We start from the raw sequence: 144,179 nt of genomic DNA on the forward strand, positions 1-144,179 counted from the left end.
TGTTTCATGAGGTCCTCTCTGCTTTTGCTGGATTCTGAATGAAGGACGCTGGCTGGAATTCCCTGGTTACGTGAGAGCATATAAAAGCTGACTGCTACCCCACGTATTTCCAGTCTAAAAGAACTCACTTTATTTACAGGAAACCGAATATATAACATAGATACATAGGGCAGGCCAATAGAAAAAGCAGGCCAATCATACATTACAATAGCCGCAGGCGGCCGGAGCCTGCTGATATTTACTGGGGGAATTACAAAGGTGGGGGAGGATAGAAGGGGGATATCTTGTCCTCTCTGCCCAGGGGCGCAGCCTGTGGACTGATGCATTTCACATGGAAACTATTATACATACATATACTGCATAACATTCTTGGTGCTGTGGGGTTCTGTAACAGTGGGATATGGGGTAATGAAGGGTTAATGTCAACTTGCTATTGTAAGGTTACATTAAGCCAGAATAATAATGGAGAGGCGTCAATTATGACACCTATCCATTATTAATCCAATAGCTTGAAGTGGTTAAAAAACACACACACAATATTGTAAAGTATTTTAATGAAATAAAAACACAGGTTGTTGGAATATTTTATTATCCTGGTAATCCACCTGAAGACCCTTGCTCTGTAACAAATGAAAAATAAAAAAACAACAATATCTCATACCTTCCAATGAATTTTAAATTTTTTTACAGGCAGGAGCTCTGATAATGCAGCTGTGCTCCTGGCTGTAAAACCCCAGCAAATGAATGTAAAGTAGGTCAATGACCTGTAGTTACCTTCATTCGCGATGATGCGCCCTCTGCTGGATGTCCCTCGAGCGTGGGGAAAAAATCAGAAAAGTTCCCAGGCTCGAGTTCATATGAGAACAACCAGCAGAGGGCGCATCACCGCGAATGAAGGTAACTACAGGTCATTGACCTACTTTACATTCATTCGCTGGAGTTTTACAGCCAGGAGCACAGCTGCATTAGCAGAGCTCCTGCCTGTAAAATTTTTTAACCCCTTCAGATGGATTTATATCGTGGGACGTGACAGATCACCGGAAGGTATTTGATATTGTTGTTTTTTTATTTTTCATTTGTTACAGAACAAGGGTCTTCAGGTGGATTACCAGGATAATAAAATATTCCAACAACCTGTGTTTTTATTTTTATTAAAAGACTTTGTAATAAGGTGTGTGTTTTTTTTAACCATTTCAGACTATTGGATTAATAATGGATAGGTGTCATAATTGACGCCTCTCCATTATTAATCTGGCTTAATGTCACCTTACAATAGCAAGGTGACATTAACCCTTCATTACCCCATATCCCACCGCTACACGGGAATGGGAAGAGAGTGGCCAAGTGCCAGAATAAGCGCATCTTCCAGATGTGCCTTTTCTGGGGTGGCTGGGGGCAGATGTTTTTAGCCAGGGGGGGCCAACAACCGTGGACCCTCTCTAGGCTATTAATATCTGCCCTCAGTCACTGGCTTTACTACTCTGGCGGAGAAAATTGCGCGGGAGCCCACGCCAATTTTTTCAGCCATTTAACCCTTTAATTTAATAGCTAGAGCGCCCAAATTTTGCACATACACACTACTAACATTAGTAGTGTGGAATATGCAAAAAAATGGGGATATGACATGGTTTACTGTATGTAAACCATGTCTCATATCATGTCAGGTTTAGGAAGGAGATAGCAAAGCCGGCAATTGAATTACTGGCTTTTCAGCTATCTCGCGCTGGATGAAATATTAATATATATATCTATATAAACAACTTTATATAAGCAACTTTGAAACTCATCAAAGAGAATGAAGACTTTCTAGACAGAACAGAAGCATCTCTACTGGTCACAGAAGGTGCAAAAAGTGTCAGAGAACCTCCAAAAGCAGATGAGTGGAAGCATGTGACCAAAAGAAGCAAGAAGACCATGGAGAAATCACCAACCACACAACTGAAGAACCGATATCAAATCTTTGTAGAGGATGAAGATGGCACACCTAAGAATGAAGCAATACCAGCAAGCAAAAAAGAAAAGGGCACACAGCAACAAGTGACAGCAAAAAGTACAGCCAAGAAGCAACGAAGAGTGGTGGTGGTGGGAGACGCACTACTGAGAGGCACCGAAGCAGCCATCTGCAGACCGGACATAACTGCAAGAGAAGTATGCTGCCTTCCAGGTGCGATGATCAAGGATGTGACCGATAGGATACCAAAGCTCTTCAGCTCCAAGGACGTCCACCCATTTCTTCTGATACATGTTGGCACCAATGACACGGCAAGGAAGGACCTACCGACAATCTGCAAGGACTTTGAAGAGTTGGGGAAGAAAGTAAAGGAACTGGATGCACAGGTAGTTTTTTCTTCTATCCTTCCAGTAGACGGGCATGGCACCAGGAGATGGAACAGGATCCTTGATGCAAACAACTGGCTAAGACGATGGTGCAGACAACAAGGATTTGGATTCCTGGACCACGGTGTGAATTACTGGTATGATGGACTCCTCGCCAGAGACGGACTACACCTCAACAAACCTGGGAAACACACATTCGCCAGAAGACTCGCTACACTCATCAGGAGGGCGTTAAACTAGAAGAAGAGGGGACGGGAAGAAAAACATTAGACTCGAACAAAGACGACCCAGGAAAACATACTCAGAAGGGAGGTAAGAACATTTCTAAAACAATCCACAGTGAGGAGATTGGAACAAAACAAAATCCTCTAAACTGCATGCTCGCAAACGCCAGAAGCCTGACAAACAAGATGGAAGAACTAGAAGCAGAAATATCTACAGGTAACTTTGACATAGTGGGAATAACCGAGACATGGTTAGATGAAAGCTATGACTGGGCAGTTAACTTACAGGGTTACAGTCTGTTTAGAAAGGATCGTAAAAATCGGAGAGGAGGAGGGGTTTGTCTCTATGTAAAGTCTTGTCTAAAGTCCACTTTAAGGGAGGATATTAGCGAAGGGAATGAGGATGTCGAGTCCATATGGGTTGAAATTCATGGAGGGAAAAATGGTAACAAAATTCTCATTGGGGTCTGTTACAAACCCCCAAATATAACAGAAAGCATGGAAAGTCTACTTCTAAAGCAGATAGATGAAGCTGCAACCCATAATGAGGTCCTGGTTATGGGGGACTTTAACTACCCGGATATTAACTGGGAAACAGAAACCTGTGAAACCCATAAAGGCAACAGGTTTCTGCTAATAACCAAGAAAAATTATCTTTCACAATTGGTGCAGAATCCAACCAGAGGAGCAGCACTTTTAGACCTAATACTATCTAATAGACCTGACAGAATAACAAATCTGCAAGTGGTTGGGCATCTAGGAAATAGCGACCACAATATTGTGCAGTTTCACCTGTCTTTCACTAGGGGGACTTGTCAGGGAGTCACAAAAACATTGAACTTTAGGAAGGCAAAGTTTGACCAGCTTAGAGATGCTCTTAATCTGGTAGACTGGGACAATATCCTCAGAAATGAGAATACAGATAATAAATGGGAAATGTTTAAGAACATCCTAAATAGGCAGTGTAAGCGGTTTATACCTTGTGGGAATAAAAGGACTAGAAATAGGAAAAACCCAATGTGGCTAAACAAAGAAGTAAGACAGGCAATTAACAGTAAAAAGAAAGCATTTGCACTACTAAAGCAGGATGGCACCATTGAAGCTCTAAAAAACTATAGGGAGAAAAATACTTTATCTAAAAAACTAATTAAAGCTGCCAAAAAGGAAACAGAGAAGCACATTGCTAAGGAGAGTAAAACTAATCCCAAACTGTTCTTCAACTATATTAATAGTGAAAGAATAAAAACTGAAAATGTAGGCCCCTTAAAAAATAGTGAGGAAAGAATGGTTGTAGATGACGAGGAAAAAGCTAACATATTAAACACCTTCTTCTCCACGGTATTCACGGTGGAAAATGAAATGCTAGGTGAAATCCCAAGAAACAATGAAAACCCTATATTAAGGGTCACCAATCTAACCCAAGAAGAGGTGCGAAACCGGCTAAATAAGATTAAAATAGATAAATCTCCGGGTCCGGATGGCATACACCCACGAGTACTAAGAGAACTAAGTAATGTAATAGATAAACCATTATTTCTTATTTTTAGTGACTCTATAGCGACAGGGTCTGTTCCGCAGGACTGGCGCATAGCAAATGTGGTGCCAATATTCAAAAAGGGCTCTAAAAGTGAACCTGGAAATTATAGGCCAGTAAGTCTAACCTCTATTGTTGGTAAAATATTTGAAGGGTTTCTGAGGGATGTTATTATGGATTATCTCAATGAGAATAACTGTTTAACTCCATATCAGCATGGGTTTATGAGAAATCGCTCCTGTCAAACCAATCTAATCAGTTTTTATGAAGAGGTAAGCTATAGACTGGACCACGGTGAGTCATTGGACGTGGTATATCTCGATTTTTCCAAAGCGTTTGATACCGTGCCGCACAAGAGGTTGGTACACAAAATGAGAATGCTTGGTCTGGGGGAAAATGTGTGTAAATGGGTTAGTAACTGGCTTAGTGATAGAAAGCAGAGGGTGGTTATAAATGGTATAGTCTCTAACTGGGTCGCTGTGACCAGTGGGGTACCGCAGGGGTCAGTATTGGGACCTGTTCTCTTCAACATATTCATTAATGATCTGGTAGAAGGTTTACACAGTAAAATATCGATATTTGCAGATGATAGAAAACTATGTAAAGCAGTTAATACAAGAGAAGATAGTATTCTGCTACAGACGGATCTGGATAAGTTGGAAACTTGGGCTGAAAGGTGGCAGATGAGGTTTAACAATGATAAATGTAAGGTTATACACATGGGAAGAGGGAATCAATATCACCATTACACACTGAACGGGAAACCACTGGGTAAATCTGACAGGGAGAAGGACTTGGGGATCCTAGTTAATGATAAACTTACCTGGAGCAGCCAGTGCCAGGCAGCAGCTGCCAAGGCAAACAGGATCATGGGGTGCATTAAAAGAGGTCTGGATACACATGATGAGAGCATTATACTGCCTCTGTACAAATCCCTAGTTAGACCGCACATGGAGTACTGTGTCCAGTTTTGGGCACCGGTGCTCAGGAAGGATATAATGGAACTAGAGAGAGTACAAAGGAGGGCAACAAAATTAATAAAGGGGATGGGAGAACTACAATACCCAGATAGATTAGCGAAATTAGGATTATTTAGTCTAGAAAAAAGACGACTGAGGGGCGATCTAATAACCATGTATACGTATATAAGGGGACAATACAAATATCTCGCTGAGGATCTGTTTATACCAAGGAAGGTGACGGGCACAAGGGGGCATTCTTTGCGTCTGGAGGAGAGAAGGTTTTTCCACCAACATAGAAGAGGATTCTTTACTGTTAGGGCAGTGAGAATCTGGAATTGCTTGCCTGAGGAGGTGGTGATGGCGAACTCAGTCGAGGGGTTCAAGAGAGGCCTGGATGTCTTCCTGGAGCAGAACAATATTGTATCATACAATTATTAGGTTCTGTAGAAGGACGTAGATCTGGGTATTTATTATGATGGAATATAGGCTGAACTGGATGGACAAATGTCTTTTTTCGGCCTTAATAACTATGTTACTATGTTACTATGTTATATATAGATATATATATACATATATATATATATATATATGTCTACTGACATATATAAATATAGAGAGAGACAGTATATATGTTGTTACGATTTTTTGAGAACATGGATCCATTGTATATCCGTATGTTGGTTTTGCAAGCCTGCGAGAAAAACATGCAGTACGGATGCCATACGGATTACATACGGAGGATGCCATGCGCAAAATACGCTGAAACACCCTGCCTACGGAGGAGATACGCACCACTATTTTGGGGACTTTTCTGCGTATTACGGCCGTAAATTACGGACCGTATTGTCTTACGCTGAGTGTGACGCCGGCCTAATACTGTATGCAGGACTTTGTGGTGCCCATAATACTGTATGGAGCGCTATGTGCTGCCCATAGTACTGTATGGAGGGTTTTCCAAATTCAGAACTTCTTCCCTATCTTCTGGATAGGAGATGACTTACTGTTTGTTGTGGATCTATCCTCTGGGATTTCCCTGATCCTGGAAAACTTACTGCAGCTTTGAAGTGCACCATGTAAATGGAGTTGGGGTCAATCATACTCACTGTGGAGCCATTCACATGTGGCTCTTCAAGTAACTCCTTTAACCCCTTAATCCCATATGACGTACCATTCCATCGAGGTGACCTAGGACTTAATTCCCACTGGACGGGATAGCACATCATAGGCGATCGGCCGGGCTCACGGGAGGAGCGCGGCCAATCGCCGCCTGGTGTCAGCTGATTATTACAGCTGACATCCGGTACTATGTGCCAGGAGCGGTCACGGACCGGTCTTGGCACATTATCCCCTAGAACACTGCAATCAAATGATCGCAGCATTCCAGTGGCATAGGGAAGCATCACTCATGTAGGGGACTCCCTGAGTGCTTCCCTGAGACCCTCAGAACAACGCGATGTGATCGCATTGTTCAGAAGGTCTCCTATGTCCTCCTCCCTGCAAGCCCCACATCCAAAATGGCCGCGGGGCTCCTTCCGGGTTCTGCAGGGAGGTGGCTTGCAAGGGCCTGCTCAGTGCAGGCGCTAGAAAGCCTCCCTGCAGTGCCTGTCAGATCGCTGATCTGACACAGTGCATTGCAAAGTGTCACATCAGCGATCTCACACTATACTTTGATGTCCCCCATGGAGCAATGTTATAAAGTAGAAAAAAAAATATTTACATGTGTAAAAAAAAAAATTTCCTAAACAAAGAAAAATAAATATTGTTCCAATAAATACATTTCTTTATCTAAATAATAATAAAAAACAATAAAAGTACACATATTTAGTATTGTCATGTCCATAGAGACCCGTCCTATAAAACTGTCCCACAAGTTAACCCCTTCAGTGAACACCGTAAAAAAAGGCAAAAAAACAACGCTTTATTATCATACCGTCAAACAAAAAGTGGAATAACATGCGATCAAAAAGATGGATATAAATAACCATGGTACCTCTGAAAACGTCATCTAGTCCCGCAAAAAAACAGCCGCCATTCAGCATCATCAGTGAAAAAAAATAAAAGTTATAGTCCTCAGAATAAAGCGATGCAAAAATAATTATATTTTACAGTATATAAAATAGTCTTTATCGTATAAAAGCGCCAAAACATAAAAAAACATATAAATGAGGTGTCGCTGTAATCATACTGACCCGAAGAATAAAACTGCTATATCAATTTTACCAAACGTGGAACGGTATAAACGCTCCCCCCAAAAGAATTTCAAGAATAGCTGGTTTTTGGTCATTCTGCTTCACAAAAATCAGAATAAAAAGCCATCATAAAATGTAACGTGCCCAAAAATGGTACAAGTAAAAACATCAACTTGTCCCGCAAAAAACAAGACCTCACATGACTCTGTGGACAAAACTATGGCAAAATTATAGCTCTCTAAATGTGGAGACGCAAAAACTATTTTTTGCAATAAAAAGCATCTTTTAGAGTTTGACAACTGCCAATCATAAAAATCTGGTAAAAAACACACCATAAAAGTAAATCAAACCCCCCCTTCATCACCCCCTTAGTTTGGGAAAAATAATAAAATTAAAAAATGTATTTGTTTCCATTTTCCCATTAGGGTTAGGTTTAGTGTTAGAGTTGGGGCTAAAGTTAGGGTTAGGGCTACAGTTAGGGTTGGGGCTAGTGATTAGCAAATATACGCGTTACTCGAGATTTTCCTCTGAGTCTTTTTTAGTGCTCAGAAATTTAGTTTTCAGTGCCGCAGTTGAATGATTTACATTTTCTTAGACAGCTTGATTACATGTGGGGAATCCCTAGCAACCAGACAACCGCCACATGTACTTATGCTGGCAAACAGATGTAAATCATTCAGCTGCGATGCTGAAAACTAAATTTCCGAGCACTAAAAAATACTCAGAGGACACCCAAGCGTGCTCGGGAAATCTCAAGTAACGAGTATTTTCGCTCATAAATAGTTGGGGCTAAAGTTAGGGTTAATATTGTGCTAAAGATAGGGTTAGGGTTAAGGCTACAGTTAGGGTTAGAGTTGGGGCAAAGGTTGAGGTTAGGGCTAAAGTTAGGATTAGGGTTGGGGCTAAAGTTAGGGTTAGGGTTGGGGCTAAAGTTAGGATTAGGGTTGGGGCTATAGTTAGCGTTTGGGTTGGGGCTAAAGTTAGGGTTTGGATTACATTTAGGGTTGGGATTAGGGTTAGGGTTATGGATGGGATTAGGGTTAGGGGTGTTTTGGAGTTAGGGGTGTGGTTAGGGTTGAGATTAGGGTTAAGGGGTGTGTTGGGTTTAGGGGTGTGGTTGGGATTAGGGTTAGGGGCATGTTTGGGTTAGGGGTTTTGTTAGGGTTATGGTTAGGGTTGGGATTAGGGTTAGGAGTGTGCTTGGGTTAGGGTTTCAGTTAGAACTGGGGTTTTTTCACTGTTTAGGCACATCAGGGGACATGTCCGATTTCAATTCCAACCAATTCCGCGTTGAAAAAGTAAAACAGTGCCCTTCCCTTTTGAGCTCTCCCATGCGCCAAAACAGAGGTTAACCCCAACATATGGGGTATCAGCATACTCAGGACAAATTGGACAACAACTTTTGGTGTCCAATTTCTCCTGTTACCCTTGGAAAAAAAACAAAACCAAGGGCTAAAAAATAGTTTTTGTAGAAAAAATAATTTTTATTTTCACGGCTCTGTGTAACTGTAACTGTAGTGAAACACTTAATTAGGGAAAAATAAAACAATTAAAGAAATGTACAAAGGAGGGCAACAAAATTAATAAAGGGGATGGGAGAACTACAATACCCAGATAGATTAGCGAAATTAGGATTATTTAGTCTAGAAAAAAGACGACTGAGGGGCGATCTAATAACCATGTATAAGTATATAAGGGGACAATGCAAATATCTCGCTGAGGATCTGTTTATACAAAGGAAGGTGACGGGCACAAGGGGGCATTCTTTGCGTCTGGAGGAGAGAAGGTTTTTCCACCAACATAGAAGAGGATTCTTTACTGTTAGGGCAGTGAGAATCTGGAATTGCTTGCCTGAGGAGGTGGTGATGGCGAACTCAGTCGAGGGGTTCAAGAGAGGCCTGGATGTCTTCCTGGAGCAGAACAATATTGTATCATACAATTATTAGGTTCTGTAGAAGGACGTAGATCTGGGGATTTATTATGATGGAATATAGGCTGAACTGGATGGACAAATGTCTTTTTTCGGCCTTACTAACTATGTTACTATGTTACTATGTATTTATTTCCATTTTCCCATTAGGGTTAGGGTTGGGGCTAGGGCTAGGGTTAGTTTTAGGGTTAGGGCTAGGGTTAGGGTTACGGTTAGAGTTAGGGTTAGCGTTAGGCTAGGGTTAGGGCTAGGGTTAGGTTTACGGTTAGAGTTAGGGTTAGCGTTAGGCTAGGGTTAGGGTTAGAGTTCGGGTTAGGATTAGGGCTAGGGTTTGGATTACATTTACGGTTGGGATTAGGGTTAGGGGTGTGTCAGGGTTAAGGGTGTGGTTAGGGTTATGGTTGGGATTAAGGTTAAGGGTGTGTTTGGGTTAGGGGTGTGGTTGGGATTAGGGTTAGGGGTGTGTTTGGGTTAGGATTTCAGTTAGAATTGCGGGTTTCCACTGTTTAGGCACATCAAGGGCTCTCCAAACGCGACATGGTGTTCGATCTGAATTCCAGCCACTTCTGCGTTGAAAAAGTAAAACAGTGCTCCTTCCCTTCCGAGCTCTCCCGTGCGCCCAAACAGGGGTTTACCCCAACATATGGGGTATCAGCATACTCAGGACAAATTGGACAACAAATTCTGGGGTCCAATTTCTCTTGTTGACCTTGAGAAAATAAAAATTTGAAATTTGAGGGGCTGTAAAACTATTATGATGTTTTATTTTTATGGCTCTGCGTTATAAACTGTAGTGAAATACTTGGGGGTTCAAAGTTCTCACAACACATCTAGATAAGTTCCTTGGGGGGTCCAGTTTCCAATATGGGGTCACTTGTGGGGGGTTTCTACTGTTTAGGTACGTTAGGGGCTCTGCAAATACAACGTGATGCCTGCAGACCAATCCATCTAAGTCTTCATTCCAAACGGTGCTCCTTCCCTTCCGAGCTCTGCCATGGACCCAAACGGTGGTTCCCCCCACATATGGGGTATCAGCGTACTCAAGACAAACTGGACAACAACTTTTGAGGTCCAATTTTTCCTGTTACCCTTGGGAAAATACAAAACTGGGGGCTAAAAAATAATTTTGGGGGAAAAAAAATAATTTTTATGTTTACGGCTCTGCGTTATAAACTGTTGTGAAACACAACATGGAGAAATCACCAACCACACAACTGAAGAACCGATATCAAATCTTTGTAGAGGATGAAGATGGCACACCTAAGAATGAAGCAATACCAGCAAGCAAAAAAGAAAAGGGCACACAGCAACAAGTGACAGCAAAAAGTACAGCCAAGAAGCAACGAAGAGTGGTGGTGGTGGGAGACTCACTACTGAGAGGCACCGAAGCAGCCATCTGCAGACCGGACATAACTGCAAGAGAAGTATGCTGCCTTCCAGGTGCGATGATCAAGGATGTGACCGATAGGATACCAAAGCTCTTCAGCTCCAAGGACGTCCACCCATTTCTTCTGATACATGTTGGCACCAATGACACGGCAAGGAAGGACCTACCGACAATCTGCAAGGACTTTGAAGAGTTGGGGAAGAAAGTAAAGGAACTGGATGCACAGGTAGTTTTTTCTTCTATCCTTCCAGTAGACGGGCATGGCACCAGGAGATGGAACAGGATCCTTGATGCAAACAACTGGCTAAGACGATGGTGCAGACAACAAGGATTTGGATTCCTGGACCACGGTGTGAATTACTGGTATGATGGACTCCTCGCCAGAGACGGACTACACCTCAACAAACCTGGGAAACACACATTCGCCAGAAGACTCGCTACACTCATCAGGAGGGCGTTAAACTAGAAGAAGAGGGGACGGGAAGAAAAACATTAGACTCGAACAAAGACGACCCAGGAAAACATACTCAGAAGGGAGGTAAGAACATTTCTAAAACAATCCACAGTGAGGAGATTGGAACAAAACAAAATCCTCTAAACTGCATGCTCGCAAACGCCAGAAGCCTGACAAACAAGATGGAAGAACTAGAAGCAGAAATATCTACAGGTAACTTTGACATAGTGGGAATAACCGAGACATGGTTAGATGAAAGCTATGACTGGGCAGTTAACTTACAGGGTTACAGTCTGTTTAGAAAGGATCGTAAAAATCGGAGAGGAGGAGGGGTTTGTCTCTATGTAAAGTCTTGTCTAAAGTCCACTTTAAGGGAGGATATTAGCGAAGGGAATGAGGATGTCGAGTCCATATGGGTTGAAATTCATGGAGGGAAAAATGGTAACAAAATTCTCATTGGGGTCTGTTACAAACCCCCAAATATAACAGAAAGCATGGAAAGTCTACTTCTAAAGCAGATAGATGAAGCTGCAACCCATAATGAGGTCCTGGTTATGGGGGACTTTAACTACCCGGATATTAACTGGGAAACAGAAACCTGTGAAACCCATAAAGGCAACAGGTTTCTGCTAATAACCAAGAAAAATTATCTTTCACAATTGGTGCAGAATCCAACCAGAGGAGCAGCACTTTTAGACCTAATACTATCTAATAGACCTGACAGAATAACAAATCTGCAGGTGGTTGGGCATTTAGGAAATAGCGACCACAATATTGTGCAGTTTCACCTGTCTTTCACTAGGGGGACTTGTCAGGGAGTCACAAAAACACTGAACTTTAGGAAGGCAAAGTTTGAACAGCTTAGAGATGCCCTTAATCTGGTAGACTGGGACAATATCCTCAGAAATGAGAATACAGATAATAAATGGGAAATGTTTAAGAACATCCTAAATAGGCAGTGTAAGCGGTTTATACCTTGTGGGAATAAAAGGACTAGAAATAGGAAAAACCCAATGTGGCTAAACAAAGAAGTAAGACAGGCAATTAACAGTAAAAAGAAAGCATTTGCACTACTAAAGCAGGATGGCACCATTGAAGCTCTAAAAAACTATAGGGAGAAAAATACTTTATCTAAAAAACTAATTAAAGCTGCCAAAAAGGAAACAGAGAAGCACATTGCTAAGGAGAGTAAAACTAATCCCAAACTGTTCTTCAACTATATCAATAGTAAAAGAATAAAAACTGAAAATGTAGGCCCCTTAAAAAATAGTGAGGAAAGAATGGTTGTAGATGACGAGGAAAAAGCTAACATATTAAACACCTTCTTCTCCACGGTATTCACGGTGGAAAATGAAATGCTAGGTGAAATCCCAAGAAACAATGAAAACCCTATATTAAGGGTCACCAATCTAACCCAAGAAGAGGTGCGAAACCGGCTAAATAAGATTAAAATAGATAAATCTCCGGGTCCGGATGGCATACACCCACGAGTACTAAGAGAACTAAGTAATGTAATAGATAAACCATTATTTCTTATTTTTAGTGACTCTATAGCGACAGGGTCTGTTCCGCAGGACTGGCGCATAGCAAATGTGGTGCCAATATTCAAAAAGGGCTCTAAAAGTGAAACTGGAAATTATAGGCCAGTAAGTCTAACCTCTATTGTTGGTAAAATATTTGAAGGGTTTCTGAGGGATGTTATTCTGGATTATCTCAATGAGAATAACTGTTTAACTCCATATCAGCATGGGTTTATGAGAAATCGCTCCTGTCAAACCAATCTAATCAGTTTTTATGAAGAGGTAAGCTATAGGCTGGACCACGGTGAGTCATTGGACGTGGTATATCTCGATTTTTCCAAAGCGTTTGATACCGTGCCGCACAAGAGGTTGGTACACAAAATGAGAATGCTTGGTCTGGGGGAAAATGTGTGTAAATGGGTTAGTAACTGGCTTAGTGATAGAAAGCAGAGGGTGGTTATAAATGGTATAGTCTCTAACTGGGTCGCTGTGACCAGTGGGGTACCGCAGGGGTCAGTATTGGGACCTGTTCTCTTCAACATATTCATTAATGATCTGGTAGAAGGTTTACACAGTAAAATATCGATATTTGCAGATGATACAAAACTATGTAAAGCAGTTAATACAAGAGAAGATAGTATTCTGCTACAGATGGATCTGGATAAGTTGGAAACTTGGGCTGAAAGGTGGCAGATGAGGTTTAACAATGATAAATGTAAGGTTATACACATGGGAAGAGGGAATCAATATCACCATTACACACTGAACGGGAAACCACTGGGTAAATCTGACAGGGAGAAGGACTTGGGGATCCTAGTTAATGATAAACTTACCTGGAGCAGCCAGTGCCAGGCAGCAGCTGCCAAGGCAAACAGGATCATGGGGTGCATTAAAAGAGGTCTGGATACACATGATGAGAGCATTATACTGCCTCTGTACAAATCCCTAGTTAGACCGCACATGGAGTACTGTGTCCAGTTTTGGGCACCGATGCTCAGGAAGGATATAATGGAACTAGAGAGAGTACAAAGGAGGGCAACAAAATTAATAAAGGGGATGGGAGAACTACAATACCCAGATAGATTAGCGAAATTAGGATTATTTAGTCTAGAAAAAAGACGACTGAGGGGCGATCTAATAACCATGTATAAGTATATAAGGGGACAATACAAATATCTCGCTGAGGATCTGTTTATACCAAGGAAGGTGACGGGCACAAGGGGGCATTCTTTGCGTCTGGAGGAGAGAAGGTTTTTCCACCAACATAGAAGAGGATTCTTTACTGTTAGGGCAGTGAGAATCTGGAATTGCTTGCCTGAGGAGGTGGTGATGGCGAACTCAGTCGAGGGGTTCAAGAGAGGCCTGGATGTCTTCCTGGAGCAGAACAATATTGTATCATACAATTATTAGGTTCTGTAGAAGGACGTAGATCTGGGTATTTATTATGATGGAATATAGGCTGAACTGGATGGACAAATGTCTTTTTTCGGCCTTACTAACTATGTTACTATGTTACTTGGAGTTTCAAAGTTCTTACAAAACATCTAGATAAGTTCCTTAGGGCGTTGTATTTCCAAAATGGTTTCACTTGTAGGGGGTTTCAATGTTTAGACACATCAGGGGCTCCACAAACGCGACATGGCGTCCCATCTCAATTTCAGTCAATTTTGCATTGAAAAGTCAAATGGCGCTCCTTCCCTTCCGAGATCTGCCATGCACCCAAGCAATGGTTTACCCCCACATATGGGGTATCGACGTACTCAGGACAAAATTCTCAACAACTTTTGGCATCCAATTTTTTCTGTTACCCTTGGGAAAATAAAAATTGGGGGCGAAATATCATTTTTGTGAAAAAATATGATTTTTTATTTTTACAGCTCTGCATTATAAACTTCTGTGAAGCACTCAGTGGGTCAAAGTGTTCACCACACATCTAGATAAGTTCCTTATGGGGTCTACTTTCCAAAATGGTGTCACTTGTGGGGGTTTCAATCTTTAGGCACATCAGGGGCTCTCCAAACGCAACATGGCGTCCCATCTCAATTCCAGTCAATTTTGCATTGAAAAGTCAAACGCGCTCCTTCCTTTCCGAGCTCTGCCTTGCGCCCAAACAGTGGTTTACCCCCACATATGGAGTATCAGCGTACTCAGGACAAATTGGACAAAAACTTTTGGAGTCCAATTTCTCCTCTTACCCTTGATAAAATAAAACAAATTGGAGCTGAAATAATTTTTTTGTGAAAAAAGTTAAATGTTAATTTTTTTTAACATTCCAAAAATTCCTGTGGCTTAATAAACTTCTTGAATGTGGTTTTGAGGACCTTGATGGGTGCAGTTCTTAGAATTGTGTCACACCTGCGTTTTTTCTATCATATAGACCCCTCAAAGTGACTTCAAATGTGATGAGGTCCCTAAAAAAAAAGGTTTTGTAAAAATGAGAAATTGCTGGTCAATTTTAACCGTTATAACTCCCCAACAAAAAAAAAATCGGCTCAAAAATTGTGCTGAAGTAAAGTAGACATGTGGGAAATGTTACTTATTAAGTATTTTGTGTGACAAATCTCTGTGATTTAAGGGCATAAAAATTAAAATTTGGAAAATTGCAAAATTTTCAACAAATTTCCATTTTTTTCACAAATAGACACACGTAATATCAAAGAAATTTTACCACTGTCATGAAGTACAATATGTCATGAGAAAACAATGTTAGAATCATCAGGATCCGTTGAAGTGTTCCAAAGTTAACCTCATAAAGGGACAGTGGTCAGAATTGTAAAAATTTTCCCGGTCATTAACGTGCAAACAACCCTTAGGGGTTAAAGGGTTAAGAGTATGATGAGGGGATGACAAAGTATAGCAAAAATTCACTGATCGGGCTGATGAGTGTTATAGTATGTGGGCTAGTGGGGTTTGTGCGGCAGGGCTGCTTTTTTGTCCAAGTCCGACCCTGCTTACGGGTAGTCTAATACCCCGTCTTCATCTGGAGTAGCTCAGTGTCCTTCTCCACATGCAATTCCTGCTGCTCATCCTGCTCATTCATTTCTTCCAGCTGATTCTTGCTTTATATTGATACATTATAAAAAAAGAAATATAAAAAACTTTGTTATAGGACACAGTGAAATTAAAATTAATCTGTTATCAAAATAAAGAAAAATCCTTTCAACCACATATTTTATCTAGAGAATATCATATCGTTGCCAAATATTCTACTTTTATTGATCATTTCCTGTAGAGATTTTTTGATGTCCTTATTTCTCAGACTGTAGATAATGGGGTTGATCAACGGGGTGAATACAGTATATAGAAGTGATAGGAGTTTACTAAAGTTTAAGGTCTCCTCTCCTTTAGGAAACAGATAAACACTCAACAGAGTAAAGTAGAAGATGGAGACTACAATGAGGTGGGAGCTACAGGTGGAGAAGGCTTTCTGTCTACTGATATTGGACTGGAACCGTACGATAGTGACAACTATATTAATATAAGATATTATAATCACTGTGAGAGGGATGAAGAGGATCGGAAAACACATTATGAAGACCTCCAACTCAATAGCGTAAGTGCTAGAGCAGGCTCTTTCTAATAAAGGAGCAAGATCGCAGAAAAAGTGGTCAATAATATTTGGTCCACAAAACGTCAGCATTGATATTGTTATACAGTCCATCAGAGTAATAGAAAAACCCACCACCCAACAGATGACGGCTAATACCACACAGCGGTCACTTGTCATGTTAGAGGTGTAATGGAGGGGATTACAGATGGCCACATATCTGTCGTAGGACATCACCGTGAGGAGGAAACATTCAAAAGCTTCTGCTGCACAGAAAAAATAAAACTGAGTGATACATGCATTAACAGTAATGGACGCCCCATTATTCAGTAGGATGTGAAACATGTTGGGGACAATATCTGTGGTCAACAAGATGTCACTGATGGACAGTTGTGAGATGAAGAAGTACATTGGTGTGTGGAGGTTCTTGCTGGTGGACACCAGGGTGATGATCAGGAGATTCCCACATATTGTTCCACAGTAAATCACCAGGAGAAGAGAGAACAAGAAAATAGTTGAGCCTTGGCCATTTTGAAATCCTAATAGGAAAAATTCTGAATTCACGGTCAGATTAATCTCCTGAATAAATAGTAAAATAAAGTGTCATTAGCTATAATATCACACAGTGCAAAACCAGGAATACCGTAATGATGACAGCATGAAGCTATTGGTGGGCACAATATATGAGGTACAAAAGAAGACCTGTTATGTATAGAGGTATCCATATTACACAATGTGTTTGTATTGTGCTAGAATATCTAATATGATCACATAGATCCTGACAAGCCTACAACCTGCAGTAACCACCGGTCGACCAAACCGCTGCATGACCAGCTCTACCCTCACCTACTCTATCCTCACCCATTCCTTGTAGAGTGTGAGCCTTCGCGAGCAGGGTCCTTTCTCCTCCTAAACCAGTCATGACTTGTATTGTTTAAGATTATTGTACTTGTTTTTATTATGTATACCCCTCCTCACATGTAAAGCGCCATGGAATAAATGGTGCTATAACAATAAATAATAATAATAATAATGTCCTGAGTATTAAGGAGTTGTATTGTAGTTCATTGCACAGCAAGGATTGAATGACAAGGTTCCTAGTCGGGGTTTCATCAATATCTTACAACTGTCATCCGCTTCAATGGTCACAATCCGAAATAACTCTGGTAAAGCATGTTAGACACGTTAGATGCCAAAGTTCATAGTGATTATTGCATCTGGGCGTTTAGACTGAGTAAGGTGGATGATGGGGGATTCAGACTCCTGTACCTACCTGGATATAGATGGACTATAACAAGCAATAGTTAATATACCTTAAATCGTATAGAAATAGACACTAATTATTATTAATATTGCTGCTCTCCCAATTTATCATTGTTTCTCATTTGTTGCTGTGATTCTCTGTTCCTGACTAGGGTTGAGCGACTTTTATGAATTCAGCAGGAAAAAAGAAAGAAACCAGAACGTATCGTTCCTAATCACGTCTGACCACTTTTAACTAACAACCCAGCATAGCCAGCCACTAGACTCTAAAACTTAACATTTAATATGTATACCTCTAAAATTATGTGTACTTTAAAAACAATTAGGTGCTCATGTTTAAACGTGCACTAGACAAGAAAAATGGCATGATCTCACCCAATTGCTGTCTCTCTTCTTGTTGTAGATTCTTGTGCTTATTGAGAGCACGGCATGGGACGGAGACCAATAGACCTTTTCCAATGGGGGGGAGAAGAAAAGAAAAAAAAAAAAAAAGATATAGGTAGGTGGGGGGGAAGGGTTTGAAGCTATCTTCCCTGTCGTGCCCCGTGTATAAGACTCCCGCCCTAACAAGGGCAGTCCCCAAGTTTGAGCCTACTTAATGAAGCCCTTTGGTTAGTATAACCACCCTGGATGATATGTCCTCTTTCTCTTCCCAACGCGTTTCCCTCCCCGTTACGGGGGTTCATCAGGGGAATAAAATGTCCAGGTTAAATGTCCAGGTTAATGGAGGTATTCTGCAGTGGCAGACATAACCTCATTCAGCGGCGTCCTCCATGTGAGGATAAGGACTGCCTTATCCTCACATGGAGGACGCCGCTGAATGAGGTTATGTCTGCCACTGCAGAATACCTCCATTAACCTGGACATTTAACCTGGACATTTTATTCCCCTGATGAACCCCCGTAACTGGAAGGGAAACGCGTTGGGAAGAGAAAGAGGACATATCATCCAGGGTGGTTATACTAACCAAAGGGCTTCATTAAGTAGGCTCAAACTTGGGGACTGCCCTTGTTAGGGCGGGAGTCTTATACACGGGGCACGACAGGGAAGATAGCTTCAAACCCTTCCCCCCCACCTACCTATATCTTTTTTTTTTTTTTTCTTTTCTTCTCCCCCCCATTGGAAAAGGTCTATTGGTCTCCGTCCCATGCCGTGCTCTCAATAAGCACAAGAATCTACAACAAGAAGAGAGACAGCAATTGGGTGAGATCATGCCATTTTTCTTGTCTAGTGCACGTTTAAACATGAGCACCTAATTGTTTTTAAAGTACACATAATTTTAGAGGTATACATATTAAATGTTAAGTTTTAGAGTCTAGTGGCTGGCTATGCTGGGTTGTTTGTTGAGCGACTTTTACTTTTTTAGGGTCGAGTCAGGTTTCGCGAAACCCGACTATCTCTAAAGTCGAGTCGAGTGAAATCGGCCGATTATGGCGAAAAGTCGGGGATCGACCGAAACACTCTCTCTCTCTCTCTCTCTCTCCCCTCCGTCCCTGAACAGAAAAGCTGGTGTTACACATTTCAAATCACTACAGCGCACAAGCGACAAGATGACGATAGGCGTCCACGCCCCTAAGACCTATGTCATCACTCTGCCCACGTTCCTTCATTGGCTGAAAAAATGACGCCAAGCGCGTCATACGAAACGCGACTTTGGCGCGAAAGTCGCGTACCGCATGGCCGACCCCACACAGGGATCGGGTCGGGTTTCATGGATAAATTTGGTCTTTTTCCCCATGTAAGAGCTGACTTTACCTCTTTTCTTCGGGAGTCTTCTTACAGACCACTTGGCTAAAGAGACTAGATTTACATTGTCTATCGGACACCACTGATCCTACCATGGCTTTACGTGTTCTTATTGGAATAGGTACATTGAAGGCAGTGTTGAGCCTCATTCCACTGCTGCTCCAACACAGAATATGAAGAAATGAGAGTATGTCCAAGCTCAGGGTCACATTCCAATATCAATCCAAACTTTGACTGAACCTGATGAACGTGGACACACACGGTTCCCTAATCCCTAAAAAAGACCTGAAGATTGAAGTTGAAAGTTTATGGAACAAACCAGACGCTGTGCTGCCATTGGTCATGGCTGTCCCCAAAAGCCATAGGAAGCACTAACACCAAATCAATGTTCTCAAGATCACCATCAATCAACTGAAGAAAGCAGCTCTGCATGGATCTCCACACATCCTACACTAATACTTTACAGCATCCTGGATTTTTGTGAAGAACCCAATGATGGCCAACAGTAACTAGTGATCTGGCAGATGAAATCTACCATGACAACAATACTAATAATATAGCAATGATTGTATCAGTTAAAAAACTAATCTAAAATCACTGAACTTCCTGACAAAGAAGTGTACTTACATCAGATTTCATAATTTTCCAATATTTTCAAGCCTCTATTATTTTCAATGATGCGGTAATCTCTTGTTTGCTTGAAAATCTTCCTGTGAATAAAGTTTGGAAAAAATGAGAAATGAAGCAGACTTGATATATGATAAAGTGATTTTCCTGGTGATCCTCCATGATATAATTAGACACAGGCCGCATTCACACGGTCAGTATTTGGTCAGTATTTTACATAAGTGTTTGTAGCCAAAACCAGAGTGGGCGATAAATACAGAAGTGGTGACGTGCTTCTATTATAGTTTTACCACTTCTCATTTTGATTTACAGACATTGATGTAAAATAACTGACCAAATACTGAACGTGAGAATCTGGATTAATAAGAATGATGTAACACAATAAATAATTATAATAACACAAAGGCAGAACCATAAATCCTGGGCCGGATCATATGAAGATGGGACACCTGAAGGTACTGGACACATCCAAGGATAAGAGGACAAGTAAATACAAAATTAGATTGAAAAACTCCTCTGTCTACACAGCAGATTGATTATCAATCAATGACATTATGAAAAAAAAAACATAAAGATATAATAAAAAAGCATGATAAAAGGCGGAGGAGCAGAGGAAGACTCAAAAAATGCAGAATACAGTCATATGTGCCACCACCAAGATATAGACAATCAAACATAATAACACAAATGCCTTGTTATTTAAGTTTCCAAATAATATTTTTTCCCCTGACATACCTTGTGCCATTCATTACTGCTGTGTTCTTACAGGACTTTGGGTCCCTCAGTCAGTCGGGTCAGGGTGTGACTGATACATCTGATGTCCTGCCATGATCATGGATCTTTCTACTTTCCGAGGGAACAGAACGATTTCCCCATCGTTTCCTCTGTAAGACACAGACAAGACAATGTTATTATTCCGACTCCTCTTTATAAAGATTTTACATCACCAGCCACAGACGTACCATAGAGATTTCTGTACATATGGGAAAAATACAGAATTACGTAATTGACCTTTACAAATAAGGACAGGAATAAAAAAAAATGAAAAAGTAAATGACATAACTGGCACCATAATTAAATCAGCAAATGTTGGCACCTGATACAGTCTACAGAGTGACCTTTCATCCAAATCAAAATCCCCCAAAAATGGTGAGAAGCAGGAAGTTTCTTCAGACGAGAGCTGTGCCCCAAAACATTGAAATTGATTAATATAATACTAAGTCTTTTCTAATGGTGAGCCAATTTGTTCGAAAAACACCAAACATAAATTCGGCACGAATATGGCACATTCGGATTTGTGATCAGAAACACAAGCAACGCTTTATAGAAACTCTGGAAAAATCGGTTATATTTGGAAAAAGTGCAGTCAAATTTTTGCATTACCACAAAAGAATTTTCAGCACTTTGGCTACGATAATGGTGGTGTATAGGGTTGAGCAAAACGGATCGGACAATTTAAAAAATCGCCGACTTTTGGCAAACTCACCATCTTACTTCTGACGATCTTAGCATAGGGAGAGGTTGCTGCAGCTTCATCAGAAGAAGGGATAATGTTAGGGAGGGAAGATTAACCCCCGAAACTGCTTGTGCTGTAGCGATTTCCACTGTCCAACACCACCTTTTCTTTGCAGGGACAGTGGAGTTTATATTTTTGTGCATCAGCTCTGTAGCTTATTAGGCTGCCCTAGAAGGCTCCCTGATAGCTGCATTGCTGTTTGTACTCTGCTGTGCAAACCAACTGCTTTTTTAAAAGCAAAAATCCTGTTGCTCCTTTCTGCACATTTCTCTTGTTTATTTGTCCACACTTTTGTGTGCAGCAGTCCTTTTTATTGCTGCCATACTTGTCCTGAGATCATTGTAAGGATATTGAAATTATATTACAGTCCTTGTATTTTTTGATATATCTAGCAGCCATATTCTGCCACTTACATTGTGTAGTGTAATACACTGGGCCTGAGTTTGGTTGCAGCCCCCCCCCAAAAAAAAGGAGATTTAAATTGGCACTAAGTGGATCTACGTCAGTTTTGTTAGTTTGTCGTATATCGTCCAGCCACGTTCTGCCCCTTACATTGTGTACTGTAAAACAATGGGCCTGAGTTTTGGTGCAGTCTCCCCCAAAAAAGGGAGATTTAAATTGGCACTAAGTGGATCTATGTCACAGTTCTGTCAGTTTGTGGTATATTAGCCAGCCACGTTCTGCCACTTAGATTGTGTAGTGTAATACACTGGGCCTGAGTTTTGTTGCAGTCTCCCCCCCCAAAAAAAAGAAAGATTTAAATTGGCACTAAGTGGATCTACGTCACAGTTCTGTTAGTTTGTCGTATATCTTCCAGCCACGTTCTGCCCCTTACATTGTGTACTGTAAAACAATGGGCCTGAGTTTTGGTGCAGTCTCCCCCAAAAAAGGGAGATTTAAATTGGCACTAAGTGGATCTACATGAGTTCTGTTTGTCGTATATCTTTCAGCCACGTTCTGCCACTTACATTGTGTAGTGTAATACACTATGCCTGAGTTTTTTTGCTGTCCTGTTGTGAATTCAGCTTTTGGGCTCCCTCCGGTGGTTGTAGAGGGTAATGCAGTTGTGCCTGGACTGCAGGAGTGGACAGGTGTATCTACTAATTGCAAAACTGACTGGGGTATATAGCTTTGCAGGATCCTTTAGTCAGTGCCAGTTGTCCATTGTTTTTGAAGGATTCACTTCCCTGCTGGTCTCTCCAGTTTGCTGTGCTTTTCTACAAAGATAAGTTCTGGCTTTGTTTTTGCTGTCCACATGCTGTGGACCTTATAGTTCTGTGCATTTTCATGTTTTTGTCTTGTCCAGCTTAGTCTGTGAAGGATTTTTTTGCAGCCTAGCTATTTCTCTGGAGATGCAGATATACCCCCCATGTCTTTAGTCAGATGTGGTGATTCGTATGTTCTGTGGTGGATATTTTCTAGTGTTTTTATACCGACCGCATAGTACTCTGTTCTATGCTTTCTTTTTAGCTAGTATGGCCTCCTATGCTAAAATCTGATTTCATATCTGCGTATGTTATTTCCCTCTCCTCTCACAGTCAATATTTGTGGGGGGCTGTCTATCCTTTGGGGATTTTCTCTGAGGCAAGATAGGTTTCCTGTTTCTGTCTTTAGGGGTAGTTAGATCTTAGGCTGTGCTGAGGGGTCTAAGGAGTGTTAGGTACCCCCCACGGCTACTTCTAGTTGCGCTGCTAGGTTCAGGGTTTGCGGTCAGTACAGGGACCACCTTCTCCAGAGTCCGTCTCATGCTGCTCCTAGGCCACCAGATCATAACAGTACAATTGGCCAACAGTGAGTTAATTGCATCTCAGAAGAAGGGAGGGAAGGTTTTGAGCCATTTTTTTTTCCTTAGCCTGTTCCTCCCTCTTTATCTCTGGGTGGCTACGGAATCTAGTATTAACATGAATGTTCAGGAGTTAGTTTCTCGGGTGGATCAGCTTGCTGCTAGGGTACAGGGTATTTCAGATTTTATTTTTCAGACTCCTGCCTTAGAACCTAAGATTCCCACTCCTGATTTATTCTTTGGTGACAGATCCAAATTTTTAAGTTTCAAAAATAACTGTAAACTGTTTTTTGCATTAAGACCCCGGTCTTCTGGTGATCCTATTCAGCAGGTTAAAATCATCATATCTCTGCTGCGTGGTGACCCACAGGATTGGGCATTTTCCCTGGCAACTGGCAATCCTGCTTTGCTTAATGTTGATTCATTCTTTCAGGCATTGGGGTTGTTGTATGATGAGCCTAATTCTGTGGATCAGGCTGAGAAAATCTTGTTAGCCCTGTGTCAAGGTCAAGAAGCGGCAGAATCGTATTGCCAGACATTTAGAAAATGGTCTGTACTGACTAAATGGAATGAGGATGCCTTGGCAGCAATTTTCAGATAGGGTCTTTCTGAATCCGTTAAAGATGTTATGCTGGTCTGAGTGATTCTATGTCTCTGGCCATTCAGATTGATCGGCACTTGCGCGAGTGCAGAGTTGTGCACACTGTGGCGTTGTCCTCTGAGCGGATCCCTGAGCCTATGCAGTGTGATAGGATTTTGTCTAGAGCTGAACGTCAAACATTCAGGCGTCAGAATAGGTTGTGTTTTTACTGCGGCGATTCTGCTCATGTTATTTCTGATTGCCCTAAGCGTAATAAGAGAATCACTAGTTCTGTTGCCATCAGTACTATACAACCTAAATTTCTGTTATCTGTGACCTTGATCTGCTCATTATCATCATTTTCTGTCATGGCATTTGTGGATTCAGGCACCGCTCTGATCTTAATGGACTTAGAATTTGCCAGACGTTGTGGTTTTCCCTTGCAGCCTTTGCAGAACCCTATTCCTTTGAGTAGCATTGATGCTACACCGTTGGCTAAAAATAAACCTCAGTTTTGGACACAGCTGACCATGCGCATGGCGCCAGCCCATCAGGAAGATTGTTGTTTTCTGGTGTTGCATAATTTGCATGATGATATTGTGCTGGGTTTTCCATGGTTGCAGCTGCATAATCCGGTGTTAGATTGGAAATCTATGTCTGTGACTAGTTGGGGTTGTCAGGGGGTTCATGATCAGGTTCCTTTGATGTCAATTTCCTCTTCCCCCTCTTCTGAAGTTCCTGAGTTTTTGTCTGACTTCCAGGATGTATTCGATGAGCCCAAATCCAGTTCCCTTCCACTGCATAGGGACTGTGATTGTGCTATTGACTTGATTCCAGGTTGTAAGTTCCCTAAGGGCCGACTTTTCAACCTCTCTGTGCCTGAACATACCGCCATGCGGAGCTATATTAAGGAGTCTTTGGAGAAAGGGCATATTCGGCCATCTTCTTCACCGTTGGGAGAGGGGTCCTTTTTTGTTGCCAAGAAGGATGGCTCCTTGAGACCCTGTATTGATTATCGCCTCTTGAATAAGATCACGGTCAAATTTCAATACCCCTTGCCTTTGCTTACTGATTTGTTTGCTAGGATTAAGGGGGCTAGTTGGTTTACTAAGATTGACCTTTGAGGGGCATATAATCTTATTCGTATTAAGCAGGGTGACGAATGGAAAACTGCATTTAATACGCCCGAAGGCCATTTTGAATACCTGGTGATGCCATTCGGACTCTCTAATGCCCCATCGGTGTTCCAGTCTTTCATGCATGATATCTTTCGGAGTTATCTTGATAAATTCATGGTTGTATATTTGGATGATATTTTGATTTTTTCCAATGATTGGGAGTCTCATGTGAAACAGGTCAGGATGGTATTTCAGATCCTCCGTAATAATGCTTTATTTGTGAAGGGGTCGAAGTGCCTCTTTGGAGTACAGAAGGTTTCTTTTTTCGGCTTCATTTTTTCTCCCTCATCTATAGGAATGGATCCGGTTAAGGTTCAGGCCATTCATGATTGGATTCAGCCCACATCTGTGAAGAGCCTTCAGAAATTCTTGGGCTTTGCTAATTTTTATCGTCGTTTCATTGCCAACTTCTCCAGTGTGGTTAAACCGCTAACCGATTTGACCAAGAAAGGCGCTGATGTGACGAATTGGTCCTCCGCGTCTGTTTCTGCCTTTCAGGAGCTTAAACACCGATTTACTTCTGCCTCTGTGTTGCGTCAGCCGGATGTTTCTCTTCCATTTCAGGTTGAGGTTGACGCGTCTGAGATTGGGGCAGGGGCCGTTTTGTCTCAGAGGAATTCTGATGGTTCCTTGATGAAACCGTGTGCCTTCTTTTCTCGGAAGTTTTCGCCTGCGGAATGCAATTATGATGTCGGCAATCGGGAGTTGTTGGCTATGAAGTGGGCATTTGAGGAGTGGCGACATTGGCTTGAGGGGGCCAAGCACCGTATTGTGGTCCTGACCGATCATAAGAATCTGATTTACCTCGAGTCTGCCAAACGGCTGAATCCTAGACAGGCTCGATGGTCCCTGTTTTTCTCCCGTTTTGATTTTGTGGTCTCGTATATTCCTGGTACTAAGAATGTTAAGGCGGATGCCCTCTCTAGGAGTTTTTTTCCTGATTCCCCTGGGGTTCTTGAGCCGGTCGGCATTTTGAAGGAAGGGGTGATTCTTTCTGCCATCTCCCCAGATTTGCGACGGGTTCTTCAGGAATTTCAGGCTGATAAGCCTGACCGCTGTCCTGTGGGGAAACTGTTTGTTCCTGATAGATGGACTACTAAAGTGATTTCTGAGGTTCATTGTTCTGTGTTGGCTGGCCATCCTGGGATTTTTGGTACCAGATATTTGGTTAGTAAGTCCTTTTGGTGGCCTTCTTTGTCGCGGGATGTGCGTTCTTTTGTGCAGTCCTGTGGGATTTGTGCGCGAGCTAAGCCTTTCTGTTCCCACGCTAGTGGGTTGCTTCTGCCTTTGTCGGTCCCTGAGAGACCTTGGACGCATATTTCTATGGATTTTATTTCCGATCTTCCTGTTTCCCAAAAAATGTCTGTTATCTGGGTTGTCTGTGACCGATTTTCTAAGATGGTTCATTTGGTGCCTTTGCCTAAATTGCCTTCTTCTTTTGATTTGGTTCCATTGTTTTTTCAACATGTGGTACGTTTGCATGGTATTGCGGAGAATATTGTGTCCGACAGAGGTTCCCAGTTTGTTTCTAGGTTTTGGCGGGCCTTTTGTGCCAAGCTGGGCATTTATTTGTCTTTTTCTTCTGCATTTCATCCTCAGACAAATGGCCAGACTGAGTGAACTAATCAGACCTTGGAGACCTATTTGAGATGCTTTGTGTCTGCTGATCAGGATGATTGGGTGGCTTTTTTGCAATTGGCCGAGTTTGCCCTTAATAATCGGGCTAGTTCGGCGACATTGGTTTTGCCTTTTTTTTGTAATTTTGGTTTTCATCCTCGTTTTTCTTCTGGGCAGGTTGAGCCTTCTGACCTTCCTGGTGTGGATTCTGTGGTCGACAGGTTGCAGCAGATTTGGGCTTATGTGGTGGACAATTTGGTGCTGTCTCAGGAGGAGGCTCAGCGTTTTGCTAATCGTAGTCAGTGTGTTGGTTCCCGGCTTCGAGTTGGTGATCTGGTTTGGTTATCTTCCCGTCATGTTCCTATGAAGGTTTCTTCCCCTAAGTTTAAACCTTGATTTATTGGTCCTTATAGGATTTCTGAGATTATTAATCCGGTGTCCTTTCGCCTGGCGCTTCCGGCCTCTTTTGCTATTCATAATGTCTTCCATAGATCTTTGTTGCGGAAATATGTGGAGCCCGTTGTTCCCTCTGTTGATCCTCCGGCCCCTGTATTGGTCGATGGGGAGTTGGAATATGTTGTTGAGAAGATTTTGGATTCTCGTCTTTCAAGGCGGAAGCTTCAGTACCTTGTCAAGTGGAAGGGTTATGGCCAGGAGGATAATTCTTGGGTTTCTGCCTCTGATGTCCATGCCGTTGATTTGGTTCATGCCTTTCATGGGGCTCATCCTGATCGGCCTGGGGGCTCTGGTGAGGGTTCGGTGACCCATCCTCAAGGGGGGGTACTGTTGTGAATTCAGCTTTTGGGCTCCCTCCGGTGGTTGTAGAGGGTAATGCAGTTGTGCCTGGACTGCAGGAGTGGACAGGTGTATCTACTAATTGCAAAACTGACTGGGGTATATAGCTTTGCAGGATCCTTTAGTCAGTGCCAGTTGTCCATTGTTTTTGAAGGATTCACTTCCCTGCTGGTCTCTCCAGTTTGCTGTGCTTTTCTACAAAGATAAGTTCTGGCTTTGTTTTTGCTGTCCACATGCTGTGGACCTTATAGTTCTGTGCATTTTCATGTTTTTGTCTTGTCCAGCTTAGTCTGTGAAGGATTTTTTTTGCAGCCTAGCTATTTCTCTGGAGATGCAGATATACCCCCCATGTCTTTAGTCAGATGTGGTGATTCGTATGTTCTGTGGTGGATATTTTCTAGTGTTTTTATACCGACCGCATAGTACTCTGTTCTATGCTTTCTTTTTAGCTAGTATGGCCTCCTATGCTAAAATCTGATTTCATATCTGCGTATGTTATTTCCCTCTCCTCTCACAGTCAATATTTGTGGGGGGCTGTCTATCCTTTGGGGATTTTCTCTGAGGCAAGATAGGTTTCCTGTTTCTGTCTTTAGGGGTAGTTAGATCTTAGGCTGTGCTGAGGGGTCTAAGGAGTGTTAGGTACCCCCCACGGCTACTTCTAGTTGCGCTGCTAGGTTCAGGGTTTGCGGTCAGTACAGGGACCACCTTCTCCAGAGTCCGTCTCATGCTGCTCCTAGGCCACCAGATCATAACAGTACAATTGGCCAACAGTGAGTTAATTGCATCTCAGAAGAAGGGAGGGAAGGTTTTGAGCCATTTTTTTTTCCTTAGCCTGTTCCTCCCTCTTTATCTCTGGGTGGCTACGGAATCTAGTATTAACATGAATGTTCAGGAGTTAGTTTCTCGGGTGGATCAGCTTGCTGCTAGGGTACAGGGTATTTCAGATTTTATTTTTCAGACTCCTGCCTTAGAACCTAAGATTCCCACTCCTGATTTATTCTTTGGTGACAGATCCAAATTTTTAAGTTTCAAAAATAACTGTAAACTGTTTTTTGCATTAAGACCCCGGTCTTCTGGTGATCCTATTCAGCAGGTTAAAATCATCATATCTCTGCTGCGTGGTGACCCACAGGATTGGGCATTTTCCCTGGCAACTGGCAATCCTGCTTTGCTTAATGTTGATTCATTCTTTCAGGCATTGGGGTTGTTGTATGATGAGCCTAATTCTGTGGATCAGGCTGAGAAAATCTTGTTAGCCCTGTGTCAAGGTCAAGAAGCGGCAGAATCGTATTGCCAGACATTTAGAAAATGGTCTGTACTGACTAAATGGAATGAGGATGCCTTGGCAGCAATTTTCAGATAGGGTCTTTCTGAATCCGTTAAAGATGTTATGCTGGTCTGAGTGATTCTATGTCTCTGGCCATTCAGATTGATCGGCACTTGCGCGAGTGCAGAGTTGTGCACACTGTGGCGTTGTCCTCTGAGCGGATCCCTGAGCCTATGCAGTGTGATAGGATTTTGTCTAGAGCTGAACGTCAAACATTCAGGCGTCAGAATAGGTTGTGTTTTTACTGCGGCGATTCTGCTCATGTTATTTCTGATTGCCCTAAGCGTATTAAGAGAATCACTAGTTCTGTTGCCATCAGTACTATACAACCTAAATTTCTGTTATCTGTGACCTTGATCTGCTCATTATCATCATTTTCTGTCATGGCATTTGTGGATTCAGGCACCGCTCTGATCTTAATGGACTTAGAATTTGCCAGACGTTGTGGTTTTCCCTTGCAGCCTTTGCAGAACCCTATTCCTTTGAGTAGCATTGATGCTACACCGTTGGCTAAAAATAAACCTCAGTTTTGGACACAGCTGACCATGCGCATGGCGCCAGCCCATCAGGAAGATTGTTGTTTTCTGGTGTTGCATAATTTGCATGATGATATTGTGCTGGGTTTTCCATGGTTGCAGCTGCATAATCCGGTGTTAGATTGGAAATCTATGTCTGTGACTAGTTGGGGTTGTCAGGGGGTTCATGATCAGGTTCCTTTGATGTCAATTTCCTCTTCCCCCTCTTCTGAAGTTCCTGAGTTTTTGTCTGACTTCCAGGATGTATTCGATGAGCCCAAATCCAGTTCCCTTCCACTGCATAGGGACTGTGATTGTGCTATTGACTTGATTCCAGGTTGTAAGTTCCCTAAGGGCCGACTTTTCAACCTCTCTGTGCCTGAACATACCGCCATGCGGAGCTATATTAAGGAGTCTTTGGAGAAAGGGCATATTCGGCCATCTTCTTCACCGTTGGGAGCGGGATCCTTTTTTGTTGCCAAGAAGGATGGCTCCTTGAGACCCTGTATTGATTATCGCCTCTTGAATAAGATCACGGTCAAATTTCAATACCCCTTGCCTTTGCTTACTGATTTGTTTGCTAGGATTAAGGGGGCTAGTTGGTTTACTAAGATTGACCTTTGAGGGGCATATAATCTTATTCGTATTAAGCAGGGTGACAAATGGAAAACTGCATTTAATACGCCCGAAGGCCATTTTGAATACCTGGTGATGCCATTCGGACTCTCTAATGCCCCATCGGTGTTCCAGTCTTTCATGCATGATATCTTTCGGAGTTATCTTGATAAATTCATGGTTGTATATTTGGATGATATTTTGATTTTTTCCAATGATTGGGAGTCTCATGTGAAACAGGTCAGGATGGTATTTCAGATCCTCCGTAATAATGCTTTATTTGTGAAGGGGTCGAAGTGCCTCTTTGGAGTACAGAAGGTTTCTTTTTTCGGCTTCATTTTTTCTCCCTCATCTATAGAAATGGATCCGGTTAAGGTTCAGGCCATTCATGATTGGATTCAGCCCACATCTGTGAAGAGCCTTCAGAAATTCTTGGGCTTTGCTAATTTTTATCGTCGTTTCATTGCCAACTTCTCCAGTGTGGTTAAACCGCTAACCGATTTGACCAAGAAAGGCGCTGATGTGACGAATTGGTCCTCCGCGTCTGTTTCTGCCTTTCAGGAGCTTAAACACCGATTTACTTCTGCCTCTGTGTTGCGTCAGCCGGATGTTTCTCTTCCATTTCAGGTTGAGGTTGACGCGTCTGAGATTGGGGCAGGGGCCGTTTTGTCTCAGAGGAATTCTGATGGTTCCTTGATGAAACCGTGTGCCTTCTTTTCTCGGAAGTTTTCGCCTGCGGAATGCAATTATGATGTCGGCAATCGGGAGTTGTTGGCTATGAAGTTGGCATTTGAGGAGTGGCGACATTGGCTTGAGGGGGCCAAGCACCGTATTGTGGTCCTGACCGATCATAAGAATCTGATTTACCTCGAGTCTGCCAAACGGCTGAATCCTAGACAGGCTCGATGGTCCCTGTTTTTCTCCCGTTTTGATTTTGTGGTCTCGTATATTCCTGGTACTAAGAATGTTAAGGCGGATGCCCTCTCTAGGAGTTTTTTTCCTGATTCCCCTGGGGTTCTTGAGCCGGTCGGCATTTTGAAGGAAGGGGTGATTCTTTCTGCCATCTCCCCAGATTTGCGACGGGTTCTTCAGGAATTTCAGGCTGATAAGCCTGACCGCTGTCCTGTGGGGAAACTGTTTGTTCCTGATAGATGGACTACTAAAGTGATTTCTGAGGTTCATTGTTCTGTGTTGGCTGGCCATCCTGGGATTTTTGGTACCAGATATTTGGTTAGTAAGTCCTTTTGGTGGCCTTCTTTGTCGCGGGATGTGCGTTCTTTTGTGCAGTCCTGTGGGATTTGTGCGCGAGCTAAGCCTTTCTGTTCCCACGCTAGTGGGTTGCTTCTGCCTTTGTCGGTCCCTGAGAGACCTTGGACGCATATTTCTATGGATTTTATTTCCGATCTTCCTGTTTCCCAAAAAATGTCTGTTATCTGGGTTGTCTGTGACCGATTTTCTAAGATGGTTCATTTGGTGCCTTTGCCTAAATTGCCTTCTTCTTTTGATTTGGTTCCATTGTTTTTTCAGCATGTGGTACGTTTGCATGGTATTCCGGAGAATATTGTGTCCGACAGAGGTTCCCAGTTTGTTTCTAGGTTTTGGCGGGCCTTTTGTGCCAAGCTGGGCATTTATTTGTCTTTTTCTTCTGCATTTCATCCTCAGACAAATGGCCAGACTGAGTGAACTAATCAGACCTTGGAGACCTATTTGAGATGCTTTGTGTCTGCTGATCAGGATGATTGGGTGGCTTTTTTGCAATTGGCCGAGTTTGCCCTTAATAATCGGGCTAGTTCGGCGACATTGGTTTTGCCTTTTTTTTGTAATTTTGGTTTTCATCCTCGTTTTTCTTCTGGGCAGGTTGAGCCTTCTGACCTTCCTGGTGTGGATTCTGTGGTCGACAGGTTGCAGCAGATTTGGGCTTATGTGGTGGACAATTTGGTGCTGTCTCAGGAGGAGGCTCAGCGTTTTGCTAATCGTAGTCAGTGTGTTGGTTCCCGGCTTCGAGTTGGTGATCTGGTTTGGTTATCTTCCCGTTATGTTCCTATGAAGGTTTCTTCCCCTAAGTTTAAACCTTGATTTATTGGTCCTTATAGGATTTCTGAGATTATTAATCCGGTGTCCTTTCGCCTGGCGCTTCCGGCCTCTTTTGCTATTCATAATGTCTTCCATAGATCTTTGTTGCGGAAATATGTGGAGCCCGTTGTTCCCTCTGTTGATCCTCCGGCCCCTGTATTGGTCGATGGGGAGTTGGAATATGTTGTTGAGAAGATTTTGGATTCTCGTCTTTCAAGGCGGAAGCTTCAGTACCTTGTCAAGTGGAAGGGTTATGGCCAGGAGGATAATTCTTGGGTTTCTGCCTCTGATGTCCATGCCGTTGATTTGGTTCATGCCTTTCATGGGGCTCATCCTGATCGGCCTGGGGGCTCTGGTGAGGGTTCGGTGACCCATCCTCAAGGGGAGGTACTGTTGTGAATTCAGCTTTTGGGCTTCCTCCGGTGGTTGTAGAGGGTAATGCAGTTGTGCCTGGACTGCAGGAGTGGACAGGTGTATCTACTAATTGCAAAACTGACTGGGGTATATAGCTTTGCAGGATCCTTTAGTCAGTGCCAGTTGTCCATTGTTTTTGAAGGATTCACTTCCCTGCTGGTCTCTCCAGTTTGCTGTGCTTTTCTACAAAGATAAGTCCTGGCTTTGTTTTTGCTGTCCACCTACTGTGGACCTTATAGTTCTGTGCATTTTCATGTTTTTGTCTTGTCCAGCTTAGTCTGTGAAGGATTTTTTTTGCAGCCTAGCTATTTCTCTGGAGATGCAGATATACCCCCCATGTCTTTAGTCAGATGTGGTGATTCGTATGTTCTGTGGTGGATATTTTCTAGTGTTTTTATACTGACCGCATAGTACTCTGTTCTATTCTTTTTTTTTAGCTAGTATGGCCTCCTATGCTAAAATCTGATTTCATATCTGCGTATGTTATTTCCCTCTCCTTTCACAGTCAATATTTGTGGGGGGCTATCTATCCTTTGGGGATTTTCTCTGAGGCAAGATAGGTTTCCTGTGTCTGTCTTTAGGGGTAGTTAGATCTTAGGCTGTGCCGAGGGGTCTAGGGAGTGTTAGGTACCCCCCACGGCTACTTCTAGTTGAACTGCTAGGTTCAGGGTTTGCGGTCAGTATAGGGACCACCTTCTCCAGAGTCCGTCTCATGCTGCTCCTAGGCCACCAGATCATAACACTGTCCCCCCCCCCCAAAAAAAGGAAGATTTAATTTCTTCAAATGTTTATATACACCTTTTACCTTGTTTAACAGTACCATATAAGGGTTGTTAATTTGGTTAGCAGCCATTTACATTGCAAAAGTTGCCATCTGGCAGGTCCGCATTAGGTCCAAAACGTGTGTCAAAAACCAAAACAGTTGTAGGACAGCGTGGCCATCCGGTGACAGTAGCACAGCATGCAATGCCTGAAAAGGTATTCCATTGTAGGATGAGTGCAGTGTGGCAATTTTTTAACCAAGTTCCGAATGATCAGTCAAAAGTTATCAGTAAGAAATGCTCCAAGACCTTTAGCAGAGGGAAGAATGTTCAAAATTTAAATACAACGTGCATGCGTAGACATTTAACCAGCAGGCACTTGCAAGCCTGGACTAACTACCAAATGTCACGTACTGTTGGTGCACCTGCTCAGAATGAAGCTAGTCAGCAATGCTACATTGCTTCCCTCACTGTAAGCCAACTGGTTATGACACCACCAGTAGCACATGTGGAGGTATCGTTGCAAGGTCAAAGCAGTCAGGGAATCACAAGGTTCTTGCTAGGAAACACTGTAGGCAGGCCAACATCAAGAATACCATCACCAACCCTCTCTCAATCTGCCATGTCCACCACCACCCCCGCTAGTTGCACCATATGCAGCTCTCCAGTCTAGCTCACCCTACAAGAGACTCTCGATAGGAAAAGAAGGCACTCATCCTCTCATCCGCGTACACAGGGTTTGAACACCCACATTGCTAGACTAATCTCGTTAGAGATGATGCCCTACCGGTTGGTTGAAAGCGAAGCTTTCAAAGCCCTGATGGCCTATGCAGTACCACGCAATGACCTACCCAGTAGACACTTCTTTGCGAGAAAAGCCATCCCAGCACTCCACCAACATGTCAAAGACTGGGACAACAGGGGATAGCCTTAGTGGGACAGATCTGCCTAGCCCACGGTCTAGGAAACAGTTGGCTGTAGGCGTTCGCCACCCATCCTCCTCCTCCAGAAGCGAAAGCTCTTCCACAGAGCGCAGTCGCACGACCACTCCTTCCGCAGCTGTCAGTGTTGCACACAAAGTGTCCCATTATCGAACAGCTAGTGGTAAGCGTCAGCAGGCTGTGCTACAAATGAACTGTTTGGGTGACAACAGACACATCGCGGAAGTACTGGCCGAGTACTTGCAGCAAGAAACTCAGTCATGGCTGGGCAGTGTACATCTTGAGGCAGGCAAGGTAGTTAGTGATAACGGAATGAATTTTATGGCTGCCATAGCCCTTTCAGAACTGAAACACATACCTTGCCTGGCTCACACCTTGAACCTGGTGGTGCAGTGCTTCCTGAAAAGTTATCCTGAGTTACCAGCCCTGCTCCTGAAAGTGCGAAGACTTTGCTCGCACATCCGCCGGTCGCCCGTACACTCAAGCCATATGCTGAACCATCAGCAATCGCTGAATCTTCCCCAGCACCATCTAATAATCGACGTGGAACTCCACACTGCACATGGTTCAGAGGCTGTGCGAACAGAGGCATGCTGTCATGTATTTGTGGGAGGATAAACATACAAGGGGCAGGCAGTTGGATGGCAGACATGGAGTTGTCTGGTGTGCAGTGGTCAAAGCTCCAAGACCTCTGTCAAGTCCTTCAGTGTTTTGAGGAATGCACACGGCTGTTAAGTGCAGATGACGTCATCATAAGCATGAGCATCCCACTAATGTGTCTGCTTATGCAAATTTTAACGCACATCAAGGAGCAGGCGTCTGTAGCCAAGGAGGAGAGAAACCTTGATGACTGTCAGCGGGTGTCTGCTCAGGGAACTCTCCTGGACGAGGTGGCGGATGAAGAGGAGGAGGATGATGAGGATGAATATTTATGGGAGGAAGATGCTTCTCGGGGCAATAGAAACTGGTGGCGTTGCAAGATCAGGTACAGGGTTTTTGCGTGCCACAAGTGATGTTGATTTTCAAGAAAGTGCTCCTCAACCCAGCACAAGCAGTGAATTGACACCTGGAACATTGGCCCACATGGCGGATTATGCCTTGTGTATCCTAAAAAGGGACCCCTGCATTTTCAAAATGATGACAGATGACTAGTGTTGAGCATTCCGATACCACAAGTATCGGGTATCGGCCGATATTTGCGGTATCGGAATTCCGATACCGAATTCCGATACTTCCCGCGTATCGGATACCGGAATCGGAAGTTCTCAGAATTCAAACAGAACGCAGCAGCCAATGAGGAATGATTGGAAGTGTGGGCACATCCTGTTTAGCATGGTGGGCATGTAAGTACTGGCAAGGCTGTGATTGGCTGCTGAAATGATGTCACTCTGCACTATAAAAAACGCTGCCGCCATTTTGCGCTCACTCTGCTGTGATTTCAGTTAGGGACAGGACGCTGTGTTCTAACTGAGGGCCAGTTGAGCTAGCTAATTGCTTTATTTTCCTTTCCAAAGGCTAATTTAGCAAAATGCTGTGTGTTCTTCACTGTTCACCTTGCTCTTGCTTTGCAGCGCTGTTTTAACAGCGTTCTGCAAGGTCTCTGTGTGTGTGTGTGTGCAGCTCACTCTGTAGTCTGTGTGCAGCCATATACCCGGTTGTATTCAGCTCAGGGGGGGTTCACACTGCCTCACACAGTTGTCCTTTTTTGCTCATAGTGCAGCCTGCTGCACATTTTTTCTCAAATTTCCTATTAGTGTTTTTCCACTCGTCTCCAGCTAAATTGTGGAAAAACACTACATAGGATAACCTAGAGGGGGGTTTTTGGGCCTTGCAGCGCCGTTTACGGCTGTCTGCACGGTCTCCGTGTGAGCCCAGCTCGCCCTGGAGTCTGTGTGCAGCCATAGCCGGTTGGATTCAGCTCAGGGTTCGTTACTGGCTCATACCTTGAGAAAAATTTTCCTTTCTTTCAAATAGTGCAGCCTGTTTAAAAATTTTAAAAAAAATTCCCTATTAGTGTTTTTCCACCCGTTTCCAGCTAAATTGTGGAAAAACACTACATAGGATAACCTAGAGGGGGGTTTTTGGGCCTTGCAGCGCCGTTTACGGCTGTCTGCACGGTCTCCGTGTGAGCCCAGCTCGCCCTGTAGTCTGTGTGCAGCCATAGCCGGTTGGATTCAGCTCAGGGTTCGTTACTGGCTCATACCTTGAGAAAAATTTTCCTTTCTTTCAAATAGTGCAGCCTGTTTAAAAATTAAAAAAAAAATTCCCTATTAGTGTTTTTCCACCCGTCTCCAGCTAAATTGTGGAAAAACACTACATAGGATAACCTAGAGGGGGGGTTTTGGGCCTTGCAGCGCCGTTTACGGCTGTCTGCACGGTCTCCGTGTGAGCCCAGCTCGCCCTGTAGTCTGTGTGCAGCCATAGCCGGTTGGATTCAGCTCAGGGTTCGTTGCTGGCTCATACCTTGAGAAAAATTTTCCTTTTTTTCAAATAGTGCAGCCTGTTTAAAAATTTTTAAAAAAATTCCCTATTAGTGTTTTTCCACCCGTCTCCAGCTAAATAGTGGAAAAACACTACATAGGATAACCTAGAGGGGGTTTATTGGGCCTTGCAGCGCCGTTTACGGCTGTCTGCACGGTCTCTGTGTGAGCGCAGCTCGCCCTGTAGTCTGTGTGCAGCTATAGCCGGTTGGATTCAGCTCAGGGTGCGTTACTGCCTCATACCTTGAAAAACAATTTCCTTTTTTTCAAATAGTGCAGCCTGTTTAAAATTAAAAAAAAAAAATTCCTATTAGTGTCTTTCCACCCGTCTCCAGCTAAATAGTGGAAAAACACTACATAGGATAACCTAGAGGAGGGTTTTTTGGCCTTGCAGCGCCGTTTACGGCTGTCTGCACGGTCTCTGTGTGAGTGCAGCTCGCCCTGTAGTCTGTGTGCAGCTATAGCCGGTTGGATTCAGCTCAGGGTGCGTTACTGCCTCATACCTTGAAAAACAATTTCCTTTTTTTCAAATAGTGCAGCCTGTTTAAAATTTAAAAAAAAAATTCCTATTAGTGTCTTTCCACCCGTCTCCAGCTAAATAGTGGAAAAACACTACATAGGATAACCTAGAGGAGGGTTTTTTGGCCTTGCAGCGCCGTTTACGGCTGTCTGCACGGTCTCCGTGTGATTTAAACTAGCTCTGTAGCCCGATCTGCACAAAAAAAATAAAAAAATAAAATAAGTATCACAGTGTACACTAAAGTGGAAATTACAATGATCTGGTCTAAAAGAAGACAATTCAAAATATATATATCTCAAGAATAATATTTGTTTAAAAACCACCCAGGTGAACTGTGCAAAGTTACAGTGAAGCCCACTGTGAGGAGGAGGTTGAAAACCAACACAATACTACATAGATCAAAATACAAAAGAGTCATACATAAGCATAGGTTCAATAATGTGTGGCTTTATTACTGGGGTGCCAATGATAACAATTTAAAAGAATTTTTCTTTTAAAAACATAAATAATATATGCGCAAAAACAGGATACAATATATTGTGTATATATATAACACAAGAAATTAAATAATAAATAATACATTTTTAAATAACCACCACAATAACAGGATTTTATGAACCTTCAAGCTATACCACAGTATAAATTACAGGACAGGAAGAGATAAAAAGGATTGTAGACAAGAAAACCGGACTTATATATGTATGAAAAAATGTCAACCTATATAAGTAAATCATATGTAAAAGGGGTCTCCACTAGATAGGGTGACTATATGCCAATAAATAATATTATTTTTATAGCATTTGGCTCATATAAATATCACAGTGTGCAAGTATAAAACCGTGCAAAAATGCTATCCCCTTTACAAAAAAAAAAAGTAAAGTTCACCAAACACAACTTAACACTTGTGTAGGCCACATTTGAAAAATAATAAAGTTTAGTCCACACTTTACAACATTAGTGTTTCTTACACCTGTTAGGAGGAGCATTTCAGGAATAAGCACGCTAAGGCCTTAGTACTTTTCTGCTTATCTTTATCTGTCAACCAAGATGAAGAGGGCAGGGAGTAAGGCACGTGGGCGTGGGCGCGGAGCAGGGAGAGGAGCAGGGAGAGGACGTGGTGATTCTGTGCCTGCTGCAGGCGCCGGTGACTCGTCGTCACTCAGTTTCAGCAGGGAACAGTCCTTCATGCGCAGCTTTGTCGGAGAGCGCCGTGCACCGCTGCTGCGTGAAGACCAAATTGAAGCCGTTGTCGGGTGGATGGCAGCTAACGCCTCGGCATCGACTTCAGTTAGTGCCACATCCTCTCAGGCACAGAGCACTGGAGAGCAGCCATCTGTCTCTTCACCACCTGCCAAATTGGCCAGGCAGTCAGAGAGCCCAGGACAGGAGCCGTCTCTACTTCTGTTCTCTGAATCTCTTGGCTTGGAAACAGGGGGCCAGCCAAGCAGCATTGGAGAAATGGAAGAAGAGGCAGTGTGCAGTGATGCCCAACAGCTTTTTCTCTCTGACTCTGAAGAGGCAGGTGGGCCAGTGCCTCCGATGACCACAGCGCAGTACGCATCTGATGATGAAACTCAGGTGCCGCTTTCTGATACGTACTGTGCTGCCGAGACTACCCAGGAGGAGCAGTTGGTGGCAGAGGGTAGTGGAGATGATGAGGTCCTTGACCCATCGTGGCGTGAGGAACAGGAAGGTGGTGGGAGCAGCTCTGAGGAAGAGCTTCCCCTTACGGGCCAAAGAGGGAGAGGGAGGGGGAAGACTGCGGAGCCTGTAGCCTCCACTTTGGCACCCGTTAGGAGCCTGTCTCTTTCCAAAGCCAAAAAGGGCGCTCCCAAGACTTGCAGTGCCTGGTCCTTTTTTGACACAGTTGCAGATGACATTTGTTTTGTCAAATGCAAGCTGTGTCATCAGAAAGTAAAAAGAGGTAAAAGTGTCAGCAACCTCAATACCACAAATATGTGGAAACATGTGCGGACCAGGCACGCGGTGGAGTTACAGAAACACAGTGAAGACGTAGGCCAACCAACAGCGGCAGCTACCACCTCTTCATCTCGTGTTGCCTCTTCCTCCACTGTTGTCCAGAGACCTAGTGTAATTCCACCCACAGCACCACCTTCCCAGTCATCCTCACACTCCCAGTCTACTCTACAGCCATCGGTAGTACAGGCATGGGAGAAAAGGCGGGCATTCTCGGCCAACCACCCCCGAGCACAGGCTCTGAATGCAGGCATTGCCAAACTGTTGTCCCTGGAAATGCTCTCGTTCAGGCTGGTGGAGACTGACAGCTTCCGTGACTTGATGGCATTGGCAGTCCCACAGTACAAGGTGCCCAGCCGCTTTTACTTCAGCAGGCAGGCTGTCCCTGCCCTGCACAGGCATGTTGAGGCAAACATAAAACATGCGCTACTGAACGCCGTCAGTAGCAAGGTCCACCTCACCACCGATGCGTGGACCAGTCAGCATGGACAGGGGCGATATGTTTCCCTCACTGCCCATTGGGTTAATGTTGTTGAGCCAGGTACAGATCGTGCGAGTGGCGCAGGACGTGTCCTGCCCACTCCAAGGATTGCAGGAATCCAGTCTGTACGCATCGACTCCTCCTCTTACACCAGTTCCTCAGATTCCTCTCTGCAGGATCCGTCACAGTCCACCTCCACATGGACCCGTGAACGTTTACCTATGACCGACATGAGCACAGCCGTGGCCAAACGTCAGCAGGCCGTCTTGAAACTAGTTTCATTGGGGCATCGAAGCCACACAGCGCAGGAGCTCTGGAATGCCATCAAGCAGGAGAGCGATGTGTGGTTACTGCCAGCGAATCTCCAGCCAGGCATGGTAGTGTGTGACAATGGCCGAAATCTGGTGGCAGCTTTGGCCCTTGGCAACCTCACTCACATCCCATGTCTGGCACATGTGCTCAATTTGGTTGTGCAGAGTTTTCTGAGGGACTATCCGGATCTTGATGCCCTGCTGCACAAGGTCCGCCTAGAGTGTGCTCACTTGCGGCGTTCCAGCTTGGCCAGATCCCGCATTGCTGCTCTGCAGCGCCGATTCCGCCTTCCGGAACACCGCATCATATGTGACCTGTCAAAAATAGGAGAAAAAAGGAGCATACAATGGACAATATATATAATATTAAATCTTTATTAGTGCATAAAAATCATTAAAAATCAGTAATAAATCACAGTATATATATTTACCAATGAACAGCAAGAGAAGGGGGAAAGTTACTCCAAATAACCCCTGAAAAATGCTGCAGGGGGAATTCCACATGTAGTGGGTAAAGTACACCATGTACTCCCCAGCAGCGCTATAAAGGCACGGCAGGACCAGGGTAGGGCAGAGTAATAGATCTATCTGCAATAAAGCAGAGCCCAAATGGGCTACCTCTGCATGTAAATAGGATAATATAATAATGCCCTACCAACATGGACTCACCAGAGTAAGTGCACAGGGGTGCAGAGGGGTAACCAGCCAGGAATAGAGACCCCCGACGCGCGTTTCGCAGCGCTAACACGCCGCTTCCTCAAGGGAGTATAGTAATGGCACAACTAGGACCTGTATATAACCCCCCCGTGACCCAGATCACATGTGCAGGGTGGACCAATCGTGATGGTATGTGCGGCGCATGCGCACTGCGACGGCCAGATAAGGAAGTGGGGGCAGGGCGTCAAACCAAGCGCGCAGGCGCCGGGAGATAATCCCGGAGCCACCGCACATAGCCATAGAGACGCCCGCCCACACCCCAAAGCCGGACGTACACAGCGCGATGCGCACTGCCACCAATGATTGCCCAGTGCCGCGAGTACCCTGCCCAAGACAGCGGCAGCCACCCCACCAACATATGAATCAGTAGTGAGAGGATTTATATCCTTCAGGGGGACCAGTCTACTGCCGCAAAGTGGGCAGCATAACACAAAAGGGCACCATACACATATGACAAACAAACAATATCGCCTACACAAGGATCATTATACATACATAGAAAAGCGACCTATAAGCAAAACACCAATTGCCGACATGAAGTAAGTAATATAGCGACAAACAGATGTATGACAATATAAATATATGAATATAAATATGCAGGCGACGCTTCGTTGGTACGACCATACAGATGGATAAGCTGGGTCCACACGGGGCGAAGGAGGAGGACCAATAAAGGACATTACTGATGAAAAAGAAAAAAAAAAAAAAAATCAAGAATTAAAAACAATATTAAAAACACAAAGAAATCCAGACTGACATGGCGGTATGCAGCAAGTAAGAAATACGTGGAGATAGAAAAACAGGGGACCAAGGAATAAATAACCAAATCAAAGGTACGGGGCGAAACTCAAAGATTCGTTAAGACCACGAGGGGTCAAAGTGTCCAGGAGGACGATCCACTTAGTTTCAATCTGGGCAAGGCGTTTTTTATTGTCCCCGCCTCTAATACCCAGATGAAGTACATCTATCCCCTAACTGTGAGTAACCTCCCATCACAGTTATGATGTAACTTAAAATGACGGGGAATGGTTTTTAGTTCCACCGTGGGAGAAACTGTCCTGGCCGCGCCAATGTCCCGCACATGCTCACGCACACGAACACGAAGTTCGCGGGTAGTGAGACCCACGTATATCTTAGCACAAGGGCACGTGGCATAATAGATGACGTTAGTGGTCCCACAGGTTATGCGCTGCCTGATTTGAAATTCTTTTAACCCATCACTAGAGGTGAACTGAGAGCAGCGTAGGACATTGGCGCAGGCAAGACAGTGCCCACACGGTGTACAACCAGGGCGAGGACCAATGGTACCAAAAACATTGGTAGGAGCAGGAACATAATGGCTCCTTACCAACATGTCCCCCAGGTTTTTAGACCTTCTGGGAGTCATGAGGGGAAGGCTGCCCAGGGTGGCACGCAGAGAAGGACTGTTTTGTCGGGGGGGTGTACTAACTTAGTACTCCCGTACCCTGACTATCACAATAGTTATGGGATTCTGTATATTATCATATGTGACCTACCTACCCGGTGGAATTCCATGTTACATATGTTGGAGCGGTTGTGTGAGCAGCAGCAAGCAGTTATGGAGTACCAGCTGCATCAGGCGCAAAGAAGTCGCAGTCAGCGCCGATCAGACTTCACAACCACAGAGTGGGCCACTATGAAGGACATAGTAACATAGTAACATAGTTAGTAAGGCCGAAAAAAGACATTTGTCCATCCAGTTCAGCCTATATTCCATCATAATAAATACCCAGATCTACGTCCTTCTACAGAACCTAATAATTGTATGATACAATATTGTTCTGCTCCAGGAAGACATCCAGGCCTCTCTTGAACCCCTCGACTGAGTTCGCCATCACCACCTCCTCAGGCAAGCAATTCCAGATTCTCACTGCCCTAACAGTAAAGAATCCTCTTCTATGTTGGTGGAAAAACCTTCTCTCCTCCAGACGCAAAGAATGCCCCCTTGTGCCCGTCACCTTCCTTGGTATAAACAGATCCTCAGCGAGATATTTGTATTGTCCCCTTATATACTTATACATGGTTATTAGATCGCCCCTCAGTCGTCTTTTTTCTAGACTAAATAATCCTAATTTCGCTAATCTATCTGGGTATTGTAGTTCTCCCATCCCCTTTATTAATTTTGTTGCCCTCCTTTGTACTCTCTCTAGTTCCATTATATCCTTCCTGAGCACCGGTGCCCAAAACTGGACACAGTACTCCATGTGCGGTCTAACTAGGGATTTGTACAGAGGCAGTATAATGCTCTCATCATGTGTATCCAGACCTCTTTTAATGCACCCCATGATCCTGTTTGCCTTGGCAGCTGCTGCCTGGCACTGGCTGCTCCAGGTAAGTTTATCATTAACTAGGATCCCCAAGTCCTTCTCCCTGTCAGATTTACCCAGTGGTTTCCCGTTCAGTGTGTAATGGTGATATTGATTCCCTCTTCCCATGTGTATAACCTTACATTTATCATTGTTAAACCTCATCTGCCACCTTTCAGCCCAAGTTTCCAACTTATCCAGATCCATCTGTAGCAGAATACTATCTTCTCTTGTAACTGCTTTACATAGTTTTGTATCATCTGCAAATATCGATATTTTACTGTGTAAACCTTCTACCAGATCATTAATGAATATGTTGAAGAGAACAGGTCCCAATACTGACCCCTGCGGTACCCCACTGGTCACAGCGACCCAGTTAGAGACTATACCATTTATAACCACCCTCTGCTTTCTATCACTAAGCCAGTTACTAACCCATTTACACACATTTTCCCCCAGACCAAGCATTCTCATTTTGTGTACCAACCTCTTGTGCGGCACGGTATCAAACGCTTTGGAAAAATCGAGATATACCACGTCCAATGACTCACCGTGGTCCAGTCTATAGCTTACCTCTTCATAAAAACTGATTAGATTGGTTTGACAGGAGCGATTTCTCATAAACCCATGCTGATATGGAGTTAAACAGTTATTCTCATTGAGATAATCCAGAATAACATCCCTCAGAAACCCTTCAAATATTTTACCAACAATAGAGGTTAGACTTACTGGCCTATAATTTCCAGGTTCACTTTTAGAGCCCTTTTTGAATATTGGCACCACATTTGCTATGCGCCAGTCCTGCGGAACAGACCCTGTCGCTATAGAGTCACTAAAAATAAGAAATAATGGTTTATCTATTACATTACTTAGTTCTCTTAGTACTCGTGGGTGTATGCCATCCGGACCCGGAGATTTATCTATTTTAATCTTATTTAGCCGATTTCGCACCTCTTCTTGGGTAAGATTGGTGACCCTTAATATAGGGTTTTCATTGTTTCTTGGGATTTCACCTAGCATTTCATTTTCCACCGTGAATACCGTGGAGAAGAAGGTGTTTAATATGTTAGCTTTTTCCTCGTCATCTACAACCATTCTTTCCTCACTATTTTTTAAGGGGCCTACATTTTCAGTTTTTATTCTTTTACTATTGATATAGTTGAAGAACAGTTTGGGATTAGTTTTACTCTCCTTAGCAATGTGCTTCTCTGTTTCCTTTTTGGCAGCTTTAATTAGTTTTTTAGATAAAGTATTTTTCTCCCTATAGTTTTTTAGAGCTTCAATGGTGCCATCCTGCTTTAGTAGTGCAAATGCTTTCTTTTTACTGTTAATTGCCTGTCTTACTTCTTTGTTTAGCCACATTGGGTTTTTCCTATTTCTAGTCCTTTTATTCCCACAAGGTATAAACCGCTTACACTGCCTATTTAGGATGTTCTTAAACATTTCCCATTTATTATCTGTATTCTCATTTCTGAGGATATTGTCCCAGTCTACCAGATTAAGGGCATCTCTAAGCTGTTCAAACTTTGCCTTCCTAAAGTTCAATGTTTTTGTGACTCCCTGACAAGTCCCCCTAGTGAAAGACAGGTGAAACTGCACAATATTGTGGTCACTATTTCCTAAATGCCCAACCACCTGCAGATTTGTTATTCTGTCAGGTCTATTAGATAGTATTAGGTCTAAAAGTGCTGCTCCTCTGGTTGGATTCTGCACCAATTGTGAAAGATAATTTTTCTTGGTTATTAGCAGAAACCTGTTGCCTTTATGGGTTTCACAGGTTTCTGTTTCCCAGTTAATATCCGGGTAGTTAAAGTCCCCCATAACCAGGACCTCATTATGGGTTGCAGCTTCATCTATCTGCTTTAGAAGTAGACTTTCCATGCTTTCTGTTATATTTGGGGGTTTGTAACAGACCCCAATGAGAATTTTGTTACCATTTTTCCCTCCATGAATTTCAACCCATATGGACTCGACATCCTCATTCCCTTCGCTAATATCCTCCCTTAAAGTGGACTTTAGACAAGACTTTACATAGAGACAAACCCCTCCTCCTCTCCGATTTTTACGATCCTTTCTAAACAGACTGTAACCCTGTAAGTTAACTGCCCAGTCATAGCTTTCATCTAACCATGTCTCGGTTATTCCCACTATGTCAAAGTTACCTGTAGATATTTCTGCTTCTAGTTCTTCCATCTTGTTTGTCAGGCTTCTGGCGTTTGCGAGCATGCAGTTTAGAGGATTTTGTTTTGTTCCAATCTCCTCACTGTGGATTGTTTTAGAAATGTTCTTACCTCCCTTCTGAGTATGTTTTCCTGGGTCGTCTTTGTTCGAGTCTAATGTTTTTCTTCCCGTCCCCTCTTCTTCTAGTTTAACGCCCTCCTGATGAGTGTAGCGAGTCTTCTGGCGAATGTGTGTTTCCCAGGTTTGTTGAGGTGTAGTCCGTCTCTGGCGAGGAGTCCATCATACCAGTAATTCACACCGTGGTCCAGGAATCCAAATCCTTGTTGTCTGCACCATCGTCTTAGCCAGTTGTTTGCATCAAGGATCCTGTTCCATCTCCTGGTGCCATGCCCGTCTACTGGAAGGATAGAAGAAAAAACTACCTGTGCATCCAGTTCCTTTACTTTCTTCCCCAACTCTTCAAAGTCCTTGCAGATTGTCGGTAGGTCCTTCCTTGCCGTGTCATTGGTGCCAACATGTATCAGAAGAAATGGGTGGACGTCCTTGGAGCTGAAGAGCTTTGGTATCCTATCGGTCACATCCTTGATCATCGCACCTGGAAGGCAGCATACTTCTCTTGCAGTTATGTCCGGTCTGCAGATGGCTGCTTCGGTGCCTCTCAGTAGTGAGTCTCCCACCACCACCACTCTTCGTTGCTTCTTGGCTGTACTTTTTGCTGTCACTTGTTGCTGTGTGCCCTTTTCTTTTTTGCTTGCTGGTATTGCTTCATTCTTAGGTGTGCCATCTTCATCCTCTACAAAGATTTGATATCGGTTCTTCAGTTGTGTGGTTGGTGATTTCTCCATGGTCTTCTTGCTTCTTTTGGTCACATGCTTCCACTCATCTGCTTTTGGAGGTTCTCTGACACTTTTTGCACCTTCTGTGACCAGTAGAGATGCTTCTGTTCTGTCTAGAAAGTCTTCATTCTCTTTGATGAGTTTCAAAGTTGCTATTCTTTCTTCCAGACCCCGCACCTTTTCTTCTAAAAGGGCCACTAGTCTACACTTCTGACAGGTGAAATTGGATTCTTCTTGACGTCTGCCAGGTTTTGCGTCCTTTTGATTATTCCACGCGGATGGCAAGTGCAGATGATGCACTAGTCAGCATGACTGTCCCCCTTATCTGCCTGCTTCAGCAAACTTTGCAAGGGTTAAGGGATGATGTTGTGGAAGAGGTGGAGGATGAGGAGTCACCTTTTCCATCAGCTTCTGGAGAGTCAGCGCCACGTGGTTCCTCACAAAGGGGTACGCAGGGGCCAATTTGTGAGGAGGATGAGGAGGAGTCAATGGAGGAGGAAGAGATCCGTCCAGAGGAGGGAGCAACACAATTGTCCAGTGGTCAGTGTGTACAGCGAGGGTGGGGTGATGACGAGCGGGCAGAGATCATGTCTCAAGCAGGGGACAGCGTTTCTGGGCCAGTTGGCACTCTGCAGCACATGGTGGATTTCATGCTGCAGTGCCTGAGAAACGACCGCCGCATCGACCACATTCTCAACATGCCTGATTATTGGGTGTTCACCCTCCTCGTTCCTCGCTACCGGGACAACGTCCAAAACCTCATCCCTGCGTTGACCCGGGAGCGTAAATTGCGGGAGTACCACGACACACTGGTGAATTCCATCATCTTCTCCTGTCCAACTGAGAGGAGTGCTGCTAGTGCTTTACAAAGCAGCTCAGTGCGTCGAGGCAGTGGGGGAGGCTCTGCCCAAAGAGGGAGCAGAAGCAGTGCCTCTGCCCAAGGCAAGCCCAGTATGACACAACTCTGGCACACTTTTGTGTGCCCGCCCCAAATGTCTACACCATCACCGGAGGCTCCAGTCAGCAGGAGGCAATGGTTCCGTCAGATGGTGACAGACTACATGGCTTGCCCTCTTACTGTACTCCCAGACGGCTCTTCCCTGTTCAAGTTTTGGGTCTCTAAGCTGGATACATGGCCAGAGCTAAGCCAGTATGCATTGGAGGTGCTGGCTTGCCCTGAGGCTAGTGTCTTATCGGAACATGTCTTTAGTGCCGCAGGTGGTGTACTAACAGACCGTCGCATGCGACTATCCTCCGATAACGTTGACCGGCTTACTTTCCTGAAAATGAACCAGGCCTGGATCTTGCAGGAATTTGCCACTCCTCTGCCTGATTAAGTAATTGGGTGTCATCCAGGTCTCCTGCTGTGTTCATCTTTCTACCACCTGAACTGCTATTCCTGGGCTCCAACACCGCCAGTTGCGGCTCAGAAGTGCAGGCTTATTGGGTTTTAGTAACGTCAGCTGATCCCCAGCTGTGTAGCCGGCAATGTGTCCTGCGACCGCCACGCTGGCACAACAACCTAAATGTAAGGGAACCTGTCCCCCACCCCCCCCCCCGTCGTTTGTTACTGAAAGAGCCATCTTGTGCAGCAGTAATGCTGCACAAGGAAAAGGTAGCTCTTTTTTTTCAGCTCCTTGCACACGCAGAACTTAACACTTATAAAATGTGTTCACTGATACCGTTATACTGTCCCGGAGCTGGGATTTTCCTTCGCAATGTGACGCAGCACAGCCGTCATTCCTACCCCCTTGGTGCCATGCGCTGCCTCCTCAGCGTTGTTTTAAGCTGTCACGGAGCCTGCGCTGTTCTGTTATCCCTTGGGCATGCCCTATTTGCGCTGCCTGTCTTCTGACATAAATTGGTGTCAGGCTGGCTGCGCCTGTGCGGCCGCGCTGCCCTAGATCCCGCCTCGCAGTGTCTTCTGATTGAGTCACACTGCGGGCCTGGGATCCATGGGCATGCGCAGTGCATATCTTCCCCTCGGGCTCTCGCTCATTTCCCTCCACCTTCTTTAGACTGTGCGCCGTCAGCTGATCCCTAATAGCATGCCACGGCCGTGACACCGCACAGTCTGAAGAAGAGGGAAGGAGGGGAGTGAGAGTCGAGGATATGCACTGTGCATGTCCATGGTTCCAAGGCCCGGGCAGCGCAAACTGTGCATGGCCAAGGGATAACATAACAGCGCAGGGTCCATGACGGAATCAAACAACGCTAAGGAGGCAGCGCACGGTGCCAAGGGGGTAGCAATGACGGCTGTGCTGTGTCACATTACAAAGGAAAGTCCCACTTCCGGGATGGTTTGACGGTGTGAGGGGACACATTATATGAGTGTGTATTTCAGCGTTTGCAAGGAGCATAATTTTCGGAGCCACCATTTTCCATGTGCAGTATTACTGCTGTACAAGATGGCTCTTTCAGCAACAAATGCCTGGGGGGGGGTTAAAGGTTCCCTTTCAACTAGCTCCACTGCAGGCTTTGGCCTACACTCTGCTCCTCTTTGATTCCCTGGGTTTCAACACTGTCAGTTGCCACCTGGAAGTGTTGTCTACACAGAAAAAACACTAGGTGATGTGTCAGTGAGGTTCAGCACCGCCAGCTGTTCCTCTGCTGTGTAGTCGGCAACGTGTCCAGCACAAGCCACGCTGGCACAACAGAACAAAAGCTGCCACCAGTGCAGGCTTCGGCCTACACTCTGCTCCTCTCCTCCTCCTGCTGACCCTGGGCTCAAACACCGCTAGTTTTTGCCCGGAAGTGCTAGCTGCACAGAGAAAAACACCAGCCAATGTGTTAGTGGGGTTCAGCAACGCCAGCTGTTCCCCTGCTGTGTAGCCGGCAATGTGACCTGCAAACGCCACGCAGGCACATGAACTGAAATTAAAGGGAACCTGGCCCCACCCCCCCAGGTGTTTCTATGTATAACATCCACCTAGTACAGCAGTACTGCTGCATTTGTACAAGGTGGCTGACTTTTTCTCCTTGCCCGCGTGGAACTCAACACGTACAAAATGTGTCTCATTGAGACCATTCCACTGTCCCTGAGGTGTGACTTTCCTTTCTAATGATACGCAGCACCCCCCTTGGTAGCATTTCCCGTCTTTTGTCATCATGGTTAGCTGGCTGCGCCTGTGCATCCGCCCTGCTAGAAACAACGCCCCTCGTTGTCATATTTATTTTGTCAGTGAGGGTGTGGTTTATGGGCACGAGCAGTGCATATGTTCGCCTGTCTTAACTCATCTCCTTCCGCCTTCTTCAGACTGTGCGGCCTCCTGGCCGTGGTAGGCGATAAGTGATCAGCTGAGGCCGCCCAGTCTGAAGCAGGTGTAAGGACATGTGTGAGCGGCAAACCTATTTACTGCACAAGGCCACGAATCCCAGCCACGCAGTGTGATTTTTTGAAAACACACTGTGGGTCTGGGATTCATGTCCATCGCTAACCGCAACGGCCGACATGAAATGAGGTCAGAAGACAGGAAGCGCTCACAGCGCATGGCCAAGGGATCACAATAGCGCAGACTCCTGTACAGCAAATAACAACGCTCAGGAATCTGCGCCCAGTACCTAGGTGCAAATTTTGACACCTGTGCTGCGTCTCCTTAAAAAGACAAGTCACGCCTCCACAACTGTTTGACAGTATAATGGGCTAAATAGTGTACGTGTTTTATTCAGCGTGTGCAAGGAGCAAACTAAATAGAGCAACCTTTTACTTGTGCAGCATTAATGCTGCACAAGGTGTGGCTCTTGTACCTTGCAACACCTGAGGGGGGGTTAAAGGTAACCTTTGAAATTGGTTCAACTAGGCTTCGGCCTACACTCTGCTCCTCTCCTCCTCCTGCTGACCCTGGGCTCTAACACCGCCAGTTTTTGCCCGGACATGCGATCTGCACAGAGAAAAACACCAGTCAATGTGTCAGTGGGGTTCAGCAACGCCAGCTGTTCCCCTGTTGTGTAGCTTGCAGCGTGTCCAGCACAAGCCACGCTGGCACAACCGACAAAAAGCTGCCACCAGTGCAGGCTTCGGCCTACACATTGCTCCTCTCCCCCTCCTGCTGACCCTGGGCTCTAACACCGCCAGATTTTGCCCAGACATGCGAGCTGCACAGAGAAAAACACCAGTCAATGTGTCAGTGGGGTTCAGCAACGCCAGCTGTTCCCCTGCTGTGTAGCTTGCATCGTGTCCAGCACAAGCCACGCTGGCACAACCGACCAAAAGCTGCCACCAGTGCAGGCTTCGGCCTACACATTGCTCCTCTCCTCCTCCTGCTGACCCTGGGCTCTAACACCGCCAGTTTTTGCCCGGACATGCGAGCTGCACAGAGAAAAACACCAGTCAATGTGTCAGTGGGGTTCAGCAACGCCAGCTGTTCCCCTGCTGTGTAGCTTGCAACATGACCTGCAAACGCCACGCAGGCACATGAACTGAAATTGAAGGGAGCCTGCCCCCCACCCCCAGGTGTTTCTATGTATAACAGCCACCTTGTACAGCAGTACTGCTGCATTTGTACAAGGTGGCTGACTTTTTCTCCTTGCCCACGTGGAACTCAACACGTACAAAATGTGTCTCATTGAGACCATTCCACTGTCCCTGAGGTGTGACTTTCCTTTCTAATGATACGCAGCACCACCCTTGTTAGTGCTGCCCGTCTTTTGACATCATTGGTTAGCTGGCTGCGCCTGTGCGTCTGCCCTGCTCGAAACAACGCCCCTCGGTGTCTTTTTTTTTTGGACAGCGAGGGTGTGATTGATGGGCATGTGCAGTGCATATGTTTGCCTGTGTTCACTCATCTCCTTCCGCCTTCTTCAGACTGGGTGTCCTCATGGCCGCAGCAGGCGATAAGGGATCAGATGAGGCCGCCCAGTCTGAAGCAGGTGTAAGGACATGTGTGAGTGTCAAACATATTTACTGCACAAGGCCACGAATCCCAGCCACGCAGTGTGATTTTTTGAAAACACACTGTGGGTCTGGGATTCATGTCCATCGCTAACCGCAACGGCCAACATGAAATGAGGTCAGAAGACAGGAAGCGCTCACAGCGCATGACCAAGGGATCACAATAGCGCAGACTCCTGTACAGCAAATAACAACGCTCAGGAATCTGCGCCCAGAAGCTAGGTGTAAATTTTGACACCTGTGCTGCATCTCCTTAAAAAGACAAGTCACGCCTCCACTACTGTTTGACAGTATAGTGGGCTAAATAGTGTACGTGTTTTATTCAGCGTGTGCAAGGAGCAAATTAAATAGAGCAACCTTTTACTTGTGCAGCATTAATGCTGCACAAGGTGTGGCTCTTGTACCTTGCAACACCTGAGGGGGGGTTAAAAGTAACCTTTGAAATTGGTTCAACTAGGCTTCGGCCTACACTCTGCTCCTCTCCTGCTGACCCTGGGCTCAAACACCGCTAGTTTTTGCACGGAACTGCTAGCTGCACAGAGAAAAACACCAGTCAATGTGTTAGTGGGGTTCAGCACCGCCAGCTGTTCCCCTGCTGTGTAGTCGGCATCGTGTCCAGCACAAGCCACGCTGGCACAACTGACCAAAAGCTGCCACCAGTGCAGGCTTCGGCCTACACTCTGCTCCTCTCCTCCTCCTGCTGACCCTGGGCTCAAACACCGCCAATTTCTGCCCGGACATGCTAGCTGCACAGAGAAAAACACCCACCATTGTGTCAGTGGGGTTCAGCACCGCCAGCTGTTCCCCCGCTGTGTAGCCGGCATCGTGTCCAGCACAAGCCACGCTGGCACAACTGACCAAAAGCTGCCACCAGTGCAGGCTTCGGCCTAGACTCTGCTCCTCTCCTCCTCCTGCTGACCCTGGGCTCAAACACCTCCAGTTTCTGCCCGGAAGTGCTAGCTGCACAGAGAAAAACACCAGCCAATGTGTTAGTGGGGTTCAGCACCGCCAGCTGTTCCCCTGCTGTGTAGCCGGCAACGTGACCTGCAAACGCCACGCAGGCACATGAACTGAAATTAAAGGGAACCTGGCCCCACCCCCCCAGGTGTTTCTATGTATAACAGCCACCTTGTACAGCAGTACTGCTGCATTTGTACAAGGTGGCTGACTTTTTCTCCTTGCCCACGTGGAACTCAACACGTACAAAATGTGTCTCATTGAGACCATTCCACTGTCCCTGAGGTGTGACTTTCCTTTCTAATGATACGCAGCACCCCCCTTGGTAGCGCTTCCTGTCTTCTGACATCATTGGTTGGCTTGTTGCGCCTGTGCGTCCGCCCTGCCTGAAACAATGCTCCTCGTCTTACTTATTTTGACTGCGAGGGTGTGATTGATGGGCATGTGCAGTGCATATGTTTGCCTGTGTTCACTCATCTCCTTCCGCCTTCTTCAGACTGGGTGTCCTCATGGCCGCGGCAGGCGATAAGGGATCAGATGAGGCCGCCCAGTCTGAAGCAGGTGTAAGGACATGTGTGAGTGTCAAACATATTTACTGCACAAGGCCACGAATCCCAGCCACGCAGTGTGATTTTTTGAAAACACACTGTGGGTCTGGGATTCATGTCCATCGCTAACCGCAACGGCCAACATGAAATGAGGTCAGAAGACAGGAAGCGCTCACAGCGCATGACCAAGGGATCACAATAGCGCAGACTCCTGTACAGCAAATAACAACGCTCAGGAATCTGCGCCCAGAAGCTAGGTGTAAATTTTGACACCTGTGCTGCATCTCCTTAAAAAGACAAGTCACGCCTCCACTACTGTTTGACAGTATAGTGGGCTAAATAGTGTACGTGTTTTATTCAGCGTGTGCAAGGAGCAAATTAAATAGAGCAACCTTTTACTTGTGCAGCATTAATGCTGCACAAGGTGTGGCTCTTGTACCTTGCAACACCTGAGGGGGGGTTAAAAGTAACCTTTGAAATTGGTTCAACTAGGCTTCGGCCTACACTCTGCTCCTCTCCTGCTGACCCTGGGCTCAAACACCGCTAGTTTTTGCCCGGAACTGCTAGCTGCACAGAGAAAAACACCAGTCAATGTGTTAGTGGGGTTCAGCACCGCCAGCTGTTCCCCTGCTGTGTAGTCGGCATCGTGTCCAGCACAAGCCACGCTGGCACAACTGACCAAAAGCTGCCACCAGTGCAGGCTTCGGCCTACACTCTGCTCCTCTCCTCCTCCTGCTGACCCTGGGCTCAAACACCGCCAATTTCTGCCCGGACATGCTAGCTGCACAGAGAAAAACACCCACCATTGTGTCAGTGGGGTTCAGCACCGCCAGCTGTTCCCCCGCTGTGTAGCCGGCATCGTGTCCAGCACAAGCCACGCTGGCACAACTGACCAAAAGCTGCCACCAGTGCAGGCTTCGGCCTACACTCTGCTCCTCTCCTCCTCCTGCTGACCCTGGGCTCAAACACCTCCAGTTTCTGCCCGGAAGTGCTAGCTGCACAGAGAAAAACACCAGCCAATGTGTTAGTGGGGTTCAGCACCGCCAGCTGTTCCCCTGCTGTGTAGCCGGCAACGTGACCTGCAAACGCCACGCAGGCACATGAACTGAAATTAAAGGGAACCTGGCCCCACCCCCCCAGGTGTTTCTATGTATAACAGCCACCTTGTACAGCAGTACTGCTGCATTTGTACAAGGTGGCTGACTTTTTCTCCTTGCCCACGTGGAACTCAACACGTACAAAATGTGTCTCATTGAGACCATTCCACTGTCCCTGAGGTGTGACTTTCCTTTCTAATGATACGCAGCACCCCCCTTGGTAGCGCTTCCTGTCTTCTGACATCATTGGTTGGCTTGTTGCGCCTGTGCGTCCGCCCTGCCTGAAACAATGCTCCTCGTTGTCTTACTTATTTTGACTGCGAGGGTGTGATTGATGGGCACGAGCAGTGCATATCTTCGCCTGTCTTAACTCATCTCCTTCCGCCTTCTTCAGACTGTGCAGCCTCATGGCCGCGGCATGCGAGAAGGGATCAGCAGAGGCCGCCCAGTCTGAAGCAGGTGTAAGGACGTGTGTGAGCGGCCAAAATATTTACTGCTCAAGGCCATGAATCCCAGCACCGCAGTGTGACTTTATGAAAAGGCACTGTGGGTCTGGGATTTATGGCCATCGTTAACCGCACCGGCCAACATGAAATGAGGTCATAAGACGGGCAGCTCTAACAGGGCATTGCCAAGGAATAACACAAGAGTTCAGACTCCTGTACAGCAAATAACAACGCTCAGGAAGCTGCGCCAAGCACCAAGGCGTTATTTGGGACACCTGTGCTGCGTCTCCTTAAAAAGCCAAGTCACGCATCCACTACAGTTTGACTGTAGAATGGGCTAAATTGTGTACGTCTTTCATTCAGCGTGTGCAAGTAGACAAATTAATAGAGCAACCTTTCACTTGTGCAGCATTAATACTGCACAAGGTGTGTCTCTTGTACTTTGTAACACCTGAGGGGGGGTTAAAGGTTTCCTTTGAAATTGGTTCAACTAGGCTTCGGCCTACACTCTGCTCCTCTCCTCCTCCTCCTGCTTCACCACGGGCTCTAACATCGCTAGTTTTTGCCCGCAAGTGCTAGCTGCACAGAGAAAAACACCCGCCATTGTGTTAGTGGGGTTCAGCAACGCCAGCTGTTCCCACACTGTGTAGCCGGCAAAGTGTCCTGCAAACGCAACGCTGACACAAAGCTGCCTCCAGTGCAGGCTTCGGCCTACACTCTGCTCCCCCTGCTTACCCTTTGATCCAGCACCGCTAGTTGGGGCTCTAGGAAGACAATCTTTAATAGGCAACGCATATGGGTTCCAGCACCGCCAGCTGGTTCTCGGCAGTGTATTTGTCACTGGTACTCCCTCGTGCCAAACCTGGTTCCAGCACCGTCAGCTGTTTCCGGGTAGTGTCAAGCTCACTGAGACGCCTATGCTTGCCCCGTCGTGGTGCGGTCGGGTTAGCCAACTCCAGGGGGCCTCCAGTTTAGGAGCTTCCTATGTGGGCTGCGTGAACTGGTAGTCAAGGCTGGTTCTGTAGTGCCAGTAGGCCCAGCTCCCCCTGTAGGACTGTTGGGGTTTGGTAACTGCGGCTGCCTCGCGGCCTAGCTGTTCTCTCCTCTCCTGTGGGCCTTCGGGTCCACCACCTGGTTCCAGCACCGTCAGCTGGTTCCAGGCCGAGCCTTTGGCTTAGGTGCCTCCTCCTGGGTATCCGAGTTCCGCCAACGTCAGGCGGTCCTTGGTAGTGCTTTTAAGCGCGGGCACCTACTGCTTAGTAACCGGGTTCCAGCACCGTCAGCTGGTCCTCGGTCGTGCCATTGGCTCTTGCACACTGGGGCAACGCATCTGGGTTCCAGCACCGCCAGCTGGTTCTTTGCAGTGTTCTTGACACAGGTACTCCCTCGTGCCAAGCCTGGTTTCAGCACCGTTAGCTGTTTCCGGGTTGTGTCAAGCTCACTGAGACGCCTATGCTTGCCCCGTCGTGGTGCGGTCGGGTTAGCCAACTCCAGGGTGCCTCCAGTTTAGGAGCTTCCTATGTGGGCTGCGTGAACTGGTAGTCAAGGCTGGTTCTGTAGTGCCAGTAGGCCCAGCTCCCCCTGTAGGACTGTTGGGGTTCGGTAACTGCGGCTGCCTCGCGGCCTAGCTGTTCTCTCCTCTCCTGTGGGCCTTCGGGTCCACCACCTGGTTCCAGCACCGTCAGCTGGTTCCAGGCCAAGCCTTTGGCTTAGGTGCCTCCTCCTGGGTATCCGAGTTCCGCCAACGTCAGGCGGTCCTTGGTAGTGCTTTTAAGCGCGGGCACCTACAGCTTAGTAACCGGGTTCCAGCACCGCCAGCTGGTCCTCGGTCGTGCCATTGGCTCTTGCACACTGGGGCAACGCATCTGGGTTCCAGCACCGCCAGCTGGTTCTCGGCAGTGTTCTTGACACAGGTACTCCCTCGTGCCAAGCCTGGTTTCAGCACCGTCAGCTGTTTCCGGGTTGTGTCAAGCTCACTGAGACGCCTATGCTTGCCCCGTCGTGGTGCGGTCGGGTTAGCCAACTCCAGGGTGCCTCCAGTTTAGGAGCTTCCTATGTGGGCTGCGTGAACTGGTAGTCAAGGCTGGTTCTGTAGTGCCAGTAGGCCCAGCTCCCACTGTAGGACTGTTGGGGTTCGGTAACTGCGGCTGCCTCGCGGCCTAGCTGTTCTCTCCTCTCCTGTGGGCCATGGGGTCCACCACCTGGTTCCAGCACCGTCAGCTGGTTCCGGGCCGAGCCTTTGGCTTAGGTGCCTCCTCCTGGGTATCCGAGTTCCGCCAACGTCAGGCGGTCCTTGGTAGTACTTTTAAGCGCGGGCACCTACAGCTTAGTAACCGGGTTCCAGCACCGCCAGCTGGTCCTCGGTCGTGCCATTGGCTCTTGCACACTGGGGCAACGCATCTGGGTTCCAGCACCGCCAGCTGGTTCTCGGCAGTGTTTTTGTCACAGGTACTCCCTCGTGCCAAACCTGGTTCCAGCACCGTCAGCTGTTTCCGGGTAGTGTCAAGCTCACTGAGACGCCTATGCTTGCCCCGTCGTGGTGCGGTCGGGTTAGCCAACTCCAGGGGGCCTCCAGTTTAGGAGCTTCCTATGTGGGCTGCGTGAACTGGTAGTCAAGGCTGGTTCTGTAGTGCCAGTAGGCCCAGCTCCCCCTGTAGGACTGTTGGGGTTCGGTAACTGCGGCTGCCTCGCGGCCTAGCTGTTCTCTCCTCTCCTGTGGGCCTTGGGGTCCACCACCTGGTTCCAGCACCGTCAGCTGGTTCCGGGCCGAGCCTTTGGCTTAGGTGCCTCCTCCTGGGTATCCGAGTTCCGCCAACGTCAGGCGGTCCTTGGTAGTGCTTTTAAGCGCGGGCACCTACAGCTTAGTAACCGGGTTCCAGCACCGCCAGCTGGTCCTCGGTCGTGCCATTGGCTCTTGCACACTGGGGCAACGCATCTGGGTTCCAGCACCGCCAGCTGGTTCTCGGCAGTGTTCTTGACACAGGTACTCCCTCGTGCCAAGCCTGGTTTCAGCACCGTCAGCTGTTTCCGGGTTGTGTCAAGCTCACTGAGACGCCTATGCTTGCCCCGTCGTGGTGCGGTCGGGTTAGCCAACTCCAGGGTGCCTCCAGTTTAGGAGCTTCCTATGTGGGCTGCGTGAACTGGTAGTCAAGGCTGGTTCTGTAGTGCCAGTAGGCCCAGCTCCCACTGTAGGACTGTTGGGGTTCGGTAACTGCAGCTGCCTCGCGGCCTAGCTGTTCTCTCCTCTCCTGTGGGCCATGGGGTCCACCACCTGGTTCCAGCACCGTCAGCTGGTTCCGGGCCGAGCCTTTGGCTTAGGTGCCTCCTCCTGGGTATCCGAGTTCCGCCAACGTCAGGCGGTCCTTGGTAGTACTTTTAAGCGCGGGCACCTACAGCTTAGTAACCGGGTTCCAGCACCGCCAGCTGGTCCTCGGTCGTGCCATTGGCTCTTGCACACTGGGGCAACGCATCTGGGTTCCAGCACCGCCAGCTGGTTCTCGGCAGTGTTTTTGTCACAGGTACTCCCTCGTGCCAAACCTGGTTCCAGCACCGTCAGCTGTTTCCGGGTAGTGTCAAGCTCACTGAGACGCCTATGCTTGCCCCGTCGTGGTGCGGTCGGGTTAGCCAACTCCAGGGGGCCTCCAGTTTAGGAGCTTCCTATGTGGGCTGCGTGAACTGGTAGTCAAGGCTGGTTCTGTAGTGCCAGTAGGCCCAGCTCCCCCTGTAGGACTGTTGGGGTTCGGTAACTGCGGCTGCCTCGCGGCCTAGCTGTTCTCTCCTCTCCTGTGGGCCTTCGGGTCCACCACCTGGTTCCAGCACCGTCAGCTGGTTCCAGGCCAAGCCTTTGGCTTAGGTGCCTCCTCCTGGGTATCCGAGTTCCGCCAACGTCAGGCGGTCCTTGGTAGTGCTTTTAAGCGCGGGCACCTACAGCTTAGTAACCGGGTTCCAGCACCGCCAGCTGGTCCTCGGTCGTGCCATTGGCTCTTGCACACTGGGGCAACGCATCTGGGTTCCAGCACCGCCAGCTGGTTCTCGGCAGTGTTCTTGACACAGGTACTCCCTCGTGCCAAGCCTGGTTTCAGCACCGTCAGCTGTTTCCGGGTTGTGTCAAGCTCACTGAGACGCCTATGCTTGCCCCGTCGTGGTGCGGTCGGGTTAGCCAACTCCAGGGTGCCTCCAGTTTAGGAGCTTCCTATGTGGGCTGCGTGAACTGGTAGTCAAGGCTGGTTCTGTAGTGCCAGTAGGCCCAGCTCCCACTGTAGGACTGTTGGGGTTCGGTAACTGCGGCTGCCTCGCGGCCTAGCTGTTCTCTCCTCTCCTGTGGGCCATGGGGTCCACCACCTGGTTCCAGCACCGTCAGCTGGTTCCGGGCCGAGCCTTTGGCTTAGGTGCCTCCTCCTGGGTATCCGAGTTCCGCCAACGTCAGGCGGTCCTTGGTAGTACTTTTAAGCGCGGGCACCTACAGCTTAGTAACCGGGTTCCAGCACCGCCAGCTGGTCCTCGGTCGTGCCATTGGCTCTTGCACACTGGGGCAACGCATCTGGGTTCCAGCACCGCCAGCTGGTTCTCGGCAGTGTTTTTGTCACAGGTACTCCCTCGTGCCAAACCTGGTTCCAGCACCGTCAGCTGTTTCCGGGTAGTGTCAAGCTCACTGAGACGCCTATGCTTGCCCCGTCGTGGTGCGGTCGGGTTAGCCAACTCCAGGGGGCCTCCAGTTTAGGAGCTTCCTATGTGGGCTGCGTGAACTGGTAGTCAAGGCTGGTTCTGTAGTGCCAGTAGGCCCAGCTCCCCCTGTAGGACTGTTGGGGTTCGGTAACTGCGGCTGCCTCGCGGCCTAGCTGTTCTCTCCTCTCCTGTGGGCCTTGGGGTCCACCACCTGGTTCCAGCACCGTCAGCTGGTTCCGGGCCGAGCCTTTGGCTTAGGTGCCTCCTCCTGGGTATCCGAGTTCCGCCAACATCAGGCGGTCCTTGGTAGTACTTTTAAGCGCGGGCACCTACAGCTTAGTAACCGGGTTCCAGCACCGCCAGCTGGTCCTCGGTCGTGCCATTGGCTCTTGCACACTGGGGCAACGCATCTGGGTTCCAGCACCGCCAGCTGGTTCTCGGCAGTGTTTTTGTCACAGGTACTCCCTCGTGCCAAACCTGGTTCCAGCACCGTCAGCTGTTTCCGGGTAGTGTCAAGCTCACTGAGACGCCTATGCTTGCCCCGTCGTGGTGCGGTCGGGTTAGCCAACTCCAGGGGGCCTCCAGTTTAGGAGCTTCCTATGTGGGCTGCGTGAACTGGTAGTCAAGGCTGGTTCTGTAGTGCCAATAAGCCCAGCTCCCCCTGTAGGACTGTTGGGGTTTGGTAACTGCGGCTGCCTCGCGGCCTAGCTGTTCTCTCCTCTCCTGTGGGCCTTCGTGTCCACCACCTGGTTCCAGCACCGTCAGCTGGTTCCAGGCCGAGGCTTTGGCTTAGGTGCCTCCTCCTGGGTATCCGAGTTCCGCCAACGTCAGGCGGTCCTTGGTAGTACTTTTAAGCGCGGGCACCTACAGCTTAGTAACCGGGTTCCAGCACCGCCAGCTGGTCCTCGGTCGTGCCATTGGCTCTTGCACACTGGGGCAACGCATCTGGGTTCCAGCACCGCCAGCTGGTTCTCGGCAGTGTTCTTGACACAGGTACTCCCTCGTGCCAAGCCTGGTTTCAGCACCGTCAGCTGTTTCCGGGTTGTGTCAAGCTCACTGAGACGCCTATGCTTGCCCCGTCGTGGTGCGGTCGGGTTAGCCAACTCCAGGGTGCCTCCAGTTTAGGAGCTTCCTATGTGGGCTACGTGAACTGGTAGTCAAGGCTGGTTCTGTAGTGCCAGTAGGCCCAGCTCCCACTGTAGGACTGTTGGGGTTCGGTAACTGCGGCTGCCTCGCGGCCTAGCTGTTCTCTCCTCTCCTGTGGGCCTTGGGGTCCACCACCTGGTTCCAGCACCGTCAGCTGGTTCCGGGCCGAGCCTTTGGCTTAGGTGCCTCCTCCTGGGTATCCGAGTTCCGCCAACGTCAGGCGGTCCTTGGTAGTGCTTTTAAGCGCGGGCACCTACAGCTTAGTAACCGGGTTCCAGCACCGCCAGCTGGTCCTCGGTCGTGCCATTGGCTCTTGCACACTGGGGCAAAGCATCTGGGTTCCAGCACCGCCAGCTGGTTCTCGGCAGTGTTTTTGTCACAGGTACTTCCTCGTGCCAAGCCTGGTTTCAGCACCGTCAGCTGTTTCCGGGTTGTGTCAAACTCGCTGAGACGCCTATGCTTGCCCCGTCGTGGTGCGGTCGGGTTAGCCAACTCCAGGGTGCCTCCAGTTTAGGAGCTTCCTATGTGGGCTGCGTGAACTGGTAGTCAAGGCTGGTTCTGTAGTGCCAGTAGGCCCAGCTCCCCCTGTAGGACTGTTGGGGTTCGGTAACTGCGGCTGCCTCGCGGCCTAGCTGTTCTCTCCTCTCCTGTGGACCTTCAGGTCCACCACCTGGTTCCAGCACCGTCAGCTGGTTCTCGGCAGTGTCTTTTGCTCTTGTATCTTCTGCTCCCCATCCTGGTTCCAGTACCGTCAGCTTGTTCCGGGCAGAGTTTTTGGCTTAGGTGCCTCCTTCCGGGTATCCAAGTTCCACCAACGTCAGGTGGTCCTTGGTAGTGCTTTCGGGCACGGGTACCTCCTGCTTAGTAACCGGGTTCCAGTAACGTCAGCTGGTCCTCGGTAGTTCCATTGGCTCTTGGACCTTCGGCTACCCATCCGGGTTCCAGTACCGTCAGCTGGTTCTCGGCAGTGTCTTTTGCTCTTGTACCTTCTGCTCCCCATCCTGGTTCCAGTACCGTCAGCTGGTTCCGGGCAGAGCCTTTGGCTTAGGTGCCTCCTTCTGGGTATCCGAGTTCCGCCAACGTCAGGCGGTCCTTGGTAGTGCTTTTTAGCACGGGTACCTCCTGCTTAGTAACCGGGTTCCAGTAACGTCAGCTGGTCCTCGGTAGTTCCATAGGCTCTTGAACCTTCGGGTAGCCATCCGAGTTCCAGTTCCATCAGCTGGTTCTTGGCATTTTCTCAGCCTTCTTGTACCTTCTGCTACATTTCCAAGTTGAAGACCCTAAAGTCGACAACCCAGAAGACCACCCCGATGACGACGACGACGACCCGGAAGACCACCCCGAAGACGACGACGACGACGGCGGAGACGACGACGGCTGAGACGACGACGGCGGAGACGACGACCCTGGAGACGACGACCCTGGAGACGACGACATGGAAGACCGAGAAGCAGAAGAACAAGAGGCTGCAGAACAAAGAGCAGAAGAACATTAAGCATAAGACTTAATATCAGAGCAAAAGATATTATCTCAATTATATGCAGAAGAAGACTAAGCAGTGTATGGGGGTGAGTCCGTTCCTCCTCGTGGTGCCCCTGGATAAAACCTGATGCTGCAGGCCAAACTGAACGCGGACAAATGTAACTTTTGTGACTGGCAGAACGGAAGGTGTAATCTTCCAACTTTTATAGATAACAACTACAGGAATGCCTGTCACAAATGAGAATATGATGAAGAAGTAGAATAGGAAGAATAATTACAGTGGAATAAAAAGAATATGTAGAATAGGAAGAATAATAATAGTTGAATAAAATGAATATGAAGAATGTAATCAAAAAAAAAAAAAAAAAGGTAAAGGATGAAGAAGAAGATGAATAAGGTGAAGAAGAAGTTGATGTCAAAGATGCTGATGATGATGAAGATGAAAGTGTGGGAAAAGAAAAAAAAAAAAGAAAAAAAAGAAGGGGAAGGGCGTGGAATAGTGAAACATCAATATCTGACAAAATAAAAAAAAAAATTTACATAGTCAATATCTTTGTCACTCCGAACGTCTTAAAAAAAAACAAAAAACATGCTATTCTATTTGATTGGGATAAACCTCTATGACTTTAATGTCTCCGCCACCTCCCCAAATACATCCTGCATTATTCTTAGTTGTTTTCCTTCATGTAGAATGAACCTACAAGGCAAGAAAGGGTTTATTTTAATTCCGATATTTTGGTCCCATTGACTTGCATTGGGATCGGGTATCGGTATCGGCGATATCCGATATTTTTTGAATATCGGCCGATCCTATCCGATACCGATACTTTCCGATATCGGAAGGTATCGCTCAACACTACCGATGACGATTACTGGTTGGCCTGCCTCCTGGATCCACGATACAAAGGAAAATTACAAAATATCATGCCACATGAGAACCTTTAGCAAATATTGGCTACCAAACAAGCAACTCCTGTAGACCGTTTAGTTCAGGCATTCCTAGCACACAGTGGCGGTGATGGTTCTCACACGAGCTGTAGGGGCAACATGGCAGAGGTGTTAGAGGTGCACAAAGCCGAAGTGGCGTTGGACAGAGGGGATTTATGACCAGGTTGTGGAGTGATTTCACAATGACCGCAGACACGACAGGTACTGCTGCATCAATTCAAAGTGACAGGAGACAGCATTTGTCTAGTATGGTTACCAACTATTATTCCTCCCTTATCGATGTTCTCCCTCACAGGTCATTCCCCTTTGATTACTGGGCATCTAAAATAGACACCTGGCCTGAATTAGCAAAATATGCATTACAGGAGCTCGCTTGCCCAGCTGCTAGTGTGTTATCAGAAAGAGTCTTCAGTGCTGCTGGTTCAATACTGACTGAAAAAAGGACAAATCTGGCTACCCGAAATGTTGATGAACTAACCTTCATTAAAATGAACCAATCATGGATTTATAATTATTTTGCCACACCTTCCCCTGCTGACACGTAGCTTGCCTGAAAAATGTCTTGCTTTTGGCCTCCTCTTACTGACTGCTCCAATTCCGCCATTTGCAGCTACTGAATGTTCACCATAGGCCATTTTGATACCTCCCTAAATGGGCTGACTCCCCCCACAGGGCCATGGTCACCGCTTGGCGCAAGCACCGTGCAAGTGCCGTTTGCCAGGACAGGTGGGTGCGCCCACTCTTGGTCGACAGCACTGGCACAGGGTCCCTCATAGTACAATAAAGTGTCTCTGATGGTGGTGGTGCACAGCCAACGTCAGACACACCGTCATAATATGAGGGGCCCTGTGCCAGTACCGCTGCCCACGAGAGAGTGTTCCCCCAAGGTCGAACAGTGCTCTACCACTTGCAAAACTTACATTTCCCTGCTCCACCAATGTGTAGTCTGTGCTCTTAAATCCTTCAATGGCACTGCCAATACAAATGAGTTGAAATGATAGATGATAGTAAAAATATACAGGGGCCCTGGCCTCCATTTAGTCCAGTTAATACTTTGCGCCAACTGTTAGGAGTCGAGTTTCCTCTGCTGCACAGGGGGAATCTCGATCCGTGTCTGCTGCGGTCTCCCATTCGGCATCAGCCGCAGTGGGCTCTGCTCAGCGGAGGCGTCGCTCCCAGCGTCTCGCTGGGACTGATTCTGTGCAGAGGGTTACTGCTGCCTTTTCTGGCTCTCCTGTTGTACCCTGCACTGATCTGCGGCGAGCGGGGTTCTCTGGGACTAAGTCCTTATTTGCACACACTGAGCATGCCCAGGGCAAGATCTCCCATTGGAGATCGAGGGTCACATGCTCAGGTACTGCAACACGTCCCATTGGTCCTCCAGGAAGGTCCTGAAAGGGCAAAACTTCGGTAACAGTTTCCTGTGCTGCAACTATATAAGCTGCGCATGACCGCACGGCCATGCGCTAGTATTGTCTTGAAAATATATGTGTGTGTGTAGATGGATGTATGTCGAAGGATGAAAGCTCCTAAGTATCCCTCCCTAGTGTTGTTGTCTGTTTGCGGATGATGGTAGCTATCTAGCGCCCGACTAGCCATCAGCACAAAACACACATAACAGCGTCTAGTTGCTGTGACCGCCTGTACGGCGCCGTGCGCTTTCCTTACCCAAGCCTGGGTGGCTAGCGGCGTCCGTTTGTGCGGCACCGCACGCACACTCGTGCCTTTATATTCTATTTATTAGTTTCCTTACACACCCAGTTGCGGTGTTGTGCCAGCAAGTGTCTAATCGGACTTCATTCCTGAGTAGGGGTTGAGTTCGCTGACTTCTTGCTTGCGCTCTATGTGCGGTACTGCGGTCCTGTGACGCAACAGGATCGCATCCTTCACGCAGGGTGAAGTTAACCCATGTGTGTATATTTAGTACCGCCATATAGTCCGTCTTACTAGCAGCAGGGTCTTTACCTGCACGGTGGACCTCGGACTGCGAACGCACCTAGTTTCATATCATCTATACTTGGTGCGTTCCGCCGGTCCTTAGCACCAACTACCACTGTCTGCAACTCAGTAGAGGAGCCCACCCCTGTACCTAGCTATGCCACCAGTTTATTTAGGAACAATTTCTTGGCAGACATTTAGCCCACTTTAGTATTTTGGCCTACTAACTGTGTCAGCCACTTATTAGAGTTGTCCTCCACTGAACAAAGCTATGCCACCTGTGTACTCATGTTACCAATTTTGAACTGCATTTAGCCTACTTACTTATTTTGGCCTAGTAACTGGTCAGCCTCTCATTTCAGTTGTCCTCCTCCGCTGAACCAAGCTATGCCGCCTGTGTACTCCTCTTACCAATTTTGAACTGCATTTAGCCTACTCTTTTATTTTAGGCCAACTCTGTCTGTCTGAGCCACTTATTACAGTTGTCCTCCTCCGCTGAACCAAGCTATGCCACCTGTGTACTCCTCTTGCCAATTTAGAACTGCATTTAGCCTAATTATTTTTATTTTAGGCCTACTCTGTCTGTCTGAGCCACTTATTACAGTTGTCCTCCTCCGCTGAACAAAGCTATGCCACTTGTGTATTCCTGTTACCAATTTTGAACTGCATTCTGCCTACTTACTTATTTGGTCCTAGTAAGTGTGTGAGCCTCTCATTACAGTTGTCCTCCTCTGCTGAACAAAGCTATGTCGCCTGTGTACTCCTCTTACCAATTTAGAACTGAATTTAGCCTCCTTTTTATAATTTTAGGCCTACTCTTTCTGTCTGAGCCACTCATTACAACTGTCCTCCGCTGAACAAAGCTATGCCGCCTGGCTAGTCCTGTTAGCAGTTTTGAACTGCATTTAGCCTACTTTTTAATTTAGGGCCTCCAAACTGTGTCTGTGAGGTTCTCCATTTTCATTATAAACCTTGACATTTAATGTGATTCTTTATATTGATAAAGTCATTTATTTTGTCAGACATTTTATGCACCATCTTTTCTTTTGGCCATTAAGAGTGAGGTATGCGAAGAATAATAATTGACGTTCTGTTGATTTGAAAGTCCGCAATGAATAATATCTGCAATACGTAGATGATTTTTATAAGATCTAATCACATTACTGGGACAGTATCGAGCAATGGATTTGCCAATATAAAATCTGCACGTCAAATTTGCAGGTAATGCGCAATGTGTGCATTCGGCCTTAGACACTCTCCCCATTAGAATGAGTTCACTGGCGGATTCTCAGGTAACTCGCATATGCTAAGAGCAGTAGACCGTACGTTGCAAATTTTTTAATGAAGCTCTTCAGCAAAACTTATTTTAGCTTAAAATACATGCATTAAAAAATGAAAAATAATGAAAGTACCTATATATTTTAGATATTTAAGTTGTCATTATAAATCAACTTTACTCAATTCAATGTCATTTTATTGACAATTTGTGTGTGTAAGATAAACCTAGCTGAAACCTTTAAGAAAGAATGATAATTCTAAAAACAAAGATATATATATATATATATATATTTGCTTATTATCATCATTATTAATATTATTTAATTAGTATTCTTATTATTATTAGTAGTAGTAGTATTTTTATTTTTTTTCCTTTGTGTTGTCAACAAACAGTTAATCCTATACTGTTAAATCTTTCTCTATTTCAAAATTAGATGAATTTTCCTCTGTGGATTTTGTTCCAAATTTATAATAAAGAAATGACTTCACCCGATCATTAGTGATAATTAGAAACAAAATACAATAATTAGAGAGATCTGGAAAACTCAGCTGCAGACGTCCTGATGGGATTGGTTATTTCTGTAGTGAGTAATTAGCGTCAGTGTTTGTGCAATCACTAAAATAATATTAACATGTTAATATCGAAAATACAATGTAATGGGAAAGTCTCTGATCTGATGAACATATATTTCCCGTTATTACATATCACATCGTATATAAGATTATTTCCATCTATTTCATTCTCTTTAGTGTAATTAAATTTCAGGAAATTTCCACATTTCTTATTTTTAATTTCTCTCCTGTAACTGTTCATTCCACCAGCAGAGAAATGAGGATCAGTAACTGCATAACACACAGAAATCAGAGAATCCATTATCCGGCCCTCGTCGTTTGATTTCTCTGTGTTTCTTCCATTACTGTATAGATAAAGGAACTTCATTTTATTTGAAAATAATTTAATTTCCAATGTCTTTAATTGTAATAAAGCTAAGACAGCAGATAAATGTCCAAATACACAGCAAAGGTGATATTAAAATGACGATGACGTGGTTGATATAAAATTATAATATTGACAATAATCATTTGCAAAAAAATAGGCTAGAAAATTAAAATTAAGAAATTGTAACCTCTTGATGATGATATTATTAGAGAATGACAGATTGACCCACAGAAACAGAATCAAACACTTTGTAATTGGATTCATCAAGATTACAAAAAAATAATGAAAAACTGCTGGTCGCCATTTCACACTGTTGAAGCCTCTGAGATTAGATCAGTAATCGTAGGTGCAGCGCGATGGATTTCGCCATCATACCTTGTAGCTTCCACATCACGTGGTGCAGTACAGCCATACAGGGGGCTATCGTATGTGGTATAAGACAATGAGCCGGTCAAGGGACATCATACTGTGTAATGATAGAAGCTCAGTGCACTCAGGATAGGGACAGATAAAGGCCTAATGTAATTGTCGTGGACTTTTGCAGTCCAGAAGCTAAACTAAATGAAGATCCTCGATCCACTAATATAAAGGAGCCATGGAGTAAAAACTCTCCTTTATATTATAGCTAGAGAGATAAGCGAACCTTTCAAGTTTCGGTTCAGTCCGATTCACCGAATGTTTAGACGTTCGCCAAACATGTTTGCCGAAAGGTTCGGCAAACATTCACAAACTCCATTAGATTCAATGGGAGGCCAAATCAAACATATACACAACACCTTAAGGGGTGACAAAAAGCTTCCCAAACAGCTAAAATTAGGGGTAGACACTATGAAACATGGAATCAATTGACCCACAGTAGAAATTTGCAAATGGCACAGGAGCAGTCAGTCATGTGCCTGCATGAGGTATTGGGGTCAGGCCCATAATTTACAGCTTAGAATTGAAGCTTCAATGAGGATCTTGTGATTAAGGGAGGTGTGAAGGTCTTCTAAGCTTGGAGCCTTGATTCCTCATGCATCACCTCCATTTTTTCCTTATTATTATTCAAGCCACACTCAAATGGGACAAACATAAGTTTCCTTGATCCCCTAGAGGAAGTGGCACTGGTGGCCACGAAACGTGCGTTGGGGACCATCGCCCGACCGCCCCCCCCTACCTCTGTGTAGTGGTAAGTGCTAGCACCCTTTTTCCACCACCATACTTAATGGCATTACTATAGAATCCCACTGCTTTGGGGTGACCTTGGTTGGATAGTGTAGGTGCTTTTTCTTATGCATACCATTACAAGGGTATTTACATCTGGGGGAGTGGGGGGATGGGCGCTTTTCCAGCATTCCTGGGACATTCATCCTGTGCTCTAGTCATTAGATAATGTAATATTTTGATATATGTTTTTGTATTATTTTTGGCAATTAAAGTTTGTTTTATAAATCATTGCTCTGAATTGCTCTCCTTTTGGCATAAGTTTCATACAGTACTATGAAACTGTAAGGGAAGTAACAAAGGTAGGTGACAGAAAGTAAGTGCAGACCTGCCTGACTGGGTGCCTTACTTACACAGGCAACCCATCAGATGGAGACCCAACTTGGAGTCTCCACATTTCCAAAAATAATTGTCACACACCACTAAATTAGCATTAATTTCCACAGAGTAGAAACAGTTCCCGGTTTTGGATGTCTAGAACTGGGTTGAACACTGTGTGCCTCACTGCTGTCTTGGGGAACATCACTTTTAAGATAGTACCGAGGATTTAACAGAGTGACAACCCAATAGTCAGCACTATTTTTAACCCTAAGAATACGGGCATTGTGTTGAAGAAGAAGTGCAGCAAGAAGGTGCACATGTGTCGGCCGCTTCCATAAGGTCCAAGTCATGAGGTGGAGTAGCAAGGTTGTTTCCTTCATTCCCTCCCACCAACCATGAACAACAGAGAGGGGATCATTATCCTCTTCATCTCCTGACTGTTGCGCGCTCATCATCTTATCCTCCTCCATTTGTTCTTTGGCTCCTGCACCATCACTAAAGGTACCGTTACACTAAACGACTTACCAACGATCACGACCAGCGATATGACCTGGCCGTGATCGTTGGTAAGTCGTTGTGTGGTCGCTGGGGAGCTGTCACACAGACAGCTCTCTCCAGTGACCAACGATCAGGGGAACGACTTCGGCATCATTGAAACTGTCTTCAACGATGCCGAAGTCCCCGGATAACCCGGGTAAACATCGGGTTACTAAGTGCAGGGCCGCGCTTAGTAACCCAATATTTACCCTGGTTACCATTGTAAAAGTAAAAAAAAAAAAACAGTACATACTCACATTCCGATGTCTGTCACGTCCCCCGCCGTCAGCTTCCCGCACTGACTGTGTCAGCGCCGACCGTAAAGCAGAGCACAGCGGTGACGTCACCGCTGTGCTCTGCTTTACGGCCGGCGCTGACAGTCAGTACAGGGAAGCTGACGGCGGGGGACGTGACAGACATCGGAATGTGAGTATGTACTGTTTTTTTTTAAATTTTTACAATGGTAACCAGGGTAAATATCGGGTTACTAAGCGTGGCCCTGCGCTTAGTAACCCGATATTTACCCTGGTTACAAGTGAACACATCGCTGGATCGGCGTCACACACGCCGATCCAGCGATGACAGCGGGTGATCAGCGACCAAAAAAAGGTCCTGATCATTCCCCAGCGACCAACGATCTCCCAGCAGGGGCCTGATCGTTGGTCGCTGTCAAACATAACGAGATCGTTAGCGGGATCGTTGCTACGTCACAAAAAGCGTGATGTTGCAACAATATCGTTAACAAAATCGTTATGTGTGAAGGTACCTTTACAGTTTGTCTGGTAACATGAGCCCTTCTCAATCACTGTAAATCACCCTCCCATGGCTCTCACCTGTGCGACGACAGTCTGTAAATTTGACATATTGTTACCCCTTCCACATCCTCCTCTGTTTCCACCTCTACTTCTGGGACCATCACCTCTTACGCAGACTTTTCAAAGTGTGCTCCAGCACGCAAATGACAGGAATAGTGATGCTGTTTGACAACATCATTAGTGATAACCATCTTAGTAGCCATTTCAAAACTGTACAGAAGGGTGCAGAGGTCCTTCATCTGTGTCTACTCTGCATGCATAATTTGCACCAGGTCCAAACTGCGTTGGCCCAGGCTACGAAAATTGACATGCTGTACCAGGGCTTGTCGCTGCAGCCACAGTCACTGCAACATGTGCAGAGTGGAATTCTATCATGTTGGAAAATCATAAATCAAACGATAAACCCATAGGCCTAAAGACCTCTGTAGAGATGCAAGTCAATGACATGGAAGATGTGGAGGTGAGCGCACAGCGACAGAGGTTGTGGGCACTGATTGAGTCCCTAGAGGAGGTGGAGGAGTCAGAAGCAGTGCAGAAACTTTTAAATAAAAAGGTTTGTCCCAAAAGCCTTGGGGATTCAAAAACTTGTGGATCAGCCCCTTGGCCACCTGCCCATATAGCCACCACAGTCATCTAATTCTCAGTCAGTGAGATGTAACCCCCCTGCCCATGTTTGGTCATCCAGGTCTCAGTGGTCAAATGCACCCTAGCAGACATCGATTTGTTCAAGGAATGGGTGATGTTGTCAGTGACATGCTAGTGTACAGTTTTCTTAGAGAAGTAATGGCGACTGCTCAACTGTAACTGGGGGACTGCAACTGCCATCAACTTTCTGAAACCATCTGTATCCATCAGGCAGAAAGACAGCATTTCTGTGTCAACAGATTGGAGATGATGGTCAGTCTCCGCACATAACAACTGAAGAGTGGGCATTGATGTCTGACATAAAGTATGTGAGGTCCTCCAATACTTTGAGAACTCCTAAAAGATGGTGAGTGTCGATGATCCCATAGTCAGTGTAACTATTTCACTTCTGTGCCTACTTAAACAGCTGCTGCACACAGTTAAACTTCAAGTTATGCATGAGGACCAGGTGGATATGAAGGAAAACATGAGACAGGAAGATACTACCCTGCCCAACCTCATCTCTTCTGCTCAACTTGGATTGCATGATAATGAAGAGGTGGAGGCTGAGCAGGTGGATGCTGAGGAGGATGAGGATGAACAGGAGCTGCTGGCTAGCACAACAGACACTTGTATCCTTACAAGCTTCGTCTTGTCTCGCCTACATGGAGGGGTTGAGGAGGTACAGGAGGAGCAGATGGAGAGTCATTGTCATGGTGTGGACAATGAAGTTTTGTCTGTAGTGAGCATGACACATATGGAATTCTTTGTGTGCCTCTGCATTTAATGTGACCTTTGGGATACATTTATCTTGGCCAAAAAAAGAGTACTGGTTGTTCATTCTGCTAGACTACAAGGAGAACTTTGCATCTCTCCTCCTCAGGAGGCAAAGTCTACTAATATGGTGTTATAACAGAAGGCCATTGTGGAAAATATGTGAGAAAAATTCCCATTAACCCCTTCATGACCAGGGGATTTTTCGTTTTTCCGTGTTCGTTTTTCGCTCCCCTCCTTCCCAGAGCCATAACTTTTTTATTTTTCCGTCAATTCGGCCATGTGAGGGCTTATTTTTTGCGGGACGAGTTGTACTTTTGAACGACATCATTGGTTTTAGCATGTCGCGTACTAGAAAACGGGAAAAAAATTCCAAGTGCGGTGAAATTGCAAAAAAAGTGCAATCCCACATTGGTTTTTTGTTTGGCTTTTTTGCTAGGTTCACTAAATGCTAAAAATGACCTGCCATTATGATTCTCCAGGTCATTACGAGTTCATAGACACCAAACATGACTAGGTTATTTTTTATCTAAGTGGTGAAAAAAAATTCCAAACTTTGCTAAAAAAAAAAAAAAAAAAAAAAAAAATTGCGCCATTTTCCGATACTCGTAGCGTCTCCATTTTTCGTGATCTGGGGTCGGTTGAGGGCTTATTTTTTGCGTGCCGAGATGACGTTTTTAATGATAGCATTTCGGTGCAGATACGTTCTTTTGATCGCCCGTTATTGCATTTTAATGCAATGTCGCGGCGACCAAAAAAACGTAATTCTGGCGTTTCGAGTTTTTTTCCCGCTACGCTGTTTAGCGATCAGGTTAATACTTTTTTTTATTTGATAGATCGGGCAATTCTGAGCGCGGCGATACCAAATATGCGTAGATTTGATATTTTTTTTATTGATTTATTTTGATTGGGGCGAAAGGGGGGTGATTTAAACTTTTATGTTTTTTTTATTTTTTTCACATTTTTTTAAACTTTTTTTTTTAACTTTTGCCATGCTTCATTAGCCTCCATGGGAGGCTAGAAGCAGGGACAGCACGATCGGCTCTGCTACATAGCAGCGATCTGCTGATCGCTGCTATGTAGCAGAATTGCACGTGTGCTGTGAGCGCTGACCACAGGGTGGCGCTCACAGCGACGGGCAATCAGTAACCATAGAGGTCTCAAGGACCTCTATGGCTACAATGGAGACGCATCGCCGACCCCCGGACATGTGACGGGGGTCGGCGATGACGTCATTTCCGGCCGCCCGGCCGGAAGCGGTAGTTAAATGCCGCTGTCTGCGTTTGACAGCGGCATTTAACTAGTTAATAGGTGCGGGCAGATCGCGATTCTGCCCGCGCCTATTACGGGCACATGTCAGCTGTTCAAAACAGCTGACATGTCCCGGCTTTGGTGCGGGCTCACCGCGGAGCCCTGCATCAAAGCAGGGGAGCCGGCATCGGACGGTATAGTACGTCCGATGCCGGTAAGGGGTTAAACAATGCTAGTTGCATGGGGCAATCTTTCTTGTCCAACCTAGGAGGAAAAGCCAGGAAGACAAGGACCAGGAAAAGCAAAATCATGGGTACACTGTCAAAGGACTGGTCCAGTTTCGTGACAACCTCCAAGCTTACAGGCCCTGATGACCTGTTATTTTTGATAAGGAGGGAAAACTTTTTAAACATGGTCAAGTAATACCTGGCTGACAAAATCAGTGTACTCTTTAAATCCTCTGTGACGTTCAGATATTGGATCTCAAAACTGACACCTGACATGAGCTGTCCTTCCATGCCTTGGAGGTGTTGTATTGCCCTGCCACTGGCGTCTTGTCTGAGTAAGTTTTTTGCGCCGCTGAGGTAGTCAAAAAAGATAGGTGATTTCACCTGTCAACTGAAAGTGCTGACAGATTTACTGTAAAAAAAATGAACAAAGCTTGGATTTGCCCACAGCTTTTCACACAACTAGATGACAGCAGCACAAAGTGTTTTTAATCTTCAATATTTGAATGAGGTGCACCAGTTGTTGTCTTCAAGGGTCTATGGATGATGGCATGCCTCTTTAAATTTTTCCTGACTTTGCAATCTGAGTGTAGGAGTGCATCAACTGTACTTTCTTAATATTTTAATGAGGCCTTCCAATTGTTGCCTTCAAAGGTGTACCAAACAATCTGCTTGTAATTTTTTTTTGAACTGTGCAGACGTCTTATGGGTGTAAGAGTACCTCTTTGTTCACAATATTTAAATTATGTAGTACAGTTGGTGCCTTCAAGGGTGTATTTTTTGCAGACTTTGCACTTAGTGCATAGCCTTTCTGACTATAGGATACCACAATATGATAATTTTAACAGAATATGTATGAGGCCCTTCTTTTCATTCACATTTTTGGCAGTTCTTCTTATACTACCCCCAGACTACTTTCTAGGGTTTGCTGGTAAAATGCTCAGATTTCCCATTAACTCTCATTACACTCGTTTCTCAAAACGAGCATGCGAGCATTAAGAATTGCTAGGTTTGAATATCGAGCATCTGAGCATTATAGTGCTCGCTCATATCTATACTACATCGATAGGGGGTCATCCATCAAACACAGATCTAGAGAGAGAAATTATGTATTTTCAAAATGTACTGTGAAACCAGATTGACATCGTTAGAATTCCAGTATTTTTCAAAAAGCAGAATAACATTCATAATGCTACAGCAGAAAATAGTAAGTCATCTACATGTCTTCAATATCATCATATGTATTTGTAAAATGGGTTACAGCGTGTTATATAGACAACTTTACTCCCACCAGGCCATATGTACTGTAAAATCACAAGTGAAGAGGAAAAACAAGAAACCATCAGATAGTCACAGATCTGTAGAAAAAAGTGATTATGAAAAGAAAAACATCATGTGTTAGCAAAAAATCAGTAACTATGACAGTATATTCTTTATGATCAAGAAACTAATTACTGTATCTCGATGAATTAAAGGTAGAGCACAAAGTACTTCTCATTTAGGTAAGGAATTCTTAAAGGAAATGGTATCAAAGTCAATTCAACAGGAATGTTTGTCCCTCTGTAGATGTTCAATAATTTTCAATAATTTCTTTGTATTTTTAATAAAACTTGACGTATGAGTAGTTAAAGGTTGTAATAGATGATCTAGCTAGCTACTAAGATGTCTATCAATGTCCTTATCGCTGAAATGATTGGTCTAAAGGCCACACCCCGACTTGCGCAGAATGCAAAAATGCAAAGAAAAAACTCAAAAATTGAGCTTGGTTTCAGTTGGTGTACATGCAGCACATAAACACATGTTCTCAATGGCCTTAAAGCACACAAAACCTTGAGCTGGAAATTACATTTAAAGGCTTCCCCAGACTGGTGTCCATAGGTCAGGACATGGTCTTTTTGTCTGCCCTTATTCACACACTGAGGTCAACTCTGACACATGGTAAGGTTTTTAATACAAGAGAGGATCATCTTGTCATCAGGGTCATCTTGTCGACGGTGGGATGGCTTTTATACTAATTTTGATCAAAAACAGTATTGCTAAGAACCCTGTGTTATTTAAATGCACTTTTGCTTTTTACTTATTTATTTACAGCAGGGTATTAGGCATTGAGATTCCACCACTGCACAGAAGGAATTTCAAGCCATGTCCTCTGCAGTCTCCCATTCTTTCTCAGCCGAAGAGGATCCTGCTCAGCAGAGACATGAGTCCCAGCATCTTGCTCAGGATAATGCTGTGCGTCTAGTTGCTGCTGCTGTTCCAGGTCCGGCTATAGCCATCAGCATTTGTCAGCAGCAAGCAGACGCTCCTGGGACTAAGTCCTGCTTTTGGCCTTCTGATCAGAGGTCACATGCCCAGATCCTCAAGCAGCTCAGATTGGTCCTCTAGCAAGGTCCCGGAAGACTGCGGCTATAAAGGGATCGCACGGCCGTGTGCTAGTATATCCTAAATCGTGTTGTAAGTGCATGCATGTTTGTATCTGGTGCTAGCTCCTAATCATCCCCCTCACTAGTGTTGTGATTGAGTCTGGGTGTTTGGAGCAAAAAACAGCTGTGCATAGCCAGCACTGTACATGATAGCCAGCGTCTGTTAGTGGCGATGCCGCGCGCAGTCTGTGTGCTAAGTATGCTAGTTAGCCTTTGGTTAGTGGCGTTCGCCAGGGCGATGCCGTGCGCATAATGGGTTTAGATAGACTCTTACCCCGCTGTTATGTTAACCAATTCAGTGCCACAATGGACATAGAGGTCAGAGCACATACAGTGATCTGACAAAACCCCAAAATAAAAGAACGAGCTCTGAGACGTGGGAACTCTGCAGACCGCAATCCCTAATCCTCTCCAACAACACTAGAGGCAGCCGTGGAGTGCGCCTAACGCTCCCTATGCAATTCGGCACAGCCTGAGAAACTAGCTAGCCTGAAGATAGAAAATAAGCCTACCTTGCCTCAGAGAAATACCCCAAAGGAAAAGGTAGCCCCCCACATATAATGACTGTGAGTTAAGATGAAAAGACAAACGTAGAGATGAAATAGATTTAGCAACGTGAGGCCCGACTTTCTGAACAGAGCGAGGATAGGAAAGATAACTTTGCGGTCTACACAAAACCCTACAAAACCACACAAAGGGGGCAAAAAGACCCTCCGTACCGAACTAACGGCACGGAGGTACACCCTTTGCGTCCCAGAGCTTCCAGCAAACAAATAGACAAGCTGGACAGAAAAAATAGCAAACAAAATAGCAAGAAGAACTTAGCTATGCAGAGCAGCAGGCCACAGGAACGATCCAGGAAAAAACAAGTCCAATACTGGAACATTGACAGGAGGCCAGGATCAAAGCACTAGGTGGAGTTAAGTAGAGCAGCACCTAACGACCTCACCAAATCACCTGAGGGAGGAAACTCAGAAGCCGCAGTACCACTTTCCTCCACCAACGGAAGCTCACAGAGAGAATCAACCGAAGTACCACTTGTGACCACAGGAGGGAGCTCTGCCACAGAATTCACAACAGTACCCCCCCTTGAGGAGGGGTCACCGAACCCTCACTAGAGCCCCCAGGCCGACCAGGATGAGCCACATGAAAGGCACGAACAAGATCGGGAGCATGGACATCAGAGGCAAAGACCCAGGAATTATCCTCCTGAGCATAACCCTTCCACTTAACCAGATACTGGAGTTTCCGTCTTGAAACACGAGAATCCAAAATCTTCTCCACAATATACTCCAACTCCCCCTCCACCAAAACCGGGGCAGGAGGGTCAACAGATGGAACCACAGGTGCCACGTATCTCCGCAACAATGACCTATGGAATACGTTATGTATGGAAAAAGAATCTGGAAGGGTCAGACGAAAAGACACAGGATTAAGAACCTCAGAAATCCTATACGGACCAATGAAACGAGGTTTAAACTTAGGAGAGGAAACCTTCATAGGAATATGACGAGAAGATAACCAAACCAGATCCCCAACACGAAGTCGGGGACCCACACGGCGTCTGCGATTAGCGAAACGATGAGCCTTCTCCTGGGACAAGGTCAAATTGTCCACTACCTGAGTCCAAATCTGCTGCAACCTGTCCACCACAGTATCCACACCAGGACAGTCCGAAGACTCAACCTGTCCTGAAGAGAAACGAGGATGGAACCCAGAGTTGCAGAAAAATGGCGAAACCAAGGTAGCCGAGCTGGCCCGATTATTAAGGGCGAACTCAGCCAAAGGCAAAAATGACACCCAATCATCCTGATCAGCAGAAACAAAGCATCTCAGATATGTTTCCAAGGTCTGATTGGTTCGTTCGGTCTGGCCATTAGTCTGAGGATGGAAAGCCGAGGAAAAAGACAAGTCAATGCCCATCCTACCACAAAAGGCTCGCCAAAACCTCGAAACAAACTGGGAACCTCTGTCAGAAACGATATTCTCTGGAATGCCATGTAAACGAACCACATGCTGGAAGAACAATGGCACCAAATCAGAGGAGGAAGGCAACTTAGGCAAGGGTACCAAAGGGTCCATCTTAGAAAAGCGATCACAGACCACCCAAATGACTGACATCTTTTGAGAAACGGGAAGATCTGAAATAAAATCCATGGAAATATGCGTCCAGGGCCTCTTCGGGACCGGCAAGGGCAAAAGCAACCCACTGGCATGAGAACAGCAGGGCTTAGCCCGAGCACAAATCCCACAGGACTGCACAAAAGTACGCACATCCCGCGAGAGAGATGGCCACCAAAAGGGTCTAGCCACTAACTCTCTGGTACCAAAGATTCCAGGATGACCAGCCAACACCGAACAATGAACCTCAGAGATAACTTTATTCGTCCACCTATCAGGGACAAACAGTTTCTCCGCTGGACAACGATCAGGTTTATTAGCCTGAAATTTTTGCAGCACCCGCCGCAAATCAGGGGAGATGGCAGACACAATTACTCCTTCCTTGAGGATACCCGCCGGCTCAGACAAACCCGGAGAGTCGGGCACAAAACTCCTAGACAGAGCATCTGCCTTCACATTTTTAGAGCCCGGAAGGTACGAAATCACAAAGTCAAAACGGGCAAAAAACAGCGACCAACGAGCCTGTCTAGGATTCAACCGCTTGGCAGACTCGAGATAAGTCAAGTTCTTATGATCAGTCAATACCACCACGCGATGCTTAGCTCCTTCAAGCCAATGACGCCACTCCTCGAATGCCCACTTCATGGCCAGCAACTCTCGGTTGCCCACATCATAATTTCGCTCGGCAGGCGAAAACTTCCTGGAAAAGAAGGCGCATGGTTTCATCACTGAGCAATCAGAACCTCTCTGCGACAAAACAGCCCCTGCTCCAATCTCAGAAGCATCAACCTCGACCTGGAACGGAAGCGAAACATCAGGTTGACACAACACAGGGGCAGAAGAAAAACGACGCTTCAACTCCTGAAAAGCCTCCACAGCAGCAGAAGACCAATTGACCACATCAGCACCCTTCTTGGTCAAATCGGTCAATGGTTTGGCAATACTAGAAAAATTGCAGATGAAGCGACGATAAAAATTAGCAAAGCCCAGGAACTTTTGCAGACTTTTCAGAGATGTAGGCTGAGTCCAATCATGGATGGCTTGGACCTTAACAGGATCCATCTCGATAGTAGAAGGGGAAAAGATGAACCCCAAAAATGAAACCTTCTGCACACCAAAGAGACACTTTGATCCCTTCACAAACAAAGAATTAGCACGCAGGACCTGAAAAACCGTTCTGACCTGCTTCACATGAGACTCCCAATCATCCGAGAAGATCAAAATGTCATCCAAGTACACAATCAGGAATTTATCCAGATACTCTCGGAAGGTGTCATGCATAAAGGACTGAAACACTGATGGAGCGTTGGCAAGTCCGAATGGCATTACTAGATACTCAAAATGACCCTCGGGCGTATTAAATGCAGTTTTCCATTCATCGCCTCGCTTAATTCGCACAAGATTATACGCACCACGAAGATCTATCTTGGTGAACCAACTAGCCCCCTTAATCCGAGCAAACAAATCAGATAACAACGGCAAGGAGTACTGAAATTTAACCGTGATCTTATTCAGAAGGCGGTAATCTATACAAGGTCCATCCTTCTTGGCTACAAAAAAGAACCCTGCTCCCAATGGCGATGATGACGGGCGAATATGCCCCTTCTCCAGGGACTCCTTCACATAACTGCGCATAGCGGCGTGCTCAGGCACAGATAAATTAAACAGTCGGCCTTTTGGGAATTTACTACCAGGAATCAAATTGATAGCACAATCACAATCCCTATGCGGAGGTAGGGTATCGGACTTGGGCTCATCAAATACATCCCGGTAATCAGACAAGAACTCTGGAACCTCAGAAGGGGTGGATGACGAAATTGACAGAAATGGAACATCACCATGTACCCCCTGACAACCCCAGCTGGACACCGACATGGATTTCCAATCTAATACAGGATTATGGACTTGTAGCTATGGCAACCCCAACACGACCACATCATGCAGATTATGCAACACCAGAAAGCGAATAACCTCCTGATGTGCAGGAGCCATGCACATGGTCAGCTGGGTCCAGTACTGAGGCTTATTCTTGGACAAAGTTAAGTAAAAAGGGCAGCACACTGCAGCACCAAAACATGCAAACTTGAAAACACGAAATTTGAACTGCATTACTGCACTAGAAATATGAAAAATGAGAGCTTTTAGCGCATAAAAATGGCCATATTTATGTGTACCTCGTAGCCACTTTACGGCATCTCTCTTATACGAGGTCCTACGCTTAAATACCTCACCGAGAATAAACGTCTCCATCTGAATGGGTACATGTGAAACCTCTTCTTGGACTCAAATTCTCTCTTTCTGTGGAGGGGTATTGGACCTACTATAATTAAAACACCTGTGGCTAGGAGGCGGGGAGTGCACGATCAGAAGGCTAAAGAATACATTTCAAAAACCTGACCTGCACATCCAAACATAGACTGAGTGTGAACAGGTGCTGAACCCAGAGTCGCCAACTCGTATATAGTTAAGTAAAAAGGGCAGCACACTGCAGCGCCAAAACATGCAAACTTGAAAACACGAAATTTGAACTGCATTACTGCACTAGAAATATGAAAAATGAGAGCTTTTAGCGCATAAAAATGGCCATATTTATGTGTACCTCGTAGCCACTTTACGGCATCTCTCTTATACGAGGTCCTACGCTTACCTACCTCACCGAGAATAAACGTCTCCATCTGAATGGGTACATGTGAAACCTCTTCTTGGACTCAAATTCTCTCTTTCTGTGGAGGGGTATTGGACCTACTATAATTAAAACACCTGTGGCTAGGAGGCGGGGAGTGCACGATCAGAAGGCTAAAGAATACATTTCAAAAATCAGAAGGCTAAAGAATACATTTCAAAAAATTTTTGAAATGTATTCTTTAGCCTTCTGATCGTGCACTCCCCGCCTCCTAGCCACAGGTGTTTTAATTATAGTAGGTCCAATACCCCTCCACAGAAAGAGAGAATTTGAGTCCAAGAAGAGGTTTCACATGTACCCATTCAGATGGAGACGTTTATTCTCGGTGAGGTAGGTAAGCGTAGGACCTCGTATAAGAGAGATGCCGTAAAGTGGCTACGAGGTACACATAAATATGGCCATTTTTATGCGCTAAAAGCTCTCATTTTTCATATTTCTAGTGCAGTAATGCAGTTCAAATTTCGTGTTTTCAAGTTTGCATGTTTTGGCGCTGCAGTGTGCTGCCCTTTTTACTTAACTATATACGAGTTGGCGACTCTGGGTTCAGCACCTGTTCACACTCAGTCTATGTTTGGATGTGCAGGTCAGGTTTATTCTTGGACAAAGGCATAGCATCAATTCCTCTCAATGGAATAGGACACTGCAAGGGCTCCAAGAAAAACCCACAACGCTTAGCATACTCCAAGTCCATCATATTCAGGGCAGCGCCTGAATCCACAAATGCCATGACAGAATACGATGACAAAGAGCAGATCAAGGTAACAGACAGAAGAAATTTTGACTGTACCGTACCAATGGTGGCAGACCTAGCAAACCGCTTAGTGCGTTTAGGACAATCAGAGATAGCATGAGTGGAATCACCACAGTAGAAACACAGCCCATTCAGACATCTGTGTTCTTGCCGTTCAACTCTGGTCAAAGTCCTATCGCACTGCATAGGCTCAGGTTTAAGCTCAGGTAATACCGCCAAATGGTGCACAGATTTACGCTCACGCAAGCGTCGACCGATCTGAATGGCCAAAGACATAGACTCATTCAGACCAGCAGGCATAGGAAATCCCACCAGGACATCCTTAAGGGCTTCAGAGAGACCCTTTCTGAAAATCGCTGCGAGCGCACCTTCATTCCATTGCGTGAGTACAGACCACTTCCTAAATTTCTGACAATATACCTCTATCTCATCCTGACCCTGACAAAGAGCCAGCAAATTTTTCTCTGCCTGATCCACTGAATTAGGCTCATCGTACAGCAATCCAAGCGCCAGGAAAAACGCATCGATATTACTTAATGCAGGATCTCCTGACGCAAGAGAAAACGCCCAGTCCTGAGGGTCGCCACGCAAAAAAGAAATAATGATCCTAACTTGTTGAACTGGGTCACCAGAGGAGCGAGGTTTCAAAGCCAGAAATAGTTTACAATTATTTTTGAAACTCAGAAATTTAGTTCTATCTCCAAAAAACAAATCAGGAATAGGAATTCTTGGTTCTAACATAGATTTCTGATCAATAGTGTCTTGAATATTTTGTACTCTTGCCGTGAGCTGATCCACACATGAAGACAGACCTTTAATGTCCATTGCTACACCTGTGTCCTGAACCACCCAAATGTCTAGGGGAAAAAAAAGGCAAAACACATTGCAGAGAAAAAAAAATGGTCTCAGAACTTCTTTTTTCCCTCTATTGAGAATCATTAGTACTTAGGCCTCCTGTACTGTTATGTTAACCAATTCAGTGCCACAATGGACATAGAGGTCAGAGCACATACAGTGATCTGGCAAAACCCCAAAATAAAAGAACGAGCTCTGAGACGTGGGAACTCTGCAGACCGCAATCCCTAATCCTCTCCAACAACACTAGAGGCAGCCGTGGATTGCGCCTAACGCTCCCTATGCAACTCGGCACAGCCTGAGAAACTAGCTAGCCTGAAGATAGAAAATAAGCCTACCTTGCCTCAGAGAAATACCCCAAAGGAAAAGGTAGCCCCCCACATATAATGACCGTGAGTTAAGATGAAAAGACAAACGTAGAGATGAAATAGATTTAGCAAAGTGAGGCCCGACTTTCTGAACAGAGCGAGGATAGGAAAGATAACTTTGCGGTCTACACAAAACCCTACAAAACCACACAAAGGGGGCAAAAAGACCCTCCGTACCGAACTAACGGCACGGAGGTACACCCTTTGCGTCCCACAGCTTCCAGCAAACAAATAGACAAGCTGGACAGATAAAATAGCAAACAAAATAGCAAGAAGAACTTAGCTATGCAGAGCAGCAGGCCACAGGAACGATCCAGGAAAAAACAAGTCCAATACTGGAACATTGACAGGAGGCCAGGATCAAAGCACTAGGTGGAGTTCAGTAGAGCAGCACCTAACGACCTCACCAAATCACCTGAGGGAGGAAACTCAGAAGCCGCAGTACCACTTTCCTCCACCAACAGAAGCTCACAGAGAGAATCAACCGAAGTACCACTTCTGACCACAGGAGGGAGCTCTGCCACAGAATTCACAACACCCCGCATCCTAGGGGCAGAGTCTTGTGACCTCACTTGCACAAATCCTGCTGTGCCATGTGACAACCAACAGGGTATGATATCCGTATTCTGAGTTACATGGGTTCTGTGAGTTAACAGAGCTCATCGCTGTATACACCGGGTGACAGTTAACCCGCATGTGTTCGGCGTTCACCCGCCATCTTGTTCCGCCATTACCAAGCAGAAGTTACTATCACTGCATGGTGGACCCCAGGTTGCGAACTTACCTTATTGTTATCTTCATATTTATTTGGTGCGTTCCACCAACCCTAACATTATACTATCACCAGGGTCTGGCTAGTAATGGTGGACAAACAGCGACTGCAGTGGTACATCCAGCAGATGGATGGCAGGTTGTCAGCTATTAAGCAGGCAACTTCAGCTGTATATGTTACTGCAGTAGCGGTTCAGGCAGCTACCGAAGCAGCAGCCCGTATGTATGCTGCTACCCCTGTTCCAACCTGATCCCACCTCCCGTTGCCTGAAAGGTGCTCAGGCAAAAGTAAGTCCTGTAGGGGATTCATGAACGAGTGCATGATACATCTTGAGCTACTGGCTGCATGTTTTCCCTCAGAGTGGGCCAAAGTGAGATTTATTATTTAGCTTCTGTCGGAAAGGGTGTTAGAGTGGGTTACGCCACTGTGGGAGCATGACGATCATGGGGTGCACAGTGCTCTGTGGTTTCTGAGCTCTCTGAAAGAGGTCTTCCTAGGACCACGAGTCACCTATGATACCATGTTCCAACTGCTGGCATTGACTTAGGACTCATCCATGGTCAGTCACTTTGCCGTCCTCTTCCGGACTTTAGCATCTGAGCTGAAGTGGCCAGATAAAGTTCTCATCCCTGTTTTCTGGAGCGGGCTGGCTAACCATATGAAGGACACTCTGGCCACTAGGTTGGTCCAAGCCACACTGAAGGAGCTAATTTTAGTCTCTACTCGAATCGACCTTCATTTCTCTAAGCGAAGGGTGGAGCGAGTTCAATGTTGGCAGAGGTTTCAGTTGGTTCCTATCTTCACCGAACCTCTGGAATCTCCAGTCCAGGCGTCAGATCCTCAGTAGGCCATGGAGGTGTCACGAGTGGGATCTGACGCCATTGACCAGAGGTAAACTTTTTATCTCTTATCACAGCTGTGGGCTCACACTGTAATTTGACTGCATGGAACTGCGTCTGTCTGCCCGGCAGTAATGATTTTACCACCTATCAGAAGCCGTGCTTGCCACATGACAGCATGGCAAATACTGGATGATCTGGTCCTGGTACTGTTCTGGTACCTGAACTCGAACTTTATTAACAGTTTGGCAGGACCTGAACATCCATGTGTCTGTCCATCTTTAGTGGAGATTGCAAGTTGACTGCAAGTCCATCTGTTGGGTTGCTGGTAGTCGAAAGTGTGTCAGAGGCCTATTATACTGTATACACTCTGTGGTAATTGATGCCATTTTTGTGGTGTGTGGCAATAATTTTTTGAAATGTGGAGAATTCAAGTTAAGTTTCCTTCTTGTGTGTTTTCTGTAGAAGTAAGGCTCCCAGACAAGTAGGCCTGCACTTACTTTCACTCAACTACCTGTGTTACTTTCTTTACATTTTTCTACCAGTAGTACTGTCTGAAACTGATATTTGTGCCATCTGAGTGTGACTGGGAGAAAAAAAATTTAAGATGTTGCATGATGTATTAGCAAAGAAGGCTTAAACTGCTCACTTAACCACCAGGTCCTCATTGAAACTTCAATTCAAAGCTGTAAATGCTGGTGCAGACCTGATACCTCATGAGTGGATCATAGCTGACAGCTTCTAAGCCATTAGATTAGCAAATTTGTACAGTGTGTCAATTGATCAGTCTACAACTTGTGTGATTTCCTTACATTTTTCTACCAATAGTACTATATGAAACTGATGTTTGTGCCATCTGAGTGTGGCTGGAAAAGAAACAAATGGAACAGTTGCATGATGTATCAGGGCTTCCAGCAAAGAAGGCTTACAATGCTCCCTTAACCATCAAGTATTCATTGAAAGTTAAATTCAAAGCCGTAAATGATGATCCAGACCCTGATTACTCATACATGGGCCATGACTGACTGCTTCTGTGCCATTATAAAATGTTCTACTGTGGGTCAATTGATCAGCCAACTTCTTGTGTTAATATCCTTACATTTTTCTAACATTATTGCTCTACAAGCTGATACTTGTGGCACTTGAGCCTTGAGCTATTGCTTGAGGTATCAGAGCTCCCAGAAACAAAGGCTTACACTTCTCCCTCACCCACCTGATCTTGAATTGAAATTTCAGTTGAAACCTATAAATGTTGGCCCAGATCTTGCATGGCTCACAGCTGACTACTGCTGTGCCATTGGCAAATTTCAACTGTGGGCCAATTGATGCAACCTTTCATGGTATCTGCCCTTAATTTAAGCTGTTTGGGCAATTTTTCTCTTAATGTGTTGTGTATACACTTGGTTTGGCCTCCCACAGAATTTATTGGCTTTTGATTACGTTTGGCAAACTGTTCGGCGAACATCATGACATTCGGCAAACCAAGCCAAACCTTGAAAGGTTCACTCATCTCTATTAAGTATGCCCAAATTAACCCCTCTGTGAAAGGAGAAGAGATATAGACACTTTATATTCAACTAGCTGAAGAGCCCGGCGTTGCCTGGGCATAGTAAATATCTGTGGTTAGTTATAGCACCTCACTTCTCTTATTTTCCCATCACGCCTCTCATTTTCCCAATCACATCTCTCATTTTCTCCCTCACACCTCTCATTTTCTCCCTCACTCCTCTCATTCCCCCCTAACACTTGTCATTTCAACCTCACATCTGTCATTTTCTGATCACTCCACTATTTTCCTCACTTCTCTCATTTTGCACTCACACCTTTTCATTTTCACCTCACACCTCTTATTTTCACTTCATCACCTCAGTATATACATGTTTGTCCTCTCCCTTATATATAGTATACATCTGTATATCATCTCCTGTATATAGTATATACCTGTATGTCATCTCCCCTGTATATAGTACATACCTGCTGTGTGTAATCTCCCCTATATATAGTATATACCTGAATGTCATCTCCTTCTATATATAGTATATACCTGTATGTCATCTCCTCCTGTATATAGTATATACCTGTGTGTCATCTCCCCTGTATATAGTATATATCTGTGTGTCATCTCCTCCTGTATATAGTATATACCTGCATGTCATCTTCTATATATAGCATATACCTGTATGTCATCTCCTCCTGTATATAGTATATACCTGTAGGTCATCTGCTCCTGTATATAGTATATACCTGTGTGTCATCTCCTCCTGTATATAGTATATACCTGTGTGTCATCTCCTCCTGTATATATATATATATATATATATATATATATATATACCTGTATGTCATCTCCTCTTCTATATAGTATATACCTGTGTGTCATCTCTCCTGTATATAGTATATATCTGTGTGTCATCTCCCCTGTCTATAGTATATACCTGTGTGTCATCTCCTCCTGTATTAGACCTCGTTCACACGTTATTTGCTCAGTATTTTTACCTCAGTATTTGTAAGCTAAATTGGCAGCCTGATAAATCCCCAGCCAACAGGAAGCCCTCCCCCTGGCAATATATATTAGCTCACACATACACATAATAGACAGGTCATGTGACTGACAGCTGCCGTATTTCCTATATGGTACATTTGTGTAGTTTGTCTGCTTATTAGTGTTGAGCATTCCGATACCGCAAGTATCGGGTATCGGCCGATACTTGCGGTATCGGAATTCCGATACCGAGATCCGATATTTTTGTGGTATCGGGTATCGGTATCGGAGGTGTAAAATAAAGAATTAAAATAAAAAATATTGTTATATTCACCTCTCTGGTGGCCCCTGGAACATCACCGCGAGTCACCGGCGTCCGGCAGGCTTCTTTGTTTAAAATGAGCGCCTTTAGGACCTGAGGAATGACGTCGCGGCTTCTGATTGGTCGCGTGGCGGTCACATGGGCGGCACGCGACCAATCAGAAGCCGCGACGTCATTCCGCAGGTCCTAAAGGCGCTCATTTTTAAAAATGAGCGCGGTAATAGCTTTCGATGACGTCGCGGCTTGTGATTGGTCACGTGGCGGTCACATGAGCGGCACGCGACCAATCAGAAGCCGCGACGTCATTCGCAGGTCCTGAAGCCGGCCGGTTAGCCGCGTGATGTCCAGGGGCCGCCGGAGAGGTGAGCATATCAATAATTTTTATTTTAATTCTTTATTTTACACCTCCCTATGGATCCCAGGGCCTGAAGGAGAGTTTCCTCTCCTTCAGACCCTGGGAACCATCAGGATACATTCCGATACTTGATGTCCCATTGACTTGTATTGGTATCGGATATCGGTATCGGCGATATCCGATATTTTTCGGGTATCGGCCGATACTATCCGATACCGATACTTTCAAGTATCGGACGGTATCGCTCATCCCTACTGCTTATTAATCAGATTTTTATCTTTGAAGGATAATACCAGACTTGTGTGTGTTTTAGGGTGAGTTTCGTTTGTCAAGTTGTGTGTGTTGAGTTGCGTGTGGCGACATGCATGTAGCGACTTTTGTGATATGAGTTTTGTGTGGCAACATGCGTGCAGCAACTTTTTGTGTGTCGAGTTGCATGTGACAGGTAAGTGTAGCAAGTTGTGTGCAGCAAGTTTTGCACATGGCGAGTTTTGCGCGTGGCGAGTTTTATGTGTGGTGCCTTTTGAGTATGTGCAAGTTTTGTGTGAGGCAACTTTTGCATGTGTTGCAACTTTTGTGCATGTGGCAATTTTTCCGCGTGTGAAAGTTTTGCATGTGGCGAGTTTTCCATGAGGTGAGCTTTGCACTTGTGGCGAGTTTTGCAAGAGCCTAGTGTTGGGACTGGCGGAACGCACCAAGAAAGGTGATATAGATGCGTTCGCAGTCCGGGGTCCACCGTGCAGGTGAAAACCTGCTGCTAGTAAATACAGACTATATGGCGGTACACTAAAGCATATACACGTGGGTTCAACCTCACCCAACGTGAAGGGAGCAATCCTGTTGCGTCACAGGATCGCGGTACCGCACCTAAAGCGCGAGCGAGTAGTCAGTGTACTTAACCCCAACTGGGATTGAAGTCCGATTAGACCCTCGCTGGCACTACACCGCAACTGGGTGTGTAAGGAAACTAAGTATAAATATATAAATGCACCGGAGTGCGAGCAATGCCGCACTGACGGACGCCACCAACCACACTGGCTTGGGTATGGAAAGCGCAAGGCAAGCGCACGGCGCCGTACAGGCGGACACAGCAAGAGGACGCTGTAATGTGTGTATCGTGCAGATGATAGTCGGGCGCTAGATAGCTACCAACATCCGCGAGCAGACAACAACTCTAGGGAAGGATATTTAGGAGCTTTCATCCATCGACATACATTCATCTACACACACACATATAACATTATGAGACAATGCTAGCGCATGGCCGTGCGGTCATGCGCAGTTTATATAGTTGCAGCACAGGAAGTGGCCACAGAACTTTTGCCCTTCCAAGACCTGCCAAGAGGACCAATGGAATGTGCCGCAGAGCCTGAGCACATGACCCTCGATCTCCAACGGGAGATCTTACCCTGGGCATGCTCAGAATGTGCAAATAAGGACTTAGATCCAGAAACGTCCACTCGCCGCTGCCCAGCACTGGCTTTAATGGCAGAAGCAGGAAAAGCAGCAGCAACTCTTCGCACAGAGTCAGACTGAGCGAGATGCTGGAATCGACGTCCCTGTCGAGCAGACTCCACTGCGGCTGGAGGAGAATGGGAGACCGCAGCGGAGACGGATCGAGATTCCCCCTGTGCAGCAGAGGAAACCCGACTCCCAACATTACCCCCCCTCCTAGGGCCCCCCCCTCCTTGGGCCTCGCAACGTTCGAAGGCAGCAATGAGCTGCAGAGCCCGAATGTGCTCAACAGGCTCCCAGGACCTGTCCTCGGGGCCATAACCCTTCCAGTCTATCAAATAAAATTTTTTACCACGCACCACCTTGCACCCCAAAATAGCGTTCACCTCATAATTGTCCGTAGACGAACCCGATGTCCCAGCAGATGACTCGGAGAACCGGGACATATACACAGGTTTCAAGAGGGACACATGAAAGGTGTCGGTGATACCCAGGCGTGGCGGAAGGGCCAAACGATAGACCACAGGATTAACCTGCTCGAGGACCTTGAATGGGCCCAAGTAGCGAGGAGCAAATTTAGTGGACTCAACTCGCAGCCTGATGTTACGGGCGGAGAGCCACACCAAGTCACCAGGAGCAAAGGTCGGAGCGGGGCGCCGATGAGCATCGGCGGAGGACCTCATTCTCTCCTTAGAGGCCCGAATGGCATCCTGAGTGCGGTCCCAAATATCCCATGCCTCCACAGCCCAGTCTGCCTCCCTGGAGTCGGCGGAAGACACGGGCATAGGCACAGGTACCCGTGGATGCTGACCATAGTTGAGGAGTAATGGGGTTTGTCCAGTGGAGTCGGCTACGGCGTTGTTCAGTGCAAACTCTGCCCATGATAGCAAGGATGCCCAGTCATCCTGCCTGGCTGAAACAAAATGTCGCAGGTATGTGACCAAGGTCTGGTTGGCCCTCTCTACCAACCCATTCGTCTCGGGATGATAAGCGGAAGAGAGATTCAACTCAATACTGAGAAGACGACAGAGCTCTCTCCAGAACCGAGACGCAAACTGGGGACCCCGGTCACTGACAATTTTGTCTGGCATGCCATGCAGGCGGAAGATATGTCTAATGAACAACGCTGCCAAGGCCCGTGCAGAAGGTAACCGTGGTAGTGTCACCAAATGCACCATTTTTGAGAAATAATGACCCAAATGATGGTACAGCCGCGAGACTTGGGCAAACCCACAACAAAGTCCATCCCGACCATCTCCCAGGGCCTATCTGCCACCGGCAAGGGATAGAGCAAACCAGCTGGCCTTTGACGCGGAGATTTATTTTTGGCGCAGGAGACACACGCCAGAACATAATCCCTGACATCCCTGAACATATGCGGCCACCAGTACGTCCTCGCCAGTAGCTCAGATGTCCTCTTTGTCCCAAAGTGTCCACCCACCCTGGACGAATGAGCCCAAGAGAGAACCTCCGGTCGCAAATTAATGGGCACAAAAGTCTTGCCCGGAGGCACAGACTCTAGAGAAACCGGCGCCACGGTTCTCAGGCTCTCGGAAGGGACAATAAGCCGAGGCTCCTCTTCCTCCTCCTCAGTTGACATAAGGGAGCGAGAGAGAGCGTCAGCATGGATATTCTTCTCCCCGGCGAGATAATGAAGGGAAAAGTGGAACGGGAGAAGAACAGGGACCATATGGCCTGGCGAGAATTTAGCCGCTGGGCTGTCTGCAAATAGACCAAATTTTTGTGGTCCGTGTAAACTTGGAAGGGAAACCGCGCACCTTCCAGAAGGTGTCTCCACTCCGAAAAGGCCAACTTCATTGCTAGCAACTCCCTGTCCCCGATGGAGTAGTTCCTCTCCGCTGGCGTGAAGGTCTTAGAGAAGAAGAAGCATGGATGCTTCCGACCTTGAGCATCCTTTTGGTAGAGGACTGCTCCAGCACCAACGGACGAGGCATCCACCTCCATAAGGAATGGCTTATCCACATCGGGACGATGTAAGATGGGAGCGCTAGCAAAGTGGGACTTAATAGAAGTGAAGGCCTTGGAGACCTCTTCCGACCCCAATTTGGGATTCGCTCCCTTCTTGGTGAGGGCTACCAAGGGAGCTACCAGAGTTGAGAAGTGGGGAATGAACTGGCGGTAATAGTTTATGAACCCCATAAAGCGCTGCACCGCTTTAAGAGAATGGGGCTCTTGCCAGTCCATCACAGCCTGTAGTTTGGCAGGATCCATAGCCAATCCCTGGGCGGAGATGATATAGCCCAGGAAAGGTAAGGACTCCTGCTCAAACACACACTTCTCCAACTTTGCATAAAGAGAGTTTGCCCGTAGGAGGTCGAAGACTCTGCCAACATCTCTCCGGTGGGAGTCAATATCTGGAGAAAAGATGAGAATATCATCCAGATAGACTACAACCGAGGTGGAAAGCATAAATCTGGAAGATGTCGTTGACAAAGTCTTGGAAAACGGCAGGTGCATTACAGAGCCCGAAGGGCATCACCAGATACTCATAGTGCCCATCTCTGGTGTTAAATGCCGTTTTCCACTCGTCCCCCTCACGGATGCGAATCAGGTTATAAGCACCCCGCAGATCTAGTTTAGTAAACACTCTAGCTCCCCGAAGCCTATCGAAAAGCTCAGATATCAACGGCAAAGGGTACTTGTTCTTAACTGTGATAGCATTAAGACCCCTGTAGTCTATGCATGGACGTAGTTCTCCATTCTTCTTCTGCACGAAAAAGAACCCTGCCCCAGCAGGTGACACTGACTTCCTGATGAACCCTCTTGCCAGATTCTCTTGTATGTACTGAGACATTGCCTCCGTTTCCGGGAGAGATAATGGATAGACTCGACCCCGGGGAGGCTCAGCACCAGGCAAGAGATCAATAGGACAGTCATAGGGGCGATGGGGCGGAAGAGTCTCCGCTGCCTTTTTGGAGAACACGTCTGCATAAGACCAATATTGCTTGGGGAGAGAGGAGAGATTTGCGGGTACCTCTGTAGTAGCAACCTGAACGCACTCTCGATGACACTTGTTCCCACAAGATTCACCCCATCCCAGAATTCTGCCTGAGGACCACTCGATGTGAGGAGAGTGGTACCGTAACCAAGGTATCCCCAAGAGAACCTCATCAATTCCCTCAGGAATGACGAGTAGAGATATAATCTCCTGATGAGATGGTGACATGGACAGAGTAAAAGGGATAGTTTGATGTGTAATCTGTGTGGGCAGTGTTGACCCATTCACCACTCGTACCGTTACTGGTTGAGATAGCATGACCAGAGGAATTGCGTGACGTTGGGCGAAGGCTGAAGACATAAAATTGCCCTCCGCCCCAGAATCCACGCAGAGTTCCACCGAGTGAGAGGATGAGCCCAATGTTATTGTCCCCTTAAAGGACAATTTGGAGGCAAACGTCGCCGTGTCTAGTGCACCTCCACCAACTACCACTAGACGCTGACGTTTCCTCGACCGCTGGAGACATCTGGAGGCAAGATGTCCAGACTGTTGGCAAAGATGACAAATCTGGAGTGCACGAGCGGTCCGGGACTTAGATCCTGCTCGAGACTCTACCACAGGCTCATGGGACTCTGGTCTGGAGATTCCAAAGGTTTGGCCAAGGTGGGAGCCAGCCGAAACCTCTGCCTACACTCGGCTCGCTCTAACCTCCGCTCGTGAAAACGGAGATCAATACGAGTGGATAGAGTTATTAATTCCTCCAGTGTGGCGGGAATCTCCCTAGTGGCCAGGGCGTCCTTAACGTGGTCAGCCAGCCCCCTCCAAAATATTGGAATGAGGGCTTTATCCGACCACTCCAGCTCAGATGCTAATGTGCGGAAGTGGACGGCAAAATGACTGACCAAGGACAAGCCCTGAGTCAATGCCAACAATTGGAGCGCCGTATCATGGGTGACACGAGGTCCCAAAAAGACCTGTTTCAGAGTGCTCAGAAACAACGGAGCACTCTGCACCACATGATCGCTACGCTCTCATAGCGGCATAGCCCACTGCAACGCTCTGTCCGACAGAAGAGACACTATAAATCCCACCTTAGCCCGCTCTGTAGGGAAACGAGAGGCCAGAAGCTCGAGATGGATAGAGCACTGACTCACGAAACCCCTACAAGACTTACTGTCACCAGAGAATTTCTCTGGAAGCGGAAGGCGAGTTAGAGTCGGGACAGGAGCGGCAGTGGACAAGGTGGCTGCAGCAACACTAGCAGCCTGAACAGCGACAGCAGTGACATCCACAGCTGAGGTTGAACGCTCAAGAGCCGCCAACCTTCCCTCCAGCTGCTGGATGTACCGCTGTGAACGCTGATCGTCCATCATTTACTAGCCAGACCCTGGCGCTAGTATTCTGTTAGGACTGTTGGAACGCACCAAGAAAGGTGATATAGATGCGTTCGCAGTACGGGGTCCACCGTGCAGGTGAAAACCTGCTGCTAGTAAATACAGACTATATGGCGGTACACTAAAGCATATACACGTGGGTTCAACCTCACCCAACGTGAAGGGAGCAATCCTGTTGCGTCACAGGATCGCGGTACCGCACCTAAAGCGCGAGCGAGTAGTCAGCGTACTTAACCCCAACTGGGATTGAAATCCGATTAGACCCTCGCTGGCACTACACCGCAACTGGGTGTGTAAGGAAACTAAGTATAAATATATAAATGCACCGGAGTGCGAGCAATGCTGGGTATGGAAAGCGCAAGGCAAGCACACGGCGCCGTACAGGCGGACACAGCAAGAGGACGCTGTAATGTGTGTATCGTGCAGATGATAGTCGGGCGCTAGATAGCTACCAACATCCGCGAGCAGACAACAACTCTAGGGAGGGATATTTAGGAGCTTTCATCCATCGACATATATTCATCTACACACACACATATAGCATTATGAGACAATACTAGCGCATGGCCGTGCGGTCATGCGCAGTTTATATAGTTGCAGCACAGGAAGTGGCCACAGAACTTTTGCCCTTCCAAGACCTGCCAAGAGGACCAATGGAATGTGCCGCAGAGCCTGAGCACATGACCCTCGATCTCCAATGGGAGATCTTACCCTGGGCATGCTCAGAATGTGCAAATAAGGACTTAGATTCAGAAACGTCCACTCGCCGCTGCCCAGCACTGGCTTTAATGGCAGAAGCAGGAAAAGCAGCAGCAACTCTTCGCACAGAGTCAGACTCAGCGAGACGCTGGGATCGACGTCCCTGCCGAGCAGACTCCACTGCGGCTGGAGGAGAATGGGAGACCGCAGCAGAGACGGATCGAGATTCCCCCTGTGCAGCAGAGGAAACCCGACTCCCAACACCTAGTTTTTGCATGTGGCGAGTTCTGCGCGTAGCGAGTTTTGAGTGGCGACTTTTGTGTTTCGACTTTTATGTGGCGAGGTTGGTGTATTTGTGGTGAAATGTGTACTGAGGGTGTTAGGACTGGCGGAAAGCACCAAGAAAGATGATATGGATGCGTTCGCAGTCCGGGGTCCACCGTGCAGGTAAAACCTGCTGCTAGTAAATGGCAGACTATATGACGGTACTCAAAAGTATACACACGTGGGTTAACCTCACCCAGTGTGAAGAAAGCGATCCTGTTGCGTCACAGGACCGCGGTACCGCACATAGAGCGCGAGCAAGTGGTCAGCGAACTTAACCCCAACTGGGATTGAAGTCCGATTAGACCCTTGCTGGCACAACACCAAAACTAGGTGTGTAAAGAACCTTATTAATGTTCTATGAGCACACGAGTGTGTGCGAAGCCGCACTGATGGACGCCACTATCCACCCTGGCTTGGGTATGGAAAGCGCAAGGCAAGCGCACGGCGCCGTACTGGCGGACACAGCCACAGGACGCTGAGAAGTGTGTAACGTGCAGATGGTTAGTCAGGCGCTAGAGAGCTACCATCATCCGCGAGCAGACAACAACACTAGGGAGGGATACATAGGAGCTTTCATCCTTCGACATACATCCATCTACACACACACAATATAATTGTACACTAGCGCATGGCCGTGCAGTCATGCACAGTTTATATAGATGCAGCACAGGAAGTGGCTACAGAAACTTTGCCCTTCCAAGACCTGCCAAGAGGACCAATGGAATGTGCTGCAGAGTCTGAGCACATGACCCTCGATCTCCAACGAGAGATCTTGCCCTGGGCATGCTCAGTGTGTGCAGACAAGGACTTAGTCCCAGAGAAGTCCGCTCGCTGCTGACCAGTACTGGCTTTAATGGCAGAGACTGGAGAAGCAGCAGTAACTCTCAGAACAGAGTGAGCAAGACGCTGGGACCGACGTCCCTGCTGAGCAGACTCCACTGCGGCTGGACAAGAATGGGAGACCGCAGCGGAGACGGCTCGAGATTCCCCCTGTGCAGAAGCGGGAACTCGAGACCTAACATTACCCCCCCTCCTAGGGCCCCCCCTCCTTGGGCCTCGCTACGCTCGAAGGCAGCAATGAGCTGCGGGGCCTGAATGTTTTCAGCAGGCTCCCATGATCGGTCCTCTGGGCCATAACCCTTCCAATCCACCAGATAGAACTTTTTGCCGCGTACCACCTTGCACCCCAAAATAGCGTTCACCTCATAGTCGTCCGTAGACGAACCCGATGTCCCGGCAGATGACTCGGAAAACCGAGACATGTATACAGGTTTCAAGAGGGACACATGAAAGGTGTCGGTGATACCCAAGCGTGGAGGAAGAGCCAGACGGTAAACCACAGGATTAACCTGTTCGAGAACCTTGAAGGGACCCAAGTAGCGAGGAGCAAACTTAGTGGACTCAACACGCAGCCTGATGTTACGGGCGGAGAGCCACACCAAGTCGCCAGGAGCAAAGGTCGGAGCGGGACGCCGATGAACATCGGTGGAGGACCTCATTCTCTCCTTGGAGGCCCTAATGGCATCCTGCGTGCGGTCCCAAATGTCCCATGCCTCCACAGCCCAGTCTGCCACCCTGGAGTCAGCGGAAGACACAGGCATGGGCACAGGAACACGCGGATGTTGGCCGTAATTTAGGAGGAATGGAGTCTGACCGGTGGAGTCGGCAACGGCATTGTTAAGTGCAAACTCTGCCCACGGTAGCAAGGATGCCCAGTCATCCTGCCTGGCAGAAACAAAATGTCGTAAATATGTGACCAAGGTCTGGTTGGCCCTCTCTACCAACCCATTCGTCTCGGGATGATATGCCGAAGAGAGATTCAACTCAATACTGAGTAGACGACAAAGCTCTCTCCAGAATCGAGACGCAAACTGGGGACCTCGGTCACTAACAATTTTGTCTGGCATACCGTGTAGGCGAAAAATATGTTTGACGAACAGAACAGCCAAGGCTCGTGCAGAAGGTAACCGTGGACGAGGCACCAAGTGCACCATTTTGGAAAAATGGTCGGTGATCACCCAGATAATGGTGCAATTACGAGACTTTGGTAAGCCCACCACAAAGTCCATCCCAACCATCTCCCAGGGCCTGTCTGCCACCGGCAGAGGATAAAGCAAACCAGCTGGCCGTTGCCGAGGAGTCTTGTTCTTGGCGCAAGAGACACACGCCAGAACATACTCTGTGACATCACGAGCCATATGCGGCCACCAGTATGTCCTCGCCAGTAACTCAGATGTCCTTTTGGTACCAAAATGTCCACCCACCCTGGACGAGTGTGCCCAAGAGAGAACCTCCGGTCGCAAATTGGATGGAACAAAAGTTTTGCCCGGGGGCACAGACTCTAGCGAAACCGGGGCCACAGTTCTCAAGCTCTCGGTGGGGACAATAAGCCGAGGCTCCTCCTCCTCCTCCGCAGATGACACAACGGAGTGAGAGAGAGCGTCGGCCCGAATGTTCTTCTCCCCAGAAAGAAAATGGAGGGCGAAATGAAACCGGCAGAAGAATAAGGACCATCTGGCCTGGCGAGAATTCAGCCGCTGGGCTGTCTGCAGATACACCAAATTTTTATGGTCTGTGAAGACTTGGAAGGGAAAACGTGCTCCCTCCAAGAGATGTCTCCACTCCGAGAAAGCCAACTTCATGGCCAGCAACTCCCTATCCCCGATGGAATAATTCCTCTCTGCTGGTGAGAAGGTCTTGGAGAAAAAGAAGCAAGGGTGCTTCCGACCTTGAGTATCCTTTTGGATGAGGACTGCTCCTGCACCAACAGAAGAGGCATCCACCTCCATGATAAATGGCTTATCAACATCGGGGCGATGTAGAATGGGAGCGCTAGCGAAGTGTGACTTTATAGAGATAAAGGCTTTGGAGACCTCCTCAGACCACAATTTGGGATTCGCTCCCTTCTTGGTAAGGGCAACCAAGGGAGCTACCAAAGTCGAGAAGTGCGGGATGAACTGGCGATAATAGTTAATGAACCCCATAAAGCGCTGCACCGCTTTAAGAGAATGGGGTTCCTGCCAGTCCATCACAGCCTGTAGTTTGGCAGGATCCATAGCCAATCCCTGGGCTGAGATGATGTAGCCTAGGAAAGGTAAGGACTCCTGCTCAAACATACACTTCTCCAACTTGGCATAGAGGGAGTTTGCCCATAGGAGATCGAAGACTTTGCAAACATCTCTCCGGTGGGAGTCAATATCTGGAGAGTAGATGAGAATATCATCCAGATAGACTACGACCGAGGTGGAAAGCATATCCCGGAAGATATCATTCACAAAGTCTTGGAAAATGGCTGGGGCATTACAGAGCCCGAAGGGCATCACCAGATATTCATAGTGCCCATCCCTGGTATTAAAAGCCGTCTTCCATTCGTCCCCCTCACGGATGCGAATGAGGTTGTAAGCACCCCGCAGATCTAATTTCGTAAATACCCTTGCTCCCCGGAGCCTATCGAATAGCTCAGATATCAAGGGCAAGGGATATTTATTCTTGACGGTGATGGCATTAAGACCCCTGTAGTCTATGCATGGACGCAATTCCCCACTCTTCTTCTGCACGAAGAAGAACCCTGCCCCAGCAGGAGACACTGACTTCCTAATGAATCCTCTTGCCAGATTTTCCTGGATGTATTGTGACATTGCCTCCGTCTCCGGGAGAGATAGCGGATAGACTCGACCCCGAGGAGGCTCAGCACCAGGCAAGAGGTCAATAGGACAGTCATAGGGGCGATGGGGCGGAAGAATCTCCGCCGCCTTTTTGGAGAACACATCTGCATAAGACCAATACTGCTTGGGGAGAGAGGAAAGATCTGCGGGTACCTCTGTTGTAGCAACCTGAACGCACTCCCTCTGACACCTACCCCTACAAGATTCACCCCATCCCAGAATTCTGCCTGAGGACCACTCGATATGAGGAGAGTGATACCGTAGCCAAGGTATTCCCAACAGGACCTCATCAATTCCTTCCGGAATGACGAGCGGAGAAATAATCTCCTGATGAGATGGCGACATGGACAGTGTAAAAGGGATGGTCTGGTGTGTTATCTGTGAAGGCAGTGTCGACCCATTCACCACTCGTACCGTTACTGGTTGGGCTAGCATAACCAGGGGTATTGCGTGACGTTGGGCGAAGGCAGAAGACATAAAATTGCCCTCCGCCCCAGAATCCACGCAGAGCTCTACCGAGTGGGAAAATGAGCCAATAGTAATTGTCCCCTTAAAGGACAATTTAGAGGCAAACGTCGCAGTGCCAAGTGTACCTCCACCGACTACCACTAGACGCTGACGTTTCCTCGACCGCTGAGGACATCTGGTGGCTAGATGCCCTGACTGCTGGCAAACATTACAGACCCTGAGTGCACAAGCGGTCCGGGACTTAGATCCCGCTTGTGACACTTCCCTGGTCTCAGGTGACTCAGGAACCAGGACCGGAGATTCCAGAGGTTTGGCGAAAGTAGGAGCCAGCCGAAACCTCTGCCTACACTGGGCTCGTTCTAACCTCCGCTCGTTAAAACGGAGGTCAATTCGAGTGGAGACAGTTATTAAGTCCTCCAGTGTGGCAGGAATCTCCCTAGTGGCCAGAGCGTCCTTTACGTGGTCAGCCAGACCCCTCCAAAATATGGGGATAAGGGCCCTATCCGACCAATCCAGCTCAGATGCTAAAGTGCGGAATTGGACGGCAAAATGACTGACCAAGGACTCACCCTGACGTAATGCCAGCAGTTGAAGCGCAGTATCATGGGTGACTTGAGGTCCCAGAAAGACCTGTTTCAGAGTGCTCAGAAATAGAGGAGCACACTGCACCACATGATCGCCACGCTCCCATAGCGGCGTAGCCCATTCCAATGCCCTGCCCGACAAGAGAGAAACTATGAATCCCACCTTAGCCCGCTCTGTGGGAAAACGTGCAGCCAGGAGCTCGAGGTGAATAGAGCACTGACTCACAAATCCCCTACAAAATTTGCTATCACCAGAAAATTTTTCTGGCAGCGGGAGGCGAGAAAATGTCGGAACAGGGGTGGCAATGGACATATTTGCTGCAGCCACGCTGGCAGCTTGTACAGCAACTGCGGTAACATCCACAGCTGAGGTTGCGCTCTCGAGAGCCGCCAACCTACCCTCCAGCTGCTGGATATACCGCAAAGATTGCTGCTTGTCCGCCATTACTAGCAAGACCATGGCGCTAGTGTAATGTTAGGACTGGCGGAACGCACCAAGAAAGATGATATGGATGCGTTCGCAGTCCGGGGTCCACCGTGCAGGTAAAACCTGCTGCTAGTAAATGGCAGACTATATGACGGTACTCAAAAGTATACACACGTGGGTTAACCTCACCCAGTGTGAAGAAAGCGATCATGTTGCGTCACAGGACCGCGGTACCGCACATAGAGCGCGAGCAAGTGGTCAGCGAACTTAACCCCAACTGGGATTGAAGTCCGATTAGACCCTTGCTGGCACAACACCAAAACTAGGTGTGTAAAGAACCTTATTAATGTTCTATGAGCACACGAGTGTGTGCGAAGCCGCACTGATGGACGCCACTATCCACCCTGGCTTGGGTATGGAAAGCGCAAGGCAAGCGCACGGCGCCGTACTGGCGGACACAGCCACAGGACGCTGAGAAGTGTGTAACGTGCAGATGGTTAGTCGGGCGCTAGAGAGCTACCATCATCCGCGAGCAGACAACAACACTAGGGAGGGATACTTAGGAGCTTTCATCCTTCGACATACATCCATCTACACACACACAATATAATTGTACACTAGCGCATGGCCGTGCGGTCATGCGCAGTTTATATAGTTGCAGCACAGGAAGTGGCTACAGAAACTTTGCCCTTCCAAGACCTGCCAAGAGGACCAATGGAATGTGCTGCAGAGTCTGAGCACATGACCCTCGATCTCCAACGAGAGATCTTGCCCTGGGCATGCTCAGTGTGTGCAGACAAGGACTTAGTCCCAGAGAAGTCCGCTCGCTGCTGACCAGTACTGGCTTTAATGGCAGAGACCGGAGAAGCAGCAGTAACTCTCAGAACAGAGTGAGCAAGACGCTGGGACCGACGTCCCTGCTGAGCAGACTCCACTGCGGCTGGACAAGAATGGGAGACCGCAGCGGAGACGGCTCGAGATTCCCCCTGTGCAGAAGCGGGAACTCGAGACGTAACAGAGGGTAATATGTGTTCAAGCATGTGGTAGTGTGTGGCGCATTTTGTGTGTGTGTTCATATCCCCGTATGTGGTGAGTATCCCATGTCGGGGCCCCACCTTAGCAACTGTACGGTATATACTCTTTGGCGCCATCGCTCTCATTCTTTAAGTCCCCCTTGTTCACATCTGGCAGCTGTCAATTTGCCTCCTACACTTTTCCTTTCATTTTTTCCCATTATGTAGATAGGGGCAAAATTGGTGAATTGGAAAGCGCGGGGTTAAAATTTCACCTCACAACATAGCCTATGATGCTCTCGGGGTCCAGACGTGTGACTGTGCAAAATTTTGTGACTGTAGCTGCGACGCCTCCAACACTTTTCCTTTCACTTTTTTCCCCATTATGTAGATAGGGGCAAAATTGTTTGGTGAATTGGAAAGCGCGGGGTTAAAATTTCGCCTCACAACATAGCATATGACGCTCTCAGGGTCCAGACGTGTGACTGTGCAAAATTTTGTGGCTGTAGCTCCGACGGTGCAGATGCCAATCCCAGACATACACACACACACACATACACACACACATTCAGACTAGCTGAAGAGCCCGGCGTTGCCTGGGCATAGTAAATATCTGTGGTTAGTTATAGCACCTCACTTCTCTTATTTTCCCATCACGCCTTTCATTTTCCCAATCACATCTTTAATTTTCCCCCTCACATCTCTCATTTTCTCCCTCATATCTCTCATTTTCTCCCTCACTCCTCTCATTCCCCCCTAACACTTGTCATTTCAACCTCACATCTGTCATTTTCCGATCACTCCACTCTTTTCCCTCACTCCTCTCATTTTGCACTCACACCTTTTCATTTTCACCTCACACCTCTCATTTTCACCTCAGTATATACATGTTTTTCATCTCCCTTATATATAGTATACACCTGTATGTCATCTCTTGTATATAGTATATACCTGTATGTCATCTCCCCTGTATATAGCATATACCTGCTGTGTGTCATCTCCCCTGTATATAGTATATACCTGTATGTCATCTCCTCCTATATATAGTATATACATGTATGTCATCTCCTCCTATATATAGTATATACCTGTATGTCATCTCCTCCTATATATAGCATATACCTGTATGTCATCTCCTTCTATATATAGTATATACCTGTATGTCATCTCCTCCTGTATATAGTATATACCTGTGTGTCATCTCCCCTGTATATAGTATATACCTGTATGTCATCTTCTATATATAGCATATACCTGTATGTCATCTCCTCCTGTATATAGTATATACCTGTAGGTAATCTGCTCCTGTATATAGTATATACCTGTATGTCATCTCCTCCTGTATATAGTATATACCTGTATGTCATCTCCTCCTGTATATAGTATGTACCTGTATGTCATCTCCTCCTCTATATAGTATATACCTGTGTCATCTCTCCTGTATATAGTATATATCTGTGTGTCATCTCCCCTGTATATAGTATATACCTGTGTGATCTCCTGTATTAGACCTCATTAACACGTTATTTGCTCAGTATTTTTACCTCAGTATTTGTAAGATAAATTGACAGCCTGATAAATCCCCAGCCAACAGGAAGCCCTCCCCCTGGCAGTATATATTAGCTCACACATACACATAATAGACAGGTCATGTGACTGACAGCTGCTGTATTTCCTATATGGTACATTTGTTGCTCTTGTAGTTTGTCTGCTTATTAATCAGATTTTTATTTTTGAAGGATAATACCAGACTTGTGTGTGTTTTTGGGCGAGTTTCATGTGTCAAGTTGTGTGTGTTGAGTTGTGTGTGGCGACATGCATGTAGCGACTTTTGTGAGATGAGTTTTGTGTGGCAACATGCGTGTAGCAACTTTTTGTGTGTCGAGTTGCATGTGACAGGTTAGTGTAGCAAGTTGTGTGCAGCAAGTTTTGCGCATGGCGAGTTTTGCACGTGGTGAGTTTTATGTCTGGTGCCTTTTGAGTATGTGCAAGTTTTGTGTGAGGCAACTTTTGCAAGTGTTGCAACTTTTGTGCATGTGGCAATTTTTCCGCGTGTGCAAGTTTTGCGTGTGGCGAGTTTTCCATGAGGTGAGTTTTGCACTTGTGGCGAGTTTTGCGTGAGCCTAGTTTTTGCATGTGGCGAGTTTTGCGCGTGGCAAGTTTTGAGCGGCGACTTTTGTGTTTCTACTTTTATGTGGCGAGGTTGGTGTATTTGTGGTGAAATGTGTGCTGAGGGTGGTATATGTGTTCAAGCACGTGGTAGTGTGTGGCGCATTTTGTGTGTGTGTTCATATCCCCATGTGTGGTGAGTATCTCATGTCGGGGCCCCGCCTTAGCAACTGATCGGTATATACTCTTTGGCGCCATCGCTCTCATTCTTTAAGTCCCCCTTGTTCACATCTGGCAGCTGACAATTTGCCTCCAACACTTTTCCTTTCACTTTTCCCCATTATGTAGATAGGGGAAAAATAGTTTGGTGAATTGGAAAGAGCAGATTTAAAATTTCACCTCACAACATAGCATATGACGCCCTCAGGGTCCAGACGTGTGACTGTGCAAAATTTTGTGGCTGTAGCTGCGACGCCTCCAACACTTTTCATTTCACTTTTTTCCCCATTATGTAGATAGGGGCAAAATTGTTTGGTGAATTGGAACGCGCGGGGTTAAAATTTCACCTCACAACGTAGCCTATGACGCTCTCAGAGTCCAGACGTGTGACTGTGCAAAATTTTGTGGCTGTAGCTGCGACGGTGCAGATGCCAATCCCGGACACACACACATTCACACACACATTCAGCTTTATATAGTAGATAGTTGGATCCCTCTGAAGCCATCTATATCTTCTAACATGTTAAGGACCGTCTTTGCATAGATGGATTTAGAAGCCTCCTGTGTCTGACAGGTGTATGGTGATGTTGAGAATTAAAATGAAATTCATACAAGGCTATTTTTTAAAGGTGTTAGATTTGCACTTTGATTAGATCTTGTGAATTCCAGAATATTTTAAGATATTCATAAATGTAGTTTACGATTTGTGTTGATAAAAATCCAGATTAGCTATCCTAGTGCAATTATGGGTTGCGGTAATGTCGCATTTCTTATTAGCCTCTTCACACTTCACCACCTTGGGTTTTTCCATTTTTGAGATTCCATTTTTTGCGCCCATTTTTCCCGCACAATAGCTTTTTTGTGGTCAAAATGGCCATTTGAGGCTTTGTTTCTTTGTGGGATGAGTTGTACTTTTGAACACACTTGCCATAAAGTGTACTGGAAAACGGAAAATAAAAATCACAGTGTGGTGAAATTTCATAAAAAAGTGTAATTACATAATTGTTTTGTGTTTTTCTATTTTACCTTGTTCCGTAAATGCTAAAACTGACCTACCAATAGGATGCTCCAGGTCATTGCAAGTTCTTTAAAACCAAACATGTATACACGTCCGACTATCAACCACAGTCGGATCCTTCAGACGGAACCTGAAAACTCATCTCTTCAGGAAAGCCTACACCGCTGCTGCCTCATCACTATCGAAGCTACCGCCTCACCAACACCGGAGCTACCGCCTCACCAACACCGGAGCTACCGCCTCACCAACACCGGAGCTCCTGCAACCCTCAACCTACTGTCTCCTTCCCCATAATCCTGTAGAATGTAAGCCCGCAAGGGCAGGGTCCTCGCCCCTCTGTATCAGTCGGTCATTGTTAGTTTGTTTACTGTAAGTGATATTTGTAACTTGTATGTAACCCCTTCTCATGTACAGCACCATGGAATCAATGGTGCTATATAAATAAATAATAATAATAATAATAGGTTCTTTTTTGTTAAAGTGGTGAAAAAAATTCAATGTTTCTTAAAAAAATGTCACCATTTTCCGAGACCTGTAGAACAGAGCCACAAACAGAGTAGTCTTTATTCAAATAAACTATTTTTTCTGTGTATGTGTGCTTTTTATTACTGGGTTACTAATGGGGGTGTCTGATAGTTGCGTCTCCATTGCTAACTCTTGATGTTGATGTCAGCTGACATTACACAGCTGACGTCAACCTCACAATATGTTACGCTGATTGCCACTGCATCAGAGCAATTGGGAAGAGCACAGCAAAGTGCTAGGTTTGATGCATCTACTTGATGCACCAATTCTAGGGCGGCTGTGGGGTGGTATTTTTAGGCTGAAAATGGGTCAATATCCATGGACCATCCCAGCCTGACAATATCAGCCTCCATCTGATGATGGAGTGATTTGTCTGTGGGTACTGGTGCTCCTCCTTCCTGTCAATTCATTTGGTCATATATACAATCATATTTTCATCAGTGTTTGATTCCTTTGTCCTTGTTTCTGGTTATATCCCCCTTTGACCTCTGTCTATGTGGTATAATGTGAAGCCAGCTAAAACTCTCCTACCAAACACTAGGCAACAAAGTTGCCCGGTCTTTTTCTCCTCTTTGGGTTATTGTTATATATTTTTTAATAACTCATGATGAGATACATTGACACAATGATGTATAGTAGTTTGATTCATTGTCTACCATTGGTTACTATTGACTATCATGTACTGAGCACTTCCATATGTGTAAACCTTACTTACAAGTTGAGATTTTAAGGTTTCTTATGGATACCAGTGTTATTTAATAAGTATGCTTTCTACTGCTTCATCTTCCTTAATGCCCCCTATGTGTGCCATGTAGGTACATAATTAGTTATATGTGTTGATTTTCCATGCGTTCCACTGTGGTGTGGTTCGCGCACGTGCACTGGGGTTGTACACACCGGAAGGATTGTGGGTGGCAACCGGAAGTAGATCGGGCACATCATCATTTTGTGGTCCCTAGACAGGAAACATTAAACACTTTGATGGAGCGCGCATACCGGAAGCAGTTTTTTGTGAGCATGCACTCGTTTAGCTGCGTTAATGGACCTCGAGATACATTGTGGTGTGCGCTCCATGGTATGTGTTGGGGGTCGAGTTCCCTCCTCTGCACAGGGAGAATCTCGGGCTATCTCCGCTGCGGTCTCCCATTCTTCTCCTGCCGCAGTGGAGCCTGCTCAGCGGAGACATCAGTCCCAGCGTCTTGCTCAGTCTGACTCTGTACAAAGAGTTACTGCTGCATTTCCTGCTTCTCCCATTGAAGCCAGTGCTGGGCAGCGGCGAGCAGACGCTTCTAGGAAAAAGTCCTGCTTTTCTCATTCTGAGCATGCCCAGAGAAAGATCTCTCAGTGGAGATTGAGAGTCACATTTTCAGACACTGCAGCTAAATCCATTGGTCCTTCAGGAATGTCCTGTAGGTGCTCAGGCTCTGTGGTAGCCTGTCATTGGTTCTTTCTAGGAAGGTCATGTACTTGCTGCAACTATTTAAAGCTCGCATGGCCACACGGCTATGCGCTAGTATCTTTCTAAGTTATGTGCATTGCGCCAATGTGGTCATCTAAGATTGTGTTCAGGGACCCGGCTGAAATAAGCCCCTAGAATGCTGGCACCTCCGGTGAGGAGATTGTGTTTGTGTGTATTCAGGGACCTGGCTGAAATAAGCCCCTAGAATGCTGGCACCTCCGGCGAGGATATTGTGTTTGTGTGTATTCAGGGACCTGGCTGAAATATGCCCCTAGAATGCTGGCACCTCCGGCGAGGAGTTTTGTGTGTATGCATGACCACTAACTGCTCTCACTTGGGTAGTTAGCCTGTGCCTCTGTGAAGTCTAACAGGGTGCAGTACTTTGCTTTCACGGCTATTCTGTGAAATATCAGAGCTAGTTCATACCGCCATATAGTGCCACTGTTTGCTAGCAGCAGGTTCTCCTGCACGGTGGACCCAAGGCAGCGAACTCATCTATAACAATAAAACATCTATATTTACTTTTTTGCGTTCCGCTAGCCCTAACAGATACTAGCGTCAGGGTCTGGCTAGTAAATGGTGGACATTCAGCAATCCTTGTGGTATATCCAGCAGCTGGAGGGTAGGTTGGCAGCTCTCGAGAGCACAACCTCTGCTGTGGATGTTACCGCAGTTGCTGTACAGGCTGCTAGCATGGCTGCAGCAACCTTGTCCACTGCCACCCCTGTTCCGACATTATCTCGCCTCCCGCTACAGAAAAATTTTCTGGAGATAGTAAATCTTGTAGGGGATTCGTGAGTCAGTGCTCTATTTACCTCGAGCTCCTGGCTGCACGTTTTCCCACAGAGCAGGCTAAGGTGGGATTTATTGTGTCTCCAGGGCGCTGGAATGGGCTACATTGCTGTGGGAGCGTGGCGATCATGTAGTGCAGAATGCTCCGTTGTTCCTGAGCACTCTGAAACAGGTCTTTTTACGACCTTGAGTCACCCATGACACAGCGCTCCAACTGCTGGCATTGACTCAGGGTTGGTCCTTGGTCAGCCATTTTGCCGTCCACTTCCGTACCCTAGCATCTGAGCTGGAGTGGTCGGATAAAGCCCTTATCCCCATATTTTGGAGGGGGCTGGCTGACCACGTGAAGGACGCTCTGGCCACTAGGGAGATTCCTGCCACACTGGAGGAGTTAATAGCTGTCTCCACTCGTATTTACCTCCGTTTTAATGAGCGGAGGTTAGAGCGAGCCCAGTGTAGGCCGAGGTTTCAGCTGGCTCCCACCTTCGCCAAACCTCTGGAATACCCAGCCCTGGTCCCTGAGTCACATGAGGCCATGGAAGTGTCACGAGCGGGATCAAAGTCCCGGACCGCTTGTGCACTCAAGGTCTGTCATGTTTGCCAGCACTCAGGGCATCTTGCCACTAGATGTCCCTAGCGGTTGAGGAAACGTCTGCGTCTAGTGGTAGTAGGTGGAGGTACACTAGACACGGCGACATTTGCCTCCAAATTGTCCTTTAAGGGGACAATTACTATAGACTCATCCTCCCACTCGGTAGAGTTCTGAGTGGATTCTGGGGCGGAAGGCAATTTTATGTCTTCTGCCTTCGCCCAACATCACGCAATACCCCTGGTAAAGCTAGCTCAACCAGTACCGGTACGAGTGGTGAATGGGTCGACACTGCCCTCACAGATCACACACCAGACCATCCCTTTTACTCTGTCCATGTCGCCATCCCATCAGGAGATTATATCTCTGCTCTTATAGGGGTCTTAACGCCATCACTGTTAAGAATAAGTATTGTTTGCTCCTGATATCTGAGCTTTTTGATAGGCTTCGGGGAGCAAGGGTATTTACTAAATTACATCTGCGGGGTGCTTACAACCTGATTCGCATCCGTGAGGGGGACGAATGGAAGACGGCTTTTAACACCAGGGATGGGCACTATGAATATCTGGTGATGCCCTTCAGGCTCTGTAATGCCCCAGCCGTTTTCCAAGACTTTGTGAACAACATCTTCCAGGATATGCTCTCCATCTCGGTCATAGTCTATCTGGATGATATTCTCATCTACTCTCCAGATATTGACTCCCACCGGAGAGATGTTTGCAAAGTCTTTGACCTCCTATGGGCAAACTCCCTCTATGCCAAGTTGGAGAAGTGTATGTTTGAGCAGGAGTCCTTACCTTTCCTGGGCTATATCATCTACGCCCAGGGATTAGCTATGGATCCTGCCAAACTACAGGCTGTGATGGACTGGCAGGAACCCCATTCTCTTAAAGCGGTGCAGCGCTTTATGGGGTTTATTAACTACTATCACCAGTTCATTCCACACTTCTCAACTTTGGTATCTCCCTTGGTTGCCCTCACCAAGAAGGGAGCAAATCCCAAATTGTGGTCTGAGGAGGTCTCCAAGGCCCTTATCTCCATTAAGTCGCACTTCGCTAGCGCTCCCATCCTACATCGCCCCGATGTAGATAAGCCATTTATAATGGAGGTGGATGCCTCATCTGTTGGTGCTGGAGCAGTTTTCCAAAAGGATGCTCAAGGTGGGAAGCATCCTTGCTTCTTCTTCTCTAAGACCTTCTCACCAGCAGAGAGGAATTATTCCATCGGGGACAGGGATTTGCTAGCCATGAAGTTGGCTATCTCGGAGTGGAGACATCTCTTGGAAGGAGCTCGTTTTCCCTTCCAAGTCTTCACAGATCACAAGAATTTGGTTTACCTGCAGACAGCCCAGCAGTTAAATTCTCGCCAGGCCAGATGGTCCTTGTTTTTCTCCCGCTTTCATTTTACCCTTCATTTTCTTTCTGGGAAGAAGAACATTCATGCAGATGCTCTCTCTCGCTCCATTGTATCATCTGTGGAGGAAAAAGAGGAGCCTCGGCTTATTGTCCCCACCGAGAGTCTGAGAACTGTGGCCCCATTTTCGCTAGAGTCTGTGCCTCCGGGCAAAACTTTTGTACCATCCAGTTTGCGACCAGAGGTTCTCTCTTGGGTTCACTCGTTCAGGGTGGGTGGACTTTTTGGTTCCAAAAGGACATCTGAGTTACTGGTGAGGACATAATGGTGGCCACATATGGCTCGTGATGTTGCAGACTATGTTTGGGCGTGTGTCTCTTGTGCCAAGTCTCCTCGGCAATGGCCAGCTGGGTTGCTTTATCCTCTGCCTGTGGTGGACAGGCCCTGGGAGACTCGTAGCTGCACCATTATCTGGGTGATCACCGACCATTTTTCCAAAATGGTTCATTTGATGCCTCTTCCACGGTTACCTTCTGCGTGGGCTCTGGCAGTGTTGTTCATCAAGCATATCTTTCGCCTACACGGTATGCCGGACAAGATTGTCAGTGACCGGGGTCCCCAGTTTGCGTCTTGGTTCTGGAGAGAGCTTTGTCGCCAGCTCAGTATTGAGTTGAATCTCTCCTCGGCTTATCATCCCGAGATGAATGGGTTGGTTGAGAGGGCCAATCAGACTCTGGTAACATATTTATGACATTTTGTTTCTGCCAGGCAGGATGACTGGGCATCCTTGTTACCATGGGCAGAGTTTGCCCTTAACAATGCTGTAGCTGACTCCACCGGTCAGACTCCTTTCCTCCTTAATTACAGCCAGCATCCGTGGGTTCCTGTGCCTATGCCCGTATCCTCTGCTGACTCCAGGGTGGCAGACTGGGAAGTGGAGGCACGGGACATTTGGGACCGCACTCAGGATGCCATCCGGGCCTCCAAGGAGAGAATGAGGTCCTCCACTGATGCACATCAGTGCCCTGCCCCGATCTTTGCTCCTGGTGATGTAGTGTGGCTCTCCGCCCGCAACATCAGGCTGCGTGTTGAGTCCACTATGTTTGCACCTTGCTACTTGGGTCCCTTCAAGGTCCTCGAACAGGTTAATCCTGTGGTCTACGATCTAGCACTTCCTCCACGCTTTGGTATCACCGACACCTTTCATGTGTCCCTCCTTAAGTCCGTAAACATGTCCTGGTTTTCTGAGTCATCTGCCGGGACATCGGGTTCATCTACAGATGATTACGAGTAGTGTTGAGCATTCCGATACCGCAAGTATCGGGTATCGGCCGATACTTGCGGTATCGGAATTCCGATACCGAGTTCCGATACTTTTGTGGTATCGGGTATCGGTATCGGATCCATAGTAATGTGTAAAATAAAGAATTAAAATAAAAAATATTGATATACTTACCTCTCCGGAGGCCCCTGGACTTCACCGCTGGTAACCGGCAGCCTTCTTTGTTTAAAATGAGCGCGTTTAGGGACTCCCATGACGTCACGGCTTCTGATTGGTCGCGTGCCGCTCATGTGACTGCCACGCGACCAATCAGAAGCCGCGACGTCATTCTCAGGCCCTAAACTCCTCATTCTAGGAATTTAGGACCTGAGGAATGACGTCGCGGCTTCTGATTGGTCGCGTGGCGGTCACATGAGCGGCATGCGACCAATCAGAAGCCGCGACGTCATTCCTCAGGTCCTAAACTCCTCATTCTAGGAATTTAGGACCTGAGGAATGACGTCGTGGCTTCTGATTGGTCGCGTGGCGGTCACATGAGCGGCACGCGACCAATCAGAAGCCGCAACGTCATTCTCAGGTCCTAAATTCCTAGAATTAAGAGGATAAAAACTTTGCTAGAAGAGCTTCTTTAACTATTCTCTACCACTATTCCCATAGGGTTACAGATCTGCGTTCTTGACACCAACCTTTTTAGTGAAATTCCTGACAGCAAAAACTATTGGGAGTTGGAACTCTTGACCAATGCTGTTACCTCGTTCGGAACAGTGGAGGATACAGTATGAATGTAGAGCTAAAGCAATAAATAGCTGTGAACAATAGAACTACTACTGAGACACCAAGACAAGCACCCAAATTGACAACACCGTCCGTTACCGATGGCTTGCTTCATGTCTGTGCCATGCTGCCTTCCGATTTGTATACTTGCACACAAAACTACCACCATAGATAGATCAAAACCCAACAGAGAACAAAAGCAGCAAATAGTCCAAGTATTTAAAACATAGAAAAAACTTTATTAATGATAATACCAGATAAAAATGATAGAAGCAAACAATCCCCGTGCTAACCTCAGCATGCACCTAAACGGATAGGGGATAGGTGCCTCCAATACAAAGGGATCCACACAGCGACCATAACAAATATATCAGGACAATCAAAAGGTTGCGCAAGACTTGGCATTGTATAGCTACATAAACTGGACATAAAAGTCCAAAAGATATATAGAAAAGCCTATGTACAATAAGTATCACTTGTATACATACCGGTTAGTGTGGAGATCAACCCTGATATGGACTGGCACCTCACCCCTGTCACCCCGACGCGCATTTAGGCTGATGCCTTTCTCAAGGGGTAGATAGATGCAGTGATTTTTTTGGCAATTTCTACATCTGCACAAGAACTTCTCTTGACCAAATTGTAGATCACATCATTTAGACAAAATGGCGAGCCTTCTGATAAGATGTCCTCTCTTCTTAAATGAACCTTATATCCTATTATCTTCTAATCTGTGTAATTCTCTTTCTTTATGTCATATCTAAAGGTTGGAGGCAACGTCAGCAGAATAACTGTCGTGATCCTAATGGGATTGCCCGATAATGAAAGCCTCAGGCTTGTTCTTTTTACTCTTCTCTTACTGATCTTCTGTGGGACAATCTGTGGAAACCTCATGATAATCACCTTGGTGTCTATCAGCCAGAACCTCCACACTCCTATGTACGTCTTGCTGACACAAGTCTCCATTTCTGATGTTACACTCATAACCGTCATTGTCCCCAACACTCTCCATTTGCTACTTATCGAGACGAGATTGATGCCTTTACCATGCTGCCTCACACAATATGTTAGTTTTTCATTTTCTCTAAGCTCAGAATGTCTTCTTCTCACAGTCATGTCATTTGATCGATATCAAGCCATCTGTAACCCCTTACGTTATTCATCTATAATGGACCTTAAGTTTTGTACAGCTCTGGCCGCGTTGGCTTGGTGTTTGGCTTTATTAGTGATATGTGTGAAAATCATAAACGTATCTTTGATCCATTTTTGTGGACCCAATGTCATCCATCATTTCTTCTGTGACTTGTATCCTCTCTTAAATCTTTCATGTTCAGATACCTCCATATTCCAACTACAGATTACATTTATTGTCGTAACATTGGTGATCACACCATTAATCCTCATAATTACATCCTACACTTGTATTATTTCCTCCATATTAAAGATCCAGTCACTTAACCGGAGGCAGAAAGTTTTCTCCACATGCAGCTCCCATCTGACGGTAGTTTGCATATTTTATGGGACTTTATGTGGTATTTATATCCTTCCTAACAAAGGAAACACATTTAGCATGAGCACAGCTTTTTCCTTGTTTTATACAGTGGTGACTCCATTACTAAACCCCATTGTATACAGCCTCAGAAACAAGGAGCTCAATAAAGCATTTAAATCATGTATTCAACGATTCTCGCATAGGTAAATAGATCAAAAGATAGGATAGTTAGTAGTCGTGGCCGAGCATGCTCGAAACTGCTCGATACTTGATCAAACATTGAGGTGCTCAATGGGGCATAGAGGAGTGATGAGTATCGAGCGGTGCTCGGGTGCTCAGGTTCCCAGAAGCTCAGTGTCCCGCATTGAAGTCGGGATGCCCCTGTGTCATCAGGACTCTTTGTGTGTGCGCTACATCTTGGCCTCAGCAGTCCGCTAGCCAGGAGCCTCTGGATAAACTATTTGGGTTCCCCATTCTCTACAATTATGCTCGCGACCTGAGTCCAGCACATCCAAGAGTCTGATATAAGGAGCACTCAAGCAGCTCACTGGTCAATAAACACCAATAGATAAAAAAAGAAGCAGAACAGTCTCAGTTTCTGGAAAGTCCTCTAAGGATAGCCTTCTACTCGCGCACAAATCTTATGATTTCCAGGGTTCCTCACAAGACACCTTGTCTCACTGTCAACACTTTGTACGATTTCTGGTTTTTATGCTTGGATTCCCTAGCACTGCAGGATCTGAGTCCATGGTGGCGTAGTGTGTTACTTATGGTAGGCCTTGTTACATTGGTCCCAGCTCTCTGCAGTTCATTCACTAGGTCCCCCCGCGTGGTTCTGGGATTTTTGCTCACCGTTCTTGTGATCATTCTGACCCCACGGGGTGGGATTTTGCGTGGAACCCCAGATCGTGGGAGATTATCAGTGGTCTTGTATGTCTTCCATTTTCTAATTATTGCTCCCACTGTTGATTTCTTCACTCCAAGCTGGTTGGCTATTGCAGATTCAGTCTTCCCAGCCTGGTGCAGGGCTACAATTTTGTTTCTGGTGTCCTTTGACAGCTCTTTGGTCTTCACCATAGTGGAGTTTGGAGTCAGACTGTTTGAGGGTGTGCACAGGTGTCTTTTTATACTGATAACAAGTTTAAACAGGTGCCATTACTACAGGTAATGAGTGGAGGAAAGAGGAGACTCTTAAAGAAGAAGTTACAGGTCTGTGAGAGCCTGAAATCTTGATTGTTTGTGTCTGACCAAATACTTATTTTCCACCATAATATGCAAATAAAATGATAAAAAAACAGACAATGTGATTTTCTGGATTTTTTTTTCTCAGTTTGTCTCCCATAGTTGAGGTCTACCTATGATGTAAATTACAGACGCCTCTCATCTTTTTAAGTGGTGGAACTTGCACTATTGCTGACTGACTAAATACTTTTTTGCCCCACTGTAACTACCGCTTCCAGCCGGGCGGCCGGAAATGATCGCATCACCGACCCCGTCACATGATCAGGGGTCGACGATGCTTCAGAATAGTTACCATAGAGGTCCTTGAGACCTCTGTGGTTACTGATCCCCGGCAGCTGTGAGCGCCACCCTGTGGTTGGCGCTCAGAGCACACCTGCAATTCTGCTACATAGTAGCGATCTGATGAATGAGGTCCTCCACTGATGCACATCAGTGCCCTGCCCCGATCTTTGCTCCTGGTGATGTAGTGTGGCTCTCCGCCCGCAACATCAGGCTGCGTGTTGAGTCCACTATGTTTGCACCTTGCTACTTGGGTCCCTTCAAGGTCCTCGAACAGGTTAATCCTGTGGTCTACGATCTAGCACTTCCTCCACGCTTTGGTATCACCGACACCTTTCATGTGTCCCTCCTTAAGTCCGTAAACATGTCCTGGTTTTCTGAGTCATCTGCCGGGACATCGGGTTCATCTACAGATGATTACGAGTAGTGTTGAGCATTCCGATACCGCAAGTATCGGGTATCGGCCGATACTTGCGGTATCGGAATTCCGATACCGAGTTCCGATACTTTTGTGGTATCGGGTATCGGTATCGGATCCATAGTAATGTGTAAAATAAAGAATTAAAATAAAAAATATTGATATACTTACCTCTCCGGAGGCCCCTGGACTTCACCGCTGGTAACCGGCAGCCTTCTTTGTTTAAAATGAGCGCGTTTAGGGACTCCCATGACGTCACGGCTTCTGATTGGTCGCGTGCCGCTCATGTGACTGCCACGCGACCAATCAGAAGCCGCGACGTCATTCTCAGGCCCTAAACTCCTCATTCTAGGAATTTAGGACCTGAGGAATGACGTCGCGGCTTCTGATTGGTCGCGTGGCGGTCACATGAGCGGCATGCGACCAATCAGAAGCCGCGACGTCATTCCTCAGGTCCTAAACTCCTCATTCTAGGAATTTAGGACCTGAGGAATGACGTCGTGGCTTCTGATTGGTCGCGTGGCGGTCACATGAGCGGCACGCGACCAATCAGAAGCCGCAACGTCATTCTCAGGTCCTAAACGCGCTCATTTTAAACAAAGAAGGCTGCCGGTTACCAGCGGTGAAGTCCAGGGGCCTCCGGAGAGGTAAGTATATCAATATTTTTTATTTTAATTCTTTATTTTACACATTAATATGGATCCCAGGGCCTGACGGAGAGTTTCCTCTCCTTCAGACCCTGGGAACCATCAGGATACCTTCCGATGCTTGGTGTCCCATTGACTTGTATTGGTATCGGGTATCGGTATCGGCGATATCCGATACTTTTCGGGTATTGGCCGATACTATCCGATAACGATACTTTCAAGTATCGGACGGTATCGCTCAACACTAATTACGAGGTGAATGCTATTTTGGGGTGCAAGGTGGTACGTGGCAAAAAATTTTATTTGGTGGACTGGAAGGGTTACGGTCCTGAGGATAGGTCCTGGGAGCCTGCTGAGCACATTCAGGCTCTGCAGCTCATTGCCGCCTTCGAGCGTGGCGAGGCCCAAGGCGGGGGCCCTAGGAGGGGGGTAATGCTAGGGGTCGAGTTCCCGCCTCAGCACAGTGGGAATCTCTGGCCATCTCCGCTGCGGTCTCCCATTCTTTTCCTGCCGCAGTGGAGTTTGCTCAGCTGAGACATCGGTCCCAGCGTCTTGCTCAGTCTCACTCTGTACAAAGTGTTACTGCTGCTTTTCCTGTGTCTGCCATTGAAGCCAATGCTGGGCAGCGGTGAGCAGACGCTTCTAGGACTAAGTCCTGCTTTTCTCGTTCTGAGCATGCCCAGAGTAAGATCTCTCAGTGGAGATCGAGGGTCACATGTTCAGACACTGCAGCTAAATCCATTGGTCCTTCAGGAAGGTCCTGTAGGTGCTCAGGCTCTGTGGTAGCCTCTCATTGGTCCTTCTAGGAAGGTCATGTACTTGCAACTATTTAAAGCTCGCATGGCTGCACGGCCATGCGCTAGTATCTTTCTAAGTTATGTGCTTTGCGCCAATGTGGTCATGTAAGATTGTGTTCAGGGACCTGGCTGAAATAAGCCCCTAGAATGTTGGCACCTCCGGGGAGGAGATTGTGTTTGTGTGTATTCAGGGACCTGGCTGAAATAAGCCCCTAGAATGCTGGCACCTCCGGCGAGGAGTTTTGTATGCATGCATGACCACTAACTGCTCTCACTTGGGTAGTTAGCCTGTGCCTCTGTGAAGTCTAACAGGGCGCAGTGCTTTGCTTTCACGGCTACTCTGTGAAATAACAGAGCTAGTTCATACCGCCATATAGTGCCGCCATTTGCTAGCAGCAGGTTCTCCTGCACGGTGGACCCCGGGCTGCGAATGCATCTATAACAGTAAAATATCTATATTTACTCGGTGCGTTCCGCTAGCCCTAACAGTATATGGTGTGCGTTCCACAACATTTTGCTTTCCGCTTGAGTCACCAGTGTGGTGAATACTTTTCTTCATGTGATATATGACAGTGAATATTACACGGTCGTGATTGGTCATGAATGGCTTCCTGTTTGCTATGGTGTACCATGATTGGCTGTGAGCAAACAGTTCACTGACAATGTGTGCATTTTTTTCAATATGCAAATGATTACAAAAAGGGACCATTTTAGGTGGAATTTTCTATGTGGGAGGCTCTTTATTAATACCAGTGATGGTGGAGCACTCTTGCCATGGCTGCCATATCCCCGTTGAGTCCTACATGGATGAACTGCGTTGTGAGGTGATCCTCTCTTGGATTGGCAAAGTGAATTTTATTTGTGGCATGGATCCATACCCTCATGGTTCTTTGTCTACTGCTTCATAGGAAATGTCTTTTTTTTTGCAACAATGAGGATTCTATCATCTAGGGATATGGTGAGATTGTTCCAAATTTCTTTCAAATGAATTTCTTTGGGCATTTTGAGACAAAGAGGGGTAAATGAATCAGTTGTACTGATAAGTCTAAAGGTTCCCCCATGTCTAAATAGGTTTCTTTATTGCATTGCCAGTTGTACTGGTAGCGTTTTTTGGACATTTAATCAGCCCCCAGTTTTGGCACAAATATATCTGGCTGCTTCATTTCGGAGTTATGATTCTTATGTGTATTGTGTCGTGACATTTTAATGATTAATGTTAAGTTTTAAGTTCCCTGTTGTTTTTTTCTATACTGTACATATGTATATAAACACATAACAAGAACTGTACTTGATTTGCCTCCTTCCGATCCAGTGCTGTGTCTCTGCCCCAACATCATTTTTTATTGTTTGGTTCCAGTGGTAAAATTACATCTACATTATTGTGGCTAATCACTGATGTTATAGATACTTGGTTTTGGTTCTATTTATTTAGAGCCTCTCTATTAAAAATACATTTTATTTCACTTCAGAATGATTTTAGCACAATTCTATACTAATGAACCCCTGGACATTATGAGAAACACAGCAGCATAAATTGTAGTCCTTGAGGAGTCTTTATGTCACCTTTATCTGCTGTAACAACGTATAAATACGATTCCTGATAATGTGATGTATTTTATACTAATCTGTTCTATGCTCCTGTCTGTGAAGCTTGTATTGGACACTTGTACACAGAAGCGATGCAGCTACAGAACAACTTGTTTTCAGAAGTAAGTCTTTTTGTTCCTTTTTATGATCATGAGAGTTTTTTTGTGGCTTTCTCAATTAATAGAAATGAAAAACATTATTGCCTTACACATAACAATCATAATAATAATCATAACAGCTATAGGTATGTTCTAATAGGATATAAAATATGATGACTGCAATATATTAAGAGGATAAAAACTTTGCTAGAAGAGCTTCTTTAACTATTCTCTACCACTATTCCCATAGGGTTACAGATCTGCGTTCTTGACACCAACCTTTTTAGTGAAATTCCTGACAGCAAAAACTATTGGGGGTTGGAACTCTTGACCAATGCTGTTACCTCGTTCGGAACAGTGGAGGATACAGTATGAATGTAGAGCTAAAGCAATAAATAGCTGTGAACAATAGAACTACTACTGAGACACCAAGACAAGCACCCAAATTGACAACACCGTCCGGTACCGATGGCTTGCTTCATGTCTGTGCCATGCTGCCTTCCGATTTGTATACTTGCACACAAAACTACCACCATAGATAGATCAAAACCCAACAGAGAACAAAAGCAGCAAATAGTCCAAGTATTTAAAACATAGAAAAAACTTTATTAATGATAATACCAGATAAAAATGATAGAAGCAAACAATCCCCGTGCTAACCTCAGCATGCACCTAAACGGATAGGGGATAGGTGCCTCCAATACAAAGGGATCCACACAGCGACCATAACAAATATATCAGGACAATCAAAAGGTTGCGCAAGACTTGGCATTGTATAGCTACATAAACTGGACATAAAAGTCCAAAAGATATATAGAAAAGCCTATGTACAATAAGTATCACTTGTATACATACCGGTTAGTGTGGAGATCAACCCTGATATGGACTGGCACCTCACCCCTGTCACCCCGACGCGCGTTTAGGCTGATGCCTTTCTCAAGGGGTAGATAGATGCAGTGATTTTTTTGGCAATTTCTACATCTGCACAAGAACTTCTCTTGACCAAATTGTAGATCACATCATTTAGACAAAATGGCGAGCCTTCTGATAAGATGTCCTCTCTTCTTAAATGAACCTTATATCCTATTATCTTCTAATCTGTGTAATTCTCTTTCTTTATGTCATATCTAAAGGTTGGAGGCAACGTCAGCAGAATAACTGTCGTGATCCTAATGGGATTGCCCAATAATGAAAGCCTCAGGCTTGTTCTTTTTACTCTTCTCTTACTGATCTTCTGTGGGACAATCTGTGGAAACCTCATGATAATCACCTTGGTGTCTATCAGCCAGAACCTCCACACTCCTATGTACGTCTTGCTGACACAAGTCTCCATTTCTGATGTTACACTCATAACCGTCATTGTCCCCAACACTCTCCATTTGCTACTTATCGAGACGAGATTGATGCCTTTACCATGCTGCCTCACACAATATGTTAGTTTTTCATTTTCTCTAAGCTCAGAATGTCTTCTTCTCACAGTCATGTCATTTGATCGATATCAAGCCATCTGTAACCCCTTACGTTATTCATCTATAATGGACCTTAAGTTTTGTACAGCTCTGGCCGCGTTGGCTTGGTGTTTGGCTTTATTAGTGATATGTGTGAAAATCATAAACGTATCTTTGATCCATTTTTGTGGACCCAATGTCATCCATCATTTCTTCTGTGACTTGTATCCTCTCTTAAATCTTTCATGTTCAGATACCTCCATATTCCAACTACAGATTACAGTTATTGTCGTAACATTGGTGATCACACCATTAATCCTCATAATTACATCCTACACTTGTATTATTTCCTCCATATTAAAGATCCAGTCACTTAACCGGAGGCAGAAAGTTTTCTCCACATGCAGCTCCCATCTGACGGTAGTTTGCATATTTTATGGGACTTTATGTGGTATTTATATCCTTCCTAACAAAGGAAACACATTTAGCATGAGCACAGCTTTTTCCTTGTTTTATACAGTGGTGACTCCATTACTAAACCCCATTGTATACAGCCTCAGAAACAAGGAGCTCAATAAAGCATTTAAATCATGTATTCAACGATTCTCGCATAGGTAAATAGATCAAAAGATAGGATAGTTAGTAGTCGTGGCCGAGCATGCTCGAAACTGCTCGATACTTGATCAAACATTGAGGTGCTCAATGGGGCATAGAGGAGTGATGAGTATCGAGCGGTGCTCGGGTGCTCAGGTTCCCAGAAGCTCAGTGTCCCGCATTGAAGTCGGGATGCCCCTGTGTCATCAGGACTCTTTGTGTGTGCGCTACATCTTGGCCTCAGCAGTCCGCTAGCCAGGAGCCTCTGGATAAACTATTTGGGTTCCCCATTCTCTACAATTATGCTCGCGACCTGAGTCCAGCACATCCAAGAGTCTGATATAAGGAGCACTCAAGCAGCTCACTGGTCAATAAACACCAATAGATAAAAAAAGAAGCAGAACAGTCTCAGTTTCTGGAAAGTCCTCTAAGGATAGCCTTCTACTCGCGCACAAATCTTATGATTTCCAGGGTTCCTCACAAGACACCTTGTCTCACTGTCAACACTTTGTACGATTTCTGGTTTTTATGCTTGGATTCCCTATTAAGGAAAAAATAAAAATCCTGTTTAAAGCAGAACTGTTGGACTGTGGTTCTTTGTCTGGAAAGGTGCATGAATGTCTCGCTAATTCCTCTCCTTTCAACTCTTTGTTATGACAATGTTGAATTGTTTTCAACTTCCAAAATTTAACCCCCTTCTGACCTCGGACGGGATAGTACGTCCGAGGTCAGATCCCCTGCTTTGATGCAGGGCTCCGCGGTGAGCCCGCATCAAAGCCGGGACATGTCAGCTGTTTTGAACAGCTGACATGTGCCCGTAATAGGCGCGGGCAGAATCGCGATCTGCCCGCACCTATTAACTAGTTAAATGCCGCTGTCAAACGCAGACAGCGGCATTTAACTACCGCTTCCAGCCGGGCGGCCGGAAATGATCGCATCACCGACCCCGTCACATGATCAGGGGTCGACGATGCTTCAGAATAGTTACCATAGAGGTCCTTGAGACCTCTGTGGTTACTGATCCCCGGCAGCTGTGAGCGCCACCCTGTGGTTGGCGCTCAGAGCACACCTGCAATTCTGCTACATAGCAGCGATCTGATGATCGCTGCTATGTAGCAGAGCCGATCGTGCTCTGCCTGCTTCTAGCCTCCCATGGAGGCTATTGAAGCATGGCAAAAGTAAAAAAAAAATGTGAAAAAAAAAATATATAAAAGTATAAATCACCCCCCTTTCGCCCCAATCAAAATAAATGAATAAAAAAAATCAAATCTACACATATTTGGTATCGCCGCGCTCAGAATCGCCCGATCTATCAATTAAAAAAAAGCATTAACCTGATCACTAAACGGCGTGGCGAGAAAAAAATGCGAAACGCCAGAATTACGTTTTTTTGGTCGCCGCGACATTGCATTAAAATGCAATAACGGGTGATCAAAAGAACGTATCTGCACCAATATGCTATCATTAAAAACATCATCTCGGCACTCAAAAAATAAGCCCTCAACCGACCCCAGAACATGAAAAATGGAGACGCTACGAGTATCGGAAAATGGCACAATTTTTTTTTTTTTTTTAGCAAAGTTTAGAATTTTGTTTCACCACTTAGGTAAAAAATAACCTAGTCATGTTAGGTGTCTATGAACTCATACTGACCTGGAGAATCATAATGGCAGGTCAGTTTTAGCATTTAGTGAACCTAGCAAAAAAGCCAAGCAAAAAACAAGTGTGGGATTGCACTTTTTTTGCAATTTCACCGCACTTGGAATTTTTTTTCCATTTTCTAGTACACGACATGCTAAAACCAATGATGTCGTTCAAAAGTACAACTCGTCCCGCAAAAAATAAGCCCTCACATGGCCAAATTGACGGAAAAATAAAAAAGTTATGGCTCTGGGAAGGAGGGGAGTGAAAAACGAACACGGAAAAACGAAAAATCCCAAGGTCATGAAGGGGTTAAATAATGTCAATGTCAATCCCAATTGCCTCACCCCCCAAAAAAACATCCGATAAATAAAAAATAATTGTTACAGAATGTGGAACATATTTTTACATGCTTATTAGTGGTTTTGTTTGGTTTTTAAAGAAAATATAAATATATTTAAAAAAAATGTGGTAAACCAGACTTTTGTTTCCCTCTTTTTTTCTTACTGATATCACCCTTTATATAGAAAAAAGAGAAGATATAATAGTGGCATAAAGATGAAACCCTATGAACCACGAAAAACCCCCATAAAAAATACATTAGCATCTGAATACGAAAATAAATTAACAGCTCTTTAAACTTCACGTACAAAAAATAACCTAAAATATGAAGGGGGGGAAATAGACGTAAACTGGTTAAAAAATCATATGTCAGTTTTTGGAGGAGAATGTTTGCTTTTATCTTTAATATTTGAAAATATATTTTAAAAAGTTTTTACTGTTCTTTTTTGCCCATCTAAGAGACTTGAACTTTGAATGGATTAATGCATCACAGACAGACTGAGGCATATAAGTGTTTCGACAGCAGATGTTGGCGCTTTTCAGCTGCTCTTAGGATGCAGTCGGCGCCATATAACTTGCACGCAGGAAAGGTCTAATAGTGAACAGCAATTCTTGGCACTTCAAATTACTATAACAACCCAACAAGTCTAAGCTGAAATTAAACGGCAGACCAAACAAAGATAACCAAAAGATGAATAAAATATCACATTTATGAATAAATATTTTAAATAATAAAAGACATAATACATTATTACACAGAGAATACCCATATTGGGGACCAAATAAACCAACCCCCCTAAAGAAATTAATATTCAGAAGTGAGTAAATGACTCCCCGCAGGAGAGAATTTGTAAGAAACTAGTGCACAATATGACAACAATAATGTAAAGCTATACTGGAAATATATATAGCTAAACAGGTTAATAAGAACTGATATGATCTACTAGTGCCTATAGCATCTTTGGATAAATATCATAAATCAAAATAAACCCTGCACGGTAATTCTACAGTTCTAATAATATTGCATATCTGATATAAATATATTACCTCTGCTCAGGAGCCACAGTTACATCAGCAGTGGTTATGTGGTCCCCTCTCGCCCCGACACGCTTTTTGCCCTAAGCGTCTTATGGAGGCATGGCCATATGCTCAATGATCACATCATAATCCTCGGACTGGCTGTCTGTTGTCCTGAGCTTGATACCTGCAGGGAAGTACATGCTGTCAGACTGAGGTCAGGAGAGCAGACAACCAGTCCGAGGATTGCGATGACATCCTCACACGAGTTATATGGCCATTAGTGATGAGCGAGCTCTAAAATGCTCGGATGCTCTTTGTTCGGGTCGAGCAGATTGGAATACTCGGGTACTCGATCCGAGCAACGAGCCCAATGTAAGTCTATGGGAAACCCAAGTATTTTTACCGTGATCCCCCCGGGGGTCCTTTTAAAAACGTCTGAAAATGATGGAACCACTGCTAAAATGACATGGGGACATCATGGCGATCACCCCTGGAAGCATTCCTGACTCCTAGGTCACAGCTGTAAACAATGTTGTCAGAGTTTTACGCCATTTTTACAGGTGCACCAAAAAACATACAAAAACAAAAAAAAATGGATTTTGCTGGGAAATATGTTAATGTTTATTCTTTCCAGGGTAATGACTTGTATATAAGGCAAAATAATTAACCCCAGACCAAAATGTTCCTCCACCACTTGGGCTATGTTCACACGCAGCATTTTTTTTTATGTGTTTTTCAACTTTGACACTACAAATGCATTCACTGGGAAATGTCATTGTAACATTTAACACCCCTAGCTGGCCATGTGGTGTGTGACAGATAAGGAGACACATCTTGTTTTATTTATGAAGAGGGACTTAGTCTTAAAGTCTCAAAGCCTATTTTTAGAGGGGCATAAGGCAGCATTAATATTCTTAAAGGGCCATTATTAAACAGTGGGTCTCCTATGAAGTTATTGCCTATGCAGTGAGTGGCTGGGCTGCCAACAATTACAACGCACCACAATACCCCTTTCAAGAGAGGTGCAGGCGGGCTTCCTGAAAAAAATGTTGCATTAAGGCTGCCGTCACACTAGCAGTATTTGGTCAGTATTTTACATCAGTATTTGTAGCCAAAACCAGGAGTGGAACAAATAGAGGAAAAGTATAATAGAAACATATGCACCACTTCTGCATTTATCACCTTCTCCTGGTTTTGGCTACAAATACTGATGTAAAATACTGACCAAATAATGATAGTGTGACGGCAGCCTAAATGCAAGGCCTGCCCTGCTATCAAGTCATATGCACCCTAATAAGCCTTTGAACCCAGATACTGGATGGCCATAGGAAAATCCACTTCACATTCTTCAGTTGGTCCTGCCGTACTGTTTTCTTATGCATGGAATGCAAGGACCTCCTTGACCCAAATTTGCACGCATCCCAATCTCTCCTTGGAAGAAACATGGAGGAGGGCCTCATGCAAAAACTGTCCCATTACAAAGGAGCGGGTCTCCTAGACTCATAATGCCCATACACTAATTGCATGGGCTGACAAACAGTTCCCCATGGGGGTTAATTTAAAAAAAATATACTATGGGCATCAAAGACATCCTTGCCAAAAAATGGACTGCCTATAGCGGCACAGAACACATTCAGCATGGTGATCTAGTGGTGGAGAATAAGGAGACATTGCTTAAGCCCTCATTAAAAACTAGGCCCAATGTAAAGGAGTGTGTCTCCTAGACTTGTAATGCCCAAACACGCAGTGCATGGGCTTACAAACATTTCCCCAAGGGGGATACATTTTTAAAAAATATACTATGGGCATTATAGACACCCTTGCCAAAAAATGGACTGCCTGTACCAGTACAGAAGACGTTAAGCCTGGTAATCTAGTGGTGGAGAATGAGGAGACATAAAGATAAATCATAATGAAATCAAACAAATAAATAAAAAAATGTGAATCCCCCAACGAATGTAAATAACAAAAGGGAGGGTAGATCTCAGGATCATAGATTTGAAGCCAGAATATGTCTAACGAGATATGTTTGTCCCTAGCAACAGCTTAGAGACAGGGCTATAAATAAAAATATAATGTAAAAGTCTTTGAATAATTTTCTATTGTAGAGGTATACACTACCTCATTAGAGGACTATCCAGAGATACGTAAAATTGAAAATCTAAGAATAAATGGGAATGATAGACTTACATCTCTTTTTTATGACATTTCCCCCTGTGGCAGTAACATTTGTTTTGGTCTCCAATTAGTAATGGGCATCATAAAAACACCCTTGCAGAAAAAAAATTGTGACTTTGGCATCACGGAATCCGTTCATCCTGGTGTTCTACTGGTGGTGGATGAAGAGGATGAGGATAAGGAGGAGGATGACAACAAACAGACCAAATATGGAAGCATATACCCATGTGTCATTGTGAAGAGGTGCATGAGAATACTCATCCCCAAAAAACAGATGTATTAGAGGTAATGTTTCGCTGTTTTCACTTAGTGGTGTACAGAAGTCTTGCCCAATCAGCCCTTGTTCAATTTCATAAGAGTCAGCCTGTCAGAATTTTCAGTTGACAGGCAGATGTGCTTATCTGTTATAATTCCACCAGCAGCACTAAAAACCCACTCTGACAGAACGCTAGCAGCAGGGCAGGCCAGGACCTCCAAGGCATAGATAGCCAGTTCATGCCACGCGTCCCGCTTGGATACCCAATAATTAAAAGGCACAGAGGAATCCCGGAGGACGTTTGTACGATCTGCAAGGTACTCCCTCAGCATCTTCCTAAACATTGCACTTCTTGTGACAGCAACACAAGCCTCTGTGCCAGCACGATGGGAGGGTCTGAGAAAACTGTCCCAGAATTTTGCCATTGTTCCTCTGCCTGAGCTGGATTGAACTTCTGTCTCTGAAAGTTGTCCTTGTAGCGTGAATCTAGAAGTGTCACCAACCAGTAATGAGTGTCAACCATAATTTTTATAATGCGAGGGTTACGTGAAATGCAGCGCAACATAAAGTCAGCCATGGGTGCCAGACTGCTAACAGGCAAGACTTTGGTGTCCTCACCAACAGGACGACTGACCAAGCTGTCCTCCTCCTCATCCTCCTCCTCCCTGTACTCAGGCCATCCATGCTGAATAGACAGTATGAAAGCTGTGCTTGAAGTACCATCTATAGCTCATGAAAGTAGCTCCTGTTCTTCCTCCTCCTCCTCCTCATTGTCTACTAATCCATGTTGGGAAGACATGAGGCTGGGCTGAGTGTCGTCTCCCTGTATGGTTCCTTGATCAGTGTCCTTGTGCTCTGCCTGCAATGCATCCTTTTTAATTGAGAGCATAGAGGTTTTCATAATGCTCAGAAGCGGGATGGTGACACTAATTATGGCGTCATCGCTGCTCACCATCTTGGTGCAGTCCTCAAAGTTTTGAAGGATGGTACATATGTCTGACATCCATGTCCACTCCTGAGGTATTATGTGTGGAGTCTGAACTGAATATCGACGGCCTTGTTGATCTTCGTAGTCAACAACTGCTCTCTTCTGCTCACAAATCCTTTCCAACATATGCAGCGTAGAGTTTAAGAGTGTGGGGACATCACACACCAGTCGGTGTTATGAACAGGTGAATTAGAACCACAATGGACCTAGTGGTTAAGAGCACACAAGTGACCTGTTAGTTACTACATAGGACGAGCTCTGAGACGTGGGAACTCTGCTGACCGCAATCCCTAAACCTATAATACCACACTAAAGGTAGCCATGGAGCGCTCCTGACAAAACCTAGGCGCCTCGGCATAGCCTGAGAAACTAGCTAGCCCTGAAGATAGAAAAATAAGCCTACCTTGCCTCAGAGAAATTCCCCAAAGGAAAAGGCAGCCCCCCACATATAATGACTGTGAGTAAGATGAAAATACAAACACAGAGATGAAATAGATTTTTAGCAAAGTGAGGCCCGACTTACTGAATAAACCGAGGATAGGAAAGATAGCTTTGCGGTCAGCACAAAAACCTACAAACAACCACGCAGAGGGGGCAAAAAGACCCTCCGCACCGACTAACGGTACGGAGGTGCTCCCTCTGCGTCTCAGAGCTTCCAGCAAGCAAGAAAAACCAATATAGCAAGCTGGACAGAAAATATAGCAAACAAAAGTAACATAAGCAAAACTTAGCTTATGCAGGGCAGACAGGCCACAAGAACGATCCAGGAGATAGCAAGACCAATACTGGAACATTGACTGGAGGCCAGGAACAAAGAACTAGGTGGAGTTAAATAGAGCAGCACCTAACGACTTAACCTCGTCACCTGAGGAAGGAAACTCAGAAGCCGCAGCCCCACTCACATCCACCAGAGGAAGCTCATAGACAGAACCAGCCAAAGTACCACTCATGACCACAGGAGGGAGCTTGACCACAGAATTCACAACAGTACCCCCCCCTTGAGGAGGGGTCACCGAACCCTCACCAGAGCCCCCAGGCCGACCAGGATGAGCCAAATGAAAGGCACGAACCAGATCGGCAGCATGAACATCAGAGGCAAAGACCCAGGAATTATCTTCCTGACCATAACCCTTCCACTTGACCAGGTACTGGAGTTTCCGTCTCGAAATACGAGAATCCAAAATCTTCTCCACTATATACTCCAACTCCCCCTCAACCAAAACCAGGGCAGGAGGATCAATGGATGGAACCACAGGTGCCACTTATCTCCGCAACAATGACCTATAAAACACGTTATGGATGGAAAAAGAAGCTGGAAGGGTCAAACGAAAAGACACAGGATTAAGAACCTCAGAAATCCTATACAGACCAATGAAACAAGGCTTAAACTTAGGAGAGGAAACCTTCATAGGAATATAACGAGATGACAACCAAACCAAATCCCCAACACGAAGTCGCACAGCGCCTGCGGTTAGCGAAACGCTGAGCCTTCTCCTGGGACAATGTCAAATTGTCCACTACATGAGTCTAAATCTGCTGCAACCTGTCCATCACAGTATCCACACCAGGACAGTCCAAAGACTCAACCTGTCCTGAAGAGAAACGAGGATGGAAACCAGAATTGCAGAAAAACGGCGAAACCAAAGTAGCCGAGCTGGCCCGATTATTAAGGGCGAACTCAGCCAAAGGCAAAAAGGACACGCAATCATCCTGATCTGCAGAAACAAAACATCTCAGATATGTTTCCAAGGTCTGATTGGTTCGTTCAGTCTGGCCATTAGTCTGAGGATGGAAAGCCGAGGAAAAAGACAAATCAATGCCCATCCTAGCACAAAAGGCTTGCCAAAACCTCAAAACATGGTATGTCTATCCAGCCAGCTCCCCTGCGCTGTCTGTCTATGAAGTGCACATAATTACATCACCCAGCTTTCCACACAGACTTTCCTCTGCTCCTAGCATTCTCATGGTATGTCTATCCAGCCAGCTCCCCTGCGCTGTCTGTCTATGAAGTGCACATAATTACATCACCCAGCTTTCCACACAGACTTTCCTCTGCTCCTAGCATTCTCATGGTATGTCTATCCAGCCTGCTCCCCTGCGCTGTCTGTCTATAAAGTGCACATAATTACATCACCCAGCTTTCCACACAGACTTTCCTCTGCTTCTAGCATTATCATGGTATGCTTTTCAGCTAACCCCAGCTTACCCTGTGTTATTTATGACCTTGTTTACTCAGGCCTGATTGTATGCATCTGGTCCACCCTTAATTCTCTGACCAAGATGAGCAGAGACCACTCCTCTCTGCTTCACACCTGAACGCACTTAGTTTGCCATATATTGCATAGTATAAGGCTATGTTCACACTTTGCGTCGGGTCCCTGCGGGTTCTCCCGCAGCGGATTTGATAAATCTGCAGGGCAAAACAACTGCGGTTCTCCCTGCAGATTTATCGCGGTTTGTTCCGCGTTTTCCGCTGCGGGTTTCCGCCTATACTATTGATGCTGCATATGCAGCAATATGCAGCATCAATAGTAATGTTAAAAATAATAAAAATTGGTTATACTCACCCTCTGATGTCCGGAGCTCCTGGGCGCTGCACCCGGCGGTCCGGTTCCAAAGATGCTGTGGGAGAAGGACCCTTCGTGACGTCACGGTCATGTGACCGCGACGTCACCGCAGGTCCTGGTCGCACAGCAACTCTGACCGGACGGCCGCGTGCAGCGCCCAGGAGCTCCGGACATCAGAGGGTGAGTATAATCAGATTTTTTATTTTTTAACCCCAAATATGGTTCCCAGGGCCTGGAGGAGAGTCTCCTCTCCTCCACCCCGGGTACCACCCGCACATTATCCGCTTACTTCCCGCAACGTGGGCACAGCCCCATGCGGGAAGTAAGCGGTTCAATGTATTCCTATGGGTGCAGAATCGCAGCGATTCTGCACAAAGAAGTGACATGCTGCGGGTTGTAAACCGCTGCGTTCCCGCGCGGTTTTTCCCGCAGCATGTGCACAGCGGTTTGCGGTTTCCATAGGGTTTACATGTTACTGTAAACGCTATGGAAACTGCTGCGGACCCGCAGCATCAAAATCGCGGCGGTTCTGCGGTAAAAACCGCTAAGTGTGAATATAGCCTTAGTCTGCATGGACTTCAGTCTGCAGTGTGATCCCTTAGAAGTGTGTCCTTAAAAGTGTGGGTTACAGTAGAATTAAAACCTGAATTGAACCTGAAGGGAACTGAAGGTAACTGGCCACAGTCTTTGAAAAGAATGTTTCTGTTTGTTTTCACTTTCACCCCTATAATCCTTCACTTTCTGCTACCTCCCCTGATCCCTACACAAAGTAAGGAACTGTTCATCTCCTCTTCAATCCTCCCCATCCACCTCACCTCCTCCTCCAAACTGTTCCTTAACATACAATCCTCTGTCTCCAAGCACAGACAGCCCCCTCACGCCCTCTCCTGCTCCCACCTGCTAACACTTTCTCTGCTCCTTCTTACTGCTGGTGATATCTCTCCAAATCCTGGTCCTCCTCACCATATTGCCACAATCATTTCTAACTCCCATCCACGCTCTAGCACAAACTTCCGTAACCTCTCTAACCTTATACCCATTCGCCCAGCCCCCGCTCCCCCAGTCCCACTAACGGGAGCTCTGTGGAACGCTCGCTCTGTCTGCAACAAGCTCTCCTACATCCATGATCTCTTTGTTACTACCAAACTTTCCTTCCTCGCCATCACCGAAACCTGGCTCACCCCCTCTGACTCAGTCTCCCCTGCTGCACTCTCTTACGGTGGCTTCCACCTTTCCCACACACCCCGCCCCAGCAGCAAACATGGCGGAGGAGTTGGTTTTCTCCTGTCAGATAACTGCTCCTTCACCCCAATCCCACTGCCACCCTCTGTTACCCTCCCTTCCTTTGAGGTGCACTCTATGCGCATCTATTCCCCCACCAACCTCCAACTGGCTGTCATTTACCGCCCCCCAGGGCCAGCCACCATCTTCTTTGACCACTTCACCACCTGGCTACTTCATTTCCTTTCTGCGGACATCACCACTATCATCATGGGCGACTTCAACATACCCATTGACACTTCCCTCTCAGCTGCCACTAAACTTCTATCTCTCACTTCCTCCTTCGGCCTCACTCAATGGTCTTCTGCAGCCACTCACAAAGACGGTCACACACTGGACTTCATCTTCACCCGCCTCTGCTCTCTATCTAACCTCTCTAACTCAACTCTTCCACTCTCTGGCCACAACTTTCTCACATTCTCATCTCTCTCCACTCCATGTCTACAATCCCCACCCCACAAACTTTCACACCCTCGCAGAAATATTAAACATCTTGACCTACATTCATTCTCTGAATCCCTCCTCCCCCTCACAGGCATAAGTTCCATACACAATGCGGATGACGCTGCTGTTCTATATAATACCACAATAGCTGTAGCTTTGGAATCTGCTGCCCCACTTACACATACCAAAGCTCGCAAAATCAACAGACAGCCCTGGCACACCAGCCTGACCAAAGAACTTAGGCGAGCTTCCAGGGCTGCTGAGCGCAGATGGAAAAGATCCCACTCTAACGAGCACTTCATCGCATTCAAACAGTCCCTCAGTACTTTCAAGACCACACTTGCCACAGCTAAACAAACCTACTTCTCATCTCTCATATCCTCCCTCTCTCACAACCCTAAACAGTTATTCAATACCTTCAATTCTCTCCTCCGTCCCCCAGCACCTCCTCCCTCCCCACTTATCTCTGCTGAAGACTTTGCCTCATTTTTCAAGCAGAAGATTGATAGCATTAGAGACAGTTTTGGTCAACAACCCCCAGAGCTCTTCCTCCCGATTTCCCAGCCCTCCACCTCCAAAACCAACTTCTCCACCATTACAGAAGATCAACTCTCCACTCTACTCTCAAGATCACATCTCACCACCTGTGCACTTGACCCGCTTCCATCCCACCTCATCCCAAACCTCACCACAATCTTCATCCCAACCCTAACCCATCTCTTCAACTTATCTCTAACAACGGGTGTTTTCCCCTCAAGCTTTAAACATGCCTCCATCACACCTATCCTCAAAAAGCCCTCTCTTGACCCATCCTCTGTATCTAGCTATCGCCCTATATCACTTCTCCCCTATGCCTCCAAACTACTGGAACAACACGTCTACCTTGAACTGTCCTCCCATCTCTCTTCCTGCTCCCTCTTTGACCGCCTACAATCTGGCTTCCGGTCACACCATTCCACCGAAACTGCCCTAACTAAAGTCACCAATGACCTCTTAACCGCCAAGAGCAAGCGACACTACTCTGTCCTCCTCCTCGACCTGTCGGCTGGCTTTGACACAGTGGACCATTCCCTATTATTACAAACCCTCTCATCCCTTGGCATCGCAGACTTGGCCCTATCCTGGATCTCAACAGACCGGACATTCAGCGTCTCCCACTCACACACCACCTCCTCACCTCGCCCTCTATCTGTCGGAGTCCCACAAGGTTCAGTCCTTGGGCCCTTGCTCTTCTCCATTTACACCTTTGGCCTGGGACAGCTCATAGAATCTCATGGCTTTCAGTATCACCTCTATGCTGACGACACACAGATCTACATCTCTGGACCAGATATCACCTCCCTTCTTTCAGTATCACCTCTATGCTGACGACACACAGATCTACATCTCTGGACCAGATATCACCTCCCTTCTAACCAGAATCCCTCAATGTCTGTCCACTATTTCATCCTTCTTCTCCGCTAGATTTTTGAAACTTAACATGGACAAAACAGAATTCATCATCTTTCCCCCATCTCACGCGACCCCCCCACCGAACCTATCCATTACAGTAAATGGCTGCCCACTCTCCCCAGTCCTACAAGCTCGCTGCCTCGGGGTAATCCTTGACGCTGATCTCTCCTTCAAACCACATATCCAAGCCCTTTCCACTTCCTGCCGACTGCAACTCAAAAATATTTCAGGAATCCATTCATTCCTCAACCATGAATCTGCAAAAACCCTAGTCCATGCCCTCATCATCTCTCGCCTTGACTACTGCAACCTCCTGCTCTGTGGCCTCCCCGCTAACACTCTTGCACCCCTCCAATCTATTCTAAACTCTGCTGCCCGACTAATCCACCTGTCCCCCCGCTATTCCCCAGCCTCTCCCCTCTGTCAATCCCTTCACTGGCTCCCCATTGCCCAGAGACTCCACTACAAAACCCTAACCATGACGTACAAAGCCATCCACAACCTGTCTCCTCCATACATCTGTGACCTCGTCTCCCGGTACTTACCTACCTGCAACCTCCGATCCTCACAAGATCTCCTACTCTACTCCCCTCTTATCTCCTCTTCCCACAATCGTATACAAGATTTCTCTCGCGTATCACCCCTACTCTGGAACCCTCTACCACAACACATCAGACTCTCGCCTACCATTGAAACCTTCAAAAAGAACCTGAAGACCCACCTCTTCAGACAAGCCTACAACCTGCAGTAACCACCGATCGACCGAACCACTGCATGACCATCTCTACCCTCACCTACTGTATTCTCACCCATCCCTTGTAGATTGTGAGCCTTCGCGGGCAGGGTCCTCATTCCTCCTGTACCAGTTATGACTGGTATTGTTTAAGACTATTGTACTTGTTTTCATTATGTATACCCCTCCTCACATGTAAAGCGCCATGGAATAAATGGTGCTATAACAATAAATAATAATAATAATAATAATAATAACCTCTGTCAGAAACGATGTTCTCCGGAATGCCATGTAAACGAACCACATGCTGGAAGAACAATGGCACCAAATCAGAGAAGGAAGGCAATTTAGACAAGGGTACCAAATGGACCATCTTAGAGAAGCGATCACAAACAACCCAAATGACCGACATTTTTTGAGAGACGGGGAGATCCGAAATAAAATCCATAGAGATATGTGTCCAGGGCCTCTTCGGGGCTGGCAAAGGCAAAAGCAACCCACTGGCACGAGAACAGCAGGGCTTAGCCCGAGCACAAATCCCACAGGACTGCACAAATGAACGCACATCCCGCGACAGAGACGGCCACCAAAAGGATCTAGCCACCAAATCTCTGGTACAAAAGATTCCAGGATGACCAGCCAACACCGAACAATGAACCTCAGAGATAACTCTACTGGTCCATTTATCAGGGACAAACAGTTTCTCCGCTGGGCAACAGTCAGGTCTATTAGCCTGAAATTTTTGCAGCACCCGCCGCAAATCAGGGGAGATGGCAGACAAAATTACCCCCTCCTTGAGAATACCCGCCGGCCCAGACAAACCCGGAAAGTCGGGCACAAAACTCCTAGACAGGGCATCCGCCTTCACATTTTTAGAGCCCAGAAGGTACGAAACCACAAAGTCAAAACGGGAGAAAAACAGCGACCAACGAGCCTATCTAGGATTCAACCGTTTTGGCAGACTCGAGATAAGTCAAGTTCTTGTGATCAGTCAAGACCACCACGCGATGCTTAGCTCCTTCAAGCCAATGACGCCACTCCTCGAATGCCCACTTCATGGCCAGCAACTCACGATTGCCAACATCATAATTACGCTCAGCAGGCGAAAACTTCCTGGAAAAGAAGGCGCATGGTTTCATCACCGAGCCATCAGAACTTCTTTGCGACAAAACAGCCCCTGCTCCAATCTCAGAAGCATCAACCTCGACCTGGAACGGGAGCAAAACATCTGGTTGGCACAACACAGGGGCAGAGGAAAAACGACGCTTCAACTCTTGAAAAGCTTCCACAGCAGCAGAAGACCAATTGACCACATCAGCACCCTTCTTGGTTAATTCAGTCAACGGTTTGGCAATACTAGAAAAATTATTGATGAAGCGACGATAAAAATTAGCAAAGCCCAGGAACTTTTGCAGACTCTTCAGAGATGTCGGCTGAGTCCAATCATAAATGGCTCGAAATTTAACAGGGTCCATCTCGATAGTAGAAGGGGAAAAAATGAAACCCAAAAATGAAACCTTCTGAACACCAAAGAGGCACTTAGACCCCTTCACAAACAAAGAATTCGCACGCAGGACCTGGAACACCATTCTGACCTGCTTCACGTGAGACTCCCAATCATCCGAGAAGACCAAAATATCATCCAAGTATACAATCAGGAATTTATCCAGGTACTCTCGGAAGATGTCATGCATAAAGGACTGAAACACTGATGGAGCATTAGAAAGCCCGAATGGCATAACCAGGTACTCAAAATGGCCCTCGGGCGTATTAGATGCTGTTTTCCATTCATCGCCCTTTTTAATATGCACAAGATTATACGCACCACGAAGATCTATCTTGGTGAACCAACTAGCCCCCTTAATCCGAGCAAACAAATCAGACAGCAGCGGCAAGGGGTACTGAAATTTGACCGTGATTTTATTTAGAAGGCGGTAATCAATACAATGTCTCAGCGAACCATCCTTCTTGGCCACAAAAAAGAACCCTGCTCCCAATGGCGACGACGACGGGCGAATATGACCCTTCTCCAAGGATTCCTTTACGTAACTCCGCATAGCGGCATGCTCAGGCACAGACAAATTAAACAGTCGACCTTTAGGAAACTTACTACCAGGAATCAAATCGATAGCACAATCACAATCCCTATGCAGAGGTAGGGCACTGGACTTGGGCTCATCAAATACATCCCGGTAATCCGACAAGAATTCTGGGACCTCAGAAGGGGTAGATGATGAAATAGACAGAAATGGAACATCACCATGTACCCCCTGACAACCCCAGCTGGACACAGACATTGATTTCCAATCCAATACTGGGTTATGGACTTGTAGCCATGGCAACCCCAACACGACCACGTCATGCAGATTATGCAACACCAAAAAGCGAATATCCTCCTGATGCGCAGGAGCCATACACATGGTCAGCTGGGTCCAGTACTGAGGCTTATTCTTGGCCAAAGGCGTAGCATCAATTCCTCTCAATGGAATAGGATACTGCAAAGGCTCCAAGAAAAACCCACAGCGCCTAGCATACTACAAGTCCATCAAATTCAGGGCAGCGCCTGAATCCACAAATGCCATGACAGAATAGGATGATAAAGAGCAGATCAAAGTAACAGACAAAAGAAATTTCGACTGTACCGTACCAATGGTGGCAGACCTAGCGAACCGCTTAGTGCGCTTAGGACAATCGGAGATAGCATGAGTGGAATCACCACAGTAAAAACACAGCCCATTCTGACGTCTGTGCTCTTGCCGTTCAGCTCTGATCAAAGTCCTATCGCACTGCATAGGCTCAGGTCCATGCTCAGATAATACCGCCAAATGGTGCACAGTTTTACGTTCACGCAAGCGTCGACCGATCTGAATGGCCAAAGACATAGACTCATTCAGACCAGCAGGCATAGGAAATCCCACCATGACATCCTTAAGGGCTTCAGAGAGACCTTTTCTGAAAATTGCTGCCAGCGCACATTCATTCCATTGAGTGAGCACAGACCACTTCCTAAACTTCTGACAATATATCTCTACCTCATCCTGACCCTGACATAGAGCCAGCAAATTTTTCTCTGCCTGATCCACTGAATTAAGTTCATCATACAGCAATCCGAGCGCCAGAAAAAACGCATCAATATTACATAATGCAGGATCTCCTGGCGCAAGGGAAAATGCCCAGTCTTCAGGGTCGCCACGTAATAAAGAAATAATGATCTTAACTTGTTGAACTGGATCACCAGAGGAGCGGGGTTTCAAAGCCAGAAATAGTTTACAATACAATGTCTAAGGGAAAAGAGAGACAAAACACAGTGCAAAGAAAAAAAAATGGTCTCAGAACTTCTCTTTTCCCTCTATTGAGAAGCATTAGTACTTTGGGCCTCCAGTACTGTTATGAACAGGTGAATTAGAACCACAATGGACCTAGTGGTTAAGAGCACACAAGTGACCTGTTAGTTACTACATAGGATGAGCTCTGAGACGTGGGAACTCTGCTGACCGCAATCCCTAAACCTATAATACCACACTAAAGGTAGCCGTGGAGCGCTCCTGACAAAACCTAGGCGCCTCGGCACAGCCTGAGAAACTAGCTAGCCCTGAAGATAGAAAAATAAGCCTACCTTGCCTCAGAGAAATTCCCCAAAGGAAAAGGCAGCCCCCCACATATAATGACTGTGAGTAAGATGAAAATACAAACACAGAGATGAAATAGATTTTAGCAAAGTGAGGCCCGACTTACTGAATAGACCGAGGATAGGAAAGTTAGCTTTGCGGACAGCACAAAAACCTACAAACAACCACGCAGAGGGGGCAAAAAGACCCTCCGCACCGACTAACGGTACGGAGGTGCTCCCTCTGCGTCTCAGAGCTTCCAGCAAGCAAGAAAAACCAATATAGCAAGCTGGACAGAAAATATAGCAAACAAAAGTAACATAAGCAAAACTTAGCTTATGCAGGGCAGACAGGCCACAAGAACGATCCAGGAGATAGCAAGACCAATACTGGAACATTGACTGGAGGCCAGAAACAAAGAACTAGGTGGAGTTAAATAGAGCAGCACCTAACGACTTAACCTCGTCACCTGAGGAAGGAAACTCAGAAGCCGCAGCCCCACTCACATCCACCAGAGGAAGCTCATAGACAGAACCAGCCGAAGTACCACTCATGACCACAGGAGGGAGCTTGACCACAGAATTCACAACAAGTCGGTGAGCCGGAAGCTGCAAACGCTGCTGAAGCACGGCAAGGGTTGCGGAAGCTGTAACTGACTTTTTAAAATGGACAGACAGATGGCATACTTTCACTAGCAGATCTGGCAGCTCCAGATAGTTTTTCAGAAAACGTTGAACCATGAGGTTAAGCACATGGGACAAGCAAGGTACATGTGTGAGCTCACCTTGCCTCAGAGCCGCCACCAGGTTCTGGCCATTGTCACACATGACCATGCCTGGCTGTAGGTTCTTCTGTGTCATCTAAATATCTGACTGCTCTTTCAGTGCTGTCCACAACTCTTCTGCATTGTGCGATTTGTCACCTATGCAGATTAGCTTCAGCACAGCCTGCTGCCACTTGGCTGAGGCAGTACTGCAGTGCTTCCAGTTTCTGACTGATGTGTTGATTTCAGAGATGAAGGCTGAAGAGGAGGAGGAGGTGCAGGAGCTGTACAATGTGGGGGCAACCCTGATTGACGTAGGGCCCGCAATCCTCTGCATGGGGAGGATATGTTCCATCCCAAGTTCTGAATGGATCCCGACATCCACTATGTTAAACTAGTGTGACGTCAGTGAGATGTACCATTCCTGTCCACAAGCACTTGTCCACGTGTCCATGGTAAGGTGGACTTTGCCAGTAACAACACTGTTGAGGGCATGGGTAATGTTGTGGGACACATGCTGGTGAAATGCCAGTGCAGTACACCGGGAGAAACAGTGATGACTGGGGACCGAATACCTTGGGACGGTCGCCGCCATCAGGTTGCGGAAAGCTTCCCTCTCAATGAACCTAAAAGGCAACATTTTGAGCACAAGCAGAAGAGAATTTAGGACTGTGGTCTGTGGGGCGTTGGCTGGGTATTTCTGCTTGCATTCCAATGACTGGGATATAAACAACTGAAGGCTGTGCTGGGACAAGGACGTGGACGGGCTTGATGATGGTGCTGCTTGACTGTGGGCAACAACAGGTGCAGGGCTAGAGGCATCTTCACATGCACGGTGTACTGGGGATTGCCTTCTACACAAAACAGTGTAAGAAGCAGTGGTGTCACCTGCAGACAGTGTTCCTGGAGCCTGAGGTTTGACCCACAAAGTCCGGTGCTTTGCTGCCATGTGCGTGTTCATGCTGGTGGTGGTCAGGCTGGTAGTTTTGCTATCCCTACTGATGCGGGCATCGCAGGTGATGCAAATGGCATTTTGGGGGTGATCGGCAAAGTCTTTAAAAAATAACCATGGTATAGAAGATGCTCAGCACAGCCTAGAGGGGGAGGTGCACAGTCATAGGTTCCCAAACCTTAATATAGATAATGCAAGTGACTAGCACACTCCAAAGTGTTGTGATGCAAACGGGGGTTTATTTACATACAGTAATCAAACATTTCGGTCGATACAGGACCTTCATCAGTGTACTATAAGGGAATATATACAGAAAAGGTGACATAAAATATAAAGCAAAACAGAATGTAGAAAATAACAGAAACAAAAAAACAAGAGAACAAAAGTATGTACATCACAGAATAATACAGTCATGTATATGGATGCGAATGAACAACTGCAATGGAGTACATACAGAATATCATGAACCTCTGTACTGTAGGACATATACGCATGCATAGGGACACATGGACGTGGTGGCAAGGGTATAGAAGGAAACATTGGGAGAATATGAATAATAACCGTGGGGCAGGTAAATATATGATAGGTAGTAAAGGAGGAAAAACGGACAACGTACCTAGTGATAACTGTAAACCTGGTAGAGCCCCCAATTTAAGAAAACATTGCATCTATAAGAGAAGCAGTGTAAAAACGCTGTAGTCAAGAAAAACGGTATAACCAGTAGTGACCCTTAGGGGGGCTGAGTACATACCCAAACAGCTGGCCTAAAAGATTTGAGCCGCAAACAAAGTGGAACCTGCCTGGTAAAAAGGCATGTGGAAGAATATAAGAATACTGGCACGAAAAACTGCTGTACAGAAAAAAGAGCCACGTGCTGTGTAGGAGAACGGAGGACTTACCCACTATTACAGGATACAGGATACACGCGGTGTCCACCGCAAGTGTAGTGGGGAGGTACGTGCCCGGTGTATCTATTTATAGTCTATGAAAAGAGCGCCGATGTGTGCGCTGAGATGTGGCTAAGGGGAACCGGAAGGGGCGGAGCAGCGATGACGCGAGCGTCACATGACCGCTGGGGGCAGAGAGGAGTGCGTTCCACAGACTCAAAAAAAGATGGTGGTGCGTTCCAACTGGTAAGCCGCAATGCAAGGTGCGGTGATGGTGCGAACGTCACATGACCGCTGGGGGCAGAGAAAGGAGCATTCCACAGACACAAAGGAAATATGATAGTGCGTTACAAGTGGTGAGCCGCTATACAGAGTACAGTGCGGTGGCCGTAGAGTGTCACGATAGTCAGAGGTGGAGTCAGAAAGGTCGGTTCTGTGGGAAGAGAAACATAATTAGTATAAGGAAGAAAAGACACCGCATATATGTAAGACAGAAAACAGGGTACCTGATCTGTCTGAACATTGAAAAATACATATAACAGGTAACATATGGAGGCATACGGTGTAACACTTTACACAGTGTAGAACTAATAATCTACAGAGCCGAAATGTTAGTATATGGAAAATGTACAGTGTAGCCCTGTACTTGGTGTGACACACATCTTCAGAGATGTGAGATCTGAGTCTAACGTGTGGCACAAGGCCCAAAAATATAACAGCCACATAACGGATCATACATGTTGACGGTGTATGTACAGAAACCTTCATTAAGCGGTCATCACACATGGGACCCCACTGGTATTCGTGTTAAATGAAAAGCTGGAACATAAATAGTCATCCAGAAAAACAAAATAGAGTAAAATGCAACGGATAAGGTATAACATAGGACCATAGACGGAGATGTATAAACCATGATGGTCACCTAAGGTGGTGATCACAATAATGTGTTTCACATGAAAGATGATAGCTCATAGTCCCTGTTTAAACCTTTCGGGCTCAACGTGTTGAGCTCATGGATCCAGTACGCCTCTCTACGTTTAAGCATAGTGATACGGTCCCCACCACGTCGGGGTGGTGTAACGTGTTCAATGATCTGGAACTTAAGTTGAGACAGGTTGTGACCTTTTTCAATAAAATGTGATGGTAAGGGAAGTAGGAGGTTCTTACATCGTATAGTAGACTTGTGTTTAGAGATTCTGGATTTGACTGGTTGGGTAGTTTCACCCACATACAACAGTCCGCAAGGGCATTTGATTAGATATACTGCAAAGTTAGTGTTGCAGGTAAAGAAATTATTGATAGGGTATCTCTTACCGGTATGCGGATGATGAATGGTATTGCCCCTGAGTATGTTGTTGCATTGGTTGCAGCTCAGACACGGAAAAGTCCCTGTTTTAGGGTGACTCAAGAAACGTTGGGTAGTGTGTGGTTGGGTTGAGCCGATGTCAGCTCGTATTAGACCATCTTTTATATTGCGGGGCCTCTTGAAACAAGGTAAAAAGGGGTGTTGGAATTCATTGATAGTGGGGTATGCAGTCTGTAAAATATGCCAATGCTGGCGAATGGTTTTATGGAGTCTGTAGGCAGCCGGATGATATTGGTGTATGAAAGGGATCCGTGATGAAGTGGAAGGCCTTTCTGTGGTGATGTGATCCGTGGTGGAATTGTCTAGAATGCGTGATGGGTAGCCTCTTTCGCGGAATTTCGATTTCATTTCTGAAATTCTCTGATCTTTTGCGACGGGGTTGGAGACAATTTTAGTTGCTCTATTGAGCTGAGATTTGGGGATAGATTTTTTCATATTGGGCAGATGGAAGCTATCATAGTGCAACAGGCTGTTACGATCCGTGGGTTTGGAATACAGATCCGTGGATAAGTTACCATTGGTGTCTTTGTTGACCAGTGTGTCCAGGAAGCTAATTTGATGAGAATCATGTGTCATCGTGAAGTCCAACCCGGGCCATGCAGTTTTGAGGAATTGAAAGAAAGTCTGTAATGAATCTAGGTCACCTTTCCAGATACAGAACACATCGTCAATGTATCTTTTCCATGTTAAAACATGGTTGCGGGAAAGTACATGAGTGTATATCAGGGTATCTTCGTAGTGGGCCATGTAGGCGTTAGCATACGGGGGTGCCACATTAGAGCCCATGGCCGAGCCCTTGGTTTGGAGGTAATACGAATCTTCAAACAGGAAAAAATTGTTGTTAAGGACGATAGATAAGAGTGTACAGCAGAAGTCTATAAGATCAGGGCTCATGTTGTTATTAGAGAGGAGCCAACGGGTAGAGTGGATGCCGTTTATGTGTGGTATAGATGTATACAAATCCTTCACATCAAAAGACACCAAGATAGCATTTGAAGGGACAGGAGTGAGGTCTCTAATGATTTGCAGAAAAGCGCCAGTGTCCAATAGAAAGGAACGGGTATTCCTGATCAGGGGTGTAAGAATCTTTTCTAGATAGATTGAGATAGGGGCCAGGACCGAGTCCGTGGAAGCCACAATTGGTCTCCCCGGCGGGTTGTGTAAATCTTTATGGATCTTACGGAGAATATAAATGACGGGCGTGATCGGATGTTTTTTAGTTAGGAAATCACGTGTAACATAGTAACATAGTAACATAGTAACATAGTTAGTAAGGCCGAAAAAAGACATTTGTCCATCCAGTTCAGCCTATATTCCATCATAATAAATACCCAGATCTACGTCCTTCTACAGAACCTAATAATTGTATGATACAATATTGTTCTGCTCCAGGAAGACATCCAGGCCTCTCTTGAACCCCTCGACTGAGTTCGCCATCACCACCTCCTCAGGCAAGCAATTCCAGATTCTCACTGCCCTAACAGTAAAGAATCCTCTTCTATGTTGGTGGAAAAACCTTCTCTCCTCCAGACGCAAAGAATGCCCCCTTGTGCCCGTCACCTTCCTTGGTATAAACAGATCCTCAGCGAGATATTTGTATTGTCCCCTTATATACTTATACATGGTTATTAGATCGCCCCTCAGTCGTCTTTTTTCTAGACTAAATAATCCTAATTTCGCTAATCTATCTGGGTATTGTAGTTCTCCCATCCCCTTTATTAATTTTGTTGCCCTCCTTTGTACTCTCTCTAGTTCCATTATATCCTTCCTGAGCACCGGTGCCCAAAACTGGACACAGTACTCCATGTGCGGTCTAACTAGGGATTTGTACAGAGGCAGTATAATGCTCTCATCATGTGTATCCAGACCTCTTTTAATGCACCCCATGATCCTGTTTGCCTTGGCAGCTGCTGCCTGGCACTGGCTGCTCCAGGTAAGTTTATCATTAACTAGGATCCCCAAGTCCTTCTCCCTGTCAGATTTACCCAGTGGTTTCCCGTTCAGTGTGTAATGGTGATATTGATTCCCTCTTCCCATGTGTATAACCTTACATTTATCATTGTTAAACCTCATCTGCCACCTTTCAGCCCAAGTTTCCAACTTATCCAGATCCATCTGTAGCAGAATACTATCTTCTCTTGTATTAACTGCTTTACATAGTTTTGTATCATCTGACGTGTTTTACCGTCCACTATACCACGTGTCTGGAACTCATCTAATGTAGTTTTGATGGTGTTTTGAATAGTAGTTGTCGGGTTATGGGGAAGTTTTTTGTAAGTGGTAGGGTCCCCCAGCTGGCGGTACACTTCATTCTTATAATGGAGTTTGTCCATTATCACTATGGCCCCACCCTTATCGGCCGGCTTGATAATTATGTCCTTTTCTTGTTGTAGTGATTTTAAGGCCTGTCTTTCTGTTGCGGACAGGTTCGAGGGATAATGGATTAATACCCTATCTGTATCATTCCGCAGTTTTTGAAATGACCTGTCTACGAAGTGAATGAAAGTCTCCAAGGGGTGTGAACCCTTGGGTGGTTGATATGTGCTCCTGTCTCTAAGGCCAAGGCTAGCTGCAGTGATACCTGCTAGAGTGGACTGTGCAGTAGAGGATGGAACCTGATTAATCTGAGAGAAATGTAATTTTAATCTTAAGGACCTGTAGAATCTCTGTAGGTCCATATCCATCTGGAAAGTATTGTGTTTATAGCTTGGACAATAAGAAAGGCCTTTTTGCAAGACACTGTGTTCAGCGACCCCTAAAGATTTGGAAGAGATGTTGACAACTAATGGTTGTGTACCTGGGATCTGGTTATCCGTGTGAAGTCCATGTTTCTTGGACCTGTTGAGTCCCCGTCTGGTCCTCTTCTTTTCTCTCGTCGCCTCTGCCGGCCTAAAAAACGACCCTGGTATGGGTATCTTCCGGGTTTCTCCGGGTCCGAGTCGGAGGTTGTGTAGTCCACAGATGAGCGAAAACCATCCTGTCTGAAGGACTTTTTGGTTGTTGATTTGTCCTGCCATTGATAGACCCTGTTGAGTTCGTAATCCTCGAGATCCCGCTGGAATTTGGTCCTTTTTTTGAGTTCGATGTCGCGACGATGTTGGTTGATGTTGGTTTCAATTTTCTTTTTTAGTGCGTTGAACTCATCCACGGGTACGGCGGAACAGAGTTGGCTTTCAATGTTCTTAATCTGTTCCTGGGTGGAAGAGATCTCCTTGTGCAGATGTTCTAGTGTAAGAACCATGAGATCAAAAGAGCATTTGTTAAGGATTTGTTCAAATTTAATGCAAAAGTCTGGGGAATTACTGAACAAAGTGGGACGAAGTGAGACCCTCAAGCCCCGTGGAATCCTTTGGGCTTTAAGATATTCAGTTAGAGTGGCCCCGTGAAGTTCAAGGTTAGTGCAACGTCTGAGTTCGCGTTCCCAATCCCTACCCCGCGTTTCACTAGGGGGGATTTTGAGGAAATCACTCGGGATTTTAGACAGAGCGATGATATTCGATGTCTCCTCTGAGTTGTAAGAGAAAGTTAGGGCTGACATGACCATAAGGCGTGCTAAGCATATGGGTAGATACTATGGTATAGAAGATGCTCAGCACAGTCTAGAGGGGGAGGTGCACAGTCATAGGTTCCCAAACCTTAATATAGATAATGCAAGTGATTAGCACACTCCAAAGTGTTGTGATGCAAACGGGGGTTTATTTACATACAGTAATCAAACGTTTCGGTCGATACAGGACCTTCATCAGTGTACTATAAGGGAATATATACAGAAAAGGTGACATAAAATATAAAGCAAAACAGAATGTAGAAAATAACAGAAACAAAAAAACAAGAGAACAAAAGTATGTACATCACAGAATAATACAGTCATGTATATGGATGCGAATGAACAACTGCAATGGAGTACATACAGAATATCATGAACCTCTGTACTGTAGGACATATACGCATGCATAGGGACACATGGACGTGGTGGCAAGGGTATAGAACGAAAAACATTGGGAGAATATGAATAATGACCGTGGGGCAGGTAAATATATGATAGGTAGTAAAGGAGGAAAAACGGACAACGTACCTAGTGATAACTGTAAACCTGGTAGAGCCCCCAATTTAAGAAAACATTGCATCTATAAGAGAAGCAGTGTAAAAACGCTGTAGTCAAGAAAAACGGTATAACCAGTAGTGACCCTTAGGGGGGCTGAGTACATACCCAAACAGCTGGCCTAAAAGATTTGAGCCGCAAACAAAGTGGAACCTGCCTGGTAAAAAGGCATGTGGAAGAATATAAGAATACTGGCACGAAAAACTGCTGTACAGAAAAAAGAGCCACGTGCTGTATAGGAGAACGGAGGACTTACCCACTATTACAGGATACAGGATACACGCGGTGTCCACCGCAAGTGTAGTGGGGAGGTACGTGCCCGGTGTATCTATTTATAGTCTATGAAAAGAGCGCCGATGTGTGCGCTGAGATGTGGCTAAGGGGAACCGGAAGGGGCGGAGCAGCGATGACGCGAGCGTCACATGACCGCTGGGGGCAGAGAGGAGTGCGTTCCACAGACTCAAAAAAAGATGGTGGTGCGTTCCAACTGGTAAGCCGCAATGCAAGGTGCGGTGATGGTGCGAACGTCACATGACCGCTGGGGGCAGAGAAAGGAGCATTCCACAGACACAAAGGAAATATGATAGTGCGTTACAAATGGTGAGCCGCTATACAGAGTACAGTGCGGTGGCCGTAGAGTGTCACGATAGTCAGAGGTGGAGTCAGAAAGGTCGGTTCTGTGGGAAGAGAAACATAATTAGTATAAGGAAGAAAAGACACCGCATATATGTAAGACAGAAAACAGGGTACCTGATCTGTATCTGTATCCGCGTGTATCCTGTATCCTGTAATAGTGGGTAAGTCCTCCGTTCTCCTATACAGCACGTGGCTCTTTTTTCTGTACAGCAGTTTTTCGTGCCAGTATTCTTATATTCTTCCACATGCCTTTTTACCAGGCAGGTTCCACTTTGTTTGCGGCTCAAATCTTTTAGGCCAGCTGTTTGGGTATGTACTCAGCCCCCCTAAGGGTCACTACTGGTTATACCGTTTTTCTTGACTACAGCGTTTTTACACTGCTTCTCTTATAGATGCAATGTTTTCTTAAATTGGGGGCTCTACCAGGTTTACAGTTATCACTAGGTACGTTGTCCGTTTTTCCTCCTTTACTACCTATCATATATTTACCTGCCCCACGGTTATTATTCATATTCTCCCAATGTTTCCTTCTATACCCTTGCCACCACGTCCATGTGTCCCTATGCATGCGTATATGTCCTACAGTACAGAGGTTCATGATATTCTGTATGTACTCCATTGCAGTTGTTCATTCGCATCCATATACATGACTGTATTATTCTGTGATGTACATACTTTTGTTCTCTTGTTTTTTTGTTTCTGTTATTTTCTACATTCTGTTTTGCTTTATATTTTATGTCACCTTTTCTGTATATATTCCCTTATAGTACACTGATGAAGGTCCTGTATCGACCGAAATGTTTGATTACTGTATGTAAATAAACCCCCGTTTGCATCACAACACTTTGGAGTGTGCTAGTCACTTGCATTATCTTTAAAAAATAACCAGACTCGGGAAGATCTAACAGTTGGAATGGCAACTTCACTCATGTTGGTGTTACAGGGAACGGATGCACGCCTTCTGTCTGTGGCCACCACACTGCTTCTTCCTGCCTGTTGGGGTGATATGCCTCCTTCCTCATTTGTGCTGCTGTCCTTGCTCTGCATGTCCTCCTGCCAGGTGGGGTCAGTCACTATGTTATCCACCACCTCGTCTTCCACATCGGCACCCTGCTCATCCTCCTGACTTTCTGGCTATTGTGTCTCATTATCGTCCACCTCTTGTGACATTTTCCCACCATTGCATTCATATGACCGTGGCTGTTCAAAACTTTGGGCATCGCTACATGCCATCTCATCTGGCCCCACTTCAATTTGACCAGCCGAGAGTCCGGAATCTTGAAAAGGAAAACTGAACAGCTCTTCAGAGTGTCCAAGTGTGGGATCAGTTGTCTCAAAGCACTCGGCATGGTGGAAGGAAGGAGGAGGGTGAGGAATATCCAGGCCACAATCATTGCTACTCAGACTTGACCATGTGGAAGACATGGTGGTGGTGATGGCTAAGTGACTGGAAGCATTATCTGCTATCCAACCAACAACCATTTCACACTGCTCTGGCTTCAATAGTGATGTGCTGCGGCCGCCTA

General features: G+C 46.1%; 1 protein-coding gene across 1 annotated transcript; it reads right to left on the reverse strand.

Moving 5' to 3' along the window:
• Positions 1–15,205: 15,205 nt before the first annotated feature.
• LOC138674776 (olfactory receptor 2D2-like) lies at positions 15,206–68,978 on the reverse strand. Its single transcript, XM_069762593.1, has 3 exons — positions 68,896–68,978; positions 62,766–62,817; positions 15,206–16,663 (listed from the first exon to the last, which is right to left on the reverse strand). Exons 1-3 carry the CDS (start codon positions 68,976–68,978, stop codon positions 15,710–15,712), a joined length of 1,089 nt encoding a protein of 362 aa, XP_069618694.1. The 3' UTR covers positions 15,206–15,709.
• Positions 68,979–144,179: the final 75,201 nt, after the last annotated feature.

The sequence above is a fragment of the Ranitomeya imitator genome, chromosome 4, assembly GCF_032444005.1.
Source record: "Ranitomeya imitator isolate aRanImi1 chromosome 4, aRanImi1.pri, whole genome shotgun sequence".
Taxonomy (NCBI): Eukaryota; Metazoa; Chordata; class Amphibia; order Anura; family Dendrobatidae; genus Ranitomeya; species Ranitomeya imitator.

What these genes read in the sequence shown, in the direction of transcription:
- LOC138674776 (XM_069762593.1), bottom strand. Translation starts at nt 68,978, where the DNA reads ATGGTCCCAGAAGTAGAGGTGGAAACAGAGGAGGATGTGGAAGGGGTA. An exon ending in TACAGACTGTCGTCGCACAG is followed by an intron (nt 62,818 to 68,895) that starts GTGAGAGCCATG and finishes TTGTATTGGCAG; the next exon opens with TGCCATTGAAGGATTTAAGA. An exon ending in CATTGGTGGAGCAGGGAAAT is followed by an intron (nt 16,664 to 62,765) that starts GTAAGTTTTGCA and finishes CTATTTATTCAG; the next exon opens with GAGATTAATCTGACCGTGAA.